The following is a 144,179-nucleotide window of genomic DNA, read 5'->3' as shown; positions in this document are numbered from 1 at the left end:
GCAGACTATGAAGAGGTACGACTCATCCTATATGTGGAGACGACTTTTGTAGATAAGCTTCCTTTTATTCTCCTCTAGTGACACATAACCTGCAACCATAGAGTTAACAATATTTGTGTACCAGGGGTTAGATTTTGTGACCTTGGAGAGCATGTCATCCCACTGCGAATCATTGATAGGCAGTTCCTGTGAATTCTCAAACTGCATTCTGGACAAGTCATCGATAATAGAATTTTCTACTTCCTTTTTATCTTTTATTTCTAAATCAAATTCTTGGAGTAACAAAATCTATCTTATTAATCTGGGTTTAGCATCTTTCTTAGTGAGCAGATATTTCAAAGCGGCATGATCAGTATAAACAATCACCTTAGCTCCTATTAAGTAAGATCTAAACTTATCAATAGCAAAAACAATAGCCAGAAGTTCTTTTTCAGTTGTTGCAAAATTAAGTTGAGGTCTTGTCAAAGTTTTGCTAGCGTAAGCAATTGCATGATGCTTCTTATCTTTTGTTTGTCTCAAAACTACCCCCACATCATAATCACTAGCATCACACATAATTTCAAAAGGTAGCGACTAATCAGGGGGTTGAATGATTGGTGCAGAGTGAGTGCTTTCTTAATAATGTTAAAAGATTTCAAGCATGCATCATCAAATTCAAAGAGAACATCCTTAGCCAAAAGATTTGTAAGTGGTCTAGCAATATGTGAAAAATCTTTTATAAAGCGGCGACAAAACCCCACATGACCAAGAAAATTGTGGATCCCTCTGATATTACGGGAGGAGGTAACTGTTCAATTACTTCAATTTTAGCTCTATCTACCTCAATCCCTCGTTCGGACACCACGTGTCCAAACACTATTCCTTCTCTAACCATGAAATGACATTTTTTCCAATTAAGGACTAAGTGCTTTTCTTCACATCTTTGCAAAGCCTTGTCTAAATTTTCAAGACAATCATCAAAAGTTTTTTCCATAAATAGAAAAGTTATCCATGAAAACTTCCATGATTTCTTCAATCATATCAAAAATATAGACAACATGCATCTTTAAAAAGAAGCTGGAGCATTACATAATCCAAAAGACATTCTACAGTAAGCACAAGTTCAATATGGACATGTAAAGGTGGTTTTGCTTTGGTCATCTAGATGGTGATAACCCGAATACCCATCAAGAAAACAGAAGAAAGAGAGATTCACTAGTCGCTCCAACATTTCATCAAGGCAGGGCAACAGGAAGTGATCTTTCTTTGTCGCCTTGTTAAGTTTTTGGTAATCAATTCACATCCGCCATCCACTGATGGTTCTTTGGGGGATTAATTCATTCTTTTCATTTTTAACAACAGTCATGCCTCACTTTTTAGGCACAACTTGAACAGGGCTAACCCGCTCACTATGTGGCACAGGATAGATGATCCCGATGTGTAAGAGTTTTAAAACATCTTTCTTAACAACCTCTCTCATCGCATTGTTAAGCCTATGCTGGGGCTCTCTAGAAGGTATAGAGTTAGGATCTATAGGAATACAATGGGTACAAAGAGCAGGGCTAATTCCTATAAGGTCTTAGAGCAAGTAGCCAAAAGCGGAACAATGCTTTTCTAAAACAGTTAGTAGGTGTAGGGATTCTTCTTCAGAAAGTTTATCACTTATGATCACAGAAGAATCCTGATCATTATTGAGAAAAGCATATCTAAGACCAGAAGGGAGGGGTTTAAGTTCAATGGTGGGCTTAGGTGGTTCTAGCAATTCATCAAGAGGTTCAGACTCCGTAGGATTTTCTTCTTCTTCCTCGATGAAGAACTGAGCATGATCTTCAAGGTTGGGTTCAATCAAATAATCAAGAGATGCAACCTTAACCTCTTCCATTGGGTCTTCCTTAGGAATTGGCTCACTCTCAGCATTTAGAGAATGAGTAATGGGTACAGAAAGCTTAAAGTTTTTCCCAAGTCTTATATTCAACTTCCCCATTTGTCCTTCTTGGATAAGTCTTTCAATTGGTTGTCCTACCAACAAGTCAAACTCTATAATATCAAAGATATAGAACCTCAAATGAACTTTGGTTCCTTTTACCTAGATAGGGAGGACATACAAAATTTCCAAACCTAGGAGAATGTGTCCTGAAAGACTTTTCAACAACTTTGTTGCTGGGGTTAATGGCATGTGTTTCAACAAATCATGAGCAAAAGATACAGACATGATATTAACACCCACAACTAGATTGTAAAGAGCATCGAAAGGAGCTTTATTAATTTGGCAACGAATGGATATAGAAGGTGAATCTAAATGAATCACATCAGAGAAAAGCTCTGATTCTTCTAACCATTCATTGCTTATAATAGACACTAGCTCTTTTGTAGTCTTTTTAAGGAAAGCTTCCTCAGAAGGATCTAGAGGTTCTTCATGCAATGATTTCCTAGACTTCTGGGGTCTCCTCATGGTATGGTAATTCGAGGTATTTCCATATTCATCGAAAAGTTCATCCTCGAATTCAAGCATGAAGTCCAAAATCAGAGTTTCCTCCTTTTTCGGTGGTTCAGGATTTGGGATAGCTAAAGTTGGTGATGGGTCTGATAAAAATTCGGGTTTCAGCTATCTAGGATTCTTCCTCTAATGGCTTCTCTTCTACTTCTTCAGGGATGTTCTCTAAGATTTTCGTAAGAATGCTTCTCCCCGCATTGGCGGAGACATGCAAGAACGAGTCTCTTGAGGTCCGTATTAAGAAGCTTCGAGGTTTTCCTATCAAGACCCATATAGAAGTGTCGAAGAAGAATAGGGTCTTGAATGGCAAGGTCAGGGCCAATATTAATGAGAGTATTAAAGCATTCCCATGCCGTTCCTAGAGATTCTTTTTTCATTTATTTAAAAGATAGAACCTCTGAACAAAGTCTGACTACCCTAGAGATGGGAAAGAATTGTAAGCAAAAGCTAGAACACAGGGTTTCCCAATCTCCTTGTCTACTCTCTATGATGAGATTGTACCAACGTTTAGCTTTTCCTGTCAAAGAGAAAGGAAAAAGCTTCCATCGTAAGGTTTTGTCTGACATGCCCTGCAATGCGTAGGCATGCACAGGTCTGCTCAAACTCATTTAGGTGGGAATAGGGGTTTTCATCATCTTCGCCTAAAAAGGGTTGATCCTAAACCATGTTGATTAAACACGAATGTAGCTCATAGCCAAGTGTTAGGATAGGCTTTGAAGACTATTTTAGTTGTAGGCTTGCGCTCATGGGTGTACCATATTGGTAGAGAGGGGTGGATTATACATCCATGGTAAAAAGAAAGGAGAAGATAAAAGATAAAAGAATAATGATACAAGGATAAGCTAGGTTCGAAGTTCACTCAGCAACCGTTTCCTTGGCAACGGCGCCAGAAATGCTTGTTGGTACAAATTAATGCACACAGAATAATCCGTAAGCGCACGAATATTATACCAATGTAGCACTTCACTGGGAGTACCCAGTTTTATATCGAACTCGAGGAAATGTGTGTGAGAATAACCAAATCTAACTTATCCCAACTTCACAATCAAGGCTAGATAATAGGAGCGTAAAGGAGAATGCTAAGGTCTTCTAGTTCCAACTTCAGTAAGCTTTGTCTTCTATTGTTTAATTCTAGGGATATTACTAGAGAAAATATAGGCAAAATATGTTTCCTATAGTAACAATGTCCTGCTAGGCCTACTAACGGGAGGTGGACTACAAAGGATTCAACAAGGCTATAAGAGTCACCCTCGTGAGCTCCACAGATCCAGAAAATAGGGTACATCCATGAGTAACCGAGTCTAAGCACCACGCTTACACTACGAATACTACTTTAACCCAGGAGCTATAAGGATTAAAGTACTCAAAAGAGAGTCGCAAACCTAAAGAATAATATGAACAAGATGCTTACTTGAATTAGAAGTCGATTACCAGAGAAATCTCAGAAGCAAGCTAAAGAAGAACTAGATTTCACCAGGGTACAAGCCGTAGAGAGAGCACCAACAGGCCAGGACTCCTCCAAACTCTTCCCTCTCACTCTATGTCACTACCTCCAGCTCGCAGACACTCGGGAGGAGAGGTCCAAGGTCGCTCGATGACCTCGTTGCCCTATGAGGCAAGAGGTCGACGACTCAACCAAAGTCTGCTACCTCTAGCTCACAAACACTTAGGAGGAGAGGTCCAAGGTCACTCGACGACCTCATCGCCCTACGCGGCGAGAGGCTGATGACTCACCCAAAGCCTGCAACCTCCAGCTCGTAGACACTCAGGAGGAGAGGTCCAAGATCTCTCGATGACCTCATCGCCCTACGCGGAGAGAGGCTGATGACTCACCCAAAGCCTGCGACCTCCAGCTCGTAGACACTTAGAAGGAGAGGTCCAAGGCTGCTTGACGACCTTGTTGCCCTACGCAGCGAGAGGCCGATGACTCACCCGAAGCCTGTAACCTCCAACTCACAGACACTTGGGAGGAGAGGTTCGAGGTCGCTCAACGACCTTGTTGCCCAGTGTGGCGAGAGGCCAATGACTCACCTAGAGCCTGCAAAACTCTAACTTGCAAACACCCAAGGAGAAAGGCCCAAGGCCATGATCTGCGCATTAAAAAAAGCGAATGCCTAGTCAAATGCAACCAAGGAGCTCAGGTAGAGAAGCCCAAAGCTGCCCAACAACCTCACATGATGAGAGAATGATGGCTCGCGTGGGAAATCGTTAGTCAACAAGCCTGAATCTAGCCAAAATGGCTTGGGGGCTCATCATAGCTTTGAGCCCCAAACAGCTCCGAAAGGAGAACTCCTTGAGCTTTTATTCATATCCTATATCATTACAAAGCGACGTGCGGGCGATCCGCACAACAAGGAATGAAAAAACTGAAACCACCACACCCTAGTGGTGGTAGCACTGAAAGGCCCATGGGGAACGACGCTACAAGGGAAGCGAGACAAAGCAAAAAAACAAACTCACAGACCCCCCTGTAGTGTCGCAACCCTGGGTACGAGGCGCGAGGAGGAAGAGAACGACAGTACTGCCTAGCTCCAACAAGAATCTTGGTGACCATCCCGGCACCAAGATGGAGCAAAAGGGAGGCCAAAATGCAGCCATGTCACAAAGGCTACACTGCCTCCTACACGGCGGTCGTGCCATCCTTCACTCCTTCGCCCATAAGATGCCTTCTAGCATCGATTGCTAGAATGGATAATGGCCACCTTCAGCCACCGCAAACTACCCCTAGCGGGTTGCATGCTCAAAAACCACACGGTCCTCTCCAAAACCTTCCCCTCTTTGAAACTCAATCTCCCGAAGAAGCCAGGGGTGGTTGAAGCGGAAAAGAGCCTTTTATAAAGACCGGGGAAAGACCGAGCAGCCCGGGACTCCCTCGCCACATGGTGAGCCCAGGGAGGTCCTAGCCCACACCAGACGCCCACGAGAGGTCAGAAAAATCAAGATATTCCCAAAGGTAGGAATGACACAGCATCGATGAGAACGTTTGGCCCCGCCTGGATCACAAACCCCAGTACACAGCCCACTAACACGACAAGGCACGACAGTCATGTACCACAATGATAGGACGTCCTGATAGGACAAATCATAATGGCCACCTGCCGCATTGAATGTGTCAGCCCGCAAGGGGTCGAGCAACAAAGCTCGAGTGGGCCACTACCACGAGCCCATGTTCCATACAAGCACGCACATCAGCACTTTCACGATCACTTCGTGATCGCAAAAACACTCGAGGGCTACTATCGGGGTTATGACCCCAGGGTGTCTCAAGGCATGTTGGTATAAACTAATGCACATAGAATAATCCACAACCGCATGGATATTATAGCGATGTAGCACTTCACCGGGAATACCCAGTTTTATATCGAACTCGAGGAAACGTGTGTGAGAATAACCAAATCTAACTTATCCCAACTTCACAATCAAGGCTAGATAATAGGAGCGTAGAGGAGAATGCTAAGGTCTTCTAGTTCTAACTTCGATAAGCTATCTTCTATTGTTCAATTCTAGGGATATTACTAGAGAAAATATAGGCAGAGTATGTTTCCTATAGTAACAATGTCCTGCTAGGCCTACTAACGGGAGGTGGACTACAAAGGATTCAATGAGGCTATAAGAGTCACCCTCGCGAGCTACCACCGATCTAGGAAAATAAGGTACATCCACGAGTAACCGAGTCTAAGCACCACGCTTACACTACGAATACTACTTTAACCCAGGAGCTACAAGGATTAAAGTACTCAAAAGAGAGTCGCAAACCTGAAGAACAATATGAACAAGATGCTTACTTAAATTAGAAGTCGATTACTAGAGAAATCTCAGAAGCAAGCTCAAGAAGAACTTGATTCTGCCATGTACAAGCCATAGAGAGCACCGACAGGCCAGGACTCCTCCAAACTCTTTCCTCTCACTCTATCTCACTATCTCTAATACAAGACTAGATCCTATTGAGGACTAATCTTCTCTTGATTGATAGCCTTGATCCTGGTGGACATATGAATTAAGGTTTCTGGCTTCTCAGCTCTTAGGATCAAATGAGGCATCTGCCCTAGAGGGTGAGGGTGCAGGTAGGTATATATAGCCTGGAGCATCAATCCTAAGTCCTTGGATTAAACCAACTTGAATAAACGGCGGAGATACAATCCTTAAGGCGGTGGAGAACTGACATAACAATGGGAGCCTGACATGGGGGGCCCATAGTTCGAGTGGCCTCTAGGTGGAGCTGGCCGGCCCCACATGTCAGGGGCACGGGCTCCGCTTCAGTGATTCACCTTCTGGAGTCTTCCAGAGTCTTTCCATGTCGATTATGCAGCGAAATTTTGTGATTTTCTTTGACGAATAGGTCCTCCTTGGTGGTTTTATGATTAAATCCTGCTGGAAACATAAATTCACCAAAACTCATGAAATTTATCAGTTTAAACCCCTAAGTCTATGTTGGTGATCCATTTTAGCCATTTATGCAAGTTATATTGATGGTTTGTAATGAATGTTAACTACCATCAACAAGGTGCCGATTAGTTGGCAGGCCATGCGGCCAACAACTCATCGGGTTAACAATGGCCCGAACGACCGAGGCCCAGCTAGGATGAGCATGCCAAGCCAACACCTAGGCGAGGGCCAGCCATGACCCTTTCTCCTGCCTTAACCACACGGAAGACGCTCGACCTCTCCCTCGTCATGACCCCTGGGCAGGACAGGGAGAGATCGAGCGTGGCTTAGTACGCTTGCTCTAACAAGAGCAAGCACGCCACACTAACCTCACAAGGACCGAGGGAACGACAGTCACCATGGTCCGGTCAGACGTCATCCTTATGCCACGCCGCACCAACAAGACAGCACCGCACAACAGTGGCAACGGGTACAAAACCACCGTCCGAATGCAGACCGACATGACGCGCATATGATCCCACCCACTACGGGATGTGATCCATGACAAGGGTCTCGACTTATAGACCTTCCTGGCTAGCGGAGTGTCCCGATCCCAACGATCGGGGTCGTGGCCCTCAGCCCCACGAAGCGACTAGGTGAACAACAACCCAGGGCGGCCGCTTACTACGAGTACGACGCCCCGGGAAACCTGGAGACAATAGCTAAGACCATGACGGATGCCGCGTTGCACAGGACAGCTGATGAACCATCATCGTGGCTATAGTGTCCGCCACGGTCGGCATAGTAGCACTACGTCAGACCCTGCCACAACATGGCCACAAGACCATGACGATAGTCACGCCCAGACGGATACCAGAAGATGGCGTAGCTTGCAAGCCAAGCTAGCTAGGACCTCCCTCAGGCTCTCGACCCTTCGGTCGGGGGAACCTTCTCTTTGTAACGAACCCTAGCCCCGGACTCTATATAAGGGCGGCCAGAGCACCCATCTCAGGATATCGGGACATTCTTCATCATCTACCATTCCATCCATAGCAGTAGGGCTCCTAGAGCTTCTCTTCGGGCTGCTCCTCATCTAGCATAGGTTCTACCACCTCTTTCACCATTTTTGCACCCCCCCCCCCATTGTAAGAACTTTAGAGCATTCAAGCAAGGAACACGCACTCGATCTTCTTTGAGACTGGACATAGGGCTCCGGCCTAAACTAGTATAAATCCTCGTGTCTATTGGATGATACCATCGTCTTCCTAGAGCAGCGTGGTAATCGCATAAATTTACTAGTCCGGTTTACGAAACACCGACACCTACACTTCAACTGGAGCGAACTTCACACTCGAACTTGGATATAGCAAATAGATCAAATAGGCTCAGAGAGATACGGGCATAATCAAAGAAAAAGAACCGTTGGAGTGACAATACAGCTAGATAGATAGAAGGTCTGATTCTAAACTCAGTCTGATCTGTCACACCCAGCCATAAACAACCATTCTAGATTCCCAAGATGAATTGGAAAGAAAGAAGATGAATTCAGGATCTCATACGTCGAGAGCTCAACAACTGTTAGGAACGTCGAGGGCTTTGATTCTTTTATTTCCTACCCAACATAGGCAACACTAGACTGATCAGACTCAAAAGACTACGCCTTATCTTTTTGTCCTAAACTTAGCCGACTCTCCATATTAAACCGTTTATGCCCTCCATAGTCAAAACCACTCACACCAGTTTTGCCTAGTAGAGTGTACAATCAAAGTGAACTTTTTATGCCAGCCGTAGTAAAAAGTCCTACTTTCCTTCGCACATCCGTTTTCTTGCTTGGGGCAGCAGACACATTGATTGTTCGTGGATGGTCACACGGCTCCGGTGCATCGGGTCACTCTCTATTGTGTGGTTCCGAAAAAACTAGGGCTCTTCTCATATGAGCGGGCTTATCAACCACTCAGAATAGGGAGCTTCCAGCAGGAAGTCCAGCTTTGGGACCTTGCCCCTCCCTTGGATGAAAATAGATCTCTTGGAGACAGGCTTGACAAAAGTCAGTTAGCAAGCGGGTGTTCCATAAAAAAAAAAGGAGACTAGGATTCTTTCAAACTCAACTCCGCAGCCAAAACCATCTTCATGTATACAACCAGTTACATACATGATACATCACTCGTGTGCTAGGACTCCAAGATCTCGAAGCTACCGAGTAGGGCTAGGTGCAGCTTATATTAAGTAGGTCTAGTTTATTTGGTGTAGCTCCGGTTTATTGTTTTTCTGTGCATACAATATTTTAGTAAGGAGTCATTTTTTTGTTTATTTTTAAAATATAAACTAAGAACTAGTGAAGTCACTGTTTCTGGATTCGAGTACTGTAGCAAAGAGCCAAAGCCATCTAAAGCCATATCAAAGGGCCTTATTCCTGAGAAACAAGAGCAGAGCACTGAACAACCTGCTGCCGATTGCTTTTGCTCAAGCTCCAGTTGTGCAATGCCTGCTCATGGATGTCGTAGAAGACGGCACGGGCCATGTCAACATCCACCTCCAGGGACATGAAGCCTTGCCCGTCGTAGAAGAACTCGAGATTGTCGTCGTTGGGTCGGAGGATGCCTCTCCACGCCTTGGAGCCGCCTCCACTGGTGAAGAACTGGATTGTACTGCAGCAGCAGAATTATCATTTAATTTGCATAATTTCATGCGTGATTAATAAACAATAAGGTAGCAGAGGATCGGATTCCGAACTAATCCACCTCTACCTGTCCCTGCTACTGATATGCTCCAGGCAGTGATCATGGCCGTTGATGTAGAGGTCGACGCCGTTCTCCTTGAGCACGGGGAGGAGAAGCTGGAGGAGCTCCAGGGTGTCGCCATGGGCGCTCACGCTCCCCATCGTGTGGTGCCGTACGGCTATCTTCCATCTCGCTCTTGATTTCTTCATTGCACCGTCCATATCCTGGAGGACCAGTTGTTTAAACACACCGGCCGGTCATGTTAACTCATTATGTATCATGCATGATAGATTCTGCAATTATATACGAAAACAGTGGATTGATTCGCTCTGCCAAGATTAATTAGATGAAGACATGCAGTAGTGCGTGCATATATATGCACCTTTAGGAGATGTTCGATGTAGGCTTCTCGAGGCGCGACTTCCCTCCAGTCGTAGTGGTCTTCTCCTGGATCAGTCCAATACTTGAGCTGAAATGGGGTTGTGTCGATGAAGAAGAAATCGACGATTCCTGACAGAAATTCATATCGTTAATAAATTCAGCAGATCGAATCTGTGTCCAGTCACAATTGTAAGACCACCTAGAACGTTCATTAGAAGCGTGTCGTTTGTATGGTTGAACTATTCTTCTTAATTATAATGATATGGAAATCTTTTGCGTATTCAAGAATTTTTTTTTTTTTTTGCAGAAATGATTGGGTCCTATTATTCCATCCCCACCTGCATTGACAACGAAGGATCTCATGCACATAAACCGGCTGTCCACGTTGCGCAAAGCCGGGTCAAGTTGTGCTAGCACGTCTCCCCTGTAGTCATGGTTCCCTAGAACTGAATGAAAAAAAAAGTAATAATTGTTCATTCGCCACTTATATACTGTCCAGAGTACATGTAAAGACATACGCCGATTGGGAACTGACAAGACATGACCAGGAATTAACACATGGCTTAATTACCAAGGTACCATGGCTTCTGCAGGCTCTTGGCCGTGTACACATCCACGAAGGAGTCACGGAACGCCCTGTCATGGACGCTGGACAGGCCGTCGTCCAAGAAGTTGTCTCCGGTGGACACGACGAAGTCGATGCTCATGTCCTCCGCCACCTTCCCCATCTGGATGCTCATGGACGTTTCAGATGTACGAAGAAGCAGTGGTTTTTTTTTAAAGATGTGTGCATTTTCTTAGATAAATAAAGGATATAAAAAAAAGACGTGCGCGTATAAAGGTTGAATTTTTGAAACTGTAATGGAACAGGACAGTACATAGACATACCTGTGCTGCTACCCTGGACTGGTTGTACATCCCCTTACGACCCCAGTCGCCGACAACGAGGAGGCGCAGCGGCCGACCCTCCTCCACCGGGTGCTCAACGGAGGCGAGCTCCGCGACGACCGACGGCGGCGCGCACAGCGAGAATGTGAGCACGGCGAGCAGGAGAGCAGCAAGAGCCATGTGGACTGTGTGCCAGTGCAATGCCCAGGCTTCAGCAATGTGCAACGTGTGAGTGATCACGTACGCACTTAAATAGTAGAGAGTTCGAAAGTTGGACGGGTATATACCGTCAAGGTGCTTATTTAGACTTTAGTTTTCACTGGTTTCTAGATTAAGACACACGGTTTTGCACCATTACCGCAGGCATGGCCACTACAGACACAACTACAACCTACTCCGTATGTGCGGCAACATTGTATTGATGGGATGCAGCTGCAGGAGCACGTAGTTTGAAACCATGCATCATGGATCATATACATATGGACACGATTGCTACTTTCACATCATCTTACAAGGAAGATTTTTTTTCGCTCCAAGATTAGTTACTAGATCTATCAGTCAAAGCTACTAATAATTAGCACTTTTGGATCAAAACAAGTCTAGCTAATTGTTAGCTAAATACCAAACTAATAATTAATAACTATCATATTAGTTGAGCCAAACTAACTCATAACAGCTAATGGGTGCAGAAATGGCCAGAATACCCTCTCACCATCCAACCTTATTCCTTCTCTTTTCCTATAGACATCGTCACTACAGCAGCCAGTGGCTTCCCCGAGTGCCAGTTGCACTCAGGGAAGGCCCAGTTGTATTCGGGGAAGCCTTCCCCAAGTGCAACACTCGAGTAAGACCCTTCGACTAATCCTCATCCGGTAAAAGCGTCTTTCCCAAGTGCCGAAAATCGTGCACTCGAGGAAGGCTTTGCCGAGTGTCGTGCTGGCACTCGGGAAAGATTTGACGCCGTTGGCCGATGCCATTTTTTTTTATTTTCTTCCCCGAGTGCAACACTCGGGGAAGATTTTTGAAATTTTTTTAAATAATCTTTGCCGAGTGCCGCAGCTCAGGCACTCGGCAAATAAATTTGTTTTTTTTTTAAAAAAAACCCTCTTTGCCGAGTGCCGCAGCTCAGGCACTCGGGGAAGCCACCTCTAAAAATTCTTTTTTTTTGTTTTTTCCTTTTCCATGTAAACAACAAAGCATATATATATCACAAACCATAAATCAACAACAATATATCACAAACCACATTTATATATCACAAACGACCAAATTTGTCCGAAATCCACAATATATTACAAACCACACGTTCAAAAGTACACACTATTCCAAGTTCACAAGTTCAATACATAAAAACGACTCCGCAAGCAACTCACGGCGACTGTGAGGGTTGGGACGCCCCAGGGTGCGATCCCGGCAAGTGTCCGGGTGGGGATGGTCCAACGTGCGATGCCGGCGACCCTCCGACATGCTTCGACGCCGCCCCCGATTGATGCTACAAAAAAGAGAAGAGATTGCACGTAAGTGACAAGATAAAAATGTAAGGAGTTTAAAGAAAAGTTGAAAATTTCGACAGCACCTCCACTACACGGGGAGGTTTCCAAAACCTGCAAGAAAAACGTCGGCACAAAGGCCGACACATCAACAAATCCGGCACGAAGGCCATCACTAGGTTTGACACTAAGCATGCGCAAAGAAAGTAAAACATCCGTACTCATACTCACCGGAGTAGACTCTCGACGACGTGGTGGTGCAAGCAGCTGTGCTGGGATCTCCCGCTGCTAAAGATGGCAACGGGGACCCGATACCCGATACCCAACGGGTATTTGATCCATTAGAGGACGGGGATGTGATCATATCTTCACCCGCGGGCATCTAAATGGGCAAGAATCCATACCCGACGGGTATAGTGGGTACGGGAACGTTCCCTGTTTACCCGTCCCCGTTACCCGTTGGGGAACCCGACTATTTGAGCTGTCATGCGAGTATTAGGCCCAAAGAAGCTCAACATAGATATTTTGGTCCAAATCTGAACAGTCATATATAATTTGTGTGTTCTAGGAACCCTCGTTCATTTTTTCTCACCATCTCCGCCAGCAGCACAAGCACGCCTGTCTCACGAGCGCTCGTGCCCCTCGCTTCCTCAGTTTGGTCTCTCTGCCACCTTTGCTCGTCCTCCTCGCAACCTCGCTCCTTCTCCTCGGCATCTCCGAGACTCCGACACTTATATCCGGGTGAAGAAGAAACGTCTCCGATTGCAAAGCTGCGACCCCAAGTGTCCTTGTTTATCGGGTACGCAGTACCCGTCGGTTATCTGTTACCCGACCGATACCCGACGGGTACGGGGATGGGCAAGAATCTATACCCGAGATAGTTAATGGGGATAGGGACGGGATGAATTCTCCGTAGCGGGGAAGAGAACATTCCGGCGATACCCGACGGGTATATACCCGTTGCCATCCTTACCCGCTGCCCAAGTTGTTGCTGCCCAAGTTGACCTGTCTAAAAGATATTTTCAGAAAGAAAAGATCAGTAAAAGAAAAGGAATGAAGTAGCACACTTTAAACATCTTGAAAAGCATCACCACATAAAATATCTAGCAACTTTTAGCACTGCAGACTGTAGAGAAAAAGTACCTGTCAAATTCTAAGCTCACAGATTGAAGGCATTGTGTATTTCATTAAAGGAGGCAGATTGAAGGCATTGTGTATTTCATTCAGAGTAAGCTAAGTTATAAAATATAAATATATACAAATAGAAAATTTAACAACTATCAATGTATTTAAGGTTGCATCAGACTGCTAAATGAAACCAATTACAACTGTACACTAAGCCTGCATCAGACTGCTGTGAACTTTTCATTTAAGCCCGCTAGAATTAGACCTGAACCATCTTGCCACCTCTGAATTCTCTCATTTAAGCCTGCTAGAATTTGTCAACTTCACCAAACATAAACAGCATGAAATTCTCCCAGTTAAGGCAACTTTTAGCCAACTTATAGAAAAGGTTTGGAAAAAGTAGTAGTAGTAGAATAAAATGCATCTGGTAACTGAAAAAGAGCAGCAAGCCACCTTTTAAACAGACCAAAAGAAGAAAAACTGTAGTTAGAGAAATGGGAGTTGGCCTTGAGGAAGCATTGAACTGTCCAGCAAAGTTCAGTGAATCCCCTCTGTCAACTGGTCACAAGGCAAAGTTCATCTCCAAATGTCTGCAAAACAGTAACTAATGTCAATCTTTTGCACTTGGTGTTAGCACATGCATCATATCATAAAGGAACAAATTCATCTTCTACAAGCTCTGCCCATTTGATAAAAAACAAAAAAAATAGAAGAAAGGATATTAGTTTGTTTCACCTAGTATATCTGGGAAAGTTTGTGAAATAGGTACATTGGGAAAGCTTGTGAAATTTGATCCTAGTCGCACCTTGGTATCTGGAAGGAAAATAAATAAATTTCAAATTAATGGGCAATGATTCTTGTTTCGTTGTACTGTCCATTTAGAACAAAAGAAATTCCATGAAATTTAGCAAGCATAAAGATGAAGATGATGCAAGCAATTTATCCTGTTTACTTATCTACATGTACTGCTTATTTTCCAAATCGTACTATCAAATCATAAAAAGTCATACTTGCTGAGATAAACATATAGCATACAAATCTCCTCTACATCACCCTGCAACTTGGTTTATCCAAATGATAGGCATGTATTGATTTGTATGTTTGACTGATCGAACTATGCAACCTTTTCATGAAGAACCATGATCCCGAGCAGCTATAGGGCTGGAATGAAGAGCATGTGCTGCACAGTGATAGAATTATATAAAAGATAAAACATAAAAAAGCTGCAACAGGGAAGGAGATATGATTCATAGTCTACCTTCTTTTCTTCACAGGCTTGATTTTAGTGATGCCCCCAAAGACTTTCCTGACAACTTCATAGTCATCCTGCTCAATGATCAAAAAGAGATATGATACTTGTCAGAAACCCAAATTCAATGGGTTGGGAAAATAGAACTGCACAATAGTAAAAAGGTCTAAATTTTTCAGTCACAGCATGGCTGTCACAAGGACTAAGAGTAATTACAAAATGATTTAAACCAGGATATATTAATAATTAATAAATAAATAAATAAAAGCATGTGAATAACAGCAGCCATTACTTGACGTAGACATAATGTGCCCCTGCAGATCACAAAGCAACAAATCAGGTGCATTGGACAAGAGTTGAGATTAAACTGAAATCTGCACCTATCTCATTTGTTAAAACATCAAAATCAGAAAAAATGTATGTTCTATGGAACTAAACTTCAGAACAAATTTGATGAAGTTTAATAGTAAATTAATGTAACCCAAACCTGATCTGTAGTGTTGGTGCCCCTACTGTGCATTCTAATTGAGTGACAAGCATTCTAATGTAGCTAAAGCAGTAAGAAATTAACCTGAAGTTTCAACTGTGAGCTAGCCCCTACTTACTCAAATGCTCAAGTTTTGAAAATATAAATGTATCCCAAGTTTCAACTTGCCTGCTCTGATGGTTCACTCTGAAGTCTGAAAACGATTTGCTAAAATTTGATACATTGAGCTGGCAGCACTCCCTGTTTAAAGATTCAACATGGAAATTCTGAAAGTTGCTGACTCTTCGTTCAGTTCAGGTGAACTCGACTGGGATAAAGAACTAACAAGAAATTTCAGTCTGGACGTATCACATTTTAGGCAATATATATGTGGAATCCGATATGATGCAATGTCTATTTTGTGTCCTATTATTCAAATCTTCTATGAGGAATGTGTATGCTTAAAAAACTGACAAATTTGCATGACTCACAGTTGCATCGATGGCTCTTTGATAAATTTGCTTTTTTTGCTATTGAATCGCAAACTGTAACCGGCAACAAAAAGGAAATTATTAGCTAAACAGGCAGAGATTAGGGATTGGGTTCCTACCAATGCATGGTGGTGATCCTAGAGAGGTCGTTGCACAGCCAACCCCTCGAGCACCATGTGGCCTAGCTCCGGCTCCTGCGATGCGTACCGGCGCCAAAGCTCGGAGATCTGGATCTGGGTCCCTACGAACTTGAGCTCCGCCATGGGCACCCCTGCGGCGAAGCGGCGGCGGCCGCAATAGCGCAGTGGAGCTGCACGCGATGAAGTGCTCGAGCTCGTGGTCCACGGGAGAGCAACCCGCCCTCCCGCAACCCCTTCGAGACGAAGGATAAGGGGCATGGTCGCCCACCCAGCTCCGAAGCCCGCGATCCCTTCGATAGGAAGGACAAGGAGCGTCGCCCGCCTGGCCAAAGCTGCCGCCGCTGATGGAGACCGATGGAGGCTGCGACGCCCTCGTCCGCCAGCCGATTCCCCGTAGCTAGGGTTTTCCGATTTGGAAGTCATGCGCCGGCAGGATTTGGGGACAACAGTACGTTTGCCACCATGAGTCGATGGGCTGGGCCAAAATTTGCGAGGAAGCGGGGCAGAGATGGGGTAAGGCTGGACGAAAAACTCAAACCTCGTTAGCTCGTTCGGCTCGTGGCTGGCTTGACTCGAGCCCAAATTTTAGCTTGTTAGCTATAATAAGCTAACTCGAGCTAGCTCGCGAGCCGCTCGCGAGCTAAACGAGCCAAGCTTCCAGAAAAAAAAGTATCATTTAAGGTTGTTAGATGTATGAATACTATAGAATTTTATTATATTTATATATATATTAGCGCATATTAATTTTTTATTCAATTTAAGGTTGCTAGATGCATTTCTTTTGTATTATTATTATTCACAAACTTTAGATAAATGCAAATATTATATTTTGTGTATTTTTTATACCTGGCTCACGAGCTTAACGAGCCAGCTCGAGCTTTTAACGAGCCGAGCCGAGCTGGCTTTCTGGCTCGTTAGGATAACGAGCCGAGCCGAGCTAGCTCGTTATCGGCTCGTTATCCAACCTTAGATGGGGGCGTGCAAGGTGGGTCCATCTTTTACCGTCAGATCATTCAACGATATAGGTTTTTTTAGCGTCAGAGAATCAAACGGTAATTGTAAGTACTTATAGCGACAGACAATTAATCGAAAAAGTATAATTACCATCAGATGATCAGTAAGTTATCTTTAGCGTCAGATCATTCATCGATAAAAAAAAATTTTAGCGTCAGATGTCTGATGCTGATGCGGTGTTGTGGTGCGGTGACCATAACATGTCAAGTGTTACTGTGTCAGCCAGCAGCTCTACAACATAACTTTATTTTGGTCCCTAAGGCCTCCTTTGCATTGGAGGATTGGCATAGGATTTTTTGTAGGATTCAACTTCCTAAGGATTATTTCCTACACAGTACGTCCTTTGGTTCACAGGAAAAAGGAAGGAAGAATTCCATAGGATTACTTTCCTATGGCTCAATTTCACAGGAATCTAACATGAGGTGAGACCTGAAGATGTGCGTCACCTTGAAGTTTTGCTGACATGGTATACTACTGCAAACTCAAATATTCCTGTCGGAGCTGATAGCCTGATACTGCAAGGTTGCTGCACGCACGGAGCCACGGAGGATCAGTGGCATGCCACCATTGGTGACCCTTGCACTATATTATGGTGTCTCTGTCTAGACGAAACGTCAAGTGGTGAAATGGTAATGTATAGAAAGACCACGAGAAAAAGCAGGGAATCTGATCCAAAATAATCAAAGCATGAATTGAATCCAGACCACCCCGACAACAAAGGCCAGACATGGTCTATCGGGCACGGATCCTCAGTATGAAAATGGAGGACCCTACCTGCTTTGTTTTCCTGGCCTTTGAGTGAGGCGGTAATCCTAGGATTACTGCTGTGTAACTTGTTTTAATTAACCTGTACTCTGCTTCTCTTAATAAAATACGTGTCATAAGGACGCACGCGGTCGTGAAAAAGAATAGTTGTCAATCAATTCAATCCCTGTATATATTGCAATATGTAAAGCTGTGGCGATGGCTATCATCAACCATATTTAAAAGAGCAGGGGGCGCCACTACTGGAAACAAAAAATACCCTGTCGGTTGATCCCAACCCAACAGGAAAATGGTGAATCACCTACCATTCATCAACCGGGCCGGGTCAGCTCAGGAGTTCGGACACCTACAAGTAAACATCGATCGATTCGCTGTCTATACAAGCTATATGCCGTGTTAACTTGACAAATTAATAGAGAGCATGCACAACATGCATGGCATATGGTAGTAGTGTGCCAATGGAAGTACCTTTATACTCCACTGCTCGTTGATCTGTACATGCTCCAATGTCAAGAATCATTCAAGGAGTTAATATTAATACCACCAGATCCAAGGTTTAGGTAGGCCTTGCCCATTCGAATCAAGAAACATATTAATACCAAAGATGAAAAGAACAGATCCCGCTGCGTACTATACTGGGTTAATTAGAAGTCTCAGATCGAGGTCAGGAATATATGTTTGCAATTAACCTCCACTAATAAAAGCCAGCCACATCATCACAATCCATTTCTCGCCACTTTCAAGATCAATGAGAGGGAAATTGAAAGGTCCTTGTTTAGTTTTGGTAATTGAGTGACAACCTAGGTGGACTAATTGTGTTTATGTGAGATACACAGGTGATTAGTCCACAGGTACATGTGTGTGAGCAACATATGCCATGAAGGTGAAAATGGTTTGGAGATGTTGCAAAGCTCACACATGTGATGATGAAGGAGCTTATTGCACATGAGACATGACATTGAGTCATGTGATCAAGGTGGAGAAGATCAAGACAAGACTTGGCTTGATGGACCGGTTGCAAGCGTGAAGGGCAAGTCGAAGGCTTTGGAGTGATGGACCGCGTGGCGGTGAAGCTTGAGCAAGACTTGGTGCCGATGGACGATGGCAACGGTGAAGAGCAAGTAAAGTCAAGATCGATGAACCAATATGATCACGTGATGATATGAAGTGGATCATATCATTGTTGATCGTGTTGGTGCATGTGTTGCATCGACATTGGAGGAGATGGAATGGAATGCGCAAGGCAAAGGTATAACCTAGGGCATTTCATTCCACTGGTCATAGGTGTGTAGAGAAGTTTATGACCGGGTTTAGGATAGATGACCGTACTATCAAGAGGGGCAAACTTGTTTGCATATCGGTCATCTAGTGCCACTCGAGTGATCTAACTTTGCATCGTCGCTAGGATCGAGTGGCGTGGCAAGTTGAGTGGCTAACATCCTTTGGGAAATGATTATGAAAATGCTAACACACATACACATGGTGGTGTACACTTGGTGGTGTTGGCACAAAGGAGGTGGTGTTTGCAGGGTTGAGATGGGTTTGGGTCCCTCTCTCGGGAAAATGGAATTCCTATTTTCTATTGCGCCGGATGCAAATTCTTGTGGTTGGCACATTGAAGCAAGGGTGAATAAGTTAGAAGTGAAAACGAGTTGATCGCAAAGACGCTGGCGTCGGTCAACTGACCAGACGCTGGGTCTAGAAGCACCGGACGCTGGCAGGGTGCGTCCGGTCAAACTGGCGGATCTGCACAGTACCGAGGGTATTGCACCGGACGCTAGTCTGTGTCCGGTCAAGGTGGACCGAACGCGTCCGGTCGAAGAAATACGCCTCGGGGAGCTTACTGGAAATGACCGGACGCTGAGGTCTAGCGTCCGGTCAGTTGAGGCTGCTGCGTTGAAAGGTCCTAATGGCTAGAGGGGGGGTGAATAGCCTAATAAAAATTTCTACAACAACACTTAACCAAATGGTTAGACAATTATGAGGCGAAGCGAGTGTTGCGCTAGCCTACTCAATAATGCAAGCCACCTACCACAATTCTAGTTTAGATAGTGTCAATTCACACAAGAGCAATGACTCTACCCTATGTTAGTGTGCTCTCAAAGGCTAACTAAAGAGCCACACCAACCAAGCATGCAAGCTCTCACAACTAGCTACACTAAAGAGCTTGTCAACTAGTTTGCGGTAAAGTAAAGAGAGTGATCAAGAGGGTTATACCGCCGTGTAGATGAATGAACCAATCAATCACGAAGATGAATAACAATGATGACCAATCACCTCGGAATCAAATGATGAACACAATGATTTTTACCGAGGTTCACTTGCTTGCCGGCAAGCTAGTCCTCGTTGTGGCGATTCACTCACTTGGAGGTTCACGCGCTGATTGGCATCACTCGCCAAACCCTCAATAGGGTGCCGCACAACCAACACAAGATGAGGATCACACAAGCCACAAGTAATTTACTAGAGTACCTTTTGGCGCTCCGCCGGGGAAAGGTCAAGAACCCCTCACAATCACCACGATCGGAGTCGGAGACAATCACCTCCTCCACTCAACGATCCTTGCTGCTCCAAGCCGTCTAGGTGGCGGCAACCACCAAGAGTAACAAGAGAAATCCGCAGCGAAACACAATCACCAAGTGCCTCTAGATGCAATCACTCAAGCAATGCACTTGGATTCACTCCCAATCTCACTATGATGATGAATCAATGATCTAGATGAGTGGGAGGGCTTTGGCTAAGCTCACAAGTATGCTATGTCAATGGAAATGGCCAAGAGTCAAGCTTGAGCCGGCCATGGGGCTATATATAGAGCCCCAATCAAATAGAGCCGTTATACCCCTTCACTGGGCAAAACGCGTTCTGACCGGACGCTCCGGTCAGACTGACCGGACGCTGGCTCTCAGCGTCCGGTCGCTCGATGTCAGCCACGTGTCCAGACTCAACGGTCATCAGCCTCGACCGGACACTGCTCCTTCGAACTGACCGGACGCTGAAGCCCCTGCGTCCGGTCGTTTACAGTAAGCTCCCGAGCATGACCGGACACGTCCGATAAAACTGACCGGACGCTGAAGCCCCAGCGTCCGGTCATTTCCAGTAAGCTCCCCGAGGCAAGTTTTTTCGACCGGACGCGTCCGGTCCACCTTGACCGGACGCAGCCAGCGTCCGGTGCTCAACCCTAGCCTACTGTGCCGTCTGACAGCTCGACCGGACGCAGCTTTTCAGCGTCCGGTCGCTGAGTGACCCAGCGTCCGGTCAGTAGACCGATGCCAGCATCATTTCGATCAACTCCATTTCAACTCTTACTTCTTCACCCTTGCTCAAGTGTGCCAATCACCAAGAATTTTGCATCCGGCGCAATAGAAAATAGACATTTCATTTTCCCGAAAGCGCCGAATCCCAAACCCATCTCAACCCTACAAACACCTTGTGCACATGTGGTAGCATATTTTCACAAATATTATCAAGGGTGTTAGCACTCCACTAGATCCTAAATGCATATGCAATGAGTTAGAGCATCTAGTGGCACTTTGATAACCGCATTCCGATACGAGTTTCACCCCTCTTAATAGTACGGCTATCAAACCTAAATGTGATCACACTCTCTAAGTGTCTTGATCACCAAAACAAAATAGCTCCTACAAGTTATACCTTTGCCTTAAGCTTTTTGTTTTTCTCTTTCTTCTCTTCAAGTGTAAGCCCTTGATCATCTCCATGCTATCACCATTGTCATGTTATGATCTTCATTTGCTTCTCTACTTGAAGTGTGCTACCTATCTCATGATCACTTGATGAACTAGGTTAGCACTTAGGGTTTCATCAATTCACCAAAACCAAACTAGAGCTTTCATGCGTCCGATCAGGTCAAGTGACCGTTGGAATCGGGACACGTGGCCATCTACGGACGACCGGACGTTGAGGTCCAGCGTCCGATCAACACGACCGGAGCGTCCGATCGGCCCGATTTTTGCTCAGTAAAGGGGTAACGGCTAGTTTAGCCCTTGGGGCTATAAATAGAAGTGGCCTTTGGCCATGGCTGGTGCTGAGCACCTTGGGGGACTTTGTGTCCATGCTTGAGAGTGCTTAGGAGCCCTCCATCTCATACATACTTGATAGCGATTATCCGATTGTGTGAGTGAGCGATTCTAGTGCGATTACATTGTGAGGTTGCATCGAGTGGCACTAGGTGATCGAGTTGCAAGCCGGTGGTGCTTGTTACTCTTGGAGGTTGCCACCTCCTAGATGGCTTGGTGGTGGTCTCCGTCGAAGCGCGCAAGAAGTTTATGTGGCGCTCCGGAGAAGTGCTTGTGAGGGGCATTGTGCTCGCCCCGTGGAAGCCGCGAAGAGCAACTCTAGTAAAGCGTGTCATTGAGCTACCCTCACTCAAGGGGCAGGTTCTTGCAGTGCCTGACGTGCGGGCTTAGCGGGTGATGCTAATTAGCCGCCGAACCACCAAGTGAGCGGTCGACACAACGGGGACTAGCGTGTTGGCAAACACGTGAACCTCGGGAGAAAAATCATCGTGTCAACCTTATTCTTCCCGTTGGTTTGCATCCCCGTTACATAAGCTTGCAATTACTTTTATACATATTAAGCTTGTGTAGTTGCTCTTATAATTAGATAGCTTGTGTAGCTTGCTAATTACCTTCTTGCTTGTGTAGCATAGAAGTAGCTCCCTTGTGTAGCTAATTTGGTTTTAGTAACCTTGTTAGTCACATTGCTTAGTTTGTGTAGCTAAGTTTTTGCGCTCTCTAATTAGGCATTAGTTGCCTTGTTATTGAGCATTGCTAGTGAGCTTAGTTAGCTTTGTGCTTTTGTTTACTAGCATGTGTAGGAGCTCCCTTGTTGCTTAAAGTACTAGTGGCATAGGTTTGTGTAACATTGCTTCTAGAATTGGTTAGGTGAGCTCTAGTTAGCCCGGCACCTTTGTTGCTTGATTAGTATCTTTGGAAGGTGCTAGAGAACATAGATAGAGGGGTGTAGTCTTAGCTAGACCGATAGTTATAATTCTGCACTTGTTTCGGTTAGCCGACGCGATTATTTTTAGAAAAGACTATTCACCTCCCCTCTAGTCCGCCATCTCGACCCTTCAGAAAAAGAGTGAGTTTTTTTTAGCTGAGCTTCAGTTTCTGAAAGGGCCAAATAATATAGATATGGCCGGTCAGGTTATTATCAAAAGCAAGAAAATGCCAGGTAAATGTCTAGGTTTTAGGCATCCAACGTCACAACTTACTTGAAACCTTCTCAATTTTTTATCATAGCATCTGCATGCGATAACATGACGCCCCGACAAGTTTCGTAATTTTCGGACTTTGTTCGGATTTTATATGATTTAAATACACTTTTCCCATAAGTACCTCATCATGTTACGTCAACAAGATGCTCGACATTTCATGTGAGTTTCTGGATACGGCCTCAACATACACCAAATATCATGAATATCATTTTTTGAATCACCAAATTCCATTATTTCATGCACCTGCAGTTCAAATTTGAAGTATGCAAAAAAATTCAACGAAACGAAAAAAATTAACAAAATATACCAAAAAAAGTCAAAATTGTCCCAAATTTGAACAAGGAGTTTTAAATAATGTGAGAAGGCCTCACAAAAAATATGGTAAAAAAACAAAAAAAAAATTCTTCCCCGAGTGCCTTCCCTGGCACTCGGCAAAGAGGCCCTTTGCCGAGTGTCATGACAGGGCACTCGGGGAAGCCAGCCTCTTTGCCGAGTGCCAGGGTGCGACACTCGGCAAAGCAATTTTTTTTAGTTTTAACGGCGTGGGCGAGCTGGGCCGTCAAGTAACATTTTTCTTTACCGAGTGCCGCTCTTCCCTGAGTGTTGCACGCGGGAAAGAGGGCCTTTGCCGAGTGCCGCTCTTTACTGAGTGCTAGGCACTCTGCGGCACTCGGCAAAGCCTCTCTTCCCTGAGTGCTATTCTTTCCCGAGTGCAACACTCAGAAAAAATTGGCTTTGCCAAGTGCCCGATTTTTGGCATTCGGAGAAGCCTGCGACACTCGGGGAATTTTGCCTCTCCCGTAGTGCGTAGACCCAACATGCCTACACCGCTGGTCGCTCGTCTCCACAGCCTGCGCCGCCAAGGCCTCCTACAACCAACGTGTCTGCCTTCGCATGCAGCGTCGAGTCTCCTGCACTAGGACCACGTCGTGTCCTGTGCCACCACTGCTTGCACAGAGCAGCTCATCCCTCCGCCGAGGCCGAGAAGCTCCGAGAAACTCCCCTTTGTTCCACCAACACCGAGTGCCGAGCGGCTCCCCTACGAAAAGAAATGTAGACGCCCCAGAAGCTAACGAGCACGTCACCCTTCTTGATAGCATGGATCCATGTTTAGGAATGGCGGCGATGACTTCAAATCTTTTTTAAGAGCCATCCACATGAGTATGCCGGGCATGTACTAGTAGAGAAGAAGCATTACAATAAAAAAAGAAACAAGAACAACAACAATCTCACGGAGGAGACAACAACAAAACCACTTCTGCAAGAAACACAAAGCCTACGATCTTGAAAGCAACGGATATCTAGTGACAATGCATGCCAAAGAGCATAGGCAATGTAAACTAGTATAGGGGAAGTAGGTTTTCGGCAGTGATGCCTCCATGGAGGGGAACGACATCCGTAGATGCCATCAACACCGAATGGAGAATCAAGGTTTTTCATCCAACCTCCTAGAGGACAAGGGGCCTCACGACAATGTCTCCAATGAGGGACGTGCTACCAAAGGCGTCACCATTGTCGGCCAAAGCCAAAGGGCCAAGCAGGGCCTTCGCCCGAGAACCCCCAACACCTAAGCCCAAACCAGTGACATCGTGGACAATCACAACCAACTGCCACCAGCAAGTGATCGTTGCGGGCACCGACAAGGTCTCGATCCGGCATGCGTGACCTGCCGCCGCCACGCCAAGCCACTAGAGCCGCCTTCATCCTACATGGCACGAGCCATCGAGGGAAGCCACATCTTGTTCCTACACCAAGCAAAGAGCGTCGCCAACGCCATTGCACATCAACGCCCCACAAGTGTCTAGAGAAACCACGAGCATCTGCGCACAAGCCGCTGTCTTCAACGAGTCGCCATCCGCTGTTGTCGCAGCCAGTCATCATATACCGCAGGTCCGCAGCTAACCAGAAGATGCCAACTCGGGGGGGGGGGGGGGGGGGGGAGCACGCCGCTCCACTAACCATTTGAACGATGGCTTCGAATCCATCACCCCAACTAGCTAGCAACTGTAGGTCTGCAGCATGGACATGGATTTTTTTTCATTTCAAAGAAGCGAAGCTAATAATTATCTATACGATGAAGGAGACATGAATGTTTTTCTTGATAACCTTAATGTTGTCCTGTTTGCTATAAGAGATTAATTGTGGGATCATATTTGTTTGGTGAAATACTTATTTTTTGTATGAATATTGAACTTCTAATTTTTTTTGCCATAAGAGATTAAGGGGTGTTTGGTTTTCCCTTCTAATTTTTAGTCCCTATCACATCGAATGTTTTGCACTAACTTAAAGTATTAAATATATAGACTAATTACGAAACTAAATGCACATATTAAGACTAATTTGCGAGACGAATCTATTAAGTCTAATTAGTCTATGATTTGACAATATGTGCTACAGTAAACACGTGCTAACAGTAGATTAATTCGTCTCATGGATTCTGACGACTTCTGTAATTTATTTTATTATTATTATTCGAAACACCCGATGTGACATCCCTTAAACTTGGGGCAACACCTCAAGGGCTGTGTATTATTTTATAATATTCATGCAATATGCTGTGTGGCAGTGAGCTACGAGGAAAAAAAATAGCATATGAAGCAAGTGACTTTTGGCACCAACCAGCAAGTTACTGTGCACCCACAGTAGCAGCAGAAAGCAATTGGCAGCTGGAGCACTCGCACTAGCAGCAGGAGCACAGTAACATTTATAGGGCCATAGAAAAAAAAAGACATACTTTTTCGGCCATCGAATAGGTCACAACGAATCAGTCAACAGCCATGGCTTTGTAGTCAATTTGAACCTTTCGTTGATCTATTCAGACTATCTATTATATGTAGCAGCCAGCCAGCCAACAGTTCCTGCATCCCAAACAGTAGTGTAGCCGTTCCTACAGCGGCAAATAGTCTGCAGCTGCAGCTCTGAGATAGCAGCCGATGGGCTATGCAGCTGTAGCAGCTGCAGCTCAATCAGCCACAGAAATCTCAAGCGAGCAGATGTCCGCTTATACGTAACTAACAATCAGTCAATCAGAGCATTCATATTTAGAGGCGATTGGAAAAGATTGAAACAAATTGGCCATGTTCGCGTGCCCTTAAACCTGGCTTGATCTGCTTCTTTTTTTCATCCGGAACAGTGTTTTCCTCTCACAAATTCCTCCAGATTTCTCCAGAATTCCTCACTTGTCACTTCCTTGTCAGACACACATCCAAACTAATCTTGCATGCTCACATCACAAGGACAAAAAAATTGATACTGAGACCTTCGTTTGGCACAATGCTATTACGGTTAGAGCTACGTTACACCTAAGCTATTAGACCATCTCTGGCACTTGCCAGTATTTCTTCATTGGCTTAATCAAAAGTCCTGCCAAATATGTACATGCGAAAACAACTGATGCAGCCAAAACAAAGCAAAAAACGATGGAACTGAACTGTTTTCTGCTAAAAGCTGAAACCACAAAATATGACTTTTCTTGCCTTCATTGGAAAAGCGAAAGCCCCCTAACAAACAGGGTCTTAGTTGAGCTCCAAGAATTCTTGGTGGAGCTAAGGGCACAGCAAATCTGAGTTCTAGTTCTGGGTCTCTCAAAGTCAGAGTTATTTGTTCGAGCTTTTTTATTTGTTCCCGAGAGAATGTTTTAAGGTTCTTATTTAAATATACATCCCTCTAAATTGCAGCTCACTTTAAACTTGTTCTATCTTCTAAGTCAAATTTCGTCACTTTCATCAGATTTATAGAAAATTGTGCATCAACGTTGATGACGTCAAAATTAGTTTCACTGAATTCTTCATAAAATACTTGATAGTTGTGCATTTGTTTGAATTTATAGATGTTAATATATTTTTCTTAAGACTTATCCGGTATTACTAAAGTTTGACTTCGAACAAGTCTAAAATAAACTACAATTTGAACAAGTCTAAACTAAACTACAATTTAGAATATTCGTAGCAGAATCTAAATTTCATACCTAATTAACGTATAGCTTGAAATGGGACCTACTGCTAATTGGCCACAAACTAAATTTTATGCGTTCTATCGTAAGGAAGAAATGCCAATGCCAGCGCTACATCACATGTTTTTCGTGTCTACGATGATGAATTCGTGATTGATCCAGAGTCACCTAATTTTAAGTGTTCGGCTGATCTGTTTTTGGATTGTTTCAGCTTAGTCTCTCACACAGAACACTATTAAATCATCCAAAATCAACCGTGCTAAAGCGGCCGAGTGTACCAGCCGAAAACGCGCTAGAAGTCGTGCGTCCTGTCCGCTCACCTGCCGCACCCGCACGCCACTACGCGAGTACAGTGGGCACAAATTCTTATCACCTGGCCACCGCCGACGCCGCGCGTCCTGCTGCCCCGGCCGGTTCCGGCCGCGACCACGTCGTGGTGTTCCCGTTCATGGCCAAGGGCCACACGCTCCCGCTCCTCCACTTCGCCTCGGCGCTCGCGGCGCACCACGGCGGCCTCCGCGTCACGGTGGTCACCACCCCAGGCAACCTCGGCTTCGCGCGGCGCCGCCTCCCGGCGCGCGTCGGCCTCGTGGCGCTCCCGTTCCCCAGCCACCCGGAGCTCCCCGCGGGCGTCGAGTTCACCGACGCGCTCCCCTCGCACTTGCTCTTCCCGGCGTTCCTGCGCGCCACGGCACGGCTCCGGGAGCCCTTCTCGGGGTACCTGGCCTCCCTCCCCGCGCCGCCGCTCGCGTTCGTCTCCGACTTCTTCCTCGGGTTCACGCAGCGCGTCGCCGGCGACGCCGGCGTCCCCTGCGTGACGTTCCACGACATGTCGGCCTTCTCCCTGGCGCTCTGCTTCTCCCTCGCGACCAGGCCGCCCCCGGCCGAGAGCATCCAGGACGGCGCCCCTTCCGCGTCCCGGGGTTCCCGGAGAGCGTCACGATCACCGCGGACGAGGTCCCGCACGCCGTGGCGCAGGCCGCCGACCTCGACGACCCGGTGACACGGTTCTTGTTCGACGAGGTCCGCAACTGGGACTACAAGAGCTGGGGCGTCCTGGTGAACAGCTTCGACGCGCTGGACGGGGACTACGCCGCGATCCTCGAGTCATTCTACCTCCCAGGCGCGCGCGCCTGGCTAGTTGGCCCGCTGTTCCTCGCCGCCGGCTAGTCACCCGAGGGCGGCGATGACGACGACGAGGACCCCGAAGGGTGCCTCGCGTGGCTCGACGAGCGGCGGCCCGGGTCGGTGGTGTACGTGTCGTTCGGCACGCAGGTCCACGTTGTTGAATTATGTGGCGCTGGATGACCTCTACGGGTCATGTGCTCTCATATATATAGAAGATGAATACATGGAATGTTACATGCGTGACTATTGGTGCACGGCAAGTCAGGAGACACAGCTCCAAGAATAGAGGATTCCCCTACTATGTATAGATATAGCCTTCTATGTTTAACACCCCCCTCAATCTGGACGATGTAACACTAAGTTCAGATTGCGCCGAAAAAGACTGAAAGAAGAGACCGGTAATGGCTTTGTCATAATATCTGCAAGCTGGTCTTTAGAAGATATGAATCGCACATCAAGCTAGCGAGTTGATACGCGTTCACGAACAAAGTGATAATCAACCTCAACGTGCTTCGTCCGGCGATGAAAGATTGGATTGGCGGACAAATAAGTGGCACCAATATTGTCACACCATAAACTGGGTGCTCGTGCCTGTGAAATCCCAAGCTCTCGCAGTAGCACTTGAATCCAGATTAATTCTGCAGTAGCATCAGCAACCGCCTTGTATTCAGCCTCCGTACTAGAGCAGGAGACCGTTGGTTGTTTGCGTGAACTCCAGGAGATAAAATTGCCACCGAAAAAGATGGCATAGCCACCAGTGCTGCGACGATCATCAGGATTCCCGGCCCAATCAGCATCCGAGAAGGCACTAAGCAATGAAGAGCCCGACTTGGTGAAGCATAATCCCATGTCAGCAGTGTCATGAAGATACCGAAGAATCCGTTTGACCGCCGCCCAATGTACAGTAGTTGGGGCTGATAAAAATTGGCAAACTCTGTTGACACAGAAAGAAATATCAGGTCGTGTCAGGGATAGGTATTGGAGAGCACCAACAACACTCCGATATCGTGTAGTAGTATCCTCAGGCGAGAGTTTGTCACCACTGTCTAGCAGCAGCTTCTCACTGGGAACCATAGGAGTGGACACGCCTTTGGAGGTGAGCATATTAGTGCGGGACAGTAAATCTTGTATGTACTTGCGCTGTGTCAGAACAATCCCATGAGGAGTATGGCGTACTTCAATCCCAAGAAAATAACTGAGGGTGCCAAGATCTTTGACTGCAAAATCAGCCTGGAGCTGTGTAAGGAGTCGCTTAGTAGCCATAGAAGATGAGCTGACTATAATAATATCATCAACATAGATGAGAATATACATTTGAATGCCCGCCTTGTTAAAGATGAAAAGAGAAACATCGGCCTTTGAGGCTGTAAATCCCAGCTGCAAGAGTTTGGAGCTAAGGCGAGAAAACCAGGCACGTGGTGCTTGTTTGAGGCCATAAAGAGATTTGTCCAGCTTGCAAAGATAATCAGGATGTTGAGAATCAACAAATCCAGGGGGTTGTTTCATATAAACATCCTCGTGAAGAAGACCATGGAGAAAAGCATTCTGAATATCAATCTGCCGAATAGGCCAACCACGAGAAACAGCAAGCGACAATAAGAGGCAAATAGTAGTAGGCTTAACAACTGGACTGAAGGTATCATCATAATCAACCCCATACTGCTGTTTGAAACCTTTGGCAACCAGACGTGCTTTGTAGCGATCAATAGATCCATCTGGCTTTTGCTTGAGTTTGAAAACCCATTTGCAATCAATAACATTAAGACCAGCACGAGGAGGGACTAAGTGCCATGTTTTATTTTTGAGAAGTGCCTGAAATTCGTCATCCATAGCCTGACGCCAAAGAGGATGCTCCATAGCAGCAACATGAGAAGTAGGTTCAGGGGCAGAAGACCGAACCACAGAATATGTGACCGTTCCATCGGTACGTACTTTGGGGCACCTGATATTATGCCGTAGTCGTGTACCGTACGGATGAACGGGAGGTGCATCAGCCACGGCACTTGATTGGGCAGCAGTACCAGAGGGAGCAGAAAAATCCACGGCATGAAGTCCCGGTTGATCAGCAGCCCCGCATGATCGCCGAGCGGGGCACCCAAGTCAGCAGGTATGGCAGGTGCTCCCGAGGCCGACTCACGCGACAATGATGCAGTGGACAGCGGCAGCATTACTGGGGATGGAGGTGCCTGATTTTCTGCATCCAAAAAATTAGCAGACACAGATGCATGCATATGATCACAATCCAAATTAGTACTGCTGTTACCCACATGCAAGGTGCGCAAATCAGGAATGGAAGGCTGTGGTTGCAAGGTTTGGGAAGTGCTGGGGGGAGTCCTAGTGAAAGGAAAAACACGTTCATCAAAAATAACGTCTCTAGAAATATAGACACGGCCGGAATCAGTGTCAAGGCACTTGTACCCCTTATGCAAAGGACTGTAGCCTAGGAAAACACATTCCTTGGATCGAAAAGAGAGCTTTTGTTTGTTATAGGGACGAAGATGGGGCCAACAGGCACACCCAAAAACTTTTAGTAGTGAATAATTGGGTGGTGTATGAAAGAGACGTTCCAAAGGACATTTATTGTCAATGACACGAGTAGGAAGGCGATTGATGAGGTATGTGGCGGTAAGAAACGCTTCATCCCAGAATTTAAGAGGCATGGCAGCATGAGCTAGAAGAGCAAGGCCAGTTTCAACAATATGACGGTGCTTGCGTTCAGCAGACCCATTTTGTTGATGTGTGTGAGGACACGAAACACGATGAGCGATGCCAAGAGAACGAAAAAATGTGTTATGAATTTTCTGGTATTCCCCACCCCAATCGGATTGGACACACTTAATTTTAGTATCCAGGAGGAGGCGCTCAACATGCGCCTGGAACCGCAAAAATATACGAGGGGCGTCTGTACGATCATGCATCAAATAGATCCAAGAAAATTTACTGAAATCATCGATGAAGCTGATATAATATTTAAAACCCCCAACGGATTGAGGTGCAGGGCCCCATACATCAGAGAAAATTAGTTCCAAAGGTGACGAAGACCGATGAATAGAACTAGTGTAGGGCAATTGATGACTCTTGGCTAACTGACATGCATTACAAACTGGCAAAGGTGACTCTCTAGCACACGGAATATTATTGAGACGCAAAATTGACTGAACTACTTGGGATGAAGGATGGCCAAGCCGTGCGTGCCATTGGGCGTGACTAGTAGAGCTGCTCACTAAGGCGTGCTTGAGAGCAACGACATCAGACGGCTTGATAGGGTAGAGGCCAGACTCACACCGCCCTTCCAGAAGGCTTCTCCTCGACGTGCGATCCTTAATAGAAAAATGCCATGGATGGAATTCAAAGAAGACATTATTATCATGAGAAAAATTATGAACGGAAAGGAGATGTTTAGAAATATCAGGCACATGCAAAATATTGCGCAATGCAAGAGGACGAGCAGCAGTATTAATTGAAGAATGACAAACATGCAGAATCTGCAAACCTGTGCCGTTGCCGACTTGGACTTGTTCGCCTCCATGATAGCGTTCACGAACAGCAAGACGGTCGAGATCACTTGTGATATGGTCAGTGGCGCCCGTGTCACTGTACCAATTGGGATCAATCTCGTAGGAGGCACTACTGGATTCAGGTTCTTTGCCGAGTGCCTGAGGCACTCGGCAAAGGCTATATTGCACTCGGCAAAGCATACACGGCAAAAAATTGATCGGCAAAGCACTCTTTGCCGAGTGTATTTTATCGGGCACTCGGTAAAGGCGGGGCACTCGGCAAAGAAAAGCGACCGTCACGGCGCCGGTCCCGTTGACGGTCACTTTGCCGAGTGTCAACCCTGCAGGCACTCGGCAAAGATTTTTTTAATTTTTTTTAAAAAATTTCTTTGCCGAGTGCCAACCCTCCAGACACTCGGCAAAGATTTTTATTTTTGCCGAGTGCCGTCCAGGGAACACTCGGCAAAGTATTTTAAAAATAAATCTTTGCCGAGTGCTGTCCAGGGGACACTCGGCAAAGTATTTTAAAAATAAAAAAAATTTCTTTGCCGAGCGCCAGATCTGAGACGCTCGGCAAAGAATTTTAAAAAAAATTTAAATTTTTGCCGAGTGCCAGATCTGGGGCACTCGGCAAAGAAATTAAAAACAAAAAAAAAACAAATCTTTGCCGAGTGCCTAATCGCAAGCGCTCGGCAAAGAAGGCCGTGACAGGACGCCGTTTTACGGGCAGCCTATGCCGAGTGTAGAGATTTTGCCGAGAGTCTGGCACTCGGCAAAGAAGTCCTTTGCCGAGTGCCCGTGTTTGCCGAGTGCAATTCTTTGTCGAGTGCCCGATTTTTGACACTCGGCAAAGAATTTTGCACTCGGCAAAGTCTCTGTTTCCAGTAGTGAGGAGGTAGTCGCCATAGCTGCAGAGGGAGGCTCATCTTGATAGGACTCGTCCATCCTATACCACACTTGACGGCGGTATGACCCGTCTTGCCGCATATTTGGCATGGAGGACGAGAAGAATTACCGCGGCGACCGCCACGGCCATCAGAAGGACGAGGGGGCGCACCACCCCGGGTATACGCAGGATGACCACGACCGCGATCCCCGCGCCCGCGGTTCCTCTGCTGGCCACCACGACCAGCATAATTGGCCGAGGATCCATGATGCAGCTGCAGTTCGGCCTGATGTTGCAGTTGACGGGCTTCAAACGCCATCAGATGTGCAAACATATCATCAAGCGTGAGGGGTTCACTCTTGGTTGTCATCGAGGTGACGAAGGGGTCATAATCAGGGCCGAGACCGGTGAGGAGATACGTGATCACCTCATCGTCGCGTAGGGCAGAACCGGCGGCGGCCAGCTCGGAGGCCAGCCCTTTGATCTTGCGAAAATAATCTGCAGCAGAGAGGTCTCGCTTCTTGGTCGTGGCAAGCTCCACACGGATTTGAACGGTGCGGGCGCGAGTGGCAGAGGAGAACATCCGCTGCAGCGTGTCCCATGCCTCCTTGGATGTGGTAGCATCAACCACATCTTGGAGGACGTCCTCAGAGATGGAGGAGAGAAGGCCACTAAGGACCTGTTGATCCTGATCATACCACCGGGCATAAGCCGGGTTGGGGACCTGGTCAGCACCGGCAGCAGTCGAAGAGGCGACGAACATGGCGGGTGCAGTGATGGATCCATCAAGATAGCCCATAAGCTTCGTACTCCGCAGATAGGGGAGGAGCTGGGCGCGCCATATGATGAAATTAGTCTTGGTGAGACGAATTGTAACGGCGTGGTGGAGAGGAATGGGCGCAAAGGCTGTCGCCATGGTAGATGAGGTCGTGTTGGAGATGGTGGAGGAGGAGGAGGAAGAAGAAGATGTGGTAGACATTCTTCAACGAAAAATCCTTGGCTCTGACACCATGTTGAATTATGTGGCGCTGGATGACCTCTACGGGTCATGTGCTCTCATATATATAGAAGATGAATACATGGAATGTTACATGCGTGACTATTGGTGCACGGCAAGTCAGGAGACACAGCTCCAAGAATAGAGGATTCCCCTACTATGTATAGATATAGCCTTCTATGTTTAACACACGTCACCGTGGCGCAGCTCCAGGAGCTCGCGCATGGGCTGGCGGACTCCGGCCACGCTTTCCTCTGGGCCGTCCGGTCCTCCTCCGACACGTGGTCGCCGCCGGTGGACGCGGGGCCCGAGGGCAAGGTCGTCAGGGGGTGGGTCCCGCAGCGGCGCGTGCTGGCGCACCCGGCGGTGGGAGGGTTCGTGAGCCACTGCGGCTGGAACTCGGTGCTGGAGAGCCTCGCCGCCGGGCGGCCGCTGCTGGCGTGGCCCGTGATGGCCGAGCAGGCCGCGAACGCGAAGCACGTCGCGGACATCCTCGGCGCCGGCGTCCGCGCGGGGGTGAGGGCCGGCGCAAACGTGGCACCGGAGCTTGTCGGCAGGGCACAGGTGGTGGAGAAGGTCCGGGAGCTGATGGACGGCGGCGGGGCCGGGCGGAGGATGCGCGCCAGGGCCGAGCACCTCCGGGAGGCGGCGCGGGCGGCCGTAGGCGAAGGCGGCACCTCGCGGCTGGCGCTCCGGCGGTTGGTGGACGAGCTTCAGCGAACCTACGACGGCGGGCGCAACGATGAACAGTGTAGCTGACAGTGCCTATAACGCCCTAACGTAACACGTGATCGAGGAGACGAGGACGGCCGGTGCTGCCGATTGCCATGGCCCATGAGGTGTTGTCCAAATGCTTTGCCGTTTCTTCCATATGTATTGCCATGGCGCATCAGGCATGCTATGTACGTATCAGATTGATCAGATCCCGGGTGTGTCACAAGTCACAAGTACGTACGTAGTTTAGGAGGTGTGAAATTTTTTGTTAAATCATATAAAGACAGGTAAACAGACAATCTACACAATGGATCATCTATTTGACTGTCTGCAAATAGCATAATACATGTATGCATGATGCATCCAGCATCCATGATCAAGAAAAACATGTTCTTTAGGTGTCATTGTGTTTTTTTTTTTTTACTCTTTTAGGTGTCTTTGTGTTGCTTGTATAAGAGAATGCCTCACCATGAAAGAACAACCATTCGTGTATGAGAGAAAAAAAGGAGACAAACAATCTAATACATACACCTAACAGCTCACGGTGGCCCGGACACAGATTTGCCTGCGCAGCTCGCATTGGGTGATATGGAGATTCGCCCGCGCAGCTCGTGGCGGCCGGAGTGGAGCCCCGTCTTGCCTAACTCACCTTGAACCCTATAACGGCTCGCTCGTTTGGAGTCATTCCTGCACAGAATGATTCCTGGTGAAGTCTGCTATATACAAATTAAATAAGCGTTCCTAGCCGAAACGGTTCCGGGATGTGATTCCCCGGGAAGCGAATAGGCTCTAACACTTCTCGCTTAACAAAGAAGGAATCCATCACCTCACGAAACGACTGGAGTGGCACGTGCTCCTGGGGGAGCCCGATAGCGGAAGCAACATTGTACGTTCCAACGACACGGGTGTAGGATCTGGTTGCGGCGCGCACAGATTGTTGTCATATATGGCGCTAAAATCCCACCTCGAAGGCGTGTCATGGGTCTTGCATCTTTCGCCCATTGCAAATTTGTGGTTTGATTACTTGTTAGTCGATCAAATATATAGAGATTCTTCATTACTCCTTAGTCAATTGAATTTAATGATTATGCATATTTGAAAAGCTTCTTTAGTACATGTACAATTTCGGCAAGTGGTAATAACTCGGGCCAAAACATTCATGAAAGCCCTAATGTTGCTGAATATGAAGAACAAGAAGAGCTCGGGAAGATTAAGAACCGCAATCACATGAGCATGATGTCGAAGGTATTAAGGCTTTTAACTTGGATGTTTATCCTGTTTCGGATCTGGGCCTTCGTGTACAATAATTGAACAATTCCATTTGGCACTCGCCAAAAAATTAGTTGTTATGTATCGTTGTATACGAATTTGTTTCTTAGACAAAGTGTCGCATGGGTGTTGATATCTCTTTTTTTTTCTTTTCTCGAATACACAAGAGGGTTGCATATCATTATATTAAGAAGATAAGAAAGTGATTTACAAGAGTTTGGCCTGAGGCCGAGTGGGGTGCGAGGCTACATCTTTGCTTTTACAACATTGAGATCCTGGTGGGCAGTGGACTACCACCCCCGACGCTAGCCCTCCTAAGTTCTTTGCCCACGCCCGTACCCATTGATCGGCTTCGGCCCTGATGACGAGCAAGAGGTCTTGCACCGTGGCCGTGGCATTCCTGAAACAGCACACTTTCTGCTCCTTCCAAATCTGCCAAGAGACGAGTGCAAAGAGGGAATCGCCACGGTAGGCCATAATGGTAATTTTAGTACTGCGGGCTGGTACATCTGTGTGAGTAGTTCTAGATTAGTGAAGCAATATTAAGTGGTTAATCATATTCAAATGAATTGGATAATTCATAATGAAATAAGTAGTAAGTATCCAAAATAGGGTTCATAGTAGTGGGGCTGCATGTTGGAAGAGCAAGGTCCCAATAGCTTGGAACATCAATTGACGTCTCTCCGATATCGCGTACTTATATTTATGCACATGTATGAGATATTTATGTATGGATGACATTATATGAAGTATGAAAGAGAGGGACAAAAGTTCTAGATGAGAGGGGCTTGTGTGGTTCAACTCTTGTGAGTGCAAGGCACAATAATTAAATATGATGCACAATGCAAGAATAAATGACATGACATAATATGCATTGATGTTGTTTGATTAGAGCTTAATCATATATACTACTATGTGTAGGTGACATATGGTATATGTGCTGTCGACTTAGGTTGACGGATACTCCGTTGGAAAGCAAGGACGGTCCGTGGGTATAGACACTTAGTGAAATTGAACAGCCTTGACCTGACGGACCCTCTGGCACAAGGTACAGACATTCCGTCAAGTTTAGGTAGTAACTCAGTAGTCTTGGGTTTCTATTTTATAATTCGATGGACCCTCAGTGGAACTTCACGGACACTCCGGTCAAATATAAAGACTTAGCATCTCTCGGTGGTCAAGTCGGTATGTGGCTAATGAACACTCCTACAGAAGTCATGGATGTTGGGCAGTGTTTGTTTGATACATCTCGAAATGTAAATCTTGTGCTAAGGTGTTTGCATGTGTAACATATTTAGGGTGTGTTTCTAGGATGCTATGGAACATATCTAGCTAGTTAGAAGAACCTACATAACATCAACTCATCATCTAGCTCAATGGAACTCTTTTCTAGGTGAAGAACCATGTGCTTCATGAAAGAATGTCTTAAGCTCAAGTCAAGCTTTCCATGGGCTGCTAGTGTGTTCCTAAGATGCTTAGGAGTTCCTCTAAAAAAGGATTTGTGTTCAAAGTGTCAAAGTGAAACTATAGGTTGCATCTTTATTAGGGTGCCTAGTGTTTGACCAATACATGAAGCATGAAAATGATGCCAAGTGCATATATGCAAGGAGATGATGCACAAAACAAGTTTCATAGATGGCACCTGCTTAAATGAAGTTAACAAAAACAAGTTTCATGAATTTTGATGACCTAGAGAATAAGTTATCTATTTATTAAACTAAAAATTTATTATTTTAAGTCAAAATTAAAATATATTTTTTGGTGTCAAATTTATGTCTAGATGATAGAGAATATTCTAAGTAACACAACAAAACTTGTTTCACAATTTTTGGAGTTCATGAACTTTACAAATTTGGGTTGTGCTGTTGTGCATTTATCGGACTCTCCGTCAAATATGACAGACCCTCCGGTGGAAATTACCGGACCCTCCGTCAAATATGACGTATAATCCGTCAAACCAAGGCTGCTCTCGGGTCTGGCTATAATTAAACGGAATCTCCGTCAAAATGACGGACTCTCTGTCAAACGACGAACATCAGCAGTGTAAAAATGTCGGAGATAATTCCCGGGCATCCGGACTCCAAATTACAAGAGCATCTCCCACTGCATGCACGTGTACTGCGGAGTATCAATGAGCTAGTACTGATATATACCCAGTCTCAAATTATAATTTATTTTAACTTTCTCGGAGAGCCAAAATATTTTAAATTTAACTAAAAATATAGAGAGAAATATAAAAATTTATAATATCAAATAGGTATACTATGAAAATATAATATAACTAATAAAAAATCTAATGTTAATCCAGGACGTCTGTCCGTCTAGACGGGACAGACCCGCCTCACGCCACGCGCCTCTACACATTCTCGCCTCACGCCGTGCGCCCCTGCACCTCGCGCCTCGCAAGACCACACTAGACCTGCCTCGCGCCGCATGTACCCCGCGCCGCGTGCCCTTGCGCCTCCCGCCTTGTGCCGTGCGTCCCTACACCTCGCGCCTCGCACGGTCACACCGGACCTACCTCGCGCCACGTGCGCCCTACGCCTCGCGTCTCGTGCTGCGCACCCCGCCCGTGCCTCGCGTCGTCCATGGCTCGCGCTGGCCGCGCCTCGTGTTACGCTCCTCGCGCCACGCCAACTAGCCTCCCTTGGGCAACATCAAGTAGATGAGCACATGTTACGACTGTATGTTTCATGCGCTTCAGATGTATACTATGTTTTATCTGTATGTTGCAAAAGTAGATCCAGTGTTGGATATGTTGCAATGGCTATACACGCATGTTGCAAGTGTATGTTTGAAATGTTTCAGCTGTTTCAAACGTATGTTGCAAGTGTTTTATTTGGATATTACATATGTTGCAGTGACTATAATGTATGTTGCAAGTGTATGTTCCAAATGTTTCACCTATTTTAGACGTTTCACCTGTTTTAGACCTATGTTGCATGTGTTTCATCTGGATGTTGCATATGTTACAATGTTGCATATATTTCAGACATATGTTGCAAGCGTGTATTCAAAATATTTTATCTGTTTTCGACGTATGTTGCAAGTGTGTTTATCTGGGTGTTGTAGTTGTTATACACATATGTTGCAAACGTTGTTCGTAAATGTTTCACCTGTTTCAGGCGTATGTTACAGAAGTGCTTTCATATTGTAACATTAACATATGTAGGAAGCGGGCGCATGCAGATGCAGTCCCATGGGCTTAGCGGTCCCCACGTGCACGACAAGCGAAGCGGGCGTGTGGTGCGTCAACAGGCATGTGGCGCTGTCCCTACCTGCATGCGCATCAATAGGCATGTGGCGTGCAGTTGTATGCATACGTGCACGGCGTTGCAGGCGCAGCAGTTGCATGTGGCATATGGGGCAGGCATGCAGGCACAATAGTTGCAGGAGGTGTAGGCGTTGTTCTATTTCTTCATGAGTGGAGCGCATTCGCGTGGGAACCGTGCATGCGGAGCCGCGAAGGAGAAGATCGCCGGAGGCAGAGCCGCAGAGGCCAGAGGAGCTGCTCTGTTATTTAGTCGGTGCACGCCGTTTCTGTCGTTCTTGCGCCGTTTCTATTTATTTATTTTACTCCGCCGCCGCTTGCGTCGGAGTGGGCCGCGCCGAGCTTCTCCTGCCGACAGCTGCTCTGTGTTTCCGCGGCCGGCGCGGCGTCAGTTCTCTTCCTGCCATCGGATGCCGAATCAACGGCGTTCCGCCTCGGACGTCCCTCGTTTTCCTGTCCACAACCCCGTCCTCTCGCCGACTCGACAGCTCGACAATAGCTACGCCCTTCCGGTGTTCCTTCTCGCTCCTCTTCCGCCGGCGCCCGGCGGGCCGTTCTTCTTGGATTCCGGCAGCGCCTCCCACCCACCCACCGCGGCCGCCGCCTGCCGCCCTCAACACCCGCCAGAGAAGGTAAATCCCACTCCCACCCGCACACTAAAACCCTGACCACAATAATCCCATTTTCTTTTGTGAAACATTTGTGACTTGTGGGTTTGCTAGATGTTCTGTACGGAGAGAAGTAGGTATCCTCAAAGTCAATGTCAGCTGAGCAGGCTGGTGGGTGCAGATTAGTCCAACACCATGTGATTTGCTCAATTTGGTAGACGAACTAGGGTAATCGGTGCTTGTACGGTCCCAATACAGCCATGGTCATGTATTGGTCCACGGCGCACCCGTGCTTGGCTTGGTTCGCTTGGGACGACGGCCCCCATCCACACTGGACGGCTCAGCTCCGCCATAGCGCTTGCAGGCACCTCAACTACCAGCCTAATTGTTGTATTGTTAGTGCAGGCGCAGCAATTTACATGTTAATGCAGTAAGCAGAGTCACACTGAAATGAGCTCTGATCTAAGATCTTGTATGTGAATTGTGAACAGCAATCTCAACTCCTGGATCCACCATGAGCAACCTGATAGAGTTTCAGACCTTTACTACTTATAAACTATATGCGAGTATGTGACACAACAATGTGGACGTTTTGTTAAGGAAGAGTGAAAAAATAATGCTTGGCAAATGTATGTGGTAGTTTCGTCTTGCATGCCCTCTTGAAGAAAATTGCAAGTTATCTTGCACTGCCCTGTGTTTCCTTCCATTATGACATTAATGGCTCATGGCCAAATTTCTGTAGGTTATAGAGTTGTACTTGTGACAACAATTCATTGGGCAGCTATGCAGTTCTGTTGACCAAATGCTCCTAGATATCAGCCTTACTAGCTGTCTTCAGTATAAGAAGGCATATTGTGAAACGAGGTACTCAAGGTTATCAGTTTATCACCTGCGCCTGCAGGAGTGAGAGATAGCAATGGCACACGCAGAAGCCGGAGTATCTCTACCAGTGCCAAACGTGCAGGCACTTGCAGAAACCTACAACAGATCAGATGAACAGATCCCTGGAAGATACATCAGGGACGAAGAGGGTGCTGAGGAGGTTATCATTGATCATGATATCTCTTCTGCAATTCCAATCATCGATGTCAACAAGTTGCTGGATCCACAGTCATCCAAGGAGGAGTGTGCGAAGCTTGGATCTGCCTGTAAACACTGGGGTTTCTTTCAGGTATACAAAGCGAAGCTCTAGCTGTTTCATAAAGTAATATTTAGGTCCAACCTAAGTTTAATCTGTTGAATTGCAACTGCTCTTTGGAGTCGATGTTGTTTCACATCACAGGGAAAAAATGTCAATAGCTACAAGTTAGTGGTGTGTAGCTAACTTCAGTCTTGGCATTTTTTGCAAACCCGCAAGATCTTGTTTATCGGTTGATAATGAAAGAATGTACAAAAAAAACTTTTGTTCTACACTGGTTGAAACCACAGGTCATTAACCATGGTGTACCAAACGAAGTGATCTGCAACTTCAGGAACGACATGACCGAATTTTTCAAACAACCACTGGAAGCAAAGAAGGCGTACTCGATGATACCAGGCAATCTTCAAGGGTATGGCCAGCACTTTGTTGTTTCTGAGAACCAAAAACTGGACTGGGCAGATTTGCTTGGCCTTGTGCTCCGTCCGATCGATTCAAGGGACATGAGGTTCTGGCCTAGTCACCCTCCATCTTTTAGGTTTGCCTGAACTCAAAAAACCACTATTCTACATCATGAATCTTGATGTAAATACCACTTCACTATTTGTCCTTTTGACTACATCCTTGCATGATTACTCTTGACAGGAACTCTGTAGATAGGTACTTTTCTGAGGCAGCAAAACTAGTATCTTGCTTGCTGAAGTTCCTGGCTATGGACATGGGTGTTGAGCCGCAGTCTTTCCTGGAGATATTCAGAGGCCAGCCTCAAAGCATGCGGATGACCTACTACCCTCCATGCAAGCAAGCCAGCAAGGTGGTAGGTCTGTCACCACATACTGATAGAATGGGACTGACGCTGCTACTCCAAGCAAATGATGTTCAGGGGCTGCAGATCCGGAAGGATGGCAAGTGGGTTGCCATAAACGCCATTGATGGTGCATTCATCGTTAATGTTGGAGACACGCTTGAGGTAAGTATTATAGTAATTATATGTGCCTGGTCTCTACATCATGTTATGTGAGCATTGTAGTTGTTTAGAGTGTTGCTTGGTGCTAGTAAATTTGGTTATGGAAGCTGAAGGTGTTTGCCTACCCATGATAGTCAATTAATCACTAACAGATTCTAAGTAATGGGAGATACAAAAGCATTGAGCACAGGGCCATGGTGCACCCAACCAGGGAGCGCATGTCAGTGGCACTGTTCCACGCGGTGTGCCTGGATGCGACTGTCGGCCCTCTGCCAGAGCTTGTGAAGAACGACAGTGAGGCACGGTATAGCTCAATTAGTTTCGTGGATTTCAGAAAGCGCTTCTTCGCGTCAAAGCTTGATGGTAGGAGTAACCTGGAGAGCTTGAAGAGTTAATGGTTGGCGTTTTTTTTCCTGGTGTTTGTACTGTGCTGTCTACTTGCAGCTTGGTCTTCCACTTCTGTCCCCCAAACTTCCTTCGGTACATAAGTTAAGGGTTTGAATTTTCTCCTGCATATGGGGTTGTAAAAGTATAGCTAGTCTCATAGTCATAAGGGTTTGAATGATGTGGCTTGATCTCTTGTGAGATGTGATAATATAGATCCTGAGTTGTTATGCGAGTTGACAGTTGGGTTGCTGTGCTCTGTGTTGCAACTTGCAACCCAGAGCAAGTGTCAACAGTTGGGTCATTTCTTCGAACAGTTTGGTTCATTGCAGCAAGCATGAGGGAGTACTGGAGTTAAGTTGTTATTTGGCTTAGTCTTTGTTCCGAAGTTGTTGTGGTGAGGATGGCCTAGCATCTAGTGATGGGGTTTTATGACAGGTAAAAAAAAAAACTTGAGCGCCACTTTTTTTTAGTATCTCCTTGTAATGATACTTGTGGCGATACTTTTGTCGCCCTTTTGGGGAAAAAATAATACAGTATAGATTATGTAGCTTGCAATTTTCTTTAGAGAGGAGCAGGTTTCTTCGGAGAAATGCCGGTGACCGTATTCCATGCATAGTGTCAGCACAATCTTTGCCAAATACGTATGAAATAATGAAACCTCCAGAGAAACTGAGACCAATACATCTTCAGCTCAACACCAGGATTCCAGTTCATGTGTATAGAAACATTTCCCCCAAACTGAATTGGGCAAACTGAGTGGAAAAACATCCACAGCATCCTCTGCTTGGCGGAACCCAGTGTCGCCGGAGAAGAAGCAAGAGTAAATATTTGCCAAAATCCCAACACATTGGAAATGCTATGGCCTTTTATTATTAACTAATGCTGCTAATTGGTTGCCTAACACCAGCTTTCTTCCGGTGGCCTCATCATGGCGCTCCATCGCCAAACAGGGATCCGGGTAGCATTAGACGCAGAGAGGGATAGCATTGGAGACCATCTGACCATGCATCTTTTGCACATGTGACGCGCTTTGCCTTTTGTTGCCTGCTTCTTGCTGGTCCTGGTCTCTTCGGAGCGTCAGAGATTACACACCGACACAAGAATATTCATGTGCGATCTGCCCCTACCGGCCTGCGGTCCTGCCCTGCCTTTTGGGGATTGAATTTTGTCAAAGTTTATCTCTCCCCCAAAAAATATTACCATGTTTACAATTAACTGTTTCAATATAATGACAAGAGGTGACCCATGGGTTTTCTCGCGTTTGTTTCTTTTGAGTTTTGAAGGGTTGCCAATCGCAAGAGCATGGATCAGCTCTCTTGTTCAGAAATAGATCAAAGCGCAATGCAAGGGATTTCTGACACAGGAGTACAGGACAATGCTGGCATATCTTTCATGCATGCACATGCATAGCCTGAGTACATGAATCTTTTTAGTTGATTGAAACTGCAAACTGTACGCATTAAAACTGAACACTCCGTTTATCATTGCAATTGTTGACTATCCATCAGCAACTGATACTACCAGTTTTCAATCTTTTAAGCTAAATCAGAAGAAGTTTCCTATGGCGAGGTGAAGCGCCTGAAAATGTCAAGGGCGGCCATTCTCTCATAAACTGGCCGACTACTTGTCTCCCAAAGGAAAAAGGGGGGCTAGGAATATTGGATCTAGAGGGATTTGCAAGAGCACTCAGATTGCGATGGCTTTGGTTCAGGTGGAAGCACAAGCATCGAGCCTGGAACAAACTAGACATACCATGCGATAAAATTGATATGGAACTTTTCAACGCTTCCACTGTGGTCACGGTGGGCAATGGTCACTCGGCTGTTTTTTTGACCTCTAGTTGGATCAATGGTCGGATAGCCAAAAGCATAGCCCCCAGGTTATTTGCCAAGTGCAGAAGAAAGAAAATTAGCGTACATAAGGCTCTCATTGGCAACAAGTGGATAGAGCATACTGCCTATTGCGACCAGAGAAGAACTAGTAGAATATGTGGAGCTATGGGAAGCCATACATCAAATTCAGTTGAACAACGACATCGAAGATGCAATAAGATGGCGATGGACAGTGGATGGAGAATACACGACAAGCAACGCTTACAAAGTGCAATTTACAGGAACCTACAGCAAGCTGAGGCTAACACCAATCTGGAGAGCGCGGACAGAGCAGAAATGCAGATTTTTTGCTTGGACACTGCTTCACCGCAAGATTTTAACGGCTAATAACTTGATTAAAAGGGGATGGCCAAACGATCCCATTTGCATGCTTTGTGGACTGCTACCGGAAACGCCACAACACCTATGCAAGGACTGTACCTTTACAATGGAGGCTTGGGCAATTTTACAAAATTGGTGCAATATTGACCAAATTCGGAATATACACCAAAATTGATCCATCCACAGCTATTGGAGGAGATGTCGAGCTACCTTTGATCGGACGCAAAAGAAGACTTTCGATGGAATCATAATCTACTTATGGTGGCACATTTGGAAGGAACGGAATAGAAGAACTTTCCAACAAAAGTCCAAAGTCGCTTCTCTATGCAAGGATGACATATCCCAGTACAGCTTGGCAACGCTTTCGAGCCTCTCTACAGTGCAGTAGTTTTTTCCTTTGCCGCCTTTTGTGCTCAGTTGTTCCTGTGCCAAAGCGGGGTTGGTTGTCGTTTTTTCTTTCATCCAGGAGTTGTTAGGGGTTTGCTGTCATGTTTTGGTATTTTCTTTGACCACGGCTGAGGCTGCAGTTGTTTTTTCTTGTTTCTGTGCTTTTTTGCTTTCCTCGTCTAATAAAAATTACGGCAAATCTTTTGCCGTCCTTTAAAAAAAAACTACTGCGTGATTTGCTAATTTCCCGCTTGTCATGTATTATTGTTGAAGTTATAAGACGCATGCAGCACGCTTGCTTGCCTTTCTCAACCTTGCCATCATCTAGTACTCCAGATGATAGCATGTTGCTTGCTCCCATCCTTGAAAACATGGTCAATTCTGAACCAGCTTTTGTGCCCGCTTGACCGGTCGCATTCACCTTTCACTGCCAGTCTGCCAGGGTTTTGTTAAGCTAATGATGCTTGCAGTTGCAGCATGGACACTCCTGAACCCAGCCACCCAGGCAGGCTAAAAGGAGAACAAAAACTAGGCGAAAGAATTCAAAAGGGAAGCTTTACTGCCCTCTGCTCTATAGTTGGCCATTTGGCCCGGGCACTATGGGCCGGCTCAAACACGGCACTAATTAGCACGGCCCAGGAATGGCCCGGCCCGACGGCCTTAGTGCCAGTGCCTGGCACGGCCCGGCCTTAGTGCCGTGTCTGAGCCGCCATTCTGGCCCGTAGTGCCGGCCTGGGCACGGCACGCTATATGGGCCGGCCCGGCAGCGGCACGGCTCGGCCGCAGGTGGCCGTTGGATCCCCGGCCTCGCTCCCATCTAACCGTTGGATCCGGCCGTTGGAATCGGGGGTATAAAACTGCCCATCCTGGCCGGCCGGCCGTATCTCCGTTGCCCTAATTCATTTGCTCTCACTCTCTGTCTCTCTCGCCTCGCTCTCGGCTCTCCTCTCTCGGCTCTCCCTCACAGCGCCGTCTCGTCCCCTCCTCTCTCGCCTCGCTCTCCTCTCTCGGCGATTCAGCGTCGCCGCGTCGGCGACTCGCTCTCCTCTCTCACCTCCGACTTCCTCTCTTCTTCTCACTCTCCGGTGGCCTCTGGAGCCACCGCTGGCCGGCACTAGCACAATCCCTAACCCTAACCCTTGATCTCGCTTCGTCCTCACCGGATCCATCGTCGACCACGCCGGATCCGTCGGTTTCTTGGCCAGGTCCGTCGGTTTCCACGCCGGATCCGTCGGTTTCCAGGCCGGATCCGTCGGCTTCCTCGCCGGATCCGTCCCTCGTCGTCTGTGCTCACCGGATCCGTGCCTCGTCAACCTCGTCGGCGACTGTGGTGCTCCGGCTTTGAAGGTAAGTCGTCGTCGACCTAACCCTTGCTCAATCCCTAACCTTAACCCTCAATCTCTACTAACCCTTGCTCTATTTTGTCTGAAGCCGTTGAGGGACCGGGGCGCCGACGAGTGGTGATGGCTGGATCCCTAACCCTAACCCTTGTTCTCTGCCTGTGTTTGTGTGATTATGTGACTTTGAGTCTTTCATAAGTTCTGTGAACATATAACTTTGAGTATTTGATAAGTTCTCTGAACTTGTAACTGAAGATTGAGATGATGAAGTGTTTGAGGTGTTTGATATTCTGATTAGTTTGAGGTGTTTGAGATGATGAACTTGTCCCTGATATTTTGATCAGTTTGAGGTGTTTGATCACTTATAGTGCCAGTGCCGGCACGGGCACTGCTGGGCCGCCGTGCCCAGTGACGTGGCACGACACGGCTAAGACATGATAGTGTCGTGCCTGGGCCGGCACCTCGGCACGGTGGCACTAACAGGCACGGCACGGCTAGTCTACCGTGCCGCGTAGTGCCGTGCCTGGCTGGGCCATGCCTGGCCGTGCCCGTGCTAGTACCGTGCCGGGCGGCCCGTTTGGCCAACTATACTCTGCTCTGTCAAAATCTGACTCACGCACACCAGCCTTTGGTTGGTGAGTGGCACAATGTATGCAAAGTTTTCCAGGGTGTAGTTAGCTCCGCACTATTCATAATCATAAGAAGATACTACATCCCTTGATTTGCCTTCGCATGAAAAGGTGTTTTGGATAGTTCTTTTTTCAAAAAAAGAAGAAGATAAACAACACATGCATTGTCTAACCAGTGGCGGATCTAGGAAAATTTTTAGAAAGGGCTGAACAACACATACCTCCGACTGTTGCTCGATCTTAAGTTTCTGTTAGACTAATGTAACTATAAAAGGGATTGTAGCGCCTGTGTGGTTAGGCTTGCATGCCACCCCCGGCCGTATATGTACTCTTGTACACAATATGGAATACAATCACTAATTTTAATCTTCTCACATGTATTCCATATTGTGTACAAGAGTACATATACGGCCGGGGGTGGCATGCAAGCCTAACCACACAGGCGCTACAATCCCTTCTATAGTTACATTAGTCTAACACTCCCCCGCAGTCTGATCGGGAGCATGACGAACGTTCAGGCTGGATCAAAACTCCTGGAAGACAGTGGTCGGAAGGCCCTTGGTGAAGACGTCGGCGTACTGGGATATCGTAGGAACATGGAGTACCCGAACGTGACCGAGGGAGACCCGCTCACAAACAAAATGGAGATCAATCTTCTCACATGGTATCACGCGGTTCCGTTCCACAACCAATTCCGCTGCCGATCCGATCGCCGCTCCGCCGCTGAGTCCATCGCCGGACGTGTTGCTGATCCGATCGTCCACCTCTCACACCTGCCGCTGACCAGATCGCCTATCCCGTACCTGACCTTGTCACCGAGTGCGGTCGCCGATCCCATCCTGATCCGATCGCCCACCTCGTGATGTCTCATCGCCGAGCGCGGACGCTGGTCCGATCCACCCGCAACTGCACGCCCATCCCCGTTGTGACTCCGTCACCGGGCGTGGTCGCGTGGCCGTCGGCCCGTCTACGATGGCCGATGATGATGACGCCGCCGCAACTGCTGCCAAGGAGGCCGAAGACCGTCGTCTCACAGTCAAGGCCGCTGCTCGCACCGACGCGGCCCGTCGGGCTGAGGAGGCTCGACTTCGCGCCGCTGCCCTCGATGAGTACGAGCGTGCCCATGAGGCCCTCTGGGCGCAAGCTACTGCCGTCGTCAACGTGAAGGCCCTCATCCCTGTCATTCTCGATCAAGCGATGAACACCTACACCAAGTGGCGCGGCATGTTCCTCACCGTCCTCGGCAAATATGCCTTAACTCATCACGTCCTTGAGGACGAAGCCTTCCCGTTGCGCCCGACATGGGTTCAAGCCGACTGCTGTGTCCTGACGTGGATCTACGGCACTGTCTCCGGCGACCTGCAGCAATCCCTGATGATGCGGCAGGGTCCCGCTCGCGGGGCGTGGTGCTATCTCGAGGACAAGTTCCTCGGCCAGAAGGAGTCCCGGGCGCTCCTGCTCGAGATGAAATTCCGCAACTTCCGATAGGAGTCCCTGAGCATCACCGACTACTGCCGCCAGCTCGAGTCCATGGCGGCTTCCCTTGCCGAGTTCGGCGACCCCATCGGGGATCGACAGATGGTGCTCACGCTCCTCCGTGGCCTCGGCGGCAAGTTCCACCACATGGTGTCCATCCTCAAGATGCACAGGCCGTTCTCGACGTTCGTGGAGGCCCAGACACATCTCCTGTTGGAGGAGATGGAAATCGACGCCCGTCCTCCATCCTCGCCGTCCGCCCTCGTCGCTGCGACACCGCGGCCTGCGGCCCCTGGCGCTCCAACACCTCCTCCAACACGCCCCCCAGCGCCCATGAGCAGCCAACGTACTGGTCGTCGTCGCGGCCACGGCGGACACAGAGCCCAACAGGGCCAATCGGCTCATCCTGGTGGCGCTCCTCCAGGCGGACAAGGTGCTGCACCCCTTGGCATGCATCCATCCTTTGCGTAGGTACTGTACGGATGTGGCCATATGACCAGTCTGCCCACACGCCACCACCTCCGCCGGCGTTCAGCGTCGTTCCACAGTACAGCAGCTTCGGCGGCGCCCCTAGCACCTATGGTGGAACCTACGGCGCCCCACCTCCTCCATACGGCGCGTTCTACGGGGGACCTGCACCACCAGTGTTTCAGGCGCCCACACCAGCGTACCAGGCAGCGCCCTAGAACCCTACTCATGGCGGGTCATGGCATCAGGACACCTCGCCGGTCGCTACTTCCGAGTGGTATGCCGATTCCGGTGCAGGATCGCATATGACCTCGGACGCTGGTAAACTCTCCAATGTTTCCCCACCCTCTTCATTCACTCCTTCATCTATCGTTGTGGGAAACGGTGCCTTGCTTCCTATCACAGCCACTGGATCACACACTTTTTCTTTACCACAGCGTACTCTTGTTCTCAATAATGTGCTGGTGTCTCCCAACATTATTAAGAATTTAATTTCCATTCGTCGTTTTACCACCGACAATAACTGCTCCATTGAGTTTGATCCTTTTGGCCTTTCTATGAAGGATTTGCAAACCAGGAACATGATCGCCAGGTGCAATAGCTCCGGTGACCTCTACCCGTTCTATGCACCCTCCACCAACACCTCTGCATTCCTCACTGCACCCACCTCCCTTTGGCATCGCCGTCTCGGTCACCTTGGGCGTGAAGCTTTGTCCAAACTTATTAGCTCCAGTGTCATTTCCTGTAATAAAGATGATATCGACCACATATGTCATGCGTGCCAACTTAGTCGCCATGCACGTCTACCATTTGGATTATCTAGCTCTCGAGCTCATCATAACTTTGATTTAATACACTGTGATCTTTGGACATCTCCCATTGTTAGTGTGTCTGGTTACAAGTATTACCTTGTCATTCTTGATGATTGTTCCCACTATATTTGGACATTTCCTCTCCGCCTCAAATCCGAGACTTTCTCCACCCTTTCAATTTTTTTTCGCTTATGTTCGCACGCAATTTGGCATCACCATCAAGAGTGTCCAGTGTGATAACGGCCGAGAATTCGACAACTCTCAGGCCCGCACATTCTTCCTCTCTCATGGTGTTGCACTCCGCATGTCGTGTCCATATACCTCTCAACAAAATGGGAAAGTCGAACGGTCTATTCGCACCATTAACAACATTCTGCGTTCCCTTTTGTTTCAGGTGAGTCTTCCTCCGGTTTATTGGGTTGAGGCTCTTCACACTGCGACATATCTTGTGAACCGCCTACCCACTAAAACCATCGCCTTCTCAACACCATACACCGCCCTTCATTCCTCTCAGCCCTCTTACTCCCACCTTCGTGTTTTTGGGTGTGCTTGCTATCCCAATATGTCCTCCACAACACCCCACAAACTCGCCCCTCGCTCTTCTTTGTGCGTCTTCCTCGGCTACTCCTCGGAACACAAGGGATATCGGTGTCTCGAGCTTCAGTCGAATCGCATCCTCATCTCTCGACATGTTGTTTTTTACGAATCTTTTTTTCCTTTCTCCGACATGTCGACCACACCCATGGCACCGGCTGCCCTTGATTTTTTAATTGATGATCATGATCTTACTGCTCCGCCACAGCTTAGAGCTCGTCTTGTCCGTGCAGGTACTCCGTCGATCGTCTCGGTTACCCCGGCATCGCCAAGTGTGCATGGCACTGTGCCCGTGCATGGGCCTGTTGCCACACCTCGGCATGCACCACACAGCACCGAGCCGCGGTTGCTAGTCCCGCACAGTGCTGCTGCTTCTGCGCCAGTCCCACAAGGTGCTGCTACTTCTGCGCCTCCGTCATCTGGGTCGTGGTCGCACGGGCCCCAGCCACCAGGCGCTGCTACCCTTGTGCCTCGTGCGCAGGCTGCTGCTAGTAGCGCCTCCGTCCCCACGGAGCTCGTCCGTACTGTCGGTTCTGCTGCCCCTGTTGCTCCAGCACAGTCTGTTGCTAGCGGCACCGGCCATACCGCTGCTACTCGACCGGCTTCTATTGTCCCGGTCACCAATGCACATTCTATGCGCACGGGTGGCAAAGCCGGCATCGCGCACCCCGTGGACCATCTCAACCTCCAAGCCGTGCCCATGTCGCCCCTGCCGCGCTCTGTTCGTGATGCTTTGCCAGACCCCAATTGGCGCTCTGCTATGCAAACTGAGTTTGATGCACTTCTTGCCAATGATACCTGGAGTCTTGTTCCTCGGCCCCTTGGAGTTAATCTGGTGACTGGCAAGTGGATTTATCATCACAAGCTACTCGTAGATGGCTCACTTGATCGGTATAAGGCTCGCTGGGTTTTGCGGGGTTTTACACAGCGGCCAGGTGTTGATTATGATGAGACTTTTAGTCCAGTGGTCAAGCCCGCGATAGTTCGGGTGGTCCTGTCCTTGGCTCTTGCTCAGCACTGGCCCATACACCAGCTGGATGTCAAGAATGCATTTTTACATGGCACTCTGACGGAGACGGTATACTGTGTATAGCCCACTGCTTTTGTTGACCCGTCACATCCGGATTTTGTCTGTCGGCTCAATAAGTCTCTTTATGGTCTGAAGCAGGCTCCCCGCACCTAGCACACCAGGTTCGGCACTCATCTCGTGTCTCTCGGTTTTGTTGAGGCCAAGTCCGACACTTCCCTCTTCACATACCACCGGGGATCCGACACCGCCTATCTGCTGTTGTATGTGGATGATATCGTTCTCATTGCCTCGTCAGCTGGATTTCTCCACCATATTATTGCAGCCCTTCAGCGTGAGTTTGCGATGACAGACATGGGTCAACTTCATCACTTTCTGGGCATTTCAGTCTCACATTGCACCGATGGTCTGTTTCTCTCTCAGCGACAGTACACTATTGACATTTTGGAGCGTGCAGGAATGGGCGCGTGCAAACCTTGTAGCACCCCTGTTGACTTGCACTCCAAATTATCTGCAGATGGTCCTCCTGTTGCCGACTCCACTCAGTACCGCAGCTTGGCCGGTGCACTGCAGTATCTGACGTTCACTCGCCTAGACATTACCTATGCCGTTCAACAGATTTGTTTATATATGCATGATCCACGCGAGCCACACCTTGCTGCCCTCAAGCGGATTCTTCGCTACCTACAGGGCACTCTTTCTCTCGGCTTGACTCTACGCCGTTCTTCGCCTACTGAGCTGGTTGTTTACACTGATGCCGACTGGGTTGGCTGTCCCGACACTCGTCGCTCCACATCTGGGTATGCAGTGTTCCTCGGGGACAATTTGGTGTCCTGGTCATCCAAACGTCAGCATACAGTGTCCCAGTCTAGTGCAGAGGCCGAATACCGAGCTGTTGCCAATGGTGTCGCTGAAGCCACCTGGCTGCGCCAGTTGCTCATGGAGCTTCGCCACCCGCCTCGCAGTGCCACTTTGGTTTATTGTGATAACATTAGTGCTGTTTACCTCTCCAGCAACCCCGTACAGCATCAGCGGACAAAGCACGTTGAGATTGATCTCCATTTTGTTCGTGAGTGGGTCGCCCTCGGTCACGTTCGGGTACTCCATGTTCCTACGACATCCCAGTACACCGACGTCTTCACCAAGGGCCTTCCGACCACTGTCTTCCAGGAGTTTCGATCCAGCCCGAACGTTCGTCATGCTCCCGATCAGACTGCGGGGGAGTGTTAGACTAATGTAACTATAGAAGGGATTGTAGCGCCTGTGTGGTTAGGCTTGCATGCCACCCCCAGCCGTATATGTACTCTTGTACACAATATGGAATACAATCACTAATTTCAATCTTCTTACAGTTTCATCCCCACCTATACTATAGAACTTTGCCTAAAAATTCATGAGGGTTCCACGACTTCGGTATGGGTAGGAGCCGCCACATTGCAGCTCTATTGCACCAGCCTGTTGCATGTTACAGTAGCATTAAGATGGTGTGCAGGACCCACTCGACTAGCATTAAGATTTTTGCTACTTGAGCAGCTGCCACCTGCCAGAAGAACAGCTCGTGAATGGAAACAAAACAACATGGGAAGACCGATTTTAAAAAAACAACAACATGGGAAGAACAGGATTTGAAATGCGCATCCGGCTTCCACTCGCCTTCGCGTCACATGCTGACATGCATGCATGGTAGCATTCAGCTCGGCAGCACCTGCAGCAGGCAGTTGCTAGTCAACTGTGCCAGCACAGCACCACTTGATGCTATTATGCCAGTGATCCATGGCCCGGTAGGCCAGCAGTGATGATGTGTTGTTTATCTTACGAGACAGGCCTGCACTTTGTTTGTCTGCTTTCACCTGTTTTTGCAAGAGTTTCAGAGGAGTTGAAGTGCAGCTGAAACAGAGTGGAGTGGATGATCTGCTGATCAGGACAGGTTCTCAACTAAATCTGTGTCCTGAAGTGATGAGTAAGACAGACTTTCTTGACTCCGATTCTTTCCATCATTCAGAGTCAGAGACGCTAACAAGATTTGAGGCCATGTTCTGAAAACACTGTTCTGGCTAAATTGTTGTGAAAGTAGAACACTGTTCCAGCTGAAAAAAGAAGCCGAACAAGCCGGCTTTAAAGAAAAACACTGGAGTTCTAATTTAAATCCATCACCATCAACCTGGCCAACCAAAACAACCATTCTTCTTTATTATTCATGACTCATGAGTGGCTTCCAAGATCCTCCACCTCTGTTCAACCTCTAAAGCAAATCACCAAGAACGAATTCCTCTTACTCTGCTAAGTTTTTGTCAGGCCAATGCAATTCCTGCAACACATTTTTTTTCTTTTTATTTATACAATTTCCAGCTTGCTTTGCGATCACTACAGTATCAATCTATCGAAGAAACAAAACAAAAGGAGACAAGAAATCAAACAAGGAATAAAAAAATCCAATCTTGTGTGTGTTGAACCAACGTGCAAACCAAATGCGGATCACGAATGGCTTCCCTGCCTCCCGCCGGCGACCCAGAGGATCGCCGCCCAAGGCACCGACGGCGGCCTCTCTTCCGCTACAGACGAGACGCCACTGTCCCCGGAGCCACCTGCCTCGACGTCGCAAGGCTCCTCGTCCCTGCGGTGCCTCTTGCAGCCTGAGGCCATCGCCGGCCACCGGAACGACGCCGCGCGTCTCTCACCGGAGGATTCTGCCGCGGGGCCGGGGCCGTCGCCGCAGCGCCCGTCGGCGTCCGCGGAAGCTGCGGCGGCCTCCGTCTCCCACGCGCCCGCCTTCTTGGGGCACCCGAGGTCGCACGCCGATAGCGCGTGGCGGCGGCGCGACGACCTCGAGCTCGCGGGCCTCCTCTTCGGGGTCGCCTTGATGGTGACGCGGAGCGCGGCGTGGTCGTCCATGACGTACTCGTATGATCCCATGGACAGGCACCGCCTCTGCCCGAGACTTCCCCTGTCATTGCCACCGCTGCTACCTGTGCCGTCGGCCACGAGGTCCCTGGCACTGGCATTGCCGTCGACGCACCTGAGCTTGCCCAGCTTCACCTCCACGATCTCCTCCACCGCGTCCTCGGGTGACTCGTCGCCGTCTCTGGCTCCCGGATCACCGCCGTCTCTGGCGGCCGTCTCGGCGAGGCCATACGAGTGGTGGTGGAGCAGGAGCAAGGACGACGATGACGGGGACGGGCTGGAGTAGTAGTAGTCGGCCTCGGCGAGGATGCTGCCGCGGCAGAGCGGGCACGTGGAGTGCGAGAGCAGCCAGGCGTCGATGCAGGGCACGTGGAACGCGTGGCCGCACGTCGGGAGCAGGCGGAGCTTGTCGTCGTCGGCAAACTCGCAGAGGCAGACGGCGCAGTCGAACGGCTCGCTGTCGTGGTCCTTGGCGGCGGCGGCGGCGGCGATGGCGCGGTAGGGGAAGACTGGCAGCGCGTCGATGAAGGCCTGGTCGACGCCCGCGTCGTGGGGGTGGAACAGCTGCTGGAGCTGGCCCTGGAACGCCGTGGGGCTGCTTCCGTTCGGCGCCGCGGCGGCATCCCCGACCCGGCGCCGCCGCCGCCGCGCCTGCCGCAGGCGCAGCAGGTTCTGTGCTAGCAGGTTGAGCAGGCCGAAGATGAAGAAGACCATCGCCAGGATCGCAATGAGGAGGAGCACCCCCGGGCTCAGCTTCCGCTCGATGGCGGGAGACCCCGGTGGCGGCGGCGGCGGCGGTGCAGGAGAAGCGTCCATTTCTCCCCACCACACCAACGGTGAGTGAGCACGGCCACCCGCGACGCCGTCGACGACGACGACGAAGAGGAACGTGACGTGTTTTGTTGTCTCTGGGAGACGCGACATGGCGATGTTAGGTTTGATCTCCCACCAGTTAGGCCCAACGGCTTTTTGGGCCTTGTTCTCGCGCCCTGATCAGGGGCGCCCAACCCTACATGGTTGGTGGGCCCCCGTCGCACAGCGCTATAAAGGAAAGGTGGGTGCCGGGGCTCGCAGTACGAGGTTCACCGCGCCGCCAGTCACCCCACCGACATCCTAACCCTAACCCGATCTTGAGAAGGGGCGCTGCCAGCGACGGGAAGCACCACCGACGCCGGCAACGCCACCCCGACGCACACGCCGCCGCCAAGGACGCCACAGTGCCGACTCCTCCCTCTCCACCGAACATCGCTGCCGGCGCGCAGATGGCGTCCGCCAACGAGATCCCGGCCGGTGCTTCAACCACTACGGCCTTCGATGGTCTGCTACCTCTCACTCCCCTTCTCTCTGCCTCTCATGTAAATCTTGAACATGTATTCTATTCCTATGCAAAATATCCCGATCTAATGAATATGACTAAGAGAAAACCAACAATGGTACCGGAGCCACGGTTAGAGAAAAAATCAGATCGGGGTAAGAAAGGAAATGAAACCGACCGATCTGATGCGGATCGGGAAAAAGAAAATAGAAAGAAGAACCCTAGACCTAAATCCTTTCGGATAAGAGAAGAACCCTAGACCTAAATCCCTTCGGATAAGAGAAAACCCTAGACCCAAATCCGAAAGAAGAAAGAAAGGAAAGAATATGAACGAACCCTAACCCTATTTTTCCATTCGGATGAACCCGAAAAGAACAACTCAAATCAGAAAGGGGAAAGTGGAGGACGGATCTACCTCGTCGTGCGTCGGATGAACCTTCGCCGGCGCGGGAGAAGAAGCCGAGCCGGGGGCGCTGGCTCACCGGGCTCGGCCAAGGAAGCGCCGCGGCCAGGCCGCTCGACGGCGGCGTGCTCACCCGTTGGGGAGCATGCGCGCCGGCGAGGGGGCCGGCGACGGCGCCGAGGCTCGCTCCACCGCCCGCTCGCTCGTCGCGCTCGCTCTCGGTTGCGACTGCGCTGCGCGGAAGAGAGAAGAGAGAGTGTGGTGAAGAAGAAGAGAGAGAGAGAGCAGGGGCGAATGCGCTAGGGTTTCCAGGCCACCGGCCGCGGCGACGTTTTTTATCCGGCCGAAACGGACGCTTGGCCGTCGGATCAAGACGGACGCTCGAGATTGGATGGGCCAACTCGCCGGCCCAGGCGGGCGCGAGCGCGCGCGGCACTTTGCCGGCCCAGGCCCAGGTTGCGGCCTGCGCACGCGCGGAGGACTGGGCCGAGGCGTTTTTTTGCCGTCTTGGGCCGCGCTGGGCTGAAATGAAAGAATGAAATTTTGTTATTATTTTCCAGGAGTAATTTCAATGCTATTTTGATGAATTTGAATGATTTTGATACAATTTTTCTGTGCAAATTTTATCCAACGATATTTTGCTCAGAAAACAGTGAATTTTTTTAGTGCTTCTGGAAAATAATAATATGAAAAAATTATTAATGTTTCCGCTGTGCATGATAATTATTGTTCTCTTTGATTAAATTTGAACCAACGGGATAATTTAATTTGAAGAGAAATTAATTTCTGATAATTTTGATGAGATTATGATGTTGTTATTTTCAGACCAACGTTGTTAATAACAATATTATAATTTTTGATTCATGAGAAATTATGCATTAATTTTACTTCTGCCCAACGGTGATGTAAAATGTTTGCATGGATGAATTATAAGTTTTAATTTGACCAACGTTGAGTTAAAGCATGGAATTTTATGTATAAATGTTTCTTACTTACTCTGGTGTGATTTCAGGAGGCAAATGCATTGTGAACATTGCCAACATCCCGACACTCAATGGGACCAAACACCATGTGTGGCGGAAGAAGTATGAATTGGAACTTGCGTTGGGAGAGGTCGATTTTGCCATCACCTCACCATGTCCTACGGAGCCAGAGGACCCGGTGAGAGGTGAAAATGAATCTAACGCTAATTTCGCTGCTCGAAAGCGTTATCATGCTGAAATAAGAATGAAATATGACCTTGAACATAGGCAATGGACTCTCTCCAACCGCAAGTGCCTGTTGGTGGCCAAGGCCACCATAGAAGAACAGATAAGGGGCTCAATCCCTGAATGTGCTACTGCCAAAGAATATCTTGAGAAAATCAAGAGTCAGTTTACTGGATCTACCAAGGCCACAGCAAGTTCACTGATTAAGAAGCTTGTGAATGAGAAATTCACTGGTGGTAGCATAAGAGAGCACATTTTGAAGATGAACACTACGGCATCTAAGCTAAAAGAAATGAATTTGAAGGAGGAGGATTTCCTGATTTATTTGATTTTTGCTTCTTTGCCAAAAGAATATGACACATTCATTGTGAACTACAATATGCAGCCTGAAAGATGGGGCATAGAAAGACTCATCTCAATGTGTGCTCAAGAAGAGGAGAGAATAAAGTCCTCACAAGGTGAATCCGCTCATTTTGTGAAGGATAACAAAAGAAAGAACTTTAATGGCAAGAATTCTAAACCACAAGGGAAACCTAAGTAGGATAAGACCTCTTCCTCCAATTCACAGGGAAAGAAACCCCAGGATTCTAAGAATCAGCAGTATGGTAGAGCTGAAAAAGATCAGTGCAAGCACTGCTTCAAGAAGGAACACTACAAGATGGATTGTCCAGACTTCCTGAAATCTCTGCTAAAGAAAGGTGATGAATTTATTACATTTGTAGATGAATCCCTGTATTTATGTTACGATACATCCACTTGGTGGGTTAATTCAGGTGCAACTACTTATGTTACAAATTCCTTACAGGGGTTAAGTGGGACGAGAACCTTGTAAAGAGGAGAAAGAACGATTAAAGTTGCAAATGGAGTGCAAGCCAATGTTGAAGCCATTGGAGTTTTTTCTTTAGAATTGAATAATGATTTTGTACTTAGACTTAAAGAAGTACTTTATGTTCCCTCTTTGCGTAGAAATTTGATAAGTATTTCGAAACTTGATGATGATGGAATTGATTGCCATTTTGGTGATGGCAAGTGTAAGATACTGGTTAATAATAAATGTGTTGGTCTTGCCTTCCGACAAGACAAGCTTTATTTATTATCTCTTGCTGAGAATGCGAATAATGTATGCGATGAGAATGTGAATGATTCCCCATCTGCGGATGTAACTAAGAAGCGAAAGAGAATTGATACTGTCTCTTCGAAATTATGGCATTGTCGCTTGGGCCATATTTCGAGGGGGAGAATGGAACGATTGGTTAAGGAATCAATTCTCCCGCACTTAGAATTTTTAGATTTAGAACAATGTATTGATTGCATCAAAGGAAAGTATGTCAAGAAAATTAAGAAAGATGACAAACGAAGCACAAGAATTTTAGAAATAATCCACACAGACATATGTGGTCCTTTTCCTGTAAAAAGTGTGGATGGTTATGACTAATTTATAACATTCACAGACGACTACTCTCGTTATGGCAATATTTATCCAATTACAGAAAGATCGGAAGCATTTGATAAATTCAAAATATTTAAAGCTGAAGTTGAAAATTAGCACAATAAGAAAATCAAGATAGTACGATCAGACCGAGGTGGAGAGTACTATGGGCGACATACCCCATATGGCCAAATTCCTGGACCATTTGCAAGGTTCCTATAGGAAAATGACATAGTTGCTCAGTACTCCACACCGGGGGAGCCTCAGCAGAATGGAGTGGCTGAAAGACGTAACCGTACCTTAATAGATATGGTAAGAAGCATGATGAGTTACTCCACATTACCAATTGGTTTATGGATGGAGACACTGAAAATCGCCATTCACATACTTAATCGAGTACCAAGTAAATCGGTGCCTAAAACACCGTATGAATTATGGACAGGAAGGGAACCCTCACTTAACCATTTGCGTGTGTGGGGCTGTCCAGCTGAGGCAAAAGTGTTTAACCCAAACATAGGAATGTTAGACTCCAAGACAGTCAGCTACCATTTTATTGGCTATCCAGAAAGATTGAAAGGATATCGCTTCTATTGTCCTGACAGACATACGAAGATTGTAGAAACAAGACACGCTGTGTTCTTGGAGGATAACATGATCAGGGGGAGCATGGTAGCACGAGAAATCATCCTACAGGAGAAGCGGGTACATGTACCCACTCCGATGGTTGACGAACCATTCTTCACGCTACCTGCTGCTGTTGCACCGACAGTGCAGGACACTGTAGTGCCAACACTTGTTGCAAGTTCTCCTGTGGCGACAATGAATGAACATGAGGAACCTGTCCTTGAGGAACCTATCATTGAGGAACCTATAGAACCAAATGTTGCACATGAGGAAGAACAACAACAGCCCAATGTGGAACAAGTGCCGGAGGCACCTAGAAGGTCTCAAAGAATAAGAAGATCAGCTATTACTGATGACTATGAAGTTTATGAAACAGAAGAATGTCAGATGGGGGATGATCCCACCTCATTTGAAGAAGCCATGAGAAGCGACCACTCATCAAAGTGGCTTAAGGCCATGGAAGATGAATTGAAATCAATGAGTACCAATAAAGTTTGGGACTTAGAAAATATTTCTAAAGAAGCCAAAACAGTAGGCTGTAAATGGGTCTACAAAACGAAATATGACTCCCAAGGGAATATAGAAAGATTTAAAGCGCGACTTGTGGCGAAAGGCTTCACGCAAAGAGAAGGGATTGATTACAATGAGACGTTTTCTCCAGTCTCATGTAAAGATTCCTTCAGAATTATAATGGCACTTGTAGCCCACTATGATTTGGAGTTACATCAAATGGATGTAAAGACGGCTTTCCTAAACGGGGATTTGGAAGAAAATGTCTATATGGCACAACCGAAAGGTTTTGTCATAAAAGGAAAGAAAAATATGGGATGTCGCCTGAAGAAATCAATCTACGGATTGAAGCAAGCTTCAAGACAGTGGTATTTGAAGTTTGATAGAACGATAAAAGGTTTTGGGTTTGAAGAAAATGTTGAGGACAATTGCGTTTATGCAAAGTTCAAGAATGGAAAGTACATATTCCTAATTTTGTATGTGGATGATATCTTGCTTGCTAGTAGTGATATCAATCTACTAATGGAAACAAAGAAATTCTTGTCCTCAAACTTTGATATGAAAGATCTCGGTGAGGCCTCGTTCGTTTTAGGAATAGAGATTCACCGAGACAGGAGAAAAGGGGTTCTAGGATTATCGCAAAAGGCATACATAGAAAAGGTCCTGAAAAAATTTAGTATGCATGCGTGCAGTCCTTCACCTGCTCCTATAGTCAAGGGCGATAGATTTGGGGAACATCAGTGTCCCAAGAACCAATATGAAATTGACCGAATGAAAGCGGTACCGTATGCTTCAGCTGTTGGAAGTTTACAATATGCTCAAGTGTGTACACGCCCTGACTTAGCTTTTGTTACCGGGTTACTTGGCAGATATCAAAAGAATTCAGGAATTGAACATTGGAAATTAGTGAAGAAAGTCCTGCGTTATTTGCAGGGTACGAAAGGCCTCATGCTTACGTATAGAAGATCTTATACCCTGCAGATAGAGGGGTATTCAGATTCTGATTATGCGGGAGATAAAAGAAAATCCACGTCAGGATATGTATTTACTCTCGCAGGAGGGGCTATATCGTGGAAAAGCTCCAAACAAATCGTAACTACATCCTCGACAATGTATGCCGAGTTTGTAGCATGCTATGAGGCAACAGGGCAGGTGAATTAGCTGAAGAAATTCATACCTGGATTGAAAGTGATTGATAATGTAAATGAACCACTGAGATTGTATTGTGATAACAATTCAGCGGTACAGTATGCTCACAATAATAGGTCAAGTGGTGCTACCAAACACATTGACATAAAGTACTATGTTGTGAAAGATAAAGTTTGGGATCATATAATAAATCTTGAGCATATAAGTACAAAGAAAATGCTCGCGGATCCGCTCACAAAAGGCTTACCACCCAACGTGTTTAGAGAACACGTAGCCGGCATGGGTTTAAGGGAAAGCCTATGATTCCTGAACATACGAAGGGCCCAAAGAAAGTTTACATTTCAAAACGGAGAAGTGTATTGTGCCTGTTAGTCTAACGGCACTAATTGCTGTGACAATGAGACAGTTCTATGCACTAATCTGTGATGAAATAGGATGGAAGTAAGAAAAATATGAATTGAAAGTTTTGAGTATGAAATTAAAGAACGAAGAATAGATGAGAGATCAAGGGGGAGAATGTTAGGTTTTATCTCCCACCAGTTAGGCCCAACGGCCTCGTGCCCTAATCGGGGGCGCCCAACCCTACATGGTTGGTGGGCCCCCGTCGCACAGCGCTATAAAGGAAAGGTGGGGACCGGGGCTCGCAGTACGAGGTTCACCGCGCCGCCAGTCACCCCACCGACATCCTAACCCTAACCCGATCTTGAGAAGGGGCGCTGCCAGCGACGGGAAGCACCACCGACGCCGGCAACGCCACCTCGACGCACACGCCGCTGCCAAGGACGCCACAGCGCCGACTCCTCCCTCTCCACCGAACATCGCTGCCGCCGCGCAGATGGCGTCCGCCAACGAGATCCCGGTCGGTGCTTCAACCACTACGGCCTTCGATGGTCTGCTACCTCTCACTCCCCTTCTCTCTGCCTCTCATGTAAATCTTGAACATGTATTCTATTCCTATGCAAAATATCCTGATCTGATGAATATGACTAAGAGAAAACCAACAGGCGAGACCACGGCGTGGAGTGTGAGTGGGGTGGGGCGCTTTGGCCTTTGTTTGGGAGTTTGGGACCTGGGAGAGGGTTGGTGACGGACACCATCACACTGACACCGACGGCGATGCAACAGAGTGGCGGAGCGGCGATGGTCAAAGGGTTCGTTTGGGTGGGGATCCAAGGCTGAGGAGGCCAGTGGAGTTGAAGTCTGCATCTCTGCAACCAGATACTATGCCCGTGTTTAGTTCACCAAATTTCCAACTTTGACACTATGCAAAAAGAAGATTCTCCGTCACATCAAACTTACGGTACATGCATAATCAAAAACTAATTGCACAGTTTGGTTGTACTTTACGAGACGAACGTTTTGAGTCTAATTAGTCAACGATTGGACAATTATTACCAAATAAAAATAAAACACTACAGTGTTACAACTTCCGATGGCGCCAAATCTGCCAGCGAACTAAACGGTACCTATACTACTCGCGAACTAAACGGGGCCTATACTACTCCTAGTATTCAGAATGCAGAAAGCCTGCACTGCAGCTGCAGGCTGCCGGTGCCGGCAGCAGAACTTTCTTCTGCTTGTCCTGATGGGTACTGTGCGTGCCTGCAGTGCAGCCAGGTTGCTGGAGTAGTAGTACTATCAATCTATCTGTAAAGCCGCTCCGGCTCTGAACGGGTAGCATAGCAAAGGCAAAGCAATAGAAGGGCGAGCCGATCTTACGGTCCGTGGTTAGCTCCTAAATTTAGTAGTTTTTAGTTTTTTTTAGTAACTTTTTTTGTCAAACGTTATGATTAAATGTGACTAAAAAAGTTTTAGTCTTCTCTAGTAACTCTGGAGTTACTAAAAGTGACTAAACCATTTAGTAGCTCCTAAAGTTGAGTAACCCAAACCAAACACCCCCTTAGTAAGAGTTATGACTCGGCCAGCAGAGAGTCAAGAGACACCCATCGTGATCGTGGTCGCGCGCGAACCAGATTGTGCATTGTTGCTGTATTAATTATCGTCGTGGCCCTCCAAACACGGGGCTAAGGGTGTGTTTAGTTGGGGAGGTGAAAATTTTTGGGTGTCACATCGGATGTGTCGGAAGGATGTCGGGAGAGGTTTTTGGATACTAATAAAAAAAACAAATTACAGAACCCATCAGGAAACTGCATGACGAATCTAATGATACTAATTAATCAGTTATTAGCACATGTGGGTACTGTAGCACTTATGACTTTTCATGGACTAATTAGGCTTAAAAGATTCGTCTCGCGATTTTGCCGAGGACTGTGCAATTAGTTTTTTTTTCGTCTATATTTAGTACTCTATGCATGTGTCCAAACATGCTCATTTACTGTAGGAGTAAAAAAAAAATTGGAAACTAACCAGGGCCTAATAACATGTCAACAGTGAACGGACGCTGGCCTTGTCGAAAGCTAAGCTGGGACGACGCTGGTGCCAGCAGCACTCAGCAGTACTGTCTGTCTCGGCAGGGTCATTCTGGCCATGTCTCCTCCATGGCCATCTGCCGCCGGCGACGAGTCCTGAACCGTGTTGCGTTTCCCTCAACCTAGGCTGGCTGAGGCTGGCTGGCTGGTGGTTTCGCAGTACGTGGGCCGTGTGTTATTTCTTGGACAAGGCCCGCTACCACGTGCACGGGTCGGCTCACGGGCTAGATCAGTTTTTCCTCTCCCGGACAAGTAACGCGGGCCTCCTCTTGCCTGCCACAGACTGCCGAGCCCATACCACCGAGGGCGAAGAATCTTCAGTTGGCCAGCCCCCATCCCCCGACCCCGCCCTCGGCCCAACCACGTTCTCTGCAGTTCCATCGGTTCCAATCCGCCGCTCTGCCTGCACCGTCCCCCACCTGCCGGCGTCGATCCCCACCCCACCGGCTCCGCCATGTTTTGCGTCCTCCTCCTCGACGAAGACGCCGCCAGCCGCACCTTGCCTTACCGCCCCGCAGTCCCAGGCTATGCAGCTGCTCAGCTTCTACAATTGGGTGATGTCTATGGCAACGACGAGCACAGGAGTCAAGGTCGGAGCTGCGACTGTTGTAAAAAAAAAAAGGTCGGAGCTGCGGCTGGGCATGTAAGTTGGGATCTACTCCTAGATAGTGAGTTGATTTTCTATTTCCGTCAGCGCATATTCTTTGCGGAGAAGGAGTAAATTTGTCTCCATTATGCCATTATGCCAAATGATAAGGTTTTAGGGGTACTACCATTGTTGATTCAAACATCTTGACGCCGATGGCGATGAACGAGCGGAGCCATCTGCCGCTCGAGGAGGAGGCTGAGGTCAGTCTTGCTGTTACGTGCGTCTTCATTTTTTTTAGTTTCCTTTCCAAATTTTTAGTGATCCAGATATAGTCTAAAACATCTTACAGGAAATACTAGGGACTGTCAGGAGCATATGTCCCGTCATGTTGATTTTAGCACCTACTCCATGTTTATATAAATTGACAGTTTTGAGTGGTCACTGAAACTGACCTCTTAGTGTTGCAATTTCATTTCTGTGGGTCTATGAAGATTCCTATACTGTTGTTCACTTATTGGCTCCAAATATGTTCTACGATTGAAGGATTTATTTGTTCCAAATATGTTGTACGATTGAAGGAGTAAGGTTTCTGACAACATGCCATGTTGCTGATGTCCCTTATTTTTTTGCCCCAAACATGCACTTTTATCCTCACCTTTGATAGCTAGATATGTTTTTTCTCCCTCTATAAAAATATGTTTTTCTGTGTTCTGAACTGAGGCAGGAAACATATTCTAATAATGAGCCTAATCATTGACATCTTGCCTACATATAGGTAATGTGCCTATGTGAATAAGTTCGACAGTTCTGTCCTATAGAATTTCTCGATGTTTTTCTTGAACATTAGAGAATAGTAAGTAAAGACAGTCAACTACATTTTACAGCTCTACATTATGCCATTCAGCATGCTTCCACTGTCAAGCTGGAGAAACCAGCCAACGTATATTTGATGCCTTTATGGTTTTCAGTTTGTGCTGAGACGATGGATCAGTTTTTATTTGGTGAAAGAAGGAAACAGGAAGAGTATATACTCAGATCAGCGTCATCGACTAAGGTAATGTTTTATAGCTTTAGTGTGTTTACAAATCTTCTTTGTTGGTTCTTTTATTTGTTACATTCTTCTGTTGTCCATATTTTTTTCCTAAATTGTTTTCCATAGAAAATGGATGCTATGAGTGGCCCACTGAATTCTGCCTATTCACGAAAATGCTTGAATGATGTGATTATCTCAAACCTATTTGTTAAGATATGCATTGTTTTAACTCCGACATATTTATGTGCAGTTGTTAATTCCAACAAATTGTTCCTTTTTTTTTACCTGTACTAGGTTCATAAACCAAAAAACGACTATGCTTGGTAAAATAGAATGCTCCTTTTGTCATATGCAGCCTTTTTGTTGTGCATGTTAGAGCAGATCTCTTTTTTCCAAAGTCAGTAATCTCAGGGTAGAGCATTGGGGAGGAAGAGTAAACGGGATCTCAGACTCAGTTGATACGAATCCATATTAATGAGGGTTGCTTCTAGAAATAGTAATAATTTGTAGTAGCAGTGAAATATGTCAGTAAATAATGGAACGCCTCCTTTGCCATTGGCTTGGTTCAGGGCAGCAACAGATTTTCTTATGGTTCGATTAGTGGTCCACTTTTGTTGTGCATTGCTAGGCTTGCAAGATGAAGTCTATGTAATTCTTCATGCAAGTTTACATGCCCTGTGGTTATTGTACAGCTGAATTTAGTATAATCAAATTCTTCATTGTCTATTGTAGCCTGGGTATGTGAAGATTGTTGTTAGTATGTTTGATGTGCTCCTACTCTAAAGCTAATGCTACTTCCTTACGGTTTAGCATGTTAAATTATCTGCTTCTATGCCATCTGTAAATTTTTCAAACAATAAATTTTATTAGTATCATGGTCGGTTTCTGCATGACCAATAATTTGACCTGAGCCCCTTAATTTCAGAGAAACGATCCAGTAGGAGATATTGGCAGTCAAGCAGCTACCGAGACCACTTATTTGTCTAGCGGATGAAATGGTTCATAATCTATTGAGCAAAGTAAGATATAATCCTATGATTATTTTGATCTCTAGCACTCCAGTTCTTTTATATATTATATGGAGCTACATGGAATTGCCATACTAAATTGAGACAATTTCATTTAAGAGACAGCTATAAGCATTTGTCCTTCATGTACTTTTGACAAAGAGGTAACAGTAACCCTTCACTACTATTTTTTCTTGCACTATTGGCTTTTCTTAAACTATTATCCAGATTTCATGATCTCTTCTTTCTCCAAACTTTTCAGGTGGGAGAAACATGAATGCCCTAGTTCCATCGAGGTTGTCATGCACAGTATGTTATTTGACATCCTAGTGTTTAAAGTGTTTTGAATGAGCACTAGAACATATTTTCTAATTAATTTTACCTATGAGTTACTGTAGGTAACCTGCTCGTCAGGTGCCAAAAGAGCCCAAATCCTTGTGTTATGAAGCTCAGGCAAGCAATGAGCAAAAGCCTCAAGAAGTGTAGCTTAGCTCTTGCATCTTCAGTTCGTAGGGAAACTATTGCCAGTGTCCTAACCTGTGTTCTTTACTGTAGGGAACCTGCTCTGCAGGTGCCAAAAGAGCCCAAATCCTTGTGTTATGAAGCTCAGGCAAGCAGTGAGCAAAAGCCTCAAGAAGTGTAGCTTAGCTTTTGCATCTTCAGTTCGTAGGGAAACTATTGCCAGTGTCCTAACCTGTGTTCTTTTCTTTGAAACAGGGAAGTTGAATTGCTTAAGAACCCACAGCACAACTTCCCCCTGAGCAGCCTTAGACTATCGACATTCGACTGATTCTAAAAAAACATTTTCATTTACTGTTTGGTTGTATGATTATCGCTGGCTGGTGCTGGTGCTGGTTTGGGCTGGCTGGTGCTGGTTTTTTTGTGAGAGAAAAACACTGTTGGCTGGTTGAATAAGCCTGGCTGAAACCAACAAGCGAACATGGTGAGGTTGAGCCTTTGTGCCCCAATAGTATTTAGAATCTGTAGCATAGACAAGCAATAAACCCATGGGCTTATGCAAGTGTTGAAATCTTATAGTGAGTTGAGATACCTGCTTATTTTTTACAGACCTGCAAATCCTGAGTGCTAATGCAAATGTAATAAATTCACAACTATTGTTAGCTGTCTCAAATCTTGAAATGCTTGACCAAATTCGTCCTCAACCATAAAAAGTGTTCTACAAACCATGATTAATTTTTGTTTGGAGCATAAATAATTGTTGACCGAACACAAATCCTTGTGAACAAGAACAAATGTTGTTGTGACAATAAAAATTCCATTGTTTGAACCACAATGTTTTCTGTGTCAGATTAATAAATCCTTATGGACAAATTAATCCTTAACCATAAAAAAAAACATTATCAAACTACAATTGTTTCATGTGTTCCACCATCAAATACATATATGACTAAAGGATAAAAAGGCGTATAGATTAATTATCTAATAACCAAATCTGAACTAGCCAACAACTACCAAGTGTGCAAATTTATCGTCTATTCTTCCTTTCTGCCTATAATCATCCTGGCTACAAAATCACCTTGTTCCGTAACCTGACAAAAAGAAAAAGACGCCATGTGGTGGACGGACGGGTGGACGAGAAACAGGGGCGGCGCCTGGAGTAACAGGGTGTGTTTGGTTCGAGGAATGAGGTGGTTCATCTTCTTCTCATTCCTCATTTTTTTGTTTGATTTGTGAAATAGAATCGTTGATTCATCACCACATTATTTCTCACAAGCTAATAACTAGTATATGCACAGTTGATCCCACCAAAAAAATCATGAAATGAACTCATGATGTGATTTCACAAACCAAAACCAAACACACCAGAAGTGGGTGTCTGGCGCCTTTGCGTGTGCGGGAGAGGACTTGGGTACCACCCCAGGATGCAAGTTCAAACTATTTTGGGTCATTGGGGTGACCCAAAAAATTGATCAAATGAAAAGAATGATATTTTAGTAGTTTGAGGAAGGTGGAAAAATGAACTAGAATGGTATTTGACCGTGATTAGTTAGGTGACAAGAAAACACCATTGCCACTTGCACCCCTAGTACCACGGTACCAAATAACTACAGCCGAATATATAATATATACGGTCCCATTCGCTTTGCTGAAAAAATAAGCTGAAATATTGTTCCGGCTAATTTATTGTAAGAGAAAAACACTGTTCCAACTGAAAAACAAGCTGAAAAGTACGGATTATGTATGTATGAATTCACGAACTCGACCAGAATAGCTAGGTACCGCCCGCCACTTATGCTATGCCATCACTTCTGTTATCCGTGTCTGAACTCCCTCCAAAGCAGACCCGATGAACAAAAGATATATCATCTTCATTCCCAGCATCAAGCGGAAGAGGATGATCAGTCAGAGAAGTTGAGGAAGAAGCGCGATGCTCCATCCGGAGGAGGAGGAACAAGCGCCATGGCTTCCCCGTCCCTGGCTCTGTGGCCGCTGTCATCTTCTTCGGCGAATCTGTTGTCGTATATACGCGGTGGAAGCCTGACACAGCGCCTGCTTGCCGCGAACATCCCTTAGCTGGTGATACTGCAGCTTCGACCGATTGTAGCCCTTGTACTCTTTGTGGCAAGCAAGGCAGCGCACCCACCTGCCTTCCTTCTCGCCGAACAGCCCCAGTCGGGTTCTTCCATTCTCAACCTCATTCCTGCATGAATGCATCCATGACACGAATTTAGATTAGCAAACAACTTGTTCTCTCTCTCTCTCGGACACACACACACAAGTACCGAATCCCAAGCAAACACGGTCTCTCTCTCATATACTACTGGCCAAAATATATATAAGTATCGAATACCAAGCAAACACGTACGTTGTCATTAATTAAGACTTACCAGAATTCTGGGAAGTACACCTTGAGGTAGTCATTGACGCAGCGGTGTGTTACACTCGTGTCGCCGAAGTCATGGTTATCACTGTAGAAAACGCAAATAAGGGGTGCACGAAATAACTAGAGCTGCTTATCCCTCGATCATATCGAGGTTAGAGGAATTAAGTAGACTACATAGATAGTATCTTTTGTACGCAAAATACTAGTAGTAACAAGCTGCTCATTTACCTTGGCGGGCCTCCAGCCCTAGCTGTTGTCTCTAGCCGGGCCAAGAGCGTGTCCACAAAAAGGTTGCCAGTGCTCACGCCATCAGGATAAACACCTCTGATGTGCTCACGGTAGTATGATTCAGCTCTAAGAGTATCCCCTTGCTTTCTGATATTGAAGTAAGCATGCCCTCTCAGCAAAATGATGAGCTCAGGGTGAGCCCTATTGATGTCACGCTCATCTACCTCAATGTCCACGGCACGATTTATAGCTTTTCCTTCCTGGACCATCAGAGTAAGAATGTCTAATGCACGGTCCGACTCCCCTTGGCGAAGACAATGCTGCAGGTCATTAGGACCAAGCTGCTCCATTTGAACTACAGGCCTGCAGTGTATTGAAATCTGAATGTCATTCCATCTGCTACATCACCACCACTCAATACATTTTCTGAACTAACTGATCACATTTAACTAGCAATGATTGAAATCACAAACTCTAGCTATGATTAGCCATGGTTTCACAAAAACTTCTCACCCTGCAGCTCTAGGCTCAGCATCTCCAAGAACTTGTAGCAGCGGAAGGGGCTGCTCCGGTGACAGCAACCTGGCCATACATTTTTTTTCTTCAATATAATGAGGTGCAAAATATCTGCTCAAAAAATGAGGTGCAAAATGCAGAAGCAAACGGTTTGATATAACAGAGAAGTTGTTTGGGTGTAACAAATTAAAGAGCCTAAGTGTTTGAGAACGTTAATTCTTAGATTCTAAAGACTGACAAGCATAACCGAAGTAATATATATGTACCAAATCAATCCCACAAAACATATGCACTTACGTGTCTAACCGAGCAAGCTCTTCGTTTTCACCTTCGTATGCTTCCACACGGCCATGCCCTTGGAAGAAGGGTGCTGAGCTACATATAACAGGCAATAATATATCCTCAAAGTTTACATTTACACGCCAAAAGAAGTGGATGAAGATTGTTCAAAGATAACTGCAGAAATATATCGATCATAAATCCGGAGCAAATTGTTGTAATATGTACAAGCGAAACGAAATACAGGTGACAGTCCCAAATCATGCAGTGCCTGGGGAAGCCGACGCCAGGGGTATAGATGTTCAAGTCGCCCGTCCAGAGCGCGGCGGCCACTTCCCCCTCGACCTCGGCGTTGATGTCGTCGGAGTTCGGGAACACGGAAGGCTGCCCATGCTCGAGCGGCAGCCCGGCGTGCGCCTACTGGAACGACCACTCCGTCGACGACGCGTGCCCCATGAGGCCGACGCCGGCGGGATAGCTGTTGAAGTCGCCCGTCCAGGGCGCGGCGGCCACTTCCCCCTCGACCTCGGCGTCGATGTCGGAGTCCGGGAACACGGAAGGCTGCCCATGCTGGAGCGGCAGCCCGGCGTGAGCCTGCTGGAACGAACACTCCGTCGACGACGCGTGCCCAGGGAAGCCGACGCCGGCGGGATAGCTGTTGAAGTCGCCCGTCCAGAGCGCGGCGGCCACTTCCCCCTCGACCTCGGCGGCGGTGCCAAAGGCCGGGAACACGGAAGGCTGCCCATGCTCGAGCGGCTGCCCGGCGTGACCACTCCGTCGACGACACGTGCCTGGGGAAGCCGACGCCAGGGGTATAGATGTTCAAGTCGCCCGTCCAGAGCGCGGCGGCCACTTCCCCCTCGACCTCGTCGTTGATGTCGTCGGAGTTCGGGAACACGGAAGGCTGCCCATGCTCGAGCGGCAGCCCGGCGTGCGCCTGCTGGAACGACCACTCCGTCGACGACGCGTGCCCCATGAAGCCGACGCCGGCGGGATACCTGTTGAAGTCGCCCGTCCAGGGCGCGGCGGCCACTTCCCCCTCGACCTCGGCGTCGATGTCGGAGTCCGGGAACACGGAAGGCTGCCCATGCTGGAGCGGCAGCCCGGCGTGCGCCTGCTGGAACGAACACTCCGTCGACGACGCGTGCCCGGGGAAGCCGACGCCGGCGGGATAGCTGTTGAAGTCGCCCGTCCAGAGCGCGGCGGCCACTTCCCCCTCGACCTCGGCGGCGGTGCCAAAGGCCGGGAACAGGGAAGGCTGCCCATGCTCGAGCGGCAGCCCGGCGTGCGCCTGCTGGAACGACCACTCCGTCGACGACACGTGCCCGGGGAAGCCGACGCCGGCGGGATAGCTGTTGAAGTCGCCCGTCCAGGGCGCGGCGGCCACTTCCCCCTCGACCTCGGCGGCGGTGCCAAAGGCCGGGAACACGGAAGGCTGCCCATGCTCGAGCGGCAGCCCGGCGTGTGCCTGCTGGAACGAACACTCCGTCGACGACGCGTGTCTCGGGAAGCCGAATCCAGCGGGATAGCTATTGAAGTCGCCCGTCCAGAGCGCGGCGGCCACTTCCCCCTCGACCTCGGCGGCGGTGCCAAAGGCCGGGAACACGGAAGGCTGCCCATGCTCGAGCGGCAGCCCGGCGTGCGCCTGCTGGAACGACCACTCCCTCGACGACGCGACGCCGGTGGAATAGCTGTTGAAGTCCCCCGTCCAGAGCGCGGCGGCCACTTCCCCTTCGACCTCAGCGTCGACGTCGGAGTTAGGGAACACGGAAGGCTGCCCATGCTCGAGCGGTAGCCAGGCGTGCGCCTGCTGGAACGACCACTCCGTCGACGACGCGAGCCCCGGAAAGCCGACGCCGGCGGGATAGCTGTTGAAGTGAGCTGACCGGAGAGCGGCGGCCATGGCGCCCTCGGCCTCGGCGGCGGTGCCAAATGCCGGGAACACGGAGGGGTCCTGCAGCTCCGGCGCCCGCACGAACCGCCACGCCGCCGCCGCCGCTTGCCAGCTATCGTTTTCGCCGGCGTGGGCGTTCTGGTTGTGTGTCTCCATGTGCGCAAAAAGACAAGACCGAGATTTCTCTTCCGGCAACTGAGAAGTGGGCTGTGTGCTGCACTGCTGCTGCTGCAACTAGATCGACAGTGAAGAGAGATCCGGCTACTTATATAGGCGCGAGAACAGTGAGAGACGTCATCTCATGCGATCAGTCCGGACAGCGTGTTAAACATTTTCTATCTTTGTCAATTACAACTAGACTAGATAGATGGATATATTAGTGAAAAAGTTAAGGCAGTTAAATGTTAATCGTCAGGTAAACACCCATGTTGTTAATAAACACGCACAAAGGCACCGACAAGCTGATTGTAACGTTAATCGTTTTTTCCCCTCTCTGTATATATATAGTATCTTCCACAGCTATGACTTTTATTTTATAAAAATAAAATAAACCTGTTGAAACTTGGTTCATTCCTAATAGAGTAGTAGTTGTTTGGATTTTGGATTCTGACATGGATCAGATCCGATCGTGGATATGAATATACCTTGTAGCAACGACACATACACGCACCACATCAATGTAGATACTCTAGTACTAGTTGAAGAAACATTGTCCATTCCTACGCACAACACTCACCCTACATCTATAAGCCAATTAAAGAGAGTGACTAGTACATCCTGAAGCTGTCTTGGTGTCGACACATGCTTATTATTGAAGGACTAGTAATAAATGTAAATATGAGGACTTAACCACAGTAGTTAAATGAAACTACTATGATTACCTTCTTATTCCAGAGTCATGACAGAGGGGAGTGCTAGGCAACTTTACGGTTTGCTTTAGGGTTTAGATGAAACTACTGTATGATTACCTTCTTATTCCACAAGCGTCGTGGGAGTGCGACCGATGTATACAGGGAAAAAGAAAAAGACGCCATGTGCAAGGAGCGGCGCCTGTTGGTTCTTGGCTGTTGCTGAGTGCTGATCCAATAGCCTATTAGCCTATTGGACGCCTAGGACTGGCTAGGACGAAACAAAAGTACTTTGACCGTGTGTGTTGGGCAACAGCGGTACAAATGTTTGTGGGGTTTGGGATCGGGGGATTGGGATGTCACGGCATTCCGTTCCGTATGGTTAGGTTTATTATTTATTATATTACTCTAAAAGTTCTCCAAACCCAAGGTAAATTCATTTGTTCTACCACTATATGTAATCCAATGCTTCAGGGGAACCCAATTCAAGTTAAATTAGTTTGTTCTACCATCATATATAATCCAATGCTTCAACTGGGAATTTCGAAAAAGTTTCATCTTGCAGTTTTTAGTTGATCCCTTCGTGTATACGAATTTATCGTATCTCAATTGTCCTTGAGGTATTTTGAAGCAACATAGTACAAAAACAAAGAAACTGACATTGGAGCATAGCTCACGTGATTATTCCTTATGAACGACTCTGAGTCCTCGACCTGACTCTTTGGTAGACAACATGACCTTATCAACCTCAGATATACCTATTCAACCCTACGTATGCCCCCTGCCCCCCCCCCCCCCCCCCCCCCTCTCCAGGGGCGGATCTAGGGGGGGCTGGGGGGGCTCCAACCCCTTACAGCTGGTATATCAATGAAAATATAGGAAGGGTGATGAAGAAGATGTGAAGGAAAGAAGAAAAATGAAGAGAGAGAGAGGGAGAAGACGTGACCAGCCCTCCTTCGATCTTGTTCTGCATCCCCATGCCACCTCGGTCAGCGTGCACATGATCTTTCTTTGTTTTGTATTGAAACTTCAGCATCTCTGCCGTGAATCAAACTTTGCGTTCTAATGTATACTGTGAGGAAACCGAAACACCAGCTGCTCCGTTATTGTCACCGTGAATCAAATTTTGCGTTCTAAACATATGTAATAGTGTTCTACAGTAACAAATATCTTCTGTCATTACTCATTAGAGCATAATGTTTCTGAAGGGTCCGTGATGCGTAAGAAGGGAGGTGAATTAGGCAACTTAAAATTCTAACTCTAAACTATGGCCTCTTTTGCTAACCTTAGCAAAACCTATGCAAAAGATAAACTATCTAAATGTGTAACTATGGTTTTGCTAGTGTGTCGCTATCTCTACCGTAAAAAGAAGTAATACAAGTAATGTAAATGCGGAAGTTAAAGAGCAAGGTAGAGATATGCAAACTTCCGTCGACGATTCCGGTATTTTTACCGAGGTATCGAGAAGCGCGCAAGCTTCCCCCTAATCCTCGTTGGAGCCCCTCGCAAGGAATCCCTCGCAAGGGCCAAGCTCCCGGTCGGGTAACTCCGTGGATAGCCTCGGGCCTTCCCCACGCGCAAGTGGGTCTCCGACGTGCCTTCTGGCAAACCTCTCCCGGATGCTCCCCGCCGTCTTCACTATCAAGCTTCCGGCCGAAACGCCGTGGGCCTTGTTCCCTCCGGTACACGGTGGTGGCCACACCACAAACGCAGTTGGTGTGATCTCGCAAGACTTCAAGCCCCTCCGATGTACAACACTTGTGCTCGCAAGCACGCGGTGGCAAAAGGTATGTAAACCTCACTAAACACTAGGCATAAACCTAAAGCAAGCGCATAAGCGGTGGTCTAATCAACCTAAGCACTTCGCAAAGCACTTATGCTAATCACCTAATAAAACACTAAGCACTATGCATGTGGAGATCACTAAAATGGTGTATCAACACCCTTGGTATGTTTCCTCAGCTCCACACTACTCAAATGGCCGGTTGGGGGTTGTATTTATAAGCCCCACTGAAAAAGTAGCCGTTGGGGTCGAATTCCCACGAAACTGCTACTGACCGGACGCTGAATCGTCTTGACCGGACGCGTCCGGTCGTCCCGACCGTTGAGCCGGCAATATACTGATCGGACGCTGGCCAGCGTCCGGTCGCAGATTTACCGCTCTGGAACCTTACTGTAATCGATCAGACGCTGCTGTCCTGCGTCCGGTCGGTTGCCGCCAGCGTCCGGTCTGGGATCCGGTCGCCTGTCTGCCGAGCCACTTGCCCAGCGTCCGGTTGCTTGTCCAGCGTCCGGTCCTGCATCCGGTCACCACAGTGAGCCCATTTCTTCGCGATCTTGCGTACGGCTTGGTTCCAATCTTCGTGCTTAGACTTTGCTTGATATCTTGGGTCTTCTCTTGTGCTTCTAAGGTCTTTCTTAAAGTGTAATCATCGGATCACCACGTCGCCTTCGTCCAAGTCACGTCTTGCACCCTATTGAACTACAAAATAAACACTTGCAAATTCATTAGTCCAATTTAATTGTGTTGGTCATTAAACACCAAAATCCAAAGTAAATGGGCAAGGGTCCATTTTCCTTACAGTTTCTTTCTTTTTTGAAATTTGGGGTCTTCAAGTTGGGGGCCTGCCAGGCAACTGCTTTGCCAGACATCATCGATCCCGACCGCTAGCGCTAGGTGATCCAAATCAATGGACTGAGGCCGCTGCCTGGCGGGCAACGATGCCTGGCGGCGCAACCAAATATACATACCAGTGATACGACGTCCTAGATGGTTTTTCCTTTCCACGCTTAATTAGCACCTGAAGTAAAATCATGTCTGCGATGAGTTGGAGGTGCCTATAAACTTTATTGCATTAAAACAAATATAATAAAGGCTCCAAGTAGAGTTTTTAATCACAGTATTTGTTGTAGGACACTCTTCAGTGACGGTATTTGCTGATGGATACTACTCAATGTTGTCTTTGCTAGAAGACACTCTTCAATTATGGAAATTTGCTGCTGGACACTATGTCTCTTAAAATAATACTCCCTCTGTTTCAAATAATAAGTCGTTTTGACTTTTTTGGTACATCTATTTTTCTATGCATCTAGATATAATATTATGTCTAGATACATAGCAAAATTGGTGAACCAAAAAAGTCAAAACGACTTATAATTTGGAACAGAGGGAGTATTATCTAGGAGTGGATGGGAGAGAGAAATTAAAGTGACAAAAATACCCTAGACTATTACATTATAACCTTTTATAGTTATCTAAAAATTCATAACCATTGCACATGAAGCCTGATGAAGGAAAACTTTATATCAAAACCGTAGAGCTCAATGAGACTTACAACTTTGTAGTTGTCAAGTTTTTTATTTAAAACTATATAAATTGTCAAAACTTCTTTTTTATTTCTTAGATTTTGAAATTCAAATTTTAAAATTATGGAATGGCCACAAATGTTGACTTGAAATATACAAAAGCTGGAGTTATCAATACAATCTATAACTTTGTTGTTTATAAATTTTTAATCTAAAATCATTACAGTCCTAAATATCTATTTTATATTTTCATAGATTTTGAAATTTAAAGTTTAGAAATTCCAAATGACTTCGAACGTTAGAAAATTTTATACCACAAACGTTAGAAAATTTTAAACTTCAAATTAAAAAATATAGTGTATTATGAAATGTTCGTTGTCTCGCTTTGCATACATGCTACTTAATTGTTTAGTGGTTATCGATGAAATTACTTCACCATAGAGAAAATATTATGGAAGTTTATATATATATTATTGGTTGCTTTTGTTTATGTCCAATTGGAAAAGTTGATCTTCTAAATTAATATGTTTAGCCTAAAGTACATAACTTGTGTTCCTCCCTAGTTCTTGCAAAGCCACCTAATCAAGCCTCACCTCATTTTTAGTTAGAACATGTTCATCATGTTCAGCTGAAAGCAAACTAAAAAAAATTGGTTTACTATACTACTAATGATAAAATGAATATTTAGGATTCTTAATGACTTCAAATATTCTAAATTTATGGGTTTCAAAATCTGAGAATTTAAAAATATTGTTTTATACTTTAAATAATTTTCAATCAAAAAGTTATGAACTACAACTGTAGATGTCATTGAGCACTACAATTTTGATACAAAGTTCATCCTCTTCCGACTTCGTAGGTAAAAGTTATGATTTATTTATATAACTATAAATGGTTGTACTGTAGTAGTTAGAGGCATTTTTGTCATTTTTTAACTTTTCTCTCGCACCCACTCCTAGATAATATTATTTTAATAGACATAGTGTCTAGGAACCAATTACTACAATTGAAAAGTTCTTCTAGCAAAGATACAATTGAATAGTGTCCATCAGCAAATACCGCCGTTGAAGAGACCCTTTTCTTTCCACGCTTAATTAGCAACTGAAGTAAATCATGTCTGCGATGAGCTGGAGGTGGCCGTAAACTTTATTGCGTAATGGACACATGCACTCAATACATGTATACACACATACCTCTATAAACGTGCGCGCATATACTATTTCTATGAGCGGCTCTTAGAGATTGAGACTAGATTGATATATCTCAAGATTGATGAAACTACCGTATATGTCTTACTATTGAGGAGAATACGTCGTCCATCAACAAAAGAACAGCACTTGCGTTAGAGCAAGTATATAATAAAAATAAATAAATATAAAACGCCACCATTGTGGCGAAGCGGCCGCCATCGAGGAGGACATGTACGCCTTTTGGGTCCACAGTCTGTTCGTTTGTTGGTTTCAGGCAGGGCTTATCAGCCAGTTAATAGTGTTTTTCTTTTATAGCAAACCAGCACCAGCCAAACTTATTAGCCTAAAAACCAACCAGCGAACAGGCTATTTGACGTCAATGATACTGTACCAACTACTTGCGCCATCCCTACGCTGTTGAGGCCACTTGTGCTTCGGGGGCTCACGTACGGTCGCGGATTTGTATGACATTCCACCAAGGCCGCGACAAATTCAGAGACTCGACCTTACAGCTGTACCAAGATTTCCTGTAATCTCCCCGCTCTCCTCCGACCGCGTCTCTTGTGCCGTGCGAAGCCGATATGTTTACGCATGACTCGCTCGCCACACTCGCCTTCGCCCACGTCCGCGACCGCGGCGCCGCCTACCCATCGAGCTTCAGGTCCACGCCGGCATGGAAGACGTTGAGGACGAGGCTCTCGCGTGGGAGCCTGGGAGGTGACGTTGGTGACCTCCAGGCCGAGCGCGGCAATGGAGTCCATGATCTGGACGAAGCGGCCAGGCCTGCGCTCGCACAACAACATCTGCAGGTACAACTCGTTGGCCTCCACATGCCGCACCTCCAACTGCGCCTCAAGTCGCGTCCCTTCTCCTCCGCCGCCGCCGCACGGGCCCTCTTGCTCCTGGCGAGTTGTTGGCTCGTGCGCGGCGAGTCGTTTTTCTCCAGCCCAAACAGGCTCGCCGGGGGCAGGTGGTCCAGGAGCACGTAGGGGGCGCCGCCGCTGTCCGTCGGGTCCTCCTCCTGGCTGCCGCCGTGGAGACTGCACACATCTCAGGAGGCGCCGGCCGGCGATAGCAGCGGCCCTGACGCCGTGCAGCACAGCAACAGGTCGTCGAACGCGGCCACGAGCAGGAGCGCCCACCTGACCTCCCACGCCTGCCATGGAGGCTGCTTCATTCATGGAAGCGACGACGGCGTCACGGCGGCGTGCAACAACCGCCCTGGCTACGGCTCGATCTGTTTGCATGTCTCGTACGTGAAAAGAAAGACTCCGTGGCCAGAGCTTTATTTTCGGTGGGGAACCTCTAATCCCGATTTTTTATTCGGGAGCAAGCATTCAGGATTAAAGGGGTTCTTTAGTCTCGGATCAGAAACCAAGATTAAAGGAGGACCTTTAGTCCCGGCGGGTAACACCAACCGGGACTAAAAGTGCCTCCTGATATGCCACGATGGCCGGCACCTTTAGTCCCGGTTGATAATACGAACCGGGACTAAAGGTTTTTTTTCCTTTTTTCTTTTCTTTTCATTTTTTTGTTTTCTTTTTAAAATAGGTTTTCGAAGTCGTATTGTACGTTGCTACTTATATATTTATACGCGCGTATAGTATGCTTCGGTTCAAGCACAATAAACGTATTAAATCACACAATTCAAGCATAGAAATATATATATATATATATATATATATATATATATATATATATATATATATATATATATATATATATATATATATATATATATATATATATATATATATGCATGCATGCATCATAATATATTTACATGCATGCATGCATATGTGTATTTTATATTATATTATTTCATGTGCATATATTATAAAAGATTGCATTACAGTTGTTGTGATATAACAATTTTCTCTCATCCTCTAGTTTGACTTCAATGGCAGCGTTGGATCGAAGTAGAACTCGTCCTTGGAATCGATGACCTGCTCATTAAAAAATCTGGCTATAGACTCTTGAATTGCTTTGATTTGGTCTTGCCGTATGACCTTTTCCTCCAACCATCGAGCATACAGGTTTGAATTAAAGAAAAATAAATTAATATATGTACATATATATATATATATATATATATAACATAGTAACATAATTAATAATAATAATTAAATGAATATATAGTGTATTTTTAACGTACTTTGAGTCTCTCTGTAGGAGTTCTTTGGGAGACCACCTTGATAAACTTGCAAACATAGTAACCACAGTAGTTGTTCCCATGTTCCTGCCTCAGACACCACTTTACGAGAAAAAGATTTGTCATCCAATCTGGTGATCCGGTGAAAGCTATATGTTTAATTAATAAAGATGATGCGATTTAGGGGACTTACTTTCAAAGGGATTACATTCAGTTGCGCTTTGTATTTTTCCATGTGTTGCTTCTCAATAAAGGTTTTTCAAACACTGCCCAATAAAAAAATTGCCACGTCATCAGATATAGTTAATCATCATATTTGTGTGTATATATAGTTGCTAGAGATACCGAAATTACCCCTGGATAATATCTATCATATCTTGGTAGTCTTGTTGTGGTTTTCTCATCGAGTCATAGATTATCAAGTGACTTTTCACCAGATCGATGTCCATCAATATCCAGTGATTGCTGCATGTGTTTATAGGATATAACGCATAACACTCATTAATTAACTAGAATCAACATATGAGCCATTAAGGATGATCGACATTATTAACACTCACTTAAAGTTATAGGGAAAAAGTATATCCTTCTTGTGGCGTTGGTTCACTAAGAAGTTCATGAGGTTACTCTCTGACACAGACTTCCAATTAGTCTTTGGAGTAACTGGGTCTTTGAATACTATATGGGGATCAACAAAATCAATTTCATTGTAGCCTTCCTTTCTGAGCTCTGTCATTGTAAATCTGCATATATATAGTACTTGTTAGGATAATTTATATGCATATACACACATATGATGAGTTTAATAATAGATCGAAAGAATTATTACTTACAGGCAATAGCAGCTAATGATAACTTTGTCCAGAGAGGTCAGGTGGCATAGTTGATGAAATTCTGTAAAGTCAACATACATAACATCATCGCCACGGAACCAATGTTCGTCTCTAATTCTAACACCAACGCAGAAGTCTCCACCGGTAGACGCCTGCATGTATCACTTGTTTAGCAGGTACATTTGCGTCCCCAGATCACATAAGGCTTGAGGGTTGTATAGACTCTGGCCTAGTACAAATTTTTTCTTCCAAATATCAACCTTCGCCGCACTCTCAATGTTTCCATCACCAAACATCTGGTAAAGGTCGAGACTAGTCTCTTGAATAAATTCACCAAGGTGATCCAAATCGATATCCGGAGGTATGTTTGCCTGATGTATTAATCCTAAATTCAAACCATATTTATTACCAACTAGCGGGGGGACTGATTGGTGCAATTGTTGTCTGAGTTGTGCAACTCCTTTCCTTGCCGGCTTCTTTTTCTGTGCCGCCTCAATTGACTTGGTGAGAGTGCGGTCATAGTCCGTTAACGTTGATTTGGACGGCTTACGAGATTCCCGCTGTTGTTGCTGGTAAGAAGCTACCTTTTTTCTTAGAATATCTGGAGCTACGAAGAAGTACGATTTCTCTAGGTTTCTTCTTACTTCTTGACCCTTTTTAAGTTTGTCATAGAATCTGGACATATCTTTTTTATATGCATCAGTTACTTCTTCCTTCTCTTCAGATACTATTTTAGGAATAGCCCTTGGTTTCACGGTGGCTTTCTTTGCCGGTGGGGACTGGTTCTTCATTTGCGGGGCTAGCCTCTTGCTAGTACTTGGCTTCTTGGTAGGCGCGGGCGGGGGAGGCGTTGGAGACCTCCTTGGAGGTGGTGGCAGCGGCGTTGGAGACCTCCTTGGAGGTGGCGGCTGCGGCATTGGAGACCTCCTTGGAGATGGTGTGGATGTAGCCTCGCCTACCAACACATTGTCATCGTATAGAGCACTATGATGATCTGGCGATTGAACAATTGGATTTAGGTTGGGGGAGGATCTGCTACAAAAAAGGAATGACATATTATTATGAGCAGATTGTTAATTATTTAAGCCAATATAAATTAATGATGTAGTGTTTTCATCCGCACCTATGGTGAGGTAGTTCAAGAGGAGGTGGAGCCGACATCCCGAGAATGATGATGTAGCACTTGCGCCATAGAATGAATGTCTTCTATGTTTCTCCGAGAGTCTTCTCACCATCACCTCCAGGAATGTCAAGAGGCAAATCACTAAAACCTTTTTCAGCTTTATCTACCGAGATGGTAGCATATTCTTCTTAGATTATATTCCCATGAATCCTTGATGTCTTGGTTCGGTCGATAGGATTAACAAGACCGATAGCCACCTTGATTGTGGAATTCCCCTTCGGAATGTGTAGCTCACACGATGTACAAGGTTTAGTGATGTCATCCACAGGGAAGTGCAGTCCTGTGTCCCCTTGATTTGGTATCTCTGTGGAAGCACAGCTGCTTTTCAACTGAACAGATTGGCTAATGTTGATTCCTGGCTCTGATGCCTGCTTGCTTGCACTCACTGCTATTTGCACTTGCTTTCTGATTTCCTCCTGCATTCTCGCTTCAAGGTTTTTTATCGCTCCTGTGCTTCACGCACCGCTTCCTCCAACCTCTGGAGCCGCTGTGCCTCTTCTTCCTTCTTTCTCTAGTGGCTTCTGTAGGAAGGTCTGTCCTGAGGGAATCCATGCTCCCATGAGACACTTTCTTTGCCTCTAGTTCGGCCACCGTGTTCAATAGTCCCGATGGCGTATGTTAGTTCATCCTTCTCTCTGTTGGGCCTGAACGCACCACTAGCAGTAGCACTCTGAGCATAAAACAATCTTTTTTCTGCTTTTTGCAGTCTTGCGCCATAAACGCACTTCCCTGTCTCCTGGTCCAGTGTTCCCCCATGAGCGAAAAACCAATTCTTTACACGCTCTCCCCACTCGAGTGATTCTGGTGTGATACCCTTGGCAAGAAGGTATGCTTCCATTTTGTTCCACTTCTTAATGGCAGTCGGGTAGCCACCTGATCCCAAGTTATGGTGGTATGTCTTCTGTTGGGCATTATGTTGGTTCTTTATCACCCGACTCACACCCTCTTCCAACGTCTTGTACTGTACAAACTCATCCCAATAGGGCCTCTGCTTTGAGATCGAGCTTGGGACAGTGAAATCTGGTGCTATATTCTTCTTAACATATGTCGTGTATAGGTGTTTCTTCCAAGTCTGAAACTGGGTGGCCATCTTCTTCATTGCCCAATCCCTAACTCGCTCCTTCAATTCATCACCATCTATTATATCATCATAACCATCTATTTGGAGCGTGAAATGTACCAAGACATCTTTCCAAATTAACATCTTGTCACGATCGGAGACAAAACTGACATGAGGAGCATTGGTCTTCTTCTTCCATTTGTGGGTATTGATCGGGAGCCGGTCCCGTACAAGGTAACCACAATGGTGCACGAATTTCATTTTATTTGCCCCCCCCCGGTTCGTCGGTATCCACATTGAACTCCGAGATGATGAAGCGGCCCTCCAATGGCTTTTTGGGACCTCGAACATTTTTACTCTTCGTTGTAGTTGTTGATGTCGATCCAGAGGGCTACAAAACATAAACATTATTTTTAATGTCATGAGCATACATAAGACATATGATAATATATAGCTAATAATAAAAAATATATACTTGGCCAATATGTTGTTGCTCATTTTGTTCAAGAGCTAAGTACTGACTCTCGTCATTTGTATCCTCTTGCACGTTATTTTTAGCACCATCATCGCCGGCAACTTGAGTGCCAGTGTTGATCAAATTCATCATCATCTCCTCCTTATCCATGTTTCTCAGGTCGGCCATCTAGCTTCAAAAAACAAAACCAATATATAGTACGTCAAATCTTTGCTTACATGCGTAAAATCTACGAACAATATGCATTATTAAATCTTGCCCCTCGGTCACGGACGTAATTCGCCACACTAGGGCGAATTGCGTCGGTACTAGGGCGAATTAGGGCTATACATAAACGGCCGAGGGTGAATTGCGTCGGTGACTAGGGCGAACCACGTCGGTGACATCAACAACGCGGTTCGCCCTAGTCACCGACGCAATTCGCCCTGGTGTGATTGTTTAGCGTTAATGATAACGATAATACGAATGTTGATCGACTAGGCCGCGAGAGAGGGCGGTGTGACAAGAGTGGCGGTGCTCCACTCCGCCGTATATATATTTGTACACATGGGTGAACGAGGGTGGCGGTGCTCCACGACGTATATATACATGCATATGAATACAAATGACGTATATATACGTGTCGGTGCAGTGGCCGGTGTGCTGACGATGACGACGTGAGGCGGGTCGGCGTGCTGACGACGACGACGTGAGGCGGGCCGGGGCGGTGTCGGTGCGTGATGTTGTTATCCTATGTACCATGTGAACCATGTAGTCATTCATCATATATCTTAAACTAAACATAGTCACTTTATTAACTACAATATATCTTATGCCGACACGTAATACGAATGTTGATCGACTAGGCCGCGAGAGAGGGCGGTGTGACGAGAGTGGCGGTGCTCCACTCTGCCGTATATATGTTTGTACACATGGGTGAACAAGGGCGGCGGTGCTCCGCCGTATACATAGAAACGCATATAGGCGAACGAGGGCGGCGGTGCTCCACGACGTATATATACATGCATATAAATACAAATGATGTATATATACATGTCGGCGCGGTGGCCGGTGTGCTGACGACGACGACGTGAGGCGGGCCGGTGTGCTGACGACGACGATGTGAGGCGGGGCGGGGCGGTGTTGTCGGCGCGTGATGTCGTGATGTTGCAAGTTTCAGCTAGCTAAGTTACGTCTACCACTACTTCGAACAAGACCTCGACATCCACCAAGGCTGCGCCACACTGCCGGAATGCATTGTCCACGACGGCCGAGCCTTAGAGCTCCGCTGGAAGGCATCGCGAGATTCGCCACCGTGTGACTTCTGGAGACAACAAGGGCCGTCGGAGTAGGTTCTGGGCGTACAAGTACCACATCCACTTGGATGGCAAGGCTATTGACTTGCACGTGGCGTGCTTCAAGGAAATGATTCGCCGCAGCCATGGCATGCCGTTGCCCCAAGACGCCATTGTTGAAACTGACAACCATGGCATGCCCCCCCAAGACGACGGCAGCAGCTGATGGCTCCTCCGCTATGGACGACAAGCAGCAAAAGACGCCAACCATGCACGGGCCCTCACTGACGCCGTTTCACCATGCACGACGAAAGCCAAGAGAACTCTCACCTCGGGCGGGCGCGGTGGAGGGCCACGGGCACGCGCGGTGGAGGCCAGGCCGCATGAGGTCATCGGCGCGAGGTTATCGACGGTGGAGGGCCGCACGAGGCGAGGCGCGGGCTCCGGTGTCATGGGGGCGGGCTGATGCGCAGGGGAAGACGAATCGGTGGCGGCGCGAGGAAGAAGAGAAAGGGCGGCGGTGTTCGACGAGGAAGAAGAGGAGGGGATCGATCTGCGTCTGGCACTGGCGGTTATATACCTGGGAGATTTACTCCCGGTGCCAGCCACCAGCCGGGAGTAAAGGTCCTTTACTCCCGATGCGTGTTACCAACCGGGAGTAAAGGATTTTTTTAGCGGGCCACGAAACTGCAGCCCACCTTTACTCCCGGGTGGGCTTCCCACCCGGGAGTAAAGGTGGGCTGCAGTTTCGTTTCCCGCCTATTTTGAGCAAATTTTTTTAATAGAAATATGGATTTTCTTGTTAAATACATAGTAAATTAAATAAAAGGCATAAAATTATTTTATTAAAAATATGGATTTTCTTTTTCTTTATTGCACATAGGAAAAATCTATAACCTAACTTTTTTATTTTTTGTTATAATTATAAAACATAATGTAACTAATATTTATTATTTCGTTAATGCAAAAATGTAGTGTTTAATTAAAATTATTAAAACTATTGGTTTTTAACAGGAAATTTGTTTTCACATCATTTTAATGTTAATATTTTAATTTTTCATCACTCAATATCCTAATTTAACTTTTTGAGAGAGAAATCCCACCAAATCAAACATTGATTTAATTTGAAACACGGCATAATAAACATCTGAATTCACAATTATTACACAAACACACACTACATTAGATCACTATATCATCAAGTGGGCACAGCAGTGAACTTCTTCTTTACGTATGTCCTTTGGTTATGATCGCGTCGTAACCATGGAGTGTCCTCATCATTTACCAAGATGCTAGGGTCTTTGTTCACTTTGAAGGACGAAATTCGGTCATTCTTTTCATAATCTTCTGACATGTCTGACTTGTCCTCAATTCCCACGATGACTCTTTTCCCTAAAAGAACTATGTGGCGCTTTGGCTCTTTGGTTGAGTCATTATCGTTTTTCTCTCTTTTTGGTTTGGTAGACATATCATTGACATAGAACACCTGATTCACATCCTTGGTAAGGACGAATGGTTCGTCTTTGTACCCAATATTACTAAGGTCTATTGTTGTCATTCCATACTCGTTGTCTACTGTTACCCCACCTTCGATCACCTTGACCCATTGGCACTTGAACAATGGGATCTTCAAAGTAGGTGCATATTCTAGTTCCCATATTTCATCTATGCGTCCATAATATGTCTGCTTATTCCCATTCGGGTCTGTGACATCTATGCGGACACCACTATTTTGGTTGGTACTCCTTTTATCTTGGGCTACTATGTAGAATATGTTCTCATTTATCTCGTACCCTTTGTATGTGACGATATGCCATGATGGTTGCATAGCCAATAAATACAGTTGCTCATGGATGCTCTCATCACCTTGACATTTTTTTCGCAACCAACCGCCGAAAGTTTCCATGTGCTTACGCGTAATCCAAGCTTTAGTCTTCCCTAGAAACTCGGATCGTAAGAGATCCTTGTGTGTCTCAATATACGGATCTACCACAGAGGAGTTCTGTAGAACTGTGTAGTGCACTTTATTGAAATAATCAGCATTCGTACCAATATATGTTTTCCTCCCAAGTGTCCCCTTTCCGCTTAGTCTCCCCTCATGTCTCGATTCAGGAACACCAATCGAGTCAAGGTCAGGAATAAAGTCAACACAGAACTCAATGACCTCTTCTGTTCCGTAGCCCTTGGCGATGCTTCCTTCTGGGCGAGCACGGTTGTGAACATATTTCTTCAGGACTCCCATGAATCTCTCTAAGGGGAACATGTTGTGTAGGAACATAGGACCGAGAATGAAAATCTCCTTGACTAGGTGAACTAGGAGGTGTGTCATGATATCAAAGAAGGAAGGAGGGAACACCAACTCAAAGCTGACGAGACATTGAACCACATCATTCTATAGTTTAGCTAGATCAGTTGGATCAATTGCCTTCTGAGAAATTGCATTGAGGAATGCACATAGCTTCACGGTGGCTAGACGTACATTTGGAGGTAGAATTCCTCTTAATGCAACTGGAAGTAATTGCGTCATGAGAACGTGACAGTCATGGGACTTTAAGTTACAGAATTTCTTCTCTGGCACATTTATAATACCCTTTATATTCGAGAAGAATCCAGATGGTACCTTGATGTTGTTTAAGCATTCAAACATGATTTCCTTCTCCTCTTTGCTTAGAGTGTAGCTGGCAGGACATAAGTAATGGCGTCCATCATCTGTCTTCTCTGGATACAGATTATCTCTTTCTCTCAAACAACGTAGGTCCTGTTGTGCTTCAAATGTGTCCTTAGGCTTTCCATACACACCCATGAAGCCTAGCAGGTTCACACAAAGATTCTTCATCAGGTGCATCACGTCGATCGAGCTATGGACCTCTAGGACTTGCCAATAGGGTAGGTCCCAAAATATGGACTTCTTCTTCCACATGGGTGTGTGACCGTTAGCGTCGTTTGGAGCAGGTTGGCTGCCATGTCCTTTTCCAAAGACGACTTTCACATCATTGACCATATCGAGTACATCCTCACCGGTTCGGTTGCGAGGCTTGGTCAAGTGGTCTGTCTTCCCTTTAAAATGCTTGCATTTCTTTCTTACGGGGTGATTTGTAGGAAGAAATCGACGATGGCCAAGGTACACGACCTTTCGACATTTTTTCAAGAATACACCTCTAATATCACCGAAGTAGTGTGTGCATGCATTATATCCCTTGTTTAACTGTCCTGAAAGATTACTTAGAGCAGGCCAATCATTGATTGTTACGAACAACAATGCTCGCAGATCAAAGTGTTCCTGTTTGTACTCATCCCACACACGTACACCTTCTTTATTCCACAAAATAAGAAGTTCATCAATAAGTGGTCTCAGGTACACATCGATGTCATTACCAGGTTGCTTCGGGCCTTGGATGAGCACAGGCATCATAATAAACTTCCGCTTCATGCATAACCAAGGAGGAATGTTATAGATACTTAGAGTAACAGGCCAAGTGCTATGACTACTGTTCTGCTCTCCAAAAGGATTGATAACATCTGTACTTAAAGCAAACCTTAAGTTTCTTGCATCATTTGCAAACTCTGGGAATTCTCTGTCGATTGCTCTCCACTGGGACCCATCAGCAAGGTGTCTCAACATATTGTCTACCTTACGGTCTTCTTTGTGCCATCGCAATAATTTTGCATGTTCTTTGTTTCTGAACAGACGTTTCAAGCGTGGTATTATAGGAGCATACCACATAACCTTGGCAGGGATTTTCTTCCACGGATGTTCGTCCTCAACATCACCAGGGTCATCTCGCCTGATCTTATACCGTGATGCATGGCATACCGGGCATGCAATTCTAGTGTTGTTCCCAACTTTTTATGCCCTGCATCACAAGTTGGGTACAACAATTTCTTGTGATCTTCTAGCATCCGCTCGAACTTGATCTTCTCCTTTTCACTTTCACATTCTCTTTGTGCGTCACGAATGACCTGACAAAGATCATCAGCCGGCTCATCTTCTACGGCTACCTCTTCTTCAGCTTCTACCATTGCAGTATCATTGAAGGACGCACCATCGGGAATAATATCATTGTCGTCCCATTGTTCTTCTTCACCTTCTTCCATTACAACGTCGGTTTCTCCGTGCTTCGTCCAACAAATATAGTTTGGCATGAAACCCAACTTGAACAAGTGTGAATGAAGAGTCCTTGAGCAAGGATATTCCACCATATTCTTACATATGGCACATGGGCAGCACATGAAACTGTCGCGTTTGTTTGCCTCGGCCGCACGTAACAAAGAATGCACACCGTCAATGAACTCTTAGGAGCGGCGATCAGCATTGTACATCCAATGCCGGCTCATCTGCATTACATGACATAAATACCATATTAAAACCTAGATCATAATTAATTATTTATACAACATGCGTGCCACCACAAAAGGTACAAATTTATGAAAGCATCGCTACAATGTAGACAATCCCAACTACTACTAAAAGAACTAAAGCTAAAATACATTTCAGGAGCACAAGGATTTCGTGACCAATCTCAACTAAAACAGACAGATCCCCCGATTGTGCAACATCTTTGGGCTTCTTCGGCTGGATCACTGCCTCATTAGCCGTCGTATCTGCTTGTTGTGCAAGATATTTTTACACGAGTTCAACATACTCTTCCTCCCAGTAGAAGCATGAACATCGTCCACTGCCATCCCACTAAAATTAAAACAAAAAATTAGAACTTTAATCACAACCATCATGAAAATAGGTATAAACTAACCATAATCATTAAATATAATAAAATAACTCACATTGCGATCCGGACACTTATAGAAGATACGATCCTTGTTGGGACCCTCCTTCACTCGGTACTCCATCACAATCTTCGTCTCATCACGACACTTGCCGCATGGAATGAGAGGGAGGCCCGGCCTAAGTCGCTTTGGAAACCCATGAGAGGCCGAGGACTCGGAAGCAGTTGTCATCTACTCTCTATACTCATTTTTTAATACACTATAAATTTCTCATTTTATAAACAAATAAAATTAAGAAACTATAAAATTATCTATATCTCTAAACAATGATATTTTTAATGGTCATTGTGTTCTCGTCTTTTACTGCGGCAGGTAAGTAATTCACATGATATTTCCGCAAATTAACAGAAGAATGGGAGTGTACACACATAACAATCGATTATCGTTTATATTTATATATATACTATGTTTGTGTACGGTGATTGACAGACTACTGTGATGATATCGGGACGTGTGAATAAATAACCATCGGTACTAGTTGACCTTGCTTACGTGATCATCTCAGCGAGCATTTCTCCACCGGACGGCACCGTACTTAGCCACGGAAGAGCTCCGATTCTACGAGGAAGGGAACACGGTCTTCCACGACCGTTGCCGCTCTCCCTCATAGAATCAAAGCTCCTCCTTGATGTCCGTTACCGCTCGGTAGAGAACATGCTCGCCGAAATGACACGGTCCGCTAGTTCAACTAGCTACTTTAACCTTCCTTAATGTAAATATGCAAGCTTGAAGTGATTTTGAGCTCAAATTGCTTACAAATGAAAAAAAACCACAATAAAGAATCATATATATATATAGTGAACAAAATGGGATAAGACAATGATGAAACATGAGAGTATGAAGTTGGTAACCTTTAGAACCGAAGAATCGACGGAGGAATCGAAGAAATCGATGGAGGAATCGAAGAATGGATGGAGAAAGAGCAAGAACACTGCTTAAATTTGAACTTAAGCTCTCGGGCGGGCTCGGGAAGGAAGAAGACGGCCAGTAGGATTTATAGCTCAAAAACATGTTTTAATAAATAAACATCCGTACTAGTTGACCTTGCTTACGTGATTATCTCGGCGAGCATTTCTCCACCGGACGGCACCGTACTTGGTCAAGGAAGAGCTCCGATTCTACGAGGAAGGGAACACGGTCTTCCACGACCGTTGCCGCTTTCCCTCGTAGAATCAAAGCTCCTCCTTGATGTCCGTTACCGCTCGGCAGAGAACATGCTCGCCGAGCTAAACACGGCCCGCAAGTTCAACTAGTATGGATTTTCTATAATTTTCTAACTATTTTCTAAGTTTTTCATTTCATAAAAAGTTAAAATAAAATGTTTAGTCGCAGAGTCCATAGAAATGACCATATTTTGACCTAGTAACGCATTGTCAATTGTCATTGCGTTGCATTGCACCCCGGACCAGACTCCGGACAATAAAATACTATGGTCGATCGATGCCGTTCTTTGTCGTACAGTCGCACGGCGACGGTCGACGGACCCGTTCAACCACCAAATCTGTCAGACCCGGCTGTTCGGGCGTATCGTCAAAAGAGAACGGATTTGATTTCTATTGCACGGCCTTGCATTGCATCTGTCATACCAGTCGGAGGCACTAGTCCCTATACTCATTTTTAATACACTATAAATTTCTCATTTTATAAACAAATAAAATTAAAAAACTCTAAAATTCTCTATATCTCTAAACAATGAAGTGTGCTATGCATGCTACAAATGAACGGTGAATACTAGTTTTTAATAGCTACTTTAACCTTCCTTCATGTAAATATGCAAGCTTGAAGTGATTTTGAGCTCAAATTGCTTATAAATAAAAAAAACCACAATAAAGAACCATATATATATAGTGAACAAAATGAGATAAGACAATGATGAAAAATGAGAGTATGAGATTGGTAACCTTTACAACTAAAGAATCGAATAGAAGAAATCGACGGAGGAATCGAAAAATGGATGGAGGAACAATGGAGGGAGGAAGAACACTAGTGTAGTGAGCTTCAAAATGTGCTGAGCTCGGGCTCGGAGAGTAAGAAGGAGACGGCCGATATATAAAGGGGGGACCTTTAGTCCCGGTTGGTGGCTCCAACCGGGACTAAAGGTAACTTTCCAACCCCGGGTGCAGCCACGGCCCGGGAGTAGACCTTTACTCCCGGTTGGAGCCACCAACCGGAAGTAAAAGTATACCTTTAGTCCCGGTTGGTGGCTCCAACCAGGACTAAAGGTCCCTGCCACCTCTGTCTGGCGTAGTAGCCGTTGGGCAGGGACCTTTAGTCCCAGTTAGAGCCACCAACCAGGACTAAAGGTATCTCTAGTCTCGGGCGTAACAAATTCCGGGACTAAAGCCTATTTTAACCAAGGATCAAAGATCTGTTCTCTACTGGTACGTCTGGTTTTTCTCCAGTCGAGGGATCCTGCACGTCTGCCGTCTGATGGAGTCTCCGTACACGCGGCATCCATCAGCCGGGGGTCGCACGCGAGATGCAATGGACCCATCGTCCATCCAATTTTTTCCGATGCTCCAGGGGTCCAGCCCTCACTTGCACGCTTTCCAAAAAACAAACATTTAAAAAAAGCTATAACTTTTGAACGGGGTTTTCATTTTTAATTCCGTCTGCACCAGTATGTTCAACGTGACAAGACGAACAAAACTTGATCACACTTACCTATATTTCGACGAATTTTATTTTTGTAGCAATATCTATATAGATAGAAGTTGCTATCATGTAATACTAAACTTGCTACTCTAAAAATAATCAAAAGTTTTTACATGGTATGCACATCGATTGTTACCATGCGAATATAATAAATTTGATATATACTATTTACATAAAGGTATTAACATCTAAAGAGAGTAGCGGACCAAAACAAGACAAGCTGCAACCTACGAGGATAAATTATTAAAATAAACATTGCCTAAGCTGTCAATTAGGGGCAAATTATTATAAAACACATTAAAAAGCCAGGAAACATTGCTATCAACTAGGGGCATTTATTAAAAAATAAGGATAGCGGCACAAAACAAAACAAGTTGCAACCTATGGATAAATTATTATATTAGAACACGTATTGCATAAGCTGTCAACTAGAGAAACAAGTTATTATATAACCCACTATATGACCCGGGAAACATAATCGGCTGACAAAATGAAGTGATATTTATTAAAAAGATAAGAGTAGCGACCCAAAATAAGACAAGCTACACTTTGAGGGGCAAATTATTAGAAGAAACATTGCATAAGGCGCCAACTTAGAGAGTTAACTATTATACAACTAATGCGTAGGATTTAGGAATACATTCGAATCTAAGGGTGACTGAAAACTGAAACTAAAAAAATATTGAAAAAAACTTGACTGAAAACTAAAACTGAAAAAACTGGACTGAAAACTGAAATGACAAAAAAATAACTGAAAACTAAAGTATACAAAATAAAATAAAAAGAAACTGAAACTATCGGAAAAAGTAAGTGAAAATGTCAAATAGAAAATAAAAACTAAAGAAAAAATAATGAAAACCAAAAGAAATAAAAAATAAGGAAGGACAAAAAATGAAAAGAAAAATAAAAACTCAGATAAAACAAAAACTAAATAAATTAAAAAGAATAAGGAAAAACAAGCCGCATGCATATGAGCGTAGGAGGATCGCATGCGTCGCAGGCCCATCGCAGCAGGCTCGGGAGGCCCTAAAGGACGTAGTCCAGGCCGCGTGTGGTCGCTCGCTCCACCAGGAGCATGACCCCGCGCGTCTTACACTTTGCGTTAAATAATTGGCACGTTCACATGTGTACTGTAGGAGTAAACTACAAGGGAAATTATTATTCAGTTCTTCTTCAAGTTTCTGGACAACGCGTTGTAATGTTTGCATTTTCTATGAAGATAGATTTGTAGATTTTTTTAATCTAAAACAAAAAGACGTGTTTGTTGTCTTAGACATGGATAAAAATTCATGACCCCAGTGCAACGCACAGACATGTATCTAGTATGAAGTATATATGCATAGTGCAACGAAAAATAACGACCGTTGTTCATATATCAATGACATACATATTCAAGCAGTCAAGATATCAATATCTTGATGCAGCGCGACACGCAAGATGAAGCGTGAATGCATGATCGAGATGTGCGCCGCAAACGTTGTCGTAGCATGGTCGGGCGGTTGAGTGTGGAAGGAGTGAGTTAGGTTAGGGTTTGAGATGGGAAGTCCATTTTATATAGGCCTCTAAATGAATCGATCTCGTTGAGTTTGAGGTATTGTGGTTGATATGAGCTACTCTTCTATGATGGATTGGGTTTTAAAAAAAAACTCATGGGTTTTTGCAGGTTTAGATACTACACCTCTAGATTCACGCCCACGAACATGTTGGGTCTAGCTTTTTGCCCATCAACAAGCACATGGCTATACACTGAACCTTGAGATGTGCTATGGCAGGCGCTGTTACTCTCAGGTTGGCTTGCCATCCAAACCGACAGAATCTTCACCTAAGGGCAAGTACATTAGTATTCTCTTATAGATGGTCTTATATAGTGGCACGTAATCATGAGATAATTGATCAATCAACTCATACAATACGCTGTCTTTTAATAAGTTGTCTTATAATAATTCAAGAATTCTTATTTTGTGCAATTAATAAAGGAAAGTTTGTGAGTTGCATGACAATGCATTAAATCGTACAATAGTGAAATAGTTATCTTATAGTCCTAAATTTTTTTTCTCATGAGGTGGTTACTTCACGAAACATCCACCTCTTTCTCTCACCTTCCCATCTCTTCCCCATATCACCAAAAATCATATGTGACGTTGCAAGATACGGTGTTTGAGACTGCTGATACGTAGCAACATACCTGCCCTAAATCCGTGAAGCTTACTAACCTTCTTTTTTTTCCCTCGTCCAGACCATATGCAGAATCCGCCCTGATTGCAGTGTGAGTTGGTCATATCCATGCATATTGCATCACATGGAAACAGACAGACAGGATCGTGGTCCACAGGCTCAGGAGCTAACTACCGTCATGTTTCTGAGGTCTCTCCCAGTTCAGCAAAAGGCACAGGAAAACATTCCCATTGGGGGAAGGGTTTTTACAGGAATTTTGGAGGGTACCGTTCCTCAGGAAAGGAAACGTTTGGTTGCGTTTGGAACAAAGGAAAACAGATTTCCCTTCCGGAGGAAAGGGACCGAGCTACGTGCATTTCACAGGGAAAAAAGCATCCACTCCAAATCAATGGAAATCTTGCTCGCTCTCTCGTCACGCCGACCCGCGCTTGCACACCTTCACTCCTTCCTACTGGGGCTTCATCTGATGAGGGATAAGATTGATTCACAAATCGCAACCATTGCCAGCAGAGAAAAAAAAACATCGATTCGTGGAGGCAAGGCAACGAACGGAACAGGGAGAAGAAAAGAAGCTTTCCTGGCTGCGACGAGCCTCGTCATCGATGGAGCCTGCAGCCTCTCCTTGAACTCATGCGCTGAGGACGTAGAGAGTACGAGGAAGGGACGCATAGGGCGTGATTGGTTGCTCCGCTCACGCCGTTCGAAGGATCATCCGGTATCACTCGGTATATTGCGGTTGTGTTTGGTTCTCCTGCTCGCACCTTTCGCCTGCATCCTTTCGTTAATCTGCCCTACTCCATCCCGCACATCTCCGTCTTCTCAATTTTCACTTCCCTCTCCGTGCAGGACGGCTTGATTCACACATGGTGTAGGGACTCATGTGTCAGACACCCAAAACTTTGATACATACATGCAACCAAACATGATCTCATCTCGTACTGAACCAACAACAAAGATAACCAAACACGACCACTTGCACGAGCTCAACCCGGCTTCTTTGGTCATGCACAGCCTAGCCATCCTGGCTCGAGGCTTGCTCTACAACTAATCACGCCCCTAGGGAAGGGAGCGGCCAGACAGAGAGAACACATTACAGAGAAGATAAGAACGACGTCCACGAGAGAGAACGGCCAGCAACTCAGAGACAGTACAGGTGTACAACTGCTACAGAGATGTGCGCCATGTTCGTTGGGGCTTGATTGGCTGATAAGACATGGCTGAAAGTATTATTGGCTAATTTGATATGAGAGAAAAATATTGTTTATTGGCTGAAAAAATACGGTTTATAAGTCAAACAAGCCTAAACAAACAGGACGGTGGTAGTTATAAATTAAATAATAATAATATGATAGGCGATAAATGACTCTGTGAGCCCCTAAATCACTCTAGGATGCAGCAACAGCTAGAACTGATCTGTTATTTAGGACATGTGATGATTCAACCATATTACTGCAATCCAAATAGCTCCAAGTAATTTATTCTCTGTTTTGGAATCCTATAATTTTTTGCTTTTCACACTACCATATATGTTTTTTTTCTATTCCTCCGTTTTATATTACTTTGTTCCAAACAGGACCTGGAATTTGGATAAACATCCCCATTGGCTAAACCGGATCCATAGCTTGTGCTTATTATATAGCCAAGGTGTCCAACACTGTCTAGCAAAACCATGCTATACTAGACACTAGTGGTAGTGGTATACTGACTGGCATGCATTGGGATATGTATGTACTCCACAGTCTCCACTAGATAGGCATATGTCGTGAGTCGTGACCAATGGTGCACCGCAGCACCGGCACATGAAAAGATCTAGGCTTCATCCGGAGGGCAACGGAGAGAGCAGCAAGCAGCATGAACGGCACAGGCCAGAAGTGCTTCATGAACCGTGGGTGCAATGCAATCCAGCGCGCTTTTGTTTCTGTTGCGTTGCTGTTGGGTCTGCAAGGGAAAACCGGCGTCATGATCGCGACCTGTTCTGGACACAGGGGTTATCCTTTTGTTAATTCAGTTTATTTACTCCTTGCATTGTGCATGCAGTACATCTTTTAGTTTTACGATTGATGTAAATGTATGTACTGTTGACAAAAAGGCCAGTTTTAATGGAGATTTTTTTTCAGCATTTATTACCGTGACACATCAGTAAAAACATTGAGCTAGCAAAGAAGTGAAGAGTAGAGGAGGATGAGTTTCATCTCTGTAGAGAGAAGATACCGAGCGTCTACTCAAAATTGGTGAGGAACGAGGATTCTATGGTTTGTTGAGGCAACAACATTCTAGCATAAACAGTATTTTTTAGCATAAACAGTGGAAAATTTATCCTAGCCGAACACTGCCATTAATCGTATGTATTGGCAACAGGAAAGATGTCGAAATGCGTGAAAGGGCTAATTCACTCGAGGAGATTAGTCCTAAATATAATTCTTGAGGTTTGTGGTATCACATGATCTTTAATATATTCTCCAGGACAATGTTTTGTTTGCCCACCTGAAATTTCAAATACGAGATATGGCCACATATAGAATTTGAGTATAATTTTGACTGGCGACATATAAATATGAGACGTGCCATACTAAATTTGAGTATAATTTTGAACGGTGACATATATATAGTTTACGAGATGTTTTACGGTGCTTGGGAGGAACCGGTGGTTCCTCCTGTGGAATTTTTTATGAGCCGTATGATTTAAAAGTAATTAATTAAATATAATTAAGGATAGTTTAGTTATTTTAGTGCAGGCATTACCTTTAATCGTTATCTTTTTCTTTTGCACCGAACGCACACATGCATCAGCGTCGGAGACGGTTCGCCGGCTCGCCGCCAGTCTGTCCAGGCTCACCATGGCCTGCCTGCAGGGGCTCGTCGGCGCCCGCCTGCAAGAGCCTGCGGCTTGGCTGGCTGCGAGGGATCGACGCCACCCGGCAGCCGCCTGCCCGCCTGCATGGGGCGCACGGCGGCCGCCGGTGTGTCCGTGGCTCGCTACCAACTGTCTCAAGGGGCTCGATGGCACTGAGCTTAGCAGGGGCTGCTTGGTAATGAGATTTTCATCCTCATCCAATGTAACCGTTCTAGATGAACCACATTCACTACAACAAGATTGATGACCAATCAACGATTCAAGCCTGAGATGGTAATTGGCAATACTGAATTTGTGGATTCAGGCATTTCGGAAACCTGATGCAAGCTTGAATGAAAAATTCAATTTATAACTTCTTAGCTTACTGTGAACCAAATCCGGCAACGAGTTCAATGTGCTTCCTCTAATGAACACTGAATTGTTTTTATACTTGTGTTTATGGATTCTAGGGAAGTGAATGATGCTAAGAAGGTCGTGAGTGTAGGGGACCGTGACGCCTAAGAGGGAAGGTGAATTAGGTAACTTAAAAATCTAACTCTAAACTATGGCCTCTTTTTCTAATCTTAGCAAAAACATATGCAAAAGATAAACTATCTAAAAGTACAACTATAGTTTTGCTAGTGCGTTGCTATCTCTACCGCAAAAGGAGTAATATAATCAATGTAAATGCGGAAGCTAAAGAGCAAGGTAGAGATATGCAAACTCCCGTCGATGACTCTGGTATTTTTACCGAGGTATCGAGAAGCACGCAAGCTTCCCCTAGTCCTCGTTGGAGCCCCTCGCAAGGAATCCCTCGCAAGGGCCAAGCTCCCGGTCAGGTAACTCCGTAGATAGCCTCGGGCCTTCCCCACACGCAAGTGGGTCTCCGACGTGCCTTCCGGCAAGCCTCTCCCAGATGCTCCCCGCCGTCTTCACTATCAAGCTTCCGGTCGAAATGCCACGGGCCTTGTTCCCTCCGGTACACGGTGACGACCACACCACAACCACGGTTGATGTGATCTTGCAAGACTACAAGCCCCTCCAATGTACAACAATGGTGCGCGCAAGCACCGAGTGGTAAGAGGTATGCAAACCTCACTAAACACTAGGCGTAACACATAGAGCAAGAGCATAAGCGGTGGTCTAATCAACCTAAGCACTTCGCAAAGCACCTACGTTAATCACCTAATGAATCACTAAGCACTATACAAGTAGAGATCACTAAAATGGTGTAGCAACACCCTTGATATGTTTTCTCAGCTCCACATGCCTCAAATGGCCGGTTGGGGGTCTATTTATAAGCCCCACTGAGAAAGTAGCCGTTGGGGACAAAATTCCGCTTTTCTGCTACTGACCGGACGCTGATCACATCCTGACCGGACGCATCCAGTCGTCCCGACCGTTAGAGCCGCGATCAACTGATCGGACGCTGCCAGCGTCCGGTCGCAATTTCGACGCTCTAGAACCTTTCTATACTTGATCGGACGCTGCAGTCCTACGTCCGATCGGTTTGTCTCCAGCATCCGATCGCGTCTGCCGCTGTCGAGCCTCTTGATCGGAGCGTCCGATCGCTTTTCGCCAGCGTCCGGTCACCTCTGTGAGCTCATTTCTTCACGATCTTGCGTCCGGCTTGGTTCCTATCTTCGTGCTTGGACTTTGCTGGATGTCTTGAGTCTTCTCTTGTGCTTCTAAGGTCTGACTTATGGTGTTGAATCATCGGATCATCACGTCGTCCTTCGTCCAAGTCACGTCTTGCACCCTATTGAACTACAAAACAATCACTTTGCAAATTCATTAGTCTAATTTAGTTATGTTGGTCATCAAACACTAAAATCTAAAGTAAATAGGTTTATGGTCCATTTTCCTTACAGTGAGCTTCGCGGCCTTAATGATCTTTGTTGCCCTGCGGCCCTTGCTTCGCATTGGCCACTCCTACTTTGCTTGGATTGCTGTTGTGCCTGCACCCTGCTCTTCTCCGGCGCCCGTGCGCTGCAGTACACGTGATCACATCTTCGCGCAGGCACAGCACAGCCGCACAGCCACTGTTCCTGACGGCGCCGCCGCCATAGCCACGAGTCCACCCAGCGGCGCCGCATCGAGTCGACGAAACGGCGGGTACGCAGGCGGCAGCGCGCCACCGCCGCCAACAGCTCCTAGAGCGTGAGCGTCGGGAAGCCCGCGCTGCGGTGGACGGCGTGGGACTTCTACCGAACGCAAATACCATTATACCCTTTGGGGGGGGGGGGGAATAGAAATCAGTTCTGCACCCTACTAAATTTAAGTTCCAGTCCACGACTTTAATTCTTCTTATTAGATTCCTTCCTATTTTTAACCATTAGACCTAAGTGAATGAAAGACTCTCATTATTTTCAAGCATCCGTAAAAATTCTCATAGTTTACCTAGGACATTTGATCACAAAGTCTTGCGAGAATTATATGCTACAGCTAGTTTTTAAAACAGTGAGATGAAAAATTACGGAGAGAGAGCGTGTTTCGTTAATTCCTCGGCAAAAGCTGAGGTGGCATCCTTCGAAAGTGGGACATGAAATTCCCAGCTCCGACTGCTACTGCTCAGACTACCCTGATAAGAAACCCTGTCTCCCCCATGGTCACGACACTTTCAAACCTTCTCGAAACCAGCCACCGCCGGAAGGAAGGACGAGAGCGCAGTACATACTCGTGTGTCTTCAAGTCCAGCAGAGCTAAAAATAGACGGGGCTAAATTACAGGGACCTCCATCAACATCGCCGAGCCCTGAAAAAACACAACACGAAGCCAACAATGGCTATTTATAACATCTCCCCTTTCTCTCTCCTCCCCTCCTTAGTCCTTAGCGCGCGCCGGCCGCCTCCGCCCATCGTCGTGCCATGCCATTGCCGAGAAGACGATCTTGCAAGGAAAGCGCGCGCGCGCATGCAAGAACGTCATCACATAGAGGAGCAGCAGGAGGTGGAATCGAAGGCTTGATCCCTGTTTAGACGGAAGAGGTCGACGAGGTCTGCAAAAGCTCTTTGCATTGGCCGCCGGAGTGGGCTGCGGTGCAGGTGGATCGATCGCATGCGAGGAGGATGCGAGTGCTGGAGGAGGACCTGTACCCGTCGACGCCGGGGAAGGTGAAGGTGGAGCGGGCGGGGGCGATGAGCCGGCACCTGCACCGCTGCTTCGCGTCCACGGGGACCATGTTCCTGTGGGCGCTCTTCCTGGTGGCCATGACGGCCACGTACCTGAGCGTCCACTCCTTCGTCGACACCTCCTCCCGCTACTTCGCGGCGTCCTGGGGCGGGCTGCACTGGGAGCGCCAGATCCGGGCGTCGGCGTCGCCGCGGCGGCCGCCGGGGTCCGCGGAGGGCGCCGGGCTGTCCGTGCTCGTCACGGGCGCCGCCGGCTTCGTGGGCACGCACTGCTCGCTGGCGCTCCGCAAGCGCGGCGACGGCGTCGTGGGCATCGACAACTTCAACTCCTACTACGACCCTTCCCTCAAGAAGGCCCGCCGCGCGCTGCTAGGGCTCCCACGGCGTGTTCAGTCGTGGAGGGCGACATCAACGACGGCCGCCTCCTGGCCAAGCTCTTCGACGTCGTGCCCTTCACCCACGTGCTCCACCTCGCCGCGCAGGCCGGCGTGCGCTACGCCATGGAGAACCCGGCGTCGTACGTGCACTCCAACATCGCCGGCCTCGTCTCCCTCCTCGAGGCCTGCAAGGACGCCGACCCGCAGCCGGCCGTCGTGTGGGCGTCCTCCTCCTCCGTCTACGGACTCAACGACCGCGTCCCCTTCTCCGAGGCGCACCGCACCGACAGGACCGGCGTCGCTGTACGCCGCCACCAAGAAGGCCGGCGAGGAGATCACCCACACCTACAACCACATCTACGGCCTCTCCGTCACCGGCCTCCGCTTCTTCACCGTGTACGGGCCGTGGGGACGCCCCGACATGGCCTACTTCTCCTTCACCCGCAACATCCTCCAGGGGAAGCCCATCACGGTGTACAGGGGCAGGGACCACGTCGACCTCGCCCGGGACTTCACCTACATCGACGACATCGTGCGCGGCTGCCTCGCGTCGCTGGACACGGCGGGCCGGAGCACCGGCACGGGCGGCAAGAAGCGCGGCCCGGCGCCCTACCGGATCTTCAACCTGGGGAACACGTCGCCAGTCACTGTGCCCACGCTGGTGTCCATCCTGGAGAGGTACCTGCGGGTGAAGGCCAAGAGGAACGTGGTGGAGATGCCCGGCAATGGCGACGTGCCCTACACACACGCCAACATCAGCTTGGCACGGGAGCAGCTCGGCTACAAGCCCACGACAAGCCTGGAGATGGGGTTGAAGAAGTTCGTCAGGTGGTACCTCTCCTACTACGGATACAATCAGGGAACGCATACCTTCAGGAACTCATGATGATCAGTATGTGATTAGTAAATGTCGCTCTGTCGTGCCTTCCATTTTCTTCTGATCAAAGATTGGCATTTTTTGGGTCCAGACAAGTCGGGGACGGAAATGCAAGGAAGAATAGAATTCTGTTGTAGCTGGGTGAGGAGAGGAGGGAAAGGCGACAGAGCGATGAAATGGAGGGGTGATGTGATCCCCTTCATTCTGTATTTTCTTCTGTAAATTGTATCAATTGTTATAGTGTTATCCTTTCTTTCTCAAAATTTACTCATCATCACAAATAACAATAGCAACTTTGGGGATCTTACTAGGCAAACAGACAGGCCACTTAACAGGTGCCTGAAAGAAACATAGCAGCTGATGTTACCTGACACAATGGTGTGATAGCATCCTTTGAGCAGGGACTGCATTTTAATTCCCAGCTCAATTTATTAGATATCTAATAATGAGTATCCTCCTTCCTGACCTCTACAGATGATTTCGCAGGGAACATGACTCTCAACAGCAATGTTTTCAAGGCGGTAAGGCGAGGCGAGGCGACTGACTACCGCCTTACGCTTAAGCGACTAAAGCGTGAGGCGAGGCGACGCCTTAAGAAATTAATTAAAAAATGAAAACAGCAGCTTAGAGCAGTAGATGAAGAAAAAAGGAAAGGAAAAAAAAAAGAAAAAGAAAGGAGCCGAGTAAGAAGTGGGCTTGCCCAGCCCACTAGGCAGACCATGTGCTCCTTCCCCTCCTGGCACCGCCGCTCCCCACTGCTATTCCGCCTCCACACGACGGCACGACCGCTCGAGTGGCTGCTCTGCTTCCCTCTGCCCCTCTCCGGATGCCCTGCTCTGCTTCCCTCTCCTCCTGATGTGCTGCTCTGCTCTTCCCTCCGCCCCTCTGCTTCCCCTTCCTCTCTCTCCTCTGCTTCCCTTTCCTCTCTGGTCAGTGCTCTCAGATCGACAGCCGCCGCCGTCTCCCGTTCAAGATCTCCTGCTCGAGGGAAGACTGGAGGAGGCGGCTCGGGTCCTGCTCCTGCTCGATGTTCACCAGAGGAGGCGGTGGGGAAACAGCAGTCCGCGCGGCGGCTGCTCCTCGCGCGGGTGGGGAAGAGGGAAGGGAGAGGCGAAGCGGCTCGTGTCCTGCTCAATGGAGGACCAGAAGAGGCGACGGGGAAACAGCAGCCCGCCGGCGGCTGCTCCTCGCACGGATGGGGAACAGGGGAGGGGGAGGCGGAGCCTCGGCGGCGGCAGCTTCTACCGGCGGCGCGGGCGAACGCGTTCGCGCGGGTAGGTCCGTCTTCCCTGCGAGTGCTCCTCTCTCTGCTCTCTGATTTCTCCTGCGCTCCTCTCTCCCCGCGCGCCTAATCTCCCGCGCGCGCGATGCTTTCCCCGTCCTTTCTCCCACGCCCGCGTTTGCCATCCCCGTATGGCGCCTGCCTTGCTCGATTTCGACGAATCGGACGCCAAATCGACGACTTTCGGACGCCATGGTAGTAAGGCGGACGCCATACCAATCTGAGGCGAGTCGTCCGCCAAATCGTCCCGCCTGTAGCGCCTTGCCGATTAGGCGACGCCAAAGCGACGCCTTAAAAACATTGCTCAACAGAGAAGCTAAAGCTTATGCTCATCTTTTAAGGCCCCTTCTGCTTCTGGCATATGAGGTTTTCACACAAATTTTGGAGCAATTTTATTGACATAGATTTTGATTTCAGCATGAACCTGGAAAAACTTCTGTGCTCATCCCAATTTTGACAATGGGCTCAGTGATCTCATCGTCTTCCAAAATAGGCAGTGATTCCTTTGAATCTGCGGTGCACGTAGTTCTCTTCGCTCTGGAATGATCAGAGATCAGACAGGTCTTGAAACACAAAAGTTCCCTCGAAAATGCTGGAAGTTTGATAACAGAATTAAACAAAAAACATACATCAAAATCTAAGGGAGGGCAAGACAGCCAGGAAAGTTCCTCCACTTGAGTCACGTCCACGGTCCGCGGCAAGAACATCATGATGTTAGGAGCTATTTTCTGAGCTGCTCGAAATGTCGCATACCTACACACGAAGCCCTAAGCTTATCAAGATGATGTTCTTCGGAAAGCTTCCTGATTCTTAATGTTTCATCATGATTACTAGTCAAATACTAGCCAATTATACATACTTTCACATTTTTCTTGAGCAAACTTTGATGGTCATAGCTACAGAATTACAGAGCAAAATGTAGTTGCTTATCGGTAGTTCTCTTATCTTTCAGATAGGGCAAACAAAGCGGACAACATACCCGTCTTTCGGCTTCAGCATATCAAGGGTGTAAACTGGAGCTTGAATGTATGATGGCCCTCCCCAGGGTGGTGAAAGGAACACCAAATCAGCCTGGTGGCATTAAGGCAATCAATCAGCAAATAATTTGAAAGATGAAATAACTGCACGTTCTTCTTTACAGTGACAGTATGGTCAGGTGTCAGGGTACAGATATAAGTATATGACATGAGAGGTTCAGGATTCTGAAATCAGTGGCCAAAGCTTGGTCGGTTGATCGCACTGAGCTCTCATAAACTGTGACGATCTTTCAGTCTCCCTGCACTACTGAAATCCCTGCGCTACTGAAACTATTAGACGATACCTTGAGGAAAGGCGCCAGGCGGAAGAAGTCACCGACAATGAACTCGATCCTGTCCTCGACGCCGTACACCCTCGCGTTGAGCGCCGCCAGCTCCACCTTTCGCGGGTCGATCTCCACGGCGACCACGTAGCAGCCCCTGCAGAGGCGCGGCGGAGGCGGAATCAGCAGCAGGGGAGAGGGCAAAGAGAAACGGGAGAAGGGATGGCGCGCCGCGTAGTGCCCGTCACGTACCTGGCGGCGAACTGGATGGAGTTGCCGCCGCACCCGGCGAAAGCGTCGACGACGAGGTCGCCGGGCGCGGCGCGGGCGGCCTGCGACGCCGCGATGGACTCCGGGGTGGCGGAGTACCAGCCCTCGGCGTCCATGCGCACGCCGCGGTCATAGAGGTTGAAGAGGCTGTACCGGTGCGCCCAGTACTTGCCCGCCACGGCCGCCTCGGAAGCGGAAACGGCGGCGGCATCGGGGCTCCGTGCCTCGACGTCCTGCTCCTGCTTTTCATCCGCCGCCTTGATGAGGCTCTTGGGCTCCCTCGGTCTCGCGACCTTGCGGGCAGACTTGGCTGTGCGGCTGGCGGTTTTGGGTGTAGTGGCGCCGAGAAGGCGGAGGAAGCGGTGATGGATCCTCTGGAGGAGCCGGACGGCGTGGGCGCCGCGCCGGCTCCGGGACTCTGGCGCGGCGGCGGCGGCGCTTCTTTTCGCCATGCCCTGTTGTTTTGGTCTGCTTATGCTGGCGGCGGGACCGCGGGCCCTCGATGCTTCAGAGACGAATTTTGAAGGCCGCTAGTTTCCAACGCTTCGGTTGTTTTAGCGAGGGAGACGACCAAAGAACAGAACGAGGCCAACGCATTGGAGCCAGCAAAGAGTACAAATTTGATATCTCAATGTTTCTTATTCAAAACTCTCAATGTTCTTGTAACCAACAATTCTTGTAACCAACAATGTTTCTTATTCAAAACTCTCAATGTTACTAAAAGATGGGAATAGAAAACGAACTGGATCAGCTCACACGCGGCAGTTCAATTCAACATAAACACAACATAATTTGAAGGAGACGAAATTCCAGACATACATGTTTCTTAACGTTTTACATTCCTGGTGTGCGATTAAATATGTGTGATCCGTTGGGTGCAGCGACATGCCGACATCCTTCGCCAGTTCCTTTGCATGATCTGAGGCTTAGAGTGACCACGAGATCGACCATGGGATGTGTGTTTGAAAGGTTCTGCATAAGATATGTGTTAAGCTCCTTAGCAGGTCCAAGAATCCAGAAAGATCAAGGATGAAAAGCCGGCAATCAGGACATCAGCAGTGCAAAGAGAACTTACTGCGGGTAAAGTAGAATTGTTGCTTCCAAAGAGAACAGAAAGGCAACAGAATGCATGGTAAATGCAATATGAGCCTCACAAGTACTTGGATAGCCAAGGAAGATCTGGGGATTCCTTGAGGGCAAATGTCACATCGTCACTGTCAACCGAGAAAACAGAGTTATTAGATCACGAGCAAGAGAAAGTAGGTTTAAACTGATGTTTGGCTCTGATTTAGGTGGTGTTTAAATCCAGAGAGTAAAGTTTAGGGATGTCACATCGGGGTGTCACATGAGAGTGTTCGGATAGTAATAATAAAACAAATTACAGAAGTCCTCAGTAATCCGCGAGACGAATTTATTAAGCCTAATTAATCCGTCATTAGCACATGTTTACTGTAGCGCCACGTTTTCAAATCATAGACTGGTTAGGCTTAAAAAATTCGTCTCGCAAATTAGTCGCAATCTGTGCAATTAGTTATTTTTTTAGTCTATGTTTAATACTACATGCATGTGTCCAAACATATGTGATAGGAGTAAACTTTAGGAGATGAACTAAACAAGCCTTAAAAAGTTTTTAATGCTGTCTCCAAAAGCTGACCTTGGATAGTTCAGCTGCAGCTTCTGCAACTTGTGCTTACTACCCTCTTCGCAGAGGATGATCTTGCTTTCACCAAGCTTGCAGCTGCGAATGGAACATATACAAAAGTTACTGATAGAGCACTGAACTAAATCAAAGGGAGAGTAAATAAAAGTTAGAAGAAATGAGAAGTGATTGAACATCAGCACAAAGTATCAGTGGTTCTATCTCGTTAGAGAAGAATGAAATGCCACAGATGATGAAAATGTCCAACAGGAGAATTTTCACAAGTACTAATTCCCAGCTAACTAAAAGCAACAACTGCATTCAGTACAAGAAAAGATATGCCAATTGGACCACCCTGAATAATGTATGGTCCAAGTTCACAAATTCCACACAATCTTCACATGCTCAAAATGTCAACACGCAAAAGATGCAAAGGATGCAATAGCAATTGAAATGGATGTCAGGCTGAAGTATGCACTAGGCTGAAGCATGCACTAGTCCATATAGTCATTGCTTTCAATAATATTTACTAGAAAACTATTAACTCCGTAGTCTGTCCCAAAAAAAAAGAGTCATTCTAGGTAGGCCAACTAGACTACCTTGCGTCTAGTATATTGAAAACTAGTCCATATAGCCATTGCTTTCAATATACTAGAAAACTATTATCTCCGTCCCATAAAAACATGTTATTATAGGCTTGTCCTTAGTCAAATTAATTTAAGTTTGAACAAGTTTACGAAGAATACTGTCAACATTTATGACATGAAATATGCATACTATGAAAATAGTTCCATGATGAATCTAATGGTACCTATTTGGTAATATAGATATCGGTATTTTTTTACCATAAATTTTGTCAAACTTAAGATAGTTTGGCTGAGGACAGAACTAGAACGTCAAGTTCTTTGGGACAGGTATTATGATACATGCAAATGCTAGGGTTGGAAGTTGCAATAAGAACATGGCAATGTAACTGCATTTGCTATGGCACACAGAAGCGAAGGCAACACCATCACTAGCCACATTACACATGATGGTATGTGTACATGAACTCATGGAGTCAACTGTATGTATAAGGAACTTGAAAACAGTTTCATCTATTACAAGCTACACATTAGATTGGATTAGCATACCAAATTTTCACGAGTGTGTCGTAACCAGGCACTAGTTCTCTGTTGGCATGGCACCAGGAGGAAACTGTTGTTGCTAACTACAGAAAAAGAAAATATCTCGTTAGATTTCTTTAGAAGCACCCATACTAGTATTATGTGCATGGCCCCAAACAGGCAGGACATAAACAAGAGCAGTACTGTTAACATCTTGCCACTATGAAACTTCCAAGGTAAGCATGAAACAGTTCATTGCATACCTCAGTTCACATGGAAACTTAATCAGATATGAAGCTAGTGGGGGGAAAAGCACCACTTAGTGTATGAAAGTATAATTAAGACTGGATGATAATCATTGAAATGAACAATACAGTGAAACAATATTGCACTTGCGATAGTTCCATCCATCTTTACAATTGCAGCAGGGTAAGATAGAAAAAAAGGGCGTACCCAGTGCAGAGAGCTCCCGCTCTGTGCGGGGTCTGGAGAAGGGTGTTAGTGGCAAGCCTTACCCTCGCCTGTGCAATGCGAGGAGACCGCGACTCGAACCCGGGACCTTCCAGTCACAGGCGGTAAGACTCTACCGCTTGCACCAGGCCAGCCCTTCCAGGGTAAGATAGAAAAGGGAAAAAAATAGTTAATGGAAATAGGGGACTGCCTAAAAAATGAACAAGGGATTCTGAATCCTGAATGAAGTCTGGAAGTCCAACAATACAATGTCAAGAAAAGTTTAGCCATCAGAAAAAAAAAATGTCAGCAAAACAGAGGAAATCCCAAATGAACAATTTGTAAGGTAGTTTTTAGTCCGCCGTCTGCATACCCTACTGCCAACATGGGGTGAGACAGCCACACAAGGGGACGTGCCAGACATAACTGACGCTACAAATTTATGTACCAATGTAACTCATTCTAAGTATTGGATTTGAGTCAACATCATGGCACATAGGCAATTAAGCATGTAAGCCTAAAGGCCATCTGTATACTCTGACTCCTGGGCTTGGCAAGGACTTTTTTTATTTCCACCAACAGAATTAAAAATCAGAAACATAGCGGCTAAAAAGTAAAAAACACACAAAAGATAATCTAACTCACCTTATCAAACATTACTTCACCTAGTCCACTTTTGTACAGCTCATGAACTAAGGCAACCAATATAACTTTTCCAAACTTTGGGCAATTCTTCATCACCTGTAAACAAAGAGACAAAAATGTTGCAGAGATCCAAAGAATGATGGGTGGTCAAGTGACTTTAATAATTGATCTGGTTATGGGTACAAGCTTGCATAAATACACATTGTCAACTCACTTGAATATGTGGTGCCTGGAAGACTTCCTGAATTGCAGCTTCTATGTCACCCATGCAAACAACACCGTCACCTACAAGTATCGGATTCGTGTTCAGTGGATTATATGCAAGTTGGAATTTGACCCAAACAATGGAAGGTTGAAGTCGTAAAACCATAACACGAATGGTGGAATTGTACTGGTGATCGAGATTTATGTGACCTTTAATCCAGTGTGCACACTTTTTCTTGAATAGTTGATTCCAACACAAATGCACACGGTACCTTTATTTGCAGAAGCAGTACTCTGTGCAGATTGTCGAGATTGTTTAACACGGTAGTCTGCAAACTCTGCTGCCCGTCTACAAATCTCTAAAGCTCGCCTAGCATCACCTGACATAGCAGCTACCTACAAGCAAAGGCAAGTAAATGGAAGTCCAAACCAACATTACAATAGAAAATGGCAGTAATCTTCGTACAAGTTAATTAGTGACAAGTGAGGGGCGTAAATTGACAGCCATTTAAAATTCTTTGTTTCTCCAGGCTTCATAAAAATTGATCACTGCAATGTGAACTCATTTAATGTAGTCCCTATGGTTATGAATTACACTTTGGCTAAAATACGGTCAATATTTTTTAAGTTTGGCCATTCAGTTTGCAAAAATGAAAATCACATGCAAATATTTGTCTTGAATAACACTTTCAAAATCTCATGCATTTATTAGATGTTATAACTTATCTTAGAAGAAAAGATATGGTCAAAATTGCACCACGAAAACTATAAAAAGCAAAAAAAATGTCATGAGTTTTTTTACCAGAGGGGAGTACTAATATTTTACTTTGATTCGATGCCTAACACAAGTATCATGAGTTCATTTATAATCAACCACAACATGAACTTATCACCTCATGTGTTCCAAGGAAACCTCAAAAATGGTGGAATGATGCAGAAAGTAACAGCTATGGATAAAAAGACATCACAGCAACATAGAAACATGGTATTGCAAGGCAAACCTTTCTAGAAGCAAATTCAATAGCCTGTTCCTCAAAGGCATCAATACCCTTTAGACGGCTTGTAATAATTTCCTGCAGTTGCCTATAACTGTATGGACCAAAACACAGTCGTTGGATACCCATCCGACTTGATATACGAGGCAACTAACTTTTCTGGAAGATCCATTGTGTTTGCTATACCTGCGATCATAGCAAAACAGACAAGGGGTAAGTAAAAGATAAGGCTAAAACCACCAGTCAAAATAAAAAAAAAATAGTTAGTTACCTATAACAACTAGATTTGAATTTGGTTTGGTGGGCCAATCAAGAATGTTATACAGCACCTGATAAGAAAAAAAAATACCAGTGTCAAATGATAGGAAAACAAATGATAATACCAAACAGCTAGTTTATTTATTAATCTCCCTGGTATAAAACCTATAAGCAAAATAAACAATTATAATTGTGGATTGAATTATTACCGATTGGTTTCTTGTCAAAAGAAGATCAAGCTCATCAATGAGCAAAATAATTGGCTGGTTTGCTTGCTTTCCAATTTTAGTGCCACCTGAAAAATGTTCTGTTAAATAGTGAAGAGCCTTTTTCCACCCAACCCTATGCCCACTCAACTGTTCATATACAACCTGCAGATTTTAAAAAGAATACACCAATTACAATTCTTTCCTAAGGGTTATGTGCCAGCTACAGTTGAGTAGGGCAGATTTATTTATCATTAGGCCACAAAGCAGAAGTACCTTGTAGATATTCTCTGGAGATGCTAATTTAAGACCATTAATTTCAATAAAACAATACGGCCTCAGAGTTCCAGAATCAAATTCAGATCTCAGCCTCCTCATAACCGCAAGTGCACTCATAGTCTGTAGGTTGACAAAATAGATGCAGAAAAATTGGTTTAATGTCTAGCTACGGTAGATGAGATAAAACCATAAAAGCACCCACAAAAAGATTGTCTTACCTTGCCAGTACCAGGTACACCATGTATATATAGGCAGCGTCCTAGGCACTGGTCATTGCAGATTGCATCCTTTACAAATATAGATATCTCCTCCATTTCTCTGAAATGAGACTTAAGCTGAGTAGCAGTTTTTTGTAAAACGCGCACAACATTCAGTCAGATGAATAAACATACTTATCCCTGCAAGGCAATGACTTAGGAAGAGTTGCCAATAATAGGGTTGCTTTTGCCTTCTCCAGCTCAGTCTTTTGGTGGCACCGAACATGCTCAGGAATTTTTCGTATCCCAATTTTTTGTAGGTCCATATATTCTACCTTTCCTTGAGTTCTATGTATAAATGTGTTATTTCAGTAAAGATACAAAACAGAAGATGAAGAGAGAAGAGAAGGGTTGTTACCGCTGCCAATTCCATGTGATTGGTTCCTTCTGGCAGAGAAAGATGATGTAGGATTCTTCCTCCTCATCATACTCTGAATCCTTCATCAGTGTCACTGTTATAATCATCTCCAGCATTGTAAGGCTCGTCATTGGGATCTTCCTTTGTCTACAAGAAATGAGCAGGAACAAGCTTAGTCACTGGGTAAATCGCAATGGTGTCGAAGCTTCAAAGACTGTTTTGCATCTCAAGAGTTCACGTACATACCTCCAGCTCATCATCAATATCTGCCAGACGCTTAAAATTATGCCAATGTATATCATACTCATATTCACAATAAAATACATCATCTCCATCATTAGCATCCCTAAAGTCTTTGGGGCTCATTACAGAACAATGTCTAAGGATTGTTTCCATCTGCACAGGCCACAAGCACAAAGAACTCAAGACAACAAAAGGACAAGTGAAGAAAAATTGTGAAAGAGACAACTATACACAGAAGACAATGATCACCTCAATGTCTCCAAGATCATTGGTACGATACAGCTCTCTTCTCAAATTATGCGGCTGCCTTCCTGCTGCGGTCTCTTCAGGGATAATGTACCACCTGACCTTTGCCCAGAACGTGCCATCAGGCTCCCTCCATAAACTGTTACAGATAACAGCACCATTCAGTAAACTCACAAACAGTGCATTAAGTGCTAAGTATCATTAACACATGTAAAGTGTATCTGGTGACATATTGAGGAAATGAGGAACATCTACCATCACAGGTTGCTTTTTTAACATTTTCTTAGAAACAAAAAGAAGAGGATGAAGAGGCACACCTCAGTATAGAACAACAATACCTTGCAAACAAACCTGAATGTTACAACTAATAATAAAACTTTTTACAATCACTCAGTATTGAAACACTTAAACCATGAATAGGACAAATTATTGCACCATAGCTTATAACACCAGCAAGTTAGTTATCATAAGTGTTCCGAAAGTCCGTAACCAGTAACAACCAGGTAAGCGGTAAGCACCTTCCAGTTCACAAGTCAACTATAACCAGTTAAAACATGTTATGCATGTTATGCAGTATAAGAGAAAAAAATTCCTAGGCCGATTTTCAGTGGCTCACCACATGAACTTCAAAACCCAATGCAATGCCAAAGCCTCACTGACCTCTCGATGCGTGCAGCCCACAGATCGCTGGAAAGGAGTTTCTCCCTGGCGGTCCTCTTGATGCGCTTGCCCTCAGGAGGCCTGGGCCGCTCGGCCACCTTTCCGGCGCGCTCGACCTCGCAGTATGGACACGCCCAGTCACCTTCAGGCACCCTCCGAAGCGGCGGTCGCACGCAACGCAGGTGGAATCCACCGAGGCACGCGTCGCACTCCACCATAACCCCGCCGCCGGTGCGGAAGCATACGCGGCACTCCTCCTCCTCAGGGTCCTCCGCGTCAGACTCCGCCGCCTCCCGCCGCTTCACGTACACGTCATCACCGACCTCGAACTCCCCGCCGTCATACACCACCTTCCAGTAGTATGCCCTCTTTCTCGGGTGTCGCTTCTGCCTCTTGGGCTCGCGCTGAGCAGGGGTTTTAGGTGACGGCGCGGCGCGCTTGCCCCTGGAGGTAGGGGTCGGCGTAGGCCTTCACCTGCACCTCCGGGGCGGCTTTGGTGGGGGTTTCAAGGAGGCGGCGCGAGTGCCGGACGGTGGAGCGCGTCGCCGGAGACATCGGCGCCGGCGAGGCCGTCGATTTGGACTTCCGCCTGGGCGTGGGCTTGGACGGGGTGCAGAGGTCCATCCTGGACTCAGCGGGGGCGGCAACGGGCTTTGCCGGCGAGGATCTGGGCTTGGATTTTGACCTGGAGGGGGTGGCGGCGAGATCCATTTCCGGGTCTCGCCGGAGACGGCGAGGGGTGAGAGGCGGAGGAAGGGGGAAATGTGGATTTGAAATGGAGGGGGCTGATGACGTGTACGTGAGAGGCGGGTTAGGGTTTCGGCCGTTTGGCGGCCATTCGCACTGCAGTTTTGGCATTTTTTTAAATTGCTCCTTTCTTCTTAGGGCTTCTTTAGTTTACAAAATTTTTGGTGAAATGGTACTATAGCACTTTCGTTGTTATTTGGCAATTAGTATCCAATTATAGTCTAATTAGGCTTAAAAGATTTGTCTCGTGAATTTCGTCTAAACTGTGTAATTAGTTTTATTTTTTATTTATATTTAATGCTTCATGCAAGCGTCCAAAGATTCGATGTGACGGGGAATCTTGAAAAATTTTGCAAAATGAAGTGGAACTAAACGGTACCTTATACGTAGTAGCAATTTAGGTTTGGTACAGTTTTGCTTCAATAGTGAAACAGCTTTTGGCCCCGTTCGCTGGTCTGAAACTTGGCTAAAACTGGCTGAAAAACACTGTTCTGGCTGAATTGTTGTGAGAGAAAAACACTGTTCCGGCTGAAAAAAGAAGCCGAACAAGCTGAATATGGGGTAAGCCGAACAGGGAGTTGTTTAGAAAAAAAGTATTGTTCGTTACAACAGTTTTCATTGAGGGAGCTACGAGAAACTATTCATTTCTTCTAAATTATAAATCGTTTTGATTTTTTTTGATATACCAAAAAAATAAAATGATTTATAATTTAGAACAGAGGGAGTAGTATTTTCAGCACTATTGTTTTATTTGAGGAGATGTTCTATTTTAACCTGTTGGAAAAAACAGAAGCTACTGAAGAAGCTAAGCCAAAAGCCCAAAAGAGGTCTTAATTGTGCAATCTTGACATGGGTAGGGCATTGGACATCTCATTGTGGAGACAGACTCGCAAATGGTGGTGCGTACTATCAATACTGCTCCGTTCGCTTCGCTGAAAAAACAAACCGAAACACTGTTCCGGCTGATTTGTTGTGAAAGAAAAACATTATTCCGACTGAAAAAACAAGCTAAAAAGTACGAATTATAAGACAAGCGAACATGACCACTGATGAATTTGTTGATACGGTAATGGGACATCTGGTGGAGGAGATCAAGTTTCTAGTTTCGTCGTCATTTCTTATTTTTGGATGTTTTTTTAAGAGTAAGTTTTATAACCAAGCTGCTCATGTGCTTGCTGTTCTGGGTCAAATGTGCACCGAGAGGGAGGAGCGAATCTTAAGTTCCATCCCTGAGGGCATACGTGTAATCATTGCTAACAAATTTTTTATTTCACCCAGGTTCAAAAAAAAAGACATGGCGATCAAAAAAAAAAGACATGGGTAGGGTATGACGGTGTTCACTGCAACTACATCACAGAAAGCAAACTGTAGCAGCAGCTTCGACAATGGCAATCGAACATGGCCTATGGCCTATGGGTCTCTGCCCGAGTTTGTGAGACAAGAGAAGAAAATCTGGAAATGTGCAATGGCCTCCTATAGAGAGCATCGGAGAATAGGGTGCACAACCAGATTTGTGTGTGTTTGAACACTCTGTTCGGTTGGTATTAAAGCCAGTTATGATAAGTTCAAGCAAACAGACCTGGCATGGGAAATGAAGGTGCAAGGCACTAGATATTTCTAGTGCGGTTAAAATCTCACTAGTGTCTTGGTCGAGAGCAGTGTGAGATCACCTGAATTGTCGAGAGCTAATCTACAGTATTTTTTTCTCACGACAAAACAGTTTCAGCCGACTTTAAAACCAGCCGAACAAGCCCGAGAGCAGTGGCTAGAGGCCACTTTATTGTTGGATGCATGCACGCATGACAATTTTTGAAAAGGGGCACCAAAAAACTCGGTGCTAGTCATCGAACATTTTCCATGAGAGATGTAGCTCTCGAGCTCTCAGTGTAACCCAACAGTGGTGATGGCCCAAGTGTTACACCGGAGCAAGTGACATAGACCCCGTTCGCGTGTTCTTAAACCCGGCTTGATCCGCTTTTTTCATCCGGAACAGTATTTTCCTTTCACAAATTCCTCCAGATTCATCCAGATTCCTCTAAAATTCCTCCAAGCAAACGGGCCCATACGGGTGTCACCGGATTTCTGGGTGCAGACCGAAGAAGGTGTATTGGAAAGCTTATTAGCGAGAAAAGCATGGTCTTATATCAAGTTATCATGAGTAACACTAAGTTTCTTACGAGTTAATTTTAGCTCCTCATATGAATAAGTAGTAATATAAAGTAGATGTTTTTGTTGTTCACATGTGTTCTTTATAAAAGAATTTTTATTTTTTAATTTCTCGATTTTAGCCATTTTTTTCTAAAGGTTTGATCATAGAACCATATCTATCTATAAGCTCCTTATATGAATCAAGATCAATCACATTTGCATTAGATACCTTAGTGTCACCTTGTGACATGAAGCAATGTGATGTAGTTGGAGAGCTTGAAGAAACATCACTCTCATAGTCCAAGTATGATCCATCATCATCACCATCAATCTTGTCAACTTATCTTATGGTAGAATCATCATCATCACTTGACCATGAGGTGGAGCAATCTTCCACAATCACCGAATTGTGGTCATGCTCAACACACTCATACGCTTCCTCCTTAGGTTCATCATCATCATCATTGGAGATCATCCCATATTTCTTGTTGAGATAACTCTAAATCTCATGGGTGGTTTTCATGTCAATGATCTCTCTAAATATGATATCATCCAAAGATCTATAAATGATGTCAATAGCTTGGATGTCGAGATCTAGGCATTTATCTTGTGCTTGAGTTAGATCATTTTCATCTAACACATGAGAAAAGCCTACATCTACTATCCACCACATTTGAGGGCAAATAAACTTAAAATTGTATATCATCCAATTTTTCCATCTTTTAAAGTGTGTGCCATCAAAAATGTGTGGACACTCAACATCTAGCCCATAAGTCGCCATCCTTTCGGGTCAGTGAAGACCACAAATGAGAGACCTAGCTCTGATAGCACTTGTAGGGTCGAGATGACGGACTAGAGAGGGATAAATAGTTCTTTCTAAAACTTAATCGCGTCGGCTAACCGATACAAGTGTGGAATTAAAACTATCGGTCTAGCCAAGACTACACCCATCTATCTAAGTTATCAAGCACCTTGAAAAGATCCTAAACAAGCAACTAAGGTGTCGTGCTAGCTAGAGCTCACCTAACCAATCTAGCTTGCAAGGTCACACAAATCTATGCAATTAGAACTTCACACAACTAGGGAGCTCCTACACAATCTAGTAAGCAAAAGCACAAAGCCACCTAAACTTACTAGCAGTGCTCAATAACAAGGCTACACAAGCCAAATTATAGAGCGCAAATTACTTTGCTACACAAACTAAGCAGTGACTAATAAGGTTACTAAAACCACATTAGCCACTCAAGGGAGCTACTTCTTATGCTACACAAGCAAGAAGATAACTAGCAAGCTACCAAAGCTAAACTAGTCACAAGAGCAACTACATAAGCATAATGTATATGAAAGTAATACAAGCTTGTGTTTCGCAAAATGCAAACCACCGAGAAGATGGTGAAGACAATGTTGACACGGTGATTCTCTCCCGAGGTTCACTTGGTTACCACCAAGCTACGTCCTTGTTGTGTCGACTGCTCACTTGATGGTTCGACGGCTAATTGGCATCACCGGCCAAGCCCGCACGTCGTACACCGCAAGAACCTACCCCGAAAGTGAGGGTAGCTCAATAACACGCTCAACTAGAGTTGCTCTTTGTGATCCCCATGGGGTGAGCACAATCCCCCTCACAAATCCTCCTCCGGAGCACCGCACAATCTTCTCGTGTGCTTCAACGGAGTCGCAAGCCACCAAGCCATCTAGGAGGTGGTGCAACACCCTTGGTGTTATGAGCTTGTTTAGCACCAAGATTTAGGCCTAAGAAAATCACCGAAACAAGTTTCTCAGATTTTTTATTTAAAAACACACTTGAAATGATACACAAATCTTATGTGGCTCACTTCTCTATGAGAGAGAGAGTCAAATAAAATTAGTGAGTTAGTTTACTTAAATGCATATATGTGTTAATGAAAAATCCTAACACGAAGAGTAGAATAAGTAGTTCTAAGCATTGGCATGGAAGCAATTTTTATAAACAAAAAATAAATATAATTTGTATGTAGTACTTGAAGAAAGTTTAGAGTGTAAGTGTAGTAGACGGAAATGCAACATTAATTTTTGGCAAATAAATACTATTAGTTTGTAATTTGGGAAGTTCAAAAATCAAATTTGGGATTTAAGAAGGGTCATTTCGTTGCCGGCAAACACTTGAACTTGTGTTTAAAAGTATCATTCTTTGACGAACTATATTGGACAAACTAATTAGGAAGTGCTTAGATATTTTGGTTCTAAGAGTTAGCATGTAGTATGGGCTAGGTCATGGTACAATTGTTAGTTGAATCCGACAAGGTTTAGACCTTTTAAAAATTCAATCAAAAGTGTTAGGGGAGGTTAGTACTAATCGAACATTGAATTCTTGTAAGTTTGAAATGATAATAGACAATGCTATTTTGTCATTTAAATTTTAACAAAAATGCCTAAACATTAGTTTCATGTTTCAGTATCGTTGGTTGCATCAAAGTGAGTGTTCGAGCATGGTATAAGTGGCTGTGGTGTTGGGTAGTACGTTGCTCTCGCAAAAATTGCCCGAACTACGTTGGAACGCGTTGTGATCCATCTCATTGGCTATCTGTTCGTGAACCGACATTTCAGTGACAAGCTTACCTTGGCACTCGTTTATCTTTCCCCCTAGCTGCTCGGTGATCATAACGATTGTTTTGTTAGGAATCGGGTGGTGTTGGCTTTAAACTAGCATAAGTGGTTGAACCTTAGACGAGATAATTAGCTATTTTTGTTTAGCTTTAAAATGAGTGCACGATGCAGTTTACTGCCACTCGGCCTGATCCACGGTCACCGCGCATGTGGGCGCTGCTTGCATCAGGCTCGCGTCTTGATCGGGCTGCGGCCGCTGGCTAGCTTGCGTTGGTTGGCACCACACAGCATTGCCCTGGGTGATGGCCGGCCCTAGCTTGCTGTGGCCTGGTCCTGTTGCTGCGTGTGCACTGCGCTCGCATGACCAGCCGTTGGGCCTTGCCGAGGTTGAGGCTGCATCGCTTGGTCGACGTGGCGCTCACCCCGCCCCTCATTCTACCTACCATGCTAGTCTATGCCTTGGAGCCCTGCCACCATGTCGCAATGGTGGCCTGACTACAGAAGCGATGGGACGCTTCCCTGCCTTACCTTGCCCCGCTAGACGCCAGGGAGAGCTCGGCTCGGGTTTGGTCACTCTAAGTTAAGAGCGTCGCACCAAGTCTCCTATTCGTCCATCGCATGGACTTGCTCGTGTCATAGCCAATGACCAGGGTTGGCCATCTTAAGCCTTCCACCCGCACGCATGTGCTTCTCCATGGCAGGGCATGGCTAGAGCATGCCTTTTCCGCCCTCCAATTCACTTAGCTCCGTTCCTCCACAAACCAATTCTTTACGCCAGTAAAGGGCATCGGAAGCCCACTTGGAGCTCCATCTCTTCCACCCCTAGCCATGGGCTATCAATGGTCAATTAGGCATTTTGCTCGTCGCGGGCCTTGGTCGCTGCTATGACCTAGAACTGGGGAGAGAGGTAGGATTGGAGCGATAGAAGTTCGATTGCTTGAGACCTTAAAGTCACATTGACCCCCTCCACTTGGTGCTCGTGTTGCTTTGCCCAGGAGGCCCACCATTGATGCGGTGACATGCTGGTGCCACGCTCGACACGTCGCCATGAGGTGTGGGCGCACGTGGCCGAGTCGCCTCGTCTCTCCTCCATCTCAACTGCCACCATAGCGTGAACCCTAGTGAGCTCCTGATGCTTCTCCACCACTTTCACTCTCCTGTGAGCACATAGGTTCAGGGGAATAGCCACGCCGCCACCACAAATGGCCGCTCGCCGCTGTAGCTCGCAGTACTACGTCCCTAAGCCCCTAACCGCTACCTAGCCATGTGCGTTTAGCCGTGGATTGAGGTCGGTCCCTTACTCCTATCTTAGCGAGCCTTGGTAGCCCAGTGTAGCAGCCCTATGCCATCGGTCACCATGGCGGTGAGCACGGGGAGTCCAGGGACCTCCTCGTGGTGAAGTCAGCAACATTAGGGGGCCCATTTGCAAAAATGATGACTAGGAGAATATTATGTAGGGAGGTTGTGCTATTACGTAGAAGAACAGGGTCTCTTTTGCAAGAATGCCACCGCACATGGGCGTCCCGACATTGGGCCGCATTGGGCCATTGCGGTGCGCACGCGCCTGTACCCCGCGCTGGGCCGTCGGGTCGGATTGGGTTAAGGTCGGCCCTTTTCTTTTTTTTCCAAGTATTTGCTAATTTGGCTTCTAAGCTAAAATTGTAAATTCAATAGAGAATTGTGTAGGAACCCAAAAATTGTGAAACCAATTTTGTTGAGTTCATAAAATCATGATCTATCTTCTAGTGTATTTTATTAACATAGTTTCATAGAATTTTCCAGAGTAATCTAATTAATTTAAGATGCTTAATATTGTTAAAACATAAACTTGTAGGAATTGTTGTGATGGATTGGTAGTAGTGTTGGCTCTAAAATTTTTACAATAGATTCCTAACATTATTAGGTGCTTACTATAATTTTTGTAGCTCCATAATAATTAGTTTGCTAAGGTAGCTAAATGAGCCCTAGTTCAAAAATATATGTTTAAATCAATAAAATGCCAAAACACCAAGAGATTTTATAACTAAAACATTGTGGGAAATTAGCGTCTAGTTCGACAACTTGGATACGTGGTCTAGTATGTTAGTCGTCAGATCTAGCTTGTTAGCTTACGAGACATAATCGTATTTTAGAGTTGCAGTTGCCGTTGATTATTTACGTCCCATGCGTTGCATCCACGTATTTCATGATAGGAGCGATGTTGGATCGCGGAGTCATCTAGAGTAGCGGAAGAAGATAGTGCCTTGACAATCGTGTCATCATGATGAAAAGCTAACTTGGTTATATTTTATCCAGGCAAGCCCCCGTGCATAACCCCTATTATTCTGCACTTAATTTTATGCTTGTGCATTAAGTTTTAAGGAGTTGAATGAAACTCACTTGCATATATATATATATCCTTATCCTATGAGTCTTACTAATATGACAGGATCATGTAGATTGCTATGCTACAAGACTCCGATAGAAGTCGAGTGATTGCCTATCTATGGGGGTACGACCCCGGATACCCATGGCAGACCACATGGGTTGCGCCCTCAGGGGTGGCCCAGCCCACAAGATGAAGCCTTACAGGGCACGATCCTGGTCGGCGCCTTCCGCAAGACATCTGGAAGATATCCTGAAGATACTACGAGATCTGTTAGGATATATATGATCCCAAGATTCTTGTAATCAGTTATTACTTTCCGATTATCTCTCAGATCTAACCGACTTGTAACCCTGCTCCCTGGACTATATAAGGCGGGCAGGGACCCCCTCTAAACACACACAATATCATACGATAGCTAATACAACCCAACAGACCATAGGAGTAGGGTATTACGTCATACTGACGGCCTAAACCTATCTAACTCATGTGTCTCTATTGTCTTCTTGTTCTTGATCTCATGCTCCCCTACCGATCAATCTACCTTCGTGGGATACCCCTCGGAGGACCGCCGACGATATTCTGTCAACAATTGGCGCACCAGGTAGGGGTGTGCGCTTGATCCATGGCGAGCCAGATGGACCTCAAATCAATAGCACGTTCTCATCATCAATCTCATGGAGATCCATGCTGGTCCACGACAACGATTCATCGCTAGCCACATCAGCCCCCGTGACTGCAGATCCGATCTCAGAACTACCTCTGAGGTCGCCTTCATCAACAGCTCGCCGCCCGCTTCCTCGCTACCAGAGGAGGCAGATCAACAACGATGATCTGATCGCATTCATCGATCAGATCTATTGGAGGCTGCTCGAGAAACTCCAAGGGTTACGGCCCTACCTTTTAGGTTCACCAACGTCTTCAACCTGGTTGATGAATTTGCCCCTTAGGGCATCTTGGAAGGTGGCGGCGATGTTGGTGAACCCAAAAGGTAGGGCAGTAACCCCTGGAGTTTCCCGAGAAGCCTCCAATAGATCTAATCGATGGATGTGATCAGATCGTCGTTGTTTGATCTGCCTCCTCTGGTAGCGAGGAAGCAGGCGGAGAGTTATTGATGAAGGCAACCTCAGAGGCAGTTCCAAGATCGGATCTACAATCGTGGGGGCTAATGTGGCCAGCGATGAATCATCGTCGTGGATCTACATGGATCTCCACGAGATTGATGACGAGAACGCGCTGTTGATTTGAGGTCCATCTAGCTCACCATGGATCAAGCGCACACCCATACCTGGCACGCCAACTATCGACAGAATATCATCGGTAGTCCTTCGAGGGGTATCCTACAAAGGTAGATTGATCGGCATGGAAGCATGAGATCAAGAACAAGAAGGCAATAGAGACACACGAGTTTGATAGGTTCAGACCGTTAGTATGACATAATACCCTACTCCTGTGGTCTATTGGTTTGTATTAGCTATCGTATAATATTGCGTAGGTGGCCCCTACCTACGATGTCCGAGCACTATACAATATCTTATGGTGCACGCTGAGCAGCACCGTGCATGCCTTGATCTTGTGGGCTGGGCCACCTCTGATGGTGCGGCCCATGTCTTGTCTTATGGATACCAGGGGGCATACCCCCACAGCTAGTCCCTAAGCCTGACAGTAGGTGACATAGTCACATGGTGCCTAGGTCAGAAAGTAGAAGACTAGCCGAGCAGGTAGCTAGTCCTTGGGCATAGCCACGAGATGAGAAAAATGTACATTCTCCGCAAGGTGAAGTGTGCCCACTTAGTCCCCAAGCCTACTGGAAGATGAAGAATGAATCTTGTAGCAGGGTCAAAGAAAAAGAAGTCTAAAAGCTTGCTGACGTCATCTAACATGTGCGTATCAAGACCCCAAACGTGCTGCCCAAGATCAGCACCCTGATCCGACCAGCATGGAGCATCTTGATAGCACACCGATGAGACGTAGCAAGATCCAACCACCAAGGGAGCACCGAGGAGTCCCCGACGTCACTGGCGATATCCGAGCACCGAGGAGTCCCCGGCATCGCTGGCGATGACCGAGCACCGAGGAGCGAGGAGTCCCCAGCGTCGTTGGCGATGACCGAGCACCGAGGAGCGAGGAGTCCCCGGCGTCGCTAGTGATAGCTAATACAAACTCCCTTGGTTTCTCCTCTGGTGCACTTAATTTTATGCTTGTGCATTAAGTTTTAAGGAGTTGAATGAAACTCACTTGCATATATATATATATATCCTTATCCTATGAGTCTTACTAGTATGACAGGATCATGTAGATTGCTATGCTACAGGACTTCGATAGAAGTCGAGTGATTGCCTGTCACTCACGAAAGATAGGAAATAGATTATTGTTACTATTATCATGTTACTATCACATGGAATATATATGAATAATAATTGGAGACCAGGCGGGACCATACTTTGGATTTGGATTTGGACTTGGTTAGGTTACTAAGCGAGGCTCTGGTTGCATTTGTTCTGCCTGTGTCAATTGTGGACTGTCCATTGCAATGGATTCTAGTCAGGTCACAGACTTATTATCCTAAGCATATACTTATAGGAGCGGAAAGGCTCGTTGCTCTCTTGTCATGGGTTTCGGCCCTTTTCAGATTGACTAATTGGAGACGGAGATGGTGGAGGTCTAAGCACTACACTAAGTCTAGGACTCAGGAGTGGGGGCTTGAAGTCCAAGTTTGGACAGGGACCTCAGCCCCTTGACAGGAGAGTGGTGGGTTGGTATTGCTTGTGCCTAGGGTACAAGTAGGGCATGTGTTTCGGGGTACCTAGCTAGGATACATTGGTTTGCAAACCGTCGTGTGATACGGTATGACTTGGCTGTGATCTAGCACCGTAGTAAGAACTAGAACATAAAAGATGGTAAAATGGTTCTAATTGCTTACCACATGCTTGAAAGTAGCATTGGTGCTTACATAGAATGATTAGTTAATGAACTAATGATGGCTTCTAATAAAATTGAATATAAGGACATACGTTTAGTAATGCTTTCTGCAATACAATAACCCACAAGCCAAATAGCCTTGCATATCCATTGAGTCTTTTATTTTCCTCCTGTCGGGTAAGTCTTGCTGAGTACAATCGAGTACTCAGGGTTTTATTCCCCCTGTTGTAGGTGATAGGTGAATGCTAGGCTGACACTTGTGTGTGGAAACCTAATGGTGGGCTCAGCGAGGATTTCCTTACGATGCAGACATAGAGTTATTTATAACTTTCACCCAAAAATGTTTTACAAAGGAAATAATTACAATTTGTTATCATTCCATGTATATAGATGCTCCTCATGTTATCGTTTGAACTGTCATTACCTAAATTTTGGTTTTCGCTAAAAACTCTGATAACATTATATAATCCGCTATTACAATCAATAGGTGTAATACTCTAATGTTGCATTAAAAGAGATGTAAGAAATGGTTAAGCATGTTGTAAGCTTTTTCCTCTCATTTATGATCCTGATGGAAAATGTGGATTTTTTAGTTCTCCCTCGAGGTGTGCTCGATAGAACTGCCTGATGTAGCTCACCTTCGGGGTGCTTAGTGTCTAGCGGAAGACAAGCGCCTCTGTAAGTGTGTTATTTCGGGCAGTTCTGCCATAGGTGGTATCAGAGCATAAATGAGGAAATAAAGTTTCAAAACCCTTTTCTAAATTAAAATTTGATAACCTATTTTTACAAAGGTTAGGGAGTTTGCATACGAAGTATATAAGTAGCCCTATTGCTATAGTTGAACATCTGGAATAGGTTTAACTAGGTTCTCTCCGGTGGACTGACTCTCGCATAGTATACAATCTTTAAGTCGGTCGCGTTGGTACTATTTTAAGTCGTCGTGACCATATTGCTAGTAGATGCGCCCTTCGTAGGTGTCACGAGAGTCGTTTGGTGCACGACTCACTCATCCCTGTTCAGAAGTTACTGCTGAATTGTGGCTTCATGCTTCGCATTCGCCTGTGGTTCACGTCTATCATGACCCACGTCTCTTCGTACTCTTTTTTGCGTTCGTGTCGGACCCTTGTCCTGCAGTCGTACTAGTCATTAATGGCCTCAGACATTGCTCGCCTTAAACGCACAAAAAATTCGATCAATTCATTTGTAATTTTGTAGTGATCTCGTGTAGGAACTGTGGGTGGACTGCACTAGGACCGCTGACCGCTCTACCATTATAAGCAGGGCCTGGCCTAGCCATTGGTACCACCACTCGGTGCACTCTAGCTCACCTAGCCCTTCCTTTTGAGCAAGCTTTTAGCTCAATCCTTCCTTGCAACCACTGTTTACACCAAAATTTGGGAGAAGAATGCGGGAACTCATAGACTTCCAAGTTTGTGCCAATCAAGGAATCGGTTGCATGAGGATCGATATCAGCTGGTTCGGGTGCGACACTGGAATCGACTCTCTTTAAACGACATCAGCAGATAACGATAATGAACCGCGACCGGCGTCAGGAAGATACATATCCGACTCTACAAAAGAGGAAAGATTAGGGTCCAAGTTATCTTAAGATAGGAATATTTTCTTCATACCAAAGATTGTACCGAGTCGTACTTGAGTAGGATTCGTGCTTAAGTTCTGGGTATAAATAGTGGACCCCGGCTATTGTAAAAGAACACACAATCAATCAAATACAAGTTACTTACTTTTTCGGCTCCATCCACCCCTTGGGAGTAGGAGTAGAGTAGATCCTGGCGAGTTCTTCAGCAAGTATGGTTGCATCGATCCAGTCGACCTCCACTGCTTGTCTATAAGTATTGTCATGGCTTATACCTCTATTCGTACGGCTGTATCGATCCGGTCGACCTCCACTATGACTCTGGTATAAGTTAGTTATCCACTCTTGTCTAGTTCAAGTAAGGCTGCATCAATCCGGTCGACCTCCACTGCTCGAACTAGATTAAGGTCAAGTTATCGGCTCTATCTAAGGGTGGCGTTCCTTCGGATAGATTTATTAAGTTACTAATATTGCTTATTGCTTCCATTATTTATTTAATTACAGTAATATCACTTCACCCGATTGGAATTGATCTAGATCGGCCTTATATCCTTTTTAACCCATTATTTGTTAATCTAAATTTGATCTAATCTACACTTTAAACGATGAGTTATATTTTATCGGCTGTTTTATATCAATCTTGATCGTGCATAGCGTGCGGTTAAGGCGTGTCTGATCTTGAGTAGATCTATTGGCAAGCGATAACCATTTCATGGCCCGTTATCACGGCCTGTGTGATTCTGCATCACACCCCACTGTTAGCACCGAGGAGTGGGGATTGTTACTTGGTAGATCTGTTCCTGAGAGGGCATGACCTTAACTGTGCGCTATGCCTGAATCGACTGTTTTAGCCGATATCGAGTGCTTTCACGAACAATTCACGTCATGAGACTATTGAAGTAGAGATAGGTTGAAAGATGTGTTAGCCCCATGATCTTATTATTGTATTATAGCCTGCATGATTCTGCCTCATGCCCCACTGGTATTAGTAATAAGTTAGGGTCGTCGAGTCTATTGTTGTTTCTATGGCCTGCATGATTCTACCTCATGCCCTACTGGTCATAGCGATAGATGAGATCTAATATGTTCATTAGATTTATCTTTATTAAATGGTTGAATGATGATGAGCTGTTTTATTTATACAAAAGGGGTTCGATTACTTGCAGTCATTGGTTTAGCATAAACTAATTATTGTTGACATCTTATTGCCATTGACTAATATTTATCTAAATAATTATATCCACCCTGAATGATAATCGATTCCTCTTACACAACTCCATGAGATTTAATCGATTTATTCTTATGAATATGCTAGAATCGACTATTTAGTCGATCTCCTTTCATATCGGCTCTCAAAGCCGCACATTCGGGACTGTCTGGCAACACCGGCATATTCCGCCCTAAATTACTGATAAACTTTCTCTCCTTGTTAATTGTAGGGTCAAATTGACTGGTACATCTCGGGAGGAGTGCGTAGGATTGACCACCCCTGTGCTGAAGCTAGGCGGATCTCCAGCTCCATCGAGCGGACCCTTCTGGCTTGCTCGTGTGCTCTCGGCACGGGATGAAATTTTATGCCGACACACATTTCTGGCACGCCTGGTGGGACCCCACAATCGTCATGGCGGTTCACAACAACAACGACATCCTTATGATATATTATGAAGATCTACCTGATGGACATAAAGATATCATCGGCAAAGCTACAGAAGAATTTCAGAATAAATATTTGTTGTCCTACACCAAAACATGTGACAACACAATTGTTTAGAAATTTCCACTACCAAGAGTTCTACTACACTATAACGCCCTAGAGTCCAAATGGCTTAGATCTACTCTACACACTGAGCTAACCACACCTACCACCATCCCACTTACGCTTTCGTCCTCGCTTCGCGTAAAAGGATTAACCCGGGGATAGTGGGATGGACTCTAGAAGCCTTATATGTTGGTCTATCCCACCTTTAACAACCAAGATGGGACTAAACTCTCCACAATATCTCATTAACTTGCATATGGGCCACTATGGGCCAAATTCCAAACTGGGCCGGATGTCACATACACCCCCCTTAAAGTAACCGACGTCCTCGTCGGCCCAACACACTCACAACCGAGCAAATGATGACCAGGAATGTTCCCTCTTAGCACACGCAACCGTGTGCCCAGTGCCGGCACATGTGCCATGCCGTGCACCCTACAGGGCCTACACGCGCAATGAACCCTATGTCCGCGCCCCTAGCCCGCATGCGCCCGTGGCCGCGAAGGTCGGCTTTGATACCATTTTGTAACGCCCTAGAGTCCAAATGGCTCAGATCCACTCTGCACGCTGAGCGAACCACACCTACCACCATCCCACTTATGCTTTTGTCCTCGCTTCGCGTAAAAGGATTAACCCGAGGATGATGGGATGGACTCTAGAAGCCTTATATGTTGGTCTATCCCACCTTTAACAATCAAGATGGGACTAAACTCTCCACAATATCTCATTAACTTGCATATGGGCCACTATGGGCCAAATTCCAAACTAGGCTGGATGTCACATACACGGGCAGACAGATATACTTGGAGCTGAAGATCAGTGTTTTTTAAGGAAGTTGTAGACAAATCTGTTCGTGATGCCATATCAAGCCATAACAAAACTTTCTTAGACATATTCCACAATGCCATAAAAGAAACGATTCATGGGTTTCTAGTTGGTCAAGTTGGGTTAGCTTATTACAACATTCTAGATTCGTTGACCAAAGAAACTAATCAAGTCAGTACCAGCCATCAAGAAGCAGCACCAGCTGGTAATGGTGATATCTAGGCAGTTTAGGGTTCATCTGAACAAGCTCAAGGTACTACTACGAATCAGACATAGTATAATCCTGGATCATCAGTGCATTATGTGCAATAGCTGGTGGGGCAAGGTCAAAATCAGGTGATTAATTTTGGCACATCAGGCCACATACCATCGTCGGCTCAAAAAATAGCACCCTCAATTCAAAGGATCCGTAGAGATATAGATCCTTATGTCTATAATCAGAAACTTCAAGCAGCAAACCAGCAAAGGACCCAGCAGATAGAGATTTCATAAGGGTATCATTATGGCACAGATTATAACACCCTTCACATGATTCCAAATCCAGGGTATCAAGGCACACGGGATTTCAATCCACAGATGGGTCAGTAGGTGCAGAGAAATCCAAATTCAAATGTTGATGAGTTGCTGCTGAAGGTGACTGAGATGATGAAGAATCAGTTTGGTCTAAAGCCAAAAGGGCTGACCTTTTCATACAAATGCCCATATCCTAAATGGTATGATTTGGTCGCTCTTCCTATAAATTATAGGCTTCCAGAGTTCGCTAAGTTCATTGGCCAAGACAGTACAAGCACGATAGAACATGTCAGTTGGTATCTTACGCAATTAGGCGAGGCATCAGTTGAGGATGCTCATCGAGTCTGTTTCTTCTCTTTGTCCCTATTAGGGCTAGCCTTCACTTGGTTTTCATCACTGTCAGTCAATTCCATTGCCAATTGGGCTGACATAGAGAAGAAGTTTCATACATATTTTTACACTGGGACTGGAAAAAAGAAGATTACCGATCTGACAATTATAAGGCAAAAGACTAATGAATTGGGCACTGAGTTTCTTCAGAGGTTCTGAGAGACTAGGAACTTGTGCTTCTCAATAAACTTGGCTAATGATCAGCTACCTGCTTTGGCCATTTAAGGAATGCTGCCAATGTGGAAAGAAAAGCTACTAGGACAAGAGTTTGACAACTTGGGTCAATTGGCTCAATGAGTGGCAGTGCTCAATAACCAATTCCAGAGTATACGCAGAGATACCCGATTCCAAAAGAGTATCATAGTGGCCAAAGCTTATAATCTATACTCAGTTGATGATGGCTATGAAGATGAAGAAGAAGAGGTTGCTACGACTGAATGGAATTGGGGTAAAAAGACAGTGATGGTGCCAAGTCCTTAGAGAAGAGGAGTCGAGGAGAGCTATGACTTTGATGTCATAAAATCAGACAAACTCTTTGATTTCTTGCTTGAGAAGGGGTAGATCAAGTTGCTCGATAATCATGTTATGTTGCCCCCTGGTCAGTTGAAGAATAAGAAGTTCTGCAAGTTCCATAACGCTACTTCTCATTTCACTAATGAATGCAGAATTTTCTGGTAGTATATACAGAGGGCTATTCAGCAAGGAAGGCTCAAATTTGTTACGCCTCGGAAAATGAAAGTTGATGATAATCCTTTCCTATGAGATCAAAACATGGTTAATGCTAAGCTGCTCAAAGGAAAGACTAAGGTCCTAACATCGACCAAATAAAGAGAAGCTGGAACAGTCAATCCCAAGATGCAAATATTGGCTGACGAGTACAGAGAGATTAGAAGATGTCGAGCTAAGCAAAAGAGCCGATATGAGCAGGGGGAAACGTCAAAAGAAGGGGTGACAAAGCCACAAGTTACATCTTGGATTCTGTTGAATAAGTGGCAGCGATAGAAGGAAAATGATTATCAGCATTGGTTAAAGGATAAAAAATACCAGCGTCAACTAGAAAAAGAGAGGTATGAAAGGAAACAAGTCAAATCACATTGAAATTGTCCTTTCTTTAGACATTGCTGGAATGAAGGTTTAAAGTTGCCTACCAGACATGACTGTCCAGAATACAGCAATCAATATTGAGAGTTTAGGCAATCTCAAACCAACCGCTGGTCTATCCATACTCAAGATGCATATCATCATAATAATATAGATCAGCGCTTAAAAAATGGAAGTGTTCATAATCGGCTGGGAAAAAGAGTTATTGACCAGGACAGGGCTGATTATGAAGAAGAAGGCAATGAGAGAAAATATGTTTGGTAGGAAGGCCAATGGTGTCAGGAGGTTTGACAAGAAGCCAGAAGAGAAGGGTGCAATGCCTAAGGAATAAAGAGTTGGAACAGGCTCAAGCATCTAGTAAACCTCAAGTATGGCGTACTAAGCAAACAGCCGATAAAAAGCAACCATCGGCTAATATTCAAATGGATTTTCTGTTGCCATCAGAGTTCAGAGCTCCGGTAGATCAAGAAGTTTATTCGAATTTTGATGAGTCAGGGTATGAGGAGATAGTTGCCAAGTTGAACGGTTGTACAACAAGCAATATTTGATAAACCAGTCAAACATCAGCACTTGAAGGCTTTATATATGAAAGGTTTGGTTGATGGGAAGCCGATGAACAAGATGTTGGTGGATGGAGGTGCTTCTATCAATCTTATGCCTTACACCACTTTCCGTAAGCTTGGCAAGGAACCAAGAGATTTGATGGAGACTGATATGATGCTTAAGGATTTTAGAGGTAACACGTCTAAGATCCAGGGGGCAATAAACATCGAATTGACAATCAGGAGTAAGACTCTACTCACCACATTCTTCATCATCGATGGAAAAGGGTCATACAGTTTGCTCCTTGGTCGTGATTGGATTCATGTGAACTGTTGTGTACCATCGACCATGCATTAGTGTTTAATTCAATGTCATGGAGATGATGTCGAACTGGTTTGCGCTAATGAGTCTATGAGCATCGCAATAGCCGATCTAGTCTTTTGGGAACTAGAAGACTTCGAATGCCTTTCTGGCAAGATGTGGGAAGGAGGCTTCGTTAGGATTAATAATGAAGGCCAACAACCGGTTCAAGCAATCGGCTCTAAGAGTTTATTTTGATAAATAATCATGGCTTCGTGTTAGCCATTGGATTAAAGGAAAAATAAGCATTAGTCGTAGAGATGGGTTTAGGCCGACGTATGTGAATGCTAAGTCGAATTGTAAGTGCGATTTAGAGTTGATAGATTTCTCAAAGGAGTTCTGTTTTGCTTAATGAGATGCTTGACCTAGGTTGATCAATCATTTAACCTTTGGTATGAAAAGTTCTGCGCTAAAATATTTAAAGGGATATTATCCTAGTATTTGATTAACACTTGATAGCCGATTCGATTAACCATTGGCTCTAATAGCCGGTACCAGAAAGATATCGCCTTTAGTTCAAAAAATAAAAAATCTTCAAAAACATGAAAGCTGATACGATATGTATCACCTTCAAAGCAAAAAATAAAAACAAAGATAGTCATACACAAGGGCATTACATTGAGACACATTCATAAAAGAACAGGAGTCTTTGTTCATTGGCTTGCCCTAAGTACAATCTAATCAAAGACTTTGTTCACCACATCCTAAGCGGATGTGATGTCTACTATGGCCTCCACTGCCATAACGAATTCTTCGAGCAGGTCCTCATGTTCCTCAGGGCCATCGCCATTGGGAAACCAGTCTCTATGGCATGGAGCTCATACCCAGTTTGGACTTGCGTCGTGGTCAACACCACCGCCGCACCATGACGAACGCCGTGGAGGGCGATCTCCTGAACACGAGCCGAGATGTCTTGGAGATGAGCATCGATGAGGGAACCCCAAGCATTGACGACATCCATGGCTGTGTTCGCCGCAAGTTGGAGAGATTCTAACTGCACCGTTAGGGCTGGCAATCACAGGAACAAAAAGACTATCAAGATAAAGACAATGGAAATCAGAATGAGGTATTCCTAGAATTCATCTTACCTGCCACCATGGCGTCAGACTTGGCTAGCCATGCTCAAATGGCGCTGGCCTCCTCCTCTGCCACATAAAGAGCAGCCTAAGAGACCCCGAGGCAAATCTCGAGCTGGCCATTCTCCCGAATCGCCTCAGAATAGCGATTCTAAGTCGCCCTCCACTCCTAGAGGAAGCACCGGGCATCGTCACCATTGTACGAATCGGAGGAATTCGATGATGAAGCTGATGCGGAAGACATAGCATCAGAGGGCTCATGGTCCTAGGAAGAGGACGAAGGTTGTCGTTCACAACAAACCTAGAAACAAAATAGAAGAGTTCATCACTATGAGCAGAAGATTACAGATCGTCGCCATGAACAGAAGTCATCAATCTCACCTCATGTGTCGAAGGCACAGGCTCGCCAGCATGTTCTCCTCTAGGATCTTCTCTGCCACATGCTTGCCGTGGTTATCCTCACTGGCCATGAAATTGATTGGATCTACAGGAAGGGAAGAAAACCGCTATAGGGTTTTGGAAGGCGGAGAAGTGCAAAGGAACAATTGCGAATGGAGATGTGTTCGAGGCTGAAGCCCTTGGCTGGTATTTGAAGACATGAAGCGAAGAGGCGGATGCCTCGGGACACGTAAAAGGCAACCGCAATTAATAGAATGTGAAGCGCCACTTCACTAATGCCGATGAGAATACGGCGTTGGGCAACCGAGGGCAGGAAATCGAAGGGCTCTCTTAATAAAAGTCGTATTTTTATACTTAATTGGATTAAGATTGGGAGGATGGAATCGGCTATTTTCAAATCGGCTCTTTAGCCTAAACAAAAAAAATACAGAGAGGCAATGAAAATATGGTTATCACTGATTCCATACAAGATACATGTCAACATATAGATTATAAGTCTAGAACATCCTGGATGGTTTTCAATACTTCTAGCCGGGAAGTATCAGCCTCTACAATCTGTTGCTTATCTTCTTTGTCTGTTCTAGGAATATTCTCAAGGCTACTTTGGATGGCTCTGCCCTCTCTAACTTTGGCCAACAATTTCAGGTATTTGGGCCAGAGTGGACTTGCGATGACCAATGGCAGCCTTCACGTTTTCTAGCTCCTTCTCAAGCTCTGCACGCTTGATTTCCAGCTAAGACAATTCTAGATCGGGCCTGAGGGAGGAGTTCTTCAAGTTATCAATCAGCTATGTCAGCTCTTTAGCCTCTTGCCTGTTGGAATTCCCCTTGGCCAGCAAGGTTTCACGATTAGACAAGTTCCTCTGGGTCTTCTTCACCTTCAGGGTCTGATCTTCAAAAATAGACAAAGATGACAAGACTCTGGAGAGAACTGGGGATGGATTACCCTTAATGGCCAAGAAAACTCTCTGCGTTAAGTCAGTATCTTGGACTAAATCGGCTATATTCTTCTCGAACATTGGCAGTATATCTCTTAGCTAATTTCTGGTCTCTTCTAACAAAGCTTCCTTAGAGGAAGTGGCTGATGAGCTGGCCTCATCCTCATCAATATATTCCCTAAGGTCGAAAGAATTGCTCAGAGCTAGAAGGTTGGGTGCCTACATATGCAAGGAAATCTTGATTAGAAGGATCAGATCAGTTTATAATAGAATGAACAAGTAAAATGAGATACAATACCTTTTCTATGGTAGCTTCTGTCTAAAGGGGAGGGACAGCTGACGATACACCAATAATATCTGGTTGAATCAGCTCAAAAATCTCAATATCGACATCTACAAATATTGAAAGATTTTTAGTTCATGTTTGTTGCAGAGAGATAAATTAAGCAAATAACTCCCTTACCATCAATTGTTTGCCGGATTAGGGAATCAATAGTCTGAGTGTCGATGGCAACAAGTCCACCTTCAACGTCGATTGGATCATTAAGCAGACTGATAGGCTCTCGATCTTGCGCAGGTGTTTCCTCAGGAAGTATCTGGCACAGTGAGAATTCAGATGAAGGGTAAAAGACTGAATATAAGAAGTTAAAGAAAATACCCCAATAAGCATCAAGGATAAAACTCACATTTTCTGCTGATATGGAAGCATCGGTTATTTCAACCGAAATCGGCTCCTCTTGAGGATCAGCCGATGGGGGTTTAGATGGTGCTGAGTCAAACGCCTAAGATAGCAGTCCCGCACCTAGAGCAGGTTGGGACGCAATGCTCGATAGCTGTAAGAGAACAGAATCAGTAGTTGAATAACATTTTCAAGAAGAAGATAAATTGTTTACCTGAGCAGCTGATGGCCTCATTCGGCGGAGTCTCTTCCTAGTAGTAGTTTTTTAGGTTGTCCCTTGAGCTGCCTTGCGCTTTGATGACTGATATGTTATGATGGTGGGGGCAGCATGAGTTTTCATCAGCTTCCCCAATGTAGGCACAGCCGATCCCATTCTTGAAATAGGACATGGTGGTTGATAGTTTATAGGACGCCCCTTCCTATCCAAGCTTGGAGGATCAAATTCAGCGTCCTAAAAAGCATCGGTTAAAACAATTGACAAAAGAATTCCTTGAATAGTTTTCTTGAAAGAAGATGGCAAGTTACCTCTCTGTCAGAAGCAAATTCCCCATCCAAAGCAACACACAAAGGGTGGACCAGCCCATAGAAAAGATGGGAGTGCCATTCTTGCCACCAGGAGTCAAAAAGAGTGGAAGAGAGGCTGACTCTAACCCAGTCATGCAAGCAAAAGGAAGGAAGGTCTGATCCTAGTTGAAAAACTCTAGAGGCTTCCAATACTTCGCTAATATCTTCCCTTGGCCTCAATATATCCTTAAAGAAGAGTCGAGGAGGCAATTGGCTGAGGCCGAACTGATGGGCCACAAAAGACATATTGTAAAACTCATAAGTTGGAAGGTTGCCTGGGATAAAGGAGCCTGTAGCCATCTTGCCACGACCATGACAAAATTTGGCTAGAAGAACACAAGGCTTGATGAAAGAATTAAAGATTGCCGCCGCTGCTTTGTCCGAACAACCTGATTCAAACCAAAATCCGAATGGGAAAATTAGCTCATCATTCTCATCATTATCATAGGGCAACCAAGTCAGAACATCTGCATCGAACCCTCTGTAAAACTTTTTGAAGAGATGGCCAATGTCAACATCAATTACTATGGCCGATGCAGCTTCACCGTAGCTCGTGCATGGACGGGTTCTTCCTTCTTCACCCTTGTATTCCTCATCAAAGGTGGAGGAAGGAAAGCTCAGGTTTCTAAGATCAGAACTTACAATTTTGTGCATATATAGGTTCAGCCATAACTGTATCAACTACCAAGGGCCACTAATAGTGTGTACTGGTTCATTCTTCAACAATTAGGCAGCTACCTGGTGCATCAGATGGTAAGCGGCTCCTAATAGATATTTTCCAAGGGGGATACCCTTACCTGTTGCCAGATGTTCTACCATAAATTTATGATTATAAGTTGGTCCACAAGTTGACCCACAGAAGACGAATCTTTCGAGCCACATGTTTAGAAAAGCCACATGTTCCCTCTCGCTAACAGCCGATCCATCTTCAATATGGTTCAGAATATAGCATACCCATCCTGAACAGTCTGATATTTTGGCTAGCTTCTTGGAACCAGCACTCAAGTACTCATAAGGTTGCATTGATCCAGTTATTCTAAGGTCGGTCAACATGTAAACATCGGCTAGGGTGATAGTCATTAGGCCATGACCAAAGATGAAAGCATTCAAGGCATTGGACCAGAAATAAGATGCAACAATCAGAAGTGAGTCGTTCCTCTCCATCCCAGACAATGAAAGAGTCAAGCATTGATTCAGATCATAAAGTTCCCAATCTCCACCATTTTTCTCAGACACCCTATGGAACCAATTTCTCCATCCCTTAGGCATCTTTGGCTAGTTTCTGAAGGGAGTTAATCAACTGCAGACGGTTTGAAGGGGATTTGGTTGGTTTCTTGATAGACGAAATCAGATGGATCAGGATCACCCATAGGCCCAAGAAAATAGACATTGGGAGTAATAGCTGATGGAATCAAGATTTTATTCCTCATTTCCTAGAAATCAGATGAAATAAATTTGAGAAGGAAAGAAATACGGAGTAGCGGCCGATGCTGGGAGAGTGGAGATTTGGAGGCATACCTCAGGGACATTGTCGATGGTTGCCATTACAGCCGAAATAGGTTTGAATCTAACAAAGATTGCTTGGATGAAGGCTCGATTGAACGGAGGATTTGCTAGGGTTTGAAGCCTTGGTGGTGACGGTGTCAGCTGTTGAAGTTGGCTCGGTAAAAAAGGAGAAAGCAAAAAGGCCAAGTGAGTCAGAAGAGATACTATTGGGCTGTTGTATAAGACACGGGCCAGGAATTCAGGAGTTATGCGTACATCTCGGATAGAACGGTTGTGGTGCGGTAAACCAATAAACTAGAATTTTGGAATAAAACCATTTTATCCCAAAATTGGGGGGCATGTGTTTATATCAAAATTTAGGAGAAGAACATGGGAACTCACAGACTTCCAAGTTTGTGCCAATCAAGGAATCGGTTGCATGAGGATTGATATCAGCCGGTTCAGGTGCGACACTAGAATCGGCTCTCTTCAAACGACGTCAGCAGATAACGATAATGAACCACGACCGGCGTCAGGAAGATACATATCCGACTCTACAAAAGGGGAAAGATTAGGGTCCAAGTTATCTTAAGATAGGAATATTTTCTTCATACCAAAGATTGTACTGAGTCATACTTGAGTAGGATTCGTGCTTAGGTTCCGGGTATAAATAGTGGACCCCGGCTATTGTAAAACAACATACAATCAATCAAATACAAGTTACTTACTTTTTTTGGCTCCGGCCGCCCCATAGGAGTAGGAGTAGAGTAGATCCTGGTGAGTTCTTCAGCAAGTATGGTTGCATCGATCCGGTCGACCTCCACTGCTTGTCTGTAAGTACCGTCATGGCTTATACCTCTGTTCATATGGCTGCATCGATCCGGTCGACCTCCACTGCAACTCTAGTATAAGTTAGTTATCGACTCTTGTCTAGTTCAAGTAAGGTTGCATCGATCCAGTCGACCTCCATTGCTCAAACTAGATTAAGGTCAAGTTATCGGCTCTATCTAAGGGTGGCGTTTCTTTGGATAGATTCATTAAGTTACCGATATTGCTTATTGCTTCTATTATTTATTTAATTACAGCAATATCACTTCGCCCGATTGGGATTGATCTAGATCGGCCTTATATCCTTTTTAACCCATCGTTTGTTAATCTAAATTTGATCTAATCTACACTTTAAACGATGAGTTATGTTTTATTGGCTATTTTATATCAATCTTGATCGTGCATAGCGTGCGGTTAAGGCGTGTCTGATCTTGAGTAGATCTATTGGCAAACGAAAATCGTTTCATGGCCCGTTATCATGGCCTGTGTGATTCTGACTCACGCCCCACTATTAGCACCGTGGAGTGGGGATCATTACTTGGTAGATCTGTTCATGAGAGGGCAGACCTTAACTGTGCGCTATGCCTGAATTGACTATTTTAGTAGATATCGAGTGTTTTCAAAAATAGTTCACGTCATGAGACTGTTGAAGTAGAGATAGATTGACAGATGTGTTAGCCCCATGATCTTATTATTGTATTACGGCCTGCATGATTCTACCTTATGCCCCACTAGTATTAGTAATAAGTTAGGGTCATCGAGTCTATTGTTGTTTCTATGGCCTGCATGATTCTACCTCATGCCCCACTGGTTATAGCGATAGATGAGATCTAATATGTTCATTAGATTTATCTTTATTAAGTGGTTGAATGATGATGAGCTGTTTCATTTATACAAAAGGGGTTCGGTTACTTGTAGTCATTGGCTTAGCATAAACTAATTATTGTTGACATCTTATTGCCATTGACTAATATTTATCTAAATAATGATATCCACCCTGAACGATAACCGATTCCTCTTACACAACTCCATGATCTTTAATCGATTTATTCTTATGAATATGCTAGAATCGACTATTTAGTCGATCTCCTTTCATATCGGCTCTCAGAGCCGCACATTCGGGACTGTCTAGCAACACCGACATGTTCTGCCCTAAATTACTGATAAACTTTCTCTCCTTGTCAATTATAGGGTCAAATTGACCGGCACGTCTTGGGAGGAGTGCGTAGGATCGACCACCCCTGCGCTGAAGCTAAGCGGATCTCTAGCTCCATCGAGCAGACCCTTCCGACTTGCTCGTGTGCCCTTGGCACGAGACGAAATTTCATGCCGACAACCACCCACAAGGGATGGCAGGAGCCTAGGTTAGCAATTACTGCCTAAACACTGAGGGTTTTGCCAAAATCTTGTATGCCACCCTACAAAAGCTTGGAGTCAAAGATTGTCCTGAGTATGAGGGTTGTGAGTATGAAAAGCATGGCACTGAGCGGTGTGAAGTTATCGTCTACATTGGAAAGAGTGAGGAGTTTCCCAGCACCACTGAAGCCTGTAATGTGATCACAACTGGGTTTCACTTCATTGGCACCTATCAGGTTGTGGCCCACAAAGTCTTGTGTTACCCTTGCTAGATCTATGAAGAGCCCATTGCTCGTACCCCCATGAGGTTCTTTCCACCTTTCGAAAAGAATCAACGGGCATAGAGGGCTCGAATAGAGGCTTTACAAGGGCAGGATGCGCAAGAAGATAGTCCAACCATGGTGCACTTGACCACATACCTACTTGCTCTGGATGAGCAGTATGACCAACAAGCCTCGGAGCTGAGGAAGTGCCTCTGGTGAGCCGAGGAAGCCGAGATCTTCTCCAGGATGCTCCAAGTGCAGCTTGCCGAAGCGGATGCTAGTGCGACAGCCACAGAGAGTCATGAGACTTCCATATCGAAAGCCCTAAAGGAGGTCGAAGATCGGTATGCCCATTAGCTAGGAGAGGCCTACCTTATCATCAGGGTCAAGCGGAGGATGCTCGCTGCTGAAAGGCAGGATTCCTCGATCTTGGAGGGAATCCCTATCCACTCACCAAAAAGAAGGAGGACATGGTGGTGTTGCTCAACACGCACTGATATCAAGGTTGTTGACCAAGCACCTTTATTAGGTTACACCGTCGTACCGCTTTTGATACAAAATATTCTTCTTAGAAATATCAGGGTGTTCAAATGGGAAATCCACAACGGGTTGATGAAATAGTGTCCCCTCAAAGTAAACAAGAGAATGTGGTTTTGGAGGAAGCACGTATATCACGATCTCAGTTCAAACAAAAGGTTGGCGCATATTGTGGTCAAGGAAGGGAAGGAAAAGAAAAGGAACAGGGAAAAGTTAGCCTCGGGTAGTAGGGAGTGCTTGGAAAAGTCAGAGTGGACGTTATGTCCCAAGCACTATGCCCAGCTCGCCAGCACTATGCACGCCAACTCAATATTGATGTGTGCCCTGCAAATGCCGTCAGTATCAGGGACCACTAGCACCTTATCCTCACGTAACCACAGCATTATGCCGCATCCACCGTCCTCGTGTACTGTGTGTTTCCCCTTTTTCTCAGCATCCATTCGGTTCTTGATCCTTGCCCTCATACCCATACTAGACCCCTCCTATTTTCCTCTTTTAGGGATACAGCCGCCGCACGCCTTCCTAGCCGAGTGAATCCCCTCCCCTCTCCCTTATCCTCCCTCCACTCGCTCGCGCAGGGAGCACACCGTGGCTGAATTTATCCCCACAGCGTGAACCAGCAGTGTCTCCCATCCACTCCGTCTCCACTTCTAATGCACTGCGCCCCACCTCCATTCGCCACTATAAGATGCCCTTGGTCCTTGCTCTTCTTCTTTGTCCCCATCCCCTCAAATCTGAAGCAGAGCTACGAGATCTAGTCGTCATTCGAGGAATTAGGTTCGTCAGTCAGAGATGATTATGCAATCTAAGAAGAAGAAAGGACCTGGTTTTTGTTGAAGAAGTTTAGGTCTACCGTTGGGTAGTTTGGTCCTAGGGTTCACGATGTTTGAGTTCTCAGTATCCTGTTTCTAGATCTGTTGGACATACGCCATGTTTTGGATAATCATTTTCTTGTTATTTCTCTATTGTCCTCATCTATCTCGACTTCTAGATTAAGCCATGGTTGTACTAGGTTGCTCTTAACCATGTATCTCTAAATTCCTGTGTGGTTTAGTGTTCGACGTCGTGTAATCTTTCGTGTAATTTCTGATCTGCAAGGTGTAATCGCATTTCCCTTTCTGATTCTCGTTTCGAATCTCAGGACGAGATTCTTTAAAGAGGGGAAAGTTGTAACACCCTTGGTGTTACGAGCTTGTTTAGCACCAAGATTTAGGCCTAAGAAAATCACCGAAATGAGTTTCTCAGATTTTTTATTTAAAAACACACTTGAAATGATACACAAATCTTATGTGGCTCACTTCTCTGTGAGAGAGAGAGAGTCAAATAAAATTAGTGAGTTAGTTTACTTAAATGCATATATGTGTTAATGAAAAATCCTAACACGAAGAGTAGAATAAGTTGTTCTAAGCATTGGCACGAAAGCAATTTTTATAAACAAAAAATAAATATAATTTGTATGTAGTACTTGAATAAAGTTTAGAGTGTAAGTGTAGTAGACGAAAATGCAACATTAATTTTTGATGAATAAATACTATTAGTTAGTAATTTGGGAAGTTCAAAAATCAAATTTGGGATTTAAGAAGGGTCATTTCATTGCCGACAAACACTTGAACTTGTGTTTAAAAGTATCATTCTTTGGTGAACTATATTGGACAAACTAATTAGGAAGTGCTTAGATATTTTGGTTCTAAGAATTAGCATGTAGTATGGGCTAGGTCATGGTACAATTGTTAGTTGAATTCGACAAGGTTTAGACCTTTTTAAAATTCAATCAAAAGTGTTAGGGGAGGTTAGTACTAATCGAACATTGAATTCTTGTAAGTCTGAAATGATAATAGACAATGCTATTTTGTCATTTAAATTTTAACAAAAATGCCTAAACATTAGTTTCATGTTTCGGTATTGTTGGTTGCATCAAAGTGAGTGTTCGAGCGTGGTATAAGTGGCTGTGGTGTTGGGTAGTACGTTGCTCTCGCAAAAATTGCCCGAACTACGTTGGAACGTGCTATGATCTATGTCGTTGGCTATCTGTTCATGAACCGGCATTTCAGTGACAAGCTTACCTTGGCACTCGTTTATCTTTCCCCCTAGCTGCTCTGTGATCATAACAATTGTTTCGTTAGGAACCGGGTGGTGTTGGCTTTAAACTAGCATAAGTGATTGAACCTTAGACGAGATAATTAGCTATTTTTGTTTAGCTTTAAAATGCGTGCACGACGCAGTTTGCTGCCACTCAGCCTGAGCCACGGTCACCGCACGCATGGGCGTTGCTTGCGTCTGGCTCGCGTCTTGTTCGGGTTGTGGCCGCTAGCCAGCTTGCGTTGGTTGGTGCCACATAGCCTTGCCCTAGGCGATGGCCGGCCCTAGCTGGCCGTGGCTTGGTCCTACTGCTGTGTGCGTGCCGTGCTCGCATGACCGGCCATTGGGCCTTGCCGAGGTTGAGGCTGCATCGCTTGGTCGATGTGGCGCTCACCCTGCCCCTCGTTCTATCTACCATGTCAGTCTATGCCGTGGAGCCCTGCCACCGTGTCGCAATGGTGGCCCGACTACAGAAGCAATGGGATGCTTCCCTGCCTTGCCTTGCCCCGCTAGACGCCATGGAGAGCTCGGCTCGGGTTCGGTCACTCTAAGTTAAGAGCGTTGCGCCAAGTCTCCTATTCGTCCATCGCATGGACTTGCTCGTGTCGCAGCCAGTGACCAGGGTTGGCCGTCTTAAGCCTTCCGCCCGTGCACGTGTGCTTCTCCACGGCAGGGCATGGCCAGAGCTCGCCTTTTCCACCCTCCAATTCGCTTAGCTCCGGTCCTCCACAAACTGATTCTTTGTGCCAGTAGAGGGCATCGGAAGCCCAGTTAGTGCTCCATCTCTTCCACCCCCGGCCATGGGCTATCAACGGTCAATTGGGCGTTTTGCTTGTCGCAGGCCTTGGTCGCCGCCGTGACCTAGAACTAGGGAGAGAGGTAGGATTAGAGCGATAGAAGGTCGATTGATTGGGACCTTAAACTCGCATTCACCCCCTCCACATGGCGCTCGCATTGCTTTGCCCAGGAGGCCCACCATCAATGCGGTGACATGCTGGTGCCATGCTCGGCACGTCGCCGTGAGGTGTGGACGCACATGGCCGGGTCGCCTCGTCTCTCCTCCGTCTCAACCGCCACCGTAGCGCGAACCCTAGTGAGCTCCTGATGCTTCTCCACCACTTTCACTCTCCTATGAGTATGTACGATCAGGGGAACAGCCACGCCGCCGCCACAAATGGCTGCTCGCACTGTAGCTCGTAGTACTACGTCCCTGAGCCCCTAATCGCTACCTAGCCGTACGCGTTTAGCCGTGGATTGAGGTCGGCCCCTTACTCCTATCTTAGCGAGCCTTGGTAGCCCGGCGTAGCGGCCCTATGCCATCGGTCGTCGTGGCGGCAAGTGCGAGGAGTCTAGGGACCTTCCCATGGTGAAGTCGGCAACAATAGGGGGCCCATTTGCAAAAATGATGACTAAGAGAATAGTATGTAGGGAGGTTGCGCTATTACATAGAAGAACAGTGTCTCTTTTGCAAGAATGCCACCGCGCATGGGTGTCCTGCCATTGGGCCACATTGAGCCATCACGGTGCACACGCGCCCGTACCCCGCGCTGGGCCGTCGGGACGGATTGGGTTAAGGTCTGCCCTTTTCTTTTTTTCCAAGTATTTGCTAATTTAGCTTCTAAGCTAAAATTGTAAATTCAATAAAGAATTGTGTAGGAACCCAAAAATTGTGAAACCAATTTTGTTGAGTTCATAAAATCATAATCTATCTTCTAGTGTATTTTATTCACATAGTTTCATTGATTTTTCAAGAGTAATCTAATTAATTCGAGATGCTTAATATTATTAAAACATTAACTTGTAGGAATTGTTGTGATGGATTGGTAGTAGTGTTGGTTCTGAATTTTTTACAGTAGATTCCTAACATTATTAGGTGCTCACTGTAGTTTTTGTAGCTCCGTAATAATTAGTTTGCTAAGGTAGCTAAATGAGCCCTAGTTCGAAAATATATGTTTAAATCAATAAAATACCGAAACACCAAGGGATTTTATAACTAAAACATTGTGGGAAATTAGCGCCTAGTTCGACAACTTGGATACATGGTCTAGTACGTTAGTCGTCAGAGCTAGCTCGTTAGCTTGCGAGACGTAATCGTATTTTAGAGTTGCGGTTGCCGTTGATTATTTACGTCCCTACGTTGCATCCATGTATTTCATGATAGGAGCGATGTTGGATCGCGGAGTCGTCTGGAGTAGCGGAAGAAGATAGTGCCTTGACGATCGTGTCATCATGATGAAAACTTAACTTGGTTATATTTTAACCAGGCAAGCCCCGATGCATAACCTCTATTATTCTGCACTTAATTTTATACTTGTGCATTAAGTTTTAAGGAGTTGAATGAAACCCACTTGCATATATATATCCTTGTCCTACTAGTATAATGCCCGTGCTAACGCTACGGTGAAATTTTAGGGATGCATATGAAAACAACCAAGCGACGAAATTTCAAGAAAAGAAAACTTATAAAAGAGGAATTGTGGCTTACATTAAACTTCCAAATTTTTTGAAGTAGTAATTCCATTACTCAGTTACTGGTGCCAAATTGGCAACCACATCCATCTATACAATTTAGAATACTGTAAAACAATATGACAATACCCTGATTTAGAATCAACTACCAAGTTGTTGTACATTGGGCTACATTACAAACTCCTGAGGAATGAAATACATAAATATCTTTTAGTTATGAGCTAATGTCTCCATCTCCCACGTCAAACCACTTTCAGAGCTTGTGATCAAAGTATGTTGACACTTGCCTTACCCTCTTACCATCATCAGAGTCCCTGTTTCTTGTGTACTGGGATGCTTAGTATAATCTCAGCATCTGCCCATTTCCCATGGTGAGTTTTCTTGAAATAAATCTAGAGTAGATCTTTAATCACAAGCACAAACATGCTAGAAGGAAGGGCATGCAGCTCGGGCAGATCTTTTGATCAGATGGAATCACTGAAGCTGGAGTGTAGATTGTTATTATTTTTTAAAAGGTGAATCTAGAATTTTTCTCATTGGTACACTTGAAATTGAGCTTCTGTTATGGACTGCACATGAAGATAAAAAGAAGTGTTTACACCAGCCCACCTTCTCCATTAATGAATCTGATCCCATACCAATATTATTTGCAACAAATAAATGGCAGACATATTCATTACGTGCTATTTGAATCATAATAAAATCCACTAATGGAGCCATCGCTACAAGAAAAACAGACATAGTAGAAACCAATGATGGTTAACCCACAGTCAGCTCCAACATTGATAAACTATCGCTCTTTCCATCCCTACATGTAGCATTAGAGAAATAATAAATAAAACACTTATACATACACAAATGAATAGGCCAGGTAATCCCACACCATAAATATATGAGGATAGTTGCTAAAGTCCAAAGACTTGCCATCATCTGTCTCAATCTAACTCTGCAGGAAGGGCATAAGAACAAATAATCAAAAGATTCAATATGATGAACAATACTACCAAGTTTGGTAATCAATTAATAGAAGAGGTGTAAATGATGGAAACTTGGACCAATGTCTTATATCGTCCTCTGGTCTGCAAACAATATAAGAAAGATGTTTTCACATGTAAGTTTGGAATGTTGTGAGTCACCAAGATATACATAGAGATGGTATGAGCATAGACATAAACACTCACGATGCCTCCCACTTGCAAGTGAAAATGTGTAATTTATAGCATCCACTATCTACCCTTCATAGAATGTCACTACCTATGGACAGAGCCAATACATGACATTAAAAACATTGCTTATCTCTGTATTTTTTTAAAATCCAGTCATACACTATCAAGCGGCAACACATTTAATTCTCAGTTAATTTTTAAACAGTTGATGGTGCACATTATTTATTTAGAAAACCTATAACTAACATTGTCTTCAATGCATAACATTAGATTTCAGATTCGAAGTGGAAGAACAAATGAGTACTCACATATGTATCTGCTAAGGGAACATTAAGCGCTTCCACCTGAAAGAAACATACAAGCAAATGTAGTCAATGCAACCTATATCCCAGAACATCAAATGGAAGCAGGAATACAACTGCATTTTGCATAATTTAAAGCTGACACAATGCTCATTAGCAGTAGCCTGAGCTATATAGAAGAATACAGCTGCATTTTGCACAATTTAAACTATAACCTATATCCTAGAACATCAAATGGAAACTGGAAGATAAACAGCACTACAATTATTTGATAGTACACATCAACAATGATCCTGCCTTTCCTAGACATGTCAAAATTCTAAGAAAGGTCCTAATCATGGTATATAAGCATCCTCCAACATACTAATGTATGCACTGAGCAGAGTAGGATAAATATCGACTCTGCAAGCATCTATATTTTTTTGACCATTAAACCCAACAAACACCACAGCTCATGCAGAATCCTGTAAAGACACAATGTCACCTCAAAAAATTCTCATTGGACAAAATAACTGTCCCAAAAGCTGATTATTAGTTTTTCAGAAAGCCACTAAACATGTTGCAAGTACTACAAAGTACAAACCTGTCAAAAGTTAAACCCTTCCCAACAATAGCCAGCTTTCTCTTGACGTTCCCATCTTCAACTCTTTTTATTTCTATACATCTAGTATTGTGGTAAGGACATTTGCAGAGAGTTCACAAGCTCCCTCCGTATATGACACGTGACAAAAGATCATTAGCATAAGTTTCTGTTGTATCTGCTGTCCTTATAAGGTTCTTGTGATTCAGACTGGCAGAAAATTCAGGCTCAATCCATGCACTTCATAGCCATCACAACAGAAAAGAAAAAGAAACCTATGCAGGAGAATCAACCTATACAAGAATAAATCAACAAAAAATAGCAATACAAAAAAGCAGAAGTAATCATAATGGTTACTATTTCTCGACAACAAGTTATGTTGCCTGTAAAGAATTTTTTATTTGTTATTAGCATGTATGGCCATGAATTTTGCTAATTCCTTTTGGTTTTCCTTTTTTGTTTGAGGTCACGGTGGTTCGATGGATTGGATTCTCTAGGATAGATTTTTTTTATTTTTTCTTGGAAGGTTACGTTAGGTGTAGATGGGAATCTCGATCCATGCACTCCATAACCATCACATCAGAAAAGAAAAAGAAGTTTGTGCTAGAGAATCAACCTACAAGAATAAATCAACAAAAATTAGCAATAAAAAAGCAGAAGTAATCTGAATGGTTACTATTTCTCAACAACAAGGTATGTTGCCTCAAAAGAACTTTTTGTTTGTTATTAGCATGTATGGCCCTGAAAGGCTTTATCTGTTTATCTGTGCGTCTTTAAGTTAACATGAACACATAAATAAAAATCCTAACGGGTTCACATTTTGCAACGCCACTACCAAGCTAACACAATAGTACTACTATACTACTACTATCGAACAAAGGAACATATTTGCATCGTGAACCCAATAGATTCTTTTCATGTCACCATTGATCCATCATTTGTGGCAACTAAAAAATGTGCCTAGAGATTTACCGATTTCAAAAAAGCAAACATTTATGCTCCTGAGATCTCACATCTACACCTAACGTAACCTTCCAAGAAAGAACTGGAAAAAAAATATATCCTGAAGAATCTAATCCATCGAACCACCGTGACCTCAAACAAAAAAGAAAAACCAAAAGCAATTAGA

At 45.7% G+C, this 144,179-nt stretch overlaps 5 protein-coding genes, 1 long non-coding RNA gene, 2 other non-coding genes and 3 pseudogenes across 18 annotated transcripts; 4 read left to right on the top strand and 7 right to left on the bottom strand.

Moving 5' to 3' along the window:
• Nucleotides 1-9,245: 9,245 nt before the first annotated feature.
• On the bottom strand, nt 9,246-11,007 carry LOC136529406 (purple acid phosphatase 3-like). The gene is made up of 6 exons (XM_066522477.1): nt 10,828-11,007; nt 10,511-10,667; nt 10,278-10,385; nt 9,941-10,068; nt 9,586-9,782; nt 9,246-9,486 (listed from the first exon to the last, which is right to left on the bottom strand). Exons 1-6 carry the CDS (start codon nt 11,005-11,007, stop codon nt 9,246-9,248), a joined length of 1,011 nt encoding a protein of 336 aa, XP_066378574.1.
• A 1,053-nt stretch (nt 11,008-12,060) lies between these two features.
• On the bottom strand, nt 12,061-16,249 carry LOC136528453 (uncharacterized). 5 transcript variants are annotated; one of them, XR_010777086.1, is made up of 7 exons: nt 15,768-16,249; nt 14,701-15,702; nt 14,566-14,622; nt 14,178-14,255; nt 13,896-14,032; nt 12,404-13,326; nt 12,061-12,319 (listed from the first exon to the last, which is right to left on the bottom strand). It is a non-coding gene; the product is annotated as an uncharacterized lncRNA (long non-coding RNA). The 5 variants fall into 5 exon arrangements; XR_010777087.1 differs by having other exon boundaries at nt 12,549-13,326; XR_010777084.1 differs by having other exon boundaries at nt 12,061-13,326.
• A 10,882-nt stretch (nt 16,250-27,131) lies between these two features.
• Nucleotides 27,132-34,320, top strand: LOC136529128 (UDP-glycosyltransferase 73B5-like; annotated as a pseudogene).
• Nucleotides 32,572-32,711, bottom strand: LOC136530144 (small nucleolar RNA Z247). The gene has a single exon (XR_010777639.1). It is a non-coding gene; the product is annotated as a small nucleolar RNA Z247 (small nucleolar RNA).
• A 4,504-nt stretch (nt 34,321-38,824) lies between the features above and the next one.
• Nucleotides 38,825-44,400, top strand: LOC136529482 (2-oxoglutarate-dependent dioxygenase 11-like). 3 transcript variants are annotated; one of them, XM_066522558.1, is made up of 7 exons: nt 38,825-39,149; nt 40,027-40,296; nt 40,554-40,801; nt 40,909-41,233; nt 41,383-42,437; nt 42,525-43,069; nt 43,167-44,400. In XM_066522558.1, the coding sequence occupies exons 2-5, from the start codon at nt 40,042-40,044 to the stop codon at nt 41,623-41,625; spliced, it is 1,071 nt and encodes a 356-aa protein (XP_066378655.1). In that variant the 5' UTR covers nt 38,825-39,149; nt 40,027-40,041; the 3' UTR covers nt 41,626-42,437; nt 42,525-43,069; nt 43,167-44,400. The 3 variants fall into 3 exon arrangements, with proteins under 3 accessions (XP_066378655.1, XP_066378652.1, XP_066378654.1); XM_066522555.1 differs by having other exon boundaries at nt 43,158-44,400; XM_066522557.1 differs by having other exon boundaries at nt 39,868-40,296; nt 43,158-44,400.
• An 8,638-nt stretch (nt 44,401-53,038) lies between these two features.
• On the bottom strand, nt 53,039-54,280 carry LOC136525282 (RING-H2 finger protein ATL46-like). The gene has a single exon (XM_066518284.1). It carries the CDS (start codon nt 54,278-54,280, stop codon nt 53,039-53,041), a length of 1,242 nt encoding a protein of 413 aa, XP_066374381.1.
• Nucleotides 54,281-62,918: 8,638 nt separating this feature from the next.
• Nucleotides 62,919-66,212, top strand: LOC136529509 (uncharacterized). Of its 5 annotated transcripts, none has more exons than XR_010777343.1 (7): nt 62,919-63,174; nt 63,289-63,380; nt 64,089-64,174; nt 65,079-65,172; nt 65,287-65,324; nt 65,423-65,469; nt 65,559-66,212. XR_010777343.1 is itself a non-coding variant. In XM_066522578.1 (7 exons), the coding sequence occupies exons 1-4, from the start codon at nt 63,059-63,061 to the stop codon at nt 65,092-65,094; spliced, it is 303 nt and encodes a 100-aa protein (XP_066378675.1). In that variant the 5' UTR covers nt 62,919-63,058; the 3' UTR covers nt 65,095-65,172; nt 65,287-65,324; nt 65,423-65,469; nt 65,559-66,212. The 5 variants fall into 5 exon arrangements, 3 of the variants coding, with proteins under 3 accessions (XP_066378675.1, XP_066378676.1, XP_066378677.1); XM_066522578.1 differs by having other exon boundaries at nt 63,296-63,380; XM_066522579.1 differs by having other exon boundaries at nt 63,296-63,380; nt 65,283-65,324.
• A 32,294-nt stretch (nt 66,213-98,506) lies between these two features.
• On the top strand, nt 98,507-100,378 carry LOC136528751 (UDP-glucuronate 4-epimerase 1-like; annotated as a pseudogene).
• Nucleotides 100,379-100,589: 211 nt separating this feature from the next.
• Nucleotides 100,590-103,399, bottom strand: LOC136528081 (uncharacterized). The gene is made up of 5 exons (XM_066520986.1): nt 102,911-103,399; nt 102,680-102,815; nt 102,338-102,429; nt 101,988-102,111; nt 100,590-101,895 (listed from the first exon to the last, which is right to left on the bottom strand). The coding sequence occupies exons 1-5, from the start codon at nt 103,378-103,380 to the stop codon at nt 101,833-101,835; spliced, it is 885 nt and encodes a 294-aa protein (XP_066377083.1). The 5' UTR covers nt 103,381-103,399; the 3' UTR covers nt 100,590-101,832.
• A 359-nt stretch (nt 103,400-103,758) lies between these two features.
• LOC136528082 (origin of replication complex subunit 1-like) lies at nt 103,759-111,272 on the bottom strand (annotated as a pseudogene).
• Nucleotides 109,587-109,664, bottom strand: LOC136530180 (small nucleolar RNA snoR28). Its single transcript, XR_010777669.1, has one exon. It is a non-coding gene; the product is annotated as a small nucleolar RNA snoR28 (small nucleolar RNA).
• Nucleotides 111,273-144,179: the final 32,907 nt, after the last annotated feature.

The sequence above is a fragment of the Miscanthus floridulus genome, chromosome 19, assembly GCF_019320115.1.
Source record: "Miscanthus floridulus cultivar M001 chromosome 19, ASM1932011v1, whole genome shotgun sequence".
Classification (NCBI taxonomy): Eukaryota; Viridiplantae; Streptophyta; class Magnoliopsida; order Poales; family Poaceae; genus Miscanthus; species Miscanthus floridulus.
The sequence above is the reverse complement of the archived record's forward strand: the minus strand, read 5'-3'. Positions and strand labels throughout refer to the sequence as shown.

Coding starts and splice junctions, on each gene's coding strand:
- LOC136529406 (XM_066522477.1), bottom strand. CDS start 11,007: ATGGCTCTTGCTGCTCTCCTGCTCGCCGTGCTCACATTCTCGCTGTGC. Junction 10,668..10,827: donor AGTCCAGGGTAGCAGCACAG/GTATGTCTATGT, acceptor ATGAGCATCCAG/ATGGGGAAGGTGGCGGAGGA. Junction 10,069..10,277: donor ATCCTTCGTTGTCAATGCAG/GTGGGGATGGAA, acceptor AATTTCTGTCAG/GAATCGTCGATTTCTTCTTC.
- LOC136529482 (XM_066522558.1), top strand. CDS start 40,042: ATGGCACACGCAGAAGCCGGAGTATCTCTACCAGTGCCAAACGTGCAG. Junction 40,802..40,908: donor AGTCACCCTCCATCTTTTAG/GTTTGCCTGAAC, acceptor TACTCTTGACAG/GAACTCTGTAGATAGGTACT. Junction 41,234..41,382: donor ATGTTGGAGACACGCTTGAG/GTAAGTATTATA, acceptor AATCACTAACAG/ATTCTAAGTAATGGGAGATA.
- LOC136525282 (XM_066518284.1), bottom strand. CDS start 54,280: ATGGACGCTTCTCCTGCACCGCCGCCGCCGCCGCCACCGGGGTCTCCC.
- LOC136529509 (XM_066522580.1), top strand. CDS start 63,059: ATGCAGCTGCTCAGCTTCTACAATTGGGTGATGTCTATGGCAACGACG. Junction 63,175..63,295: donor TCGGAGCTGCGGCTGGGCAT/GTAAGTTGGGAT, acceptor ATAAGGTTTTAG/GGGTACTACCATTGTTGATT. Junction 63,381..64,088: donor CGCTCGAGGAGGAGGCTGAG/GTCAGTCTTGCT, acceptor TATGGTTTTCAG/TTTGTGCTGAGACGATGGAT.
- LOC136528081 (XM_066520986.1), bottom strand. CDS start 103,380: ATGGCGAAAAGAAGCGCCGCCGCCGCCGCGCCAGAGTCCCGGAGCCGG. Junction 102,816..102,910: donor TCCATCCAGTTCGCCGCCAG/GTACGTGACGGG, acceptor GCGCCTCTGCAG/GGGCTGCTACGTGGTCGCCG. Junction 102,112..102,337: donor ATGCTGAAGCCGAAAGACGG/GTATGTTGTCCG, acceptor CTTCGTGTGTAG/GTATGCGACATTTCGAGCAG.